The sequence below is a fragment of the Bactrocera dorsalis genome, chromosome 4 (assembly GCF_023373825.1).
Source record: "Bactrocera dorsalis isolate Fly_Bdor chromosome 4, ASM2337382v1, whole genome shotgun sequence".
Classification (NCBI taxonomy): Eukaryota; Metazoa; Arthropoda; class Insecta; order Diptera; family Tephritidae; genus Bactrocera; species Bactrocera dorsalis.
This window is the reverse complement of record NC_064306.1, coordinates 66641662-66764103: the sequence shown is the minus strand read 5'-3', so window position 1 is coordinate 66764103 and position 122442 is coordinate 66641662. Positions and strand designations below refer to the sequence as shown.

At 33.3% G+C, this 122442-nt stretch overlaps 15 protein-coding genes across 19 annotated transcripts in view; 11 read left to right on the top strand and 4 right to left on the bottom strand.

Moving 5' to 3' along the window:
• The first annotated feature begins 29739 nt into the window (after nucleotides 1-29739).
• On the top strand, nucleotides 29740-33332 carry LOC105223699 (synaptic vesicle glycoprotein 2B). Its single transcript, XM_011201486.4, has 11 exons — nucleotides 29740-29951; nucleotides 30034-30318; nucleotides 31067-31229; nucleotides 31298-31476; nucleotides 31635-31816; nucleotides 31928-32175; nucleotides 32232-32403; nucleotides 32468-32579; nucleotides 32640-32799; nucleotides 32904-33031; nucleotides 33106-33332. The coding sequence occupies exons 1-11, from the start codon at nucleotides 29888-29890 to the stop codon at nucleotides 33159-33161; spliced, it is 1749 nt and encodes a 582-aa protein (XP_011199788.3). The 5' UTR covers nucleotides 29740-29887; the 3' UTR covers nucleotides 33162-33332.
• A 1032-nt stretch (nucleotides 33333-34364) lies between these two features.
• LOC105223698 (ubiquitin-like modifier-activating enzyme 5) lies at nucleotides 34365-35900 on the top strand. Its single transcript, XM_011201485.4, has 2 exons — nucleotides 34365-34753; nucleotides 34835-35900. The coding sequence occupies exons 1-2, from the start codon at nucleotides 34497-34499 to the stop codon at nucleotides 35754-35756; spliced, it is 1179 nt and encodes a 392-aa protein (XP_011199787.2). The 5' UTR covers nucleotides 34365-34496; the 3' UTR covers nucleotides 35757-35900.
• A 352-nt stretch (nucleotides 35901-36252) lies between these two features.
• Nucleotides 36253-37407, top strand: LOC105223697 (signal peptidase complex subunit 2). The gene is made up of 2 exons (XM_011201484.2): nucleotides 36253-36437; nucleotides 36601-37407. Exons 1-2 carry the CDS (start codon nucleotides 36396-36398, stop codon nucleotides 37138-37140), a joined length of 582 nt encoding a protein of 193 aa, XP_011199786.1. The 5' UTR covers nucleotides 36253-36395; the 3' UTR covers nucleotides 37141-37407.
• Nucleotides 37408-37566: 159 nt separating this feature from the next.
• LOC105223696 (probable tubulin beta chain CG32396) lies at nucleotides 37567-39147 on the top strand. Of its 2 annotated transcripts, none has more exons than XM_011201481.4 (2): nucleotides 37567-37791; nucleotides 37855-39147. In XM_011201481.4, the coding sequence occupies exons 1-2, from the start codon at nucleotides 37735-37737 to the stop codon at nucleotides 39145-39147; spliced, it is 1350 nt and encodes a 449-aa protein (XP_011199783.1). In that variant the 5' UTR covers nucleotides 37567-37734. The 2 variants fall into 2 exon arrangements, with proteins under 2 accessions (XP_011199783.1, XP_011199784.2); XM_011201482.4 differs by having other exon boundaries at nucleotides 37842-39147.
• Nucleotides 39148-39174: 27 nt separating this feature from the next.
• Nucleotides 39175-40425, bottom strand: LOC105223695 (selenoprotein BthD-like). Its single transcript, XM_011201480.4, has 2 exons — nucleotides 40265-40425; nucleotides 39175-40176 (listed from the first exon to the last, which is right to left on the bottom strand). Exons 1-2 carry the CDS (start codon nucleotides 40304-40306, stop codon nucleotides 39712-39714), a joined length of 507 nt encoding a protein of 168 aa, XP_011199782.3. The 5' UTR covers nucleotides 40307-40425; the 3' UTR covers nucleotides 39175-39711.
• A 250-nt stretch (nucleotides 40426-40675) lies between these two features.
• LOC105223693 (uncharacterized) lies at nucleotides 40676-44128 on the top strand. The gene is made up of 3 exons (XM_029549228.2): nucleotides 40676-41061; nucleotides 41132-41247; nucleotides 41503-44128. The coding sequence occupies exons 1-3, from the start codon at nucleotides 40880-40882 to the stop codon at nucleotides 43869-43871; spliced, it is 2667 nt and encodes an 888-aa protein (XP_029405088.2). The 5' UTR covers nucleotides 40676-40879; the 3' UTR covers nucleotides 43872-44128.
• Nucleotides 44129-44207: 79 nt separating this feature from the next.
• On the top strand, nucleotides 44208-45008 carry LOC115065956 (hsc70-interacting protein 1-like). Its single transcript, XM_029549227.2, has one exon. It carries the CDS (start codon nucleotides 44208-44210, stop codon nucleotides 45006-45008), a length of 801 nt encoding a protein of 266 aa, XP_029405087.2.
• Nucleotides 45009-49917: 4909 nt separating this feature from the next.
• On the top strand, nucleotides 49918-62872 carry LOC125778059 (uncharacterized). Its single transcript, XM_049454197.1, has 4 exons — nucleotides 49918-50077; nucleotides 61491-61664; nucleotides 61948-62121; nucleotides 62195-62872. The coding sequence occupies exons 2-4, from the start codon at nucleotides 61548-61550 to the stop codon at nucleotides 62390-62392; spliced, it is 489 nt and encodes a 162-aa protein (XP_049310154.1). The 5' UTR covers nucleotides 49918-50077; nucleotides 61491-61547; the 3' UTR covers nucleotides 62393-62872.
• Nucleotides 62630-65483, bottom strand: LOC105223692 (uncharacterized). The gene is made up of 3 exons (XM_029549220.2): nucleotides 65343-65483; nucleotides 65087-65266; nucleotides 62630-64992 (listed from the first exon to the last, which is right to left on the bottom strand). The coding sequence occupies exons 1-3, from the start codon at nucleotides 65394-65396 to the stop codon at nucleotides 64753-64755; spliced, it is 474 nt and encodes a 157-aa protein (XP_029405080.2). The 5' UTR covers nucleotides 65397-65483; the 3' UTR covers nucleotides 62630-64752.
• Nucleotides 65484-66386: 903 nt separating this feature from the next.
• LOC105223690 (mitoguardin) lies at nucleotides 66387-69187 on the bottom strand. Its single transcript, XM_011201474.4, has 5 exons — nucleotides 68961-69187; nucleotides 68640-68894; nucleotides 67675-68565; nucleotides 67301-67609; nucleotides 66387-67009 (listed from the first exon to the last, which is right to left on the bottom strand). Exons 2-5 carry the CDS (start codon nucleotides 68706-68708, stop codon nucleotides 66701-66703), a joined length of 1578 nt encoding a protein of 525 aa, XP_011199776.1. The 5' UTR covers nucleotides 68709-68894; nucleotides 68961-69187; the 3' UTR covers nucleotides 66387-66700.
• A 52-nt stretch (nucleotides 69188-69239) lies between these two features.
• LOC105223691 (anoctamin-8) lies at nucleotides 69240-73906 on the top strand. 2 transcript variants are annotated; one of them, XM_049454187.1, is made up of 12 exons: nucleotides 69240-69378; nucleotides 69445-69682; nucleotides 69948-70042; nucleotides 70101-70207; nucleotides 70480-70750; nucleotides 70813-71025; nucleotides 71102-71375; nucleotides 71438-71703; nucleotides 71769-72065; nucleotides 72128-72261; nucleotides 73121-73297; nucleotides 73351-73906. In XM_049454187.1, the coding sequence occupies exons 5-12, from the start codon at nucleotides 70577-70579 to the stop codon at nucleotides 73379-73381; spliced, it is 1566 nt and encodes a 521-aa protein (XP_049310144.1). In that variant the 5' UTR covers nucleotides 69240-69378; nucleotides 69445-69682; nucleotides 69948-70042; nucleotides 70101-70207; nucleotides 70480-70576; the 3' UTR covers nucleotides 73382-73906. The 2 variants fall into 2 exon arrangements, with proteins under 2 accessions (XP_049310144.1, XP_011199777.1); XM_011201475.4 differs by having other exon boundaries at nucleotides 69445-69859.
• Nucleotides 73805-74668, bottom strand: LOC105223689 (protein singles bar). Its single transcript, XM_011201473.3, has 3 exons — nucleotides 74299-74668; nucleotides 74054-74194; nucleotides 73805-73992 (listed from the first exon to the last, which is right to left on the bottom strand). Exons 1-3 carry the CDS (start codon nucleotides 74608-74610, stop codon nucleotides 73915-73917), a joined length of 531 nt encoding a protein of 176 aa, XP_011199775.2. The 5' UTR covers nucleotides 74611-74668; the 3' UTR covers nucleotides 73805-73914.
• A 10710-nt stretch (nucleotides 74669-85378) lies between these two features.
• LOC105223688 (uncharacterized) lies at nucleotides 85379-86245 on the top strand. Of its 2 annotated transcripts, none has more exons than XM_011201469.3 (3): nucleotides 85379-85552; nucleotides 85616-85795; nucleotides 85859-86242. In XM_011201469.3, exons 1-3 carry the CDS (start codon nucleotides 85487-85489, stop codon nucleotides 86069-86071), a joined length of 459 nt encoding a protein of 152 aa, XP_011199771.2. In that variant the 5' UTR covers nucleotides 85379-85486; the 3' UTR covers nucleotides 86072-86242. The 2 variants fall into 2 exon arrangements, with proteins under 2 accessions (XP_011199771.2, XP_011199772.2); XM_011201470.4 differs by having other exon boundaries at nucleotides 85400-85556; nucleotides 85859-86245.
• A 992-nt stretch (nucleotides 86246-87237) lies between these two features.
• Nucleotides 87238-88931, top strand: LOC105223709 (uncharacterized). The gene is made up of 4 exons (XM_049454198.1): nucleotides 87238-87635; nucleotides 87706-87888; nucleotides 87968-88161; nucleotides 88412-88931. The coding sequence occupies exons 1-4, from the start codon at nucleotides 87555-87557 to the stop codon at nucleotides 88677-88679; spliced, it is 726 nt and encodes a 241-aa protein (XP_049310155.1). The 5' UTR covers nucleotides 87238-87554; the 3' UTR covers nucleotides 88680-88931.
• A 28691-nt stretch (nucleotides 88932-117622) lies between these two features.
• The window catches only part of LOC105223687 (uncharacterized), a 19561-nt gene continuing 14741 nt past the window's right edge, over nucleotides 117623-122442 (top strand). Inside the window, exon 1 of one of the 2 annotated variants that reach the window (XM_011201468.4) lies at nucleotides 117623-117993. The gene's annotated coding sequence lies outside the window, so the exon portion shown is untranslated. Of the gene's footprint in view, nucleotides 118195-122442 lie in introns of both variants that reach the window. The other variant, XM_019989368.3, reaches the window with a different exon arrangement.

Here is a 122442-nt window from a genome sequence, read left to right as displayed (position 1 = left end):
ATGAAAGAAAGAATTGTTTCTTTTTTTGTTCATTATTACTACGGTGAAAATTTATAGTCTTTATTTATAAAACATACATGTATGTATTTTTAACACTTTACTATATATTAGTTTTAGTTTTTATTAAATATTAAGTGAATCAACGTAATGCGCTTTTAATGATGTCCTTGTTGTGTTAGTGAGACTTTCGTACTTGACGCTATTTTAGTTTTTGTAGGAAGGTTTTTCTTCGTTCCCATGAAAGTTTTATTAAAACAAATATTTAAGTTATACAAAATCTTAACATACATATATATAAATAGTTTATCAAAAGCAAAATATTATTAAAAAGAAAGAAAAAAAAAAACAAAGAAAAAAACGAAAAAAAAATTAATTAAAAATTGTTAAAATGTTGAATTCGTGCTCGAAAAATTTATAATCGATAAAACGTCACTTTGCTGTGCTTTTACCTTTTTATTAAATTTAAAATAAAAAATATACATAAAATAAATACAAAAAAAATACATTTAGTGTAAGTTTAAATATTTTACTATGTTTGTGGTTTGAAGCAAACATGTTGCAATGCTGTTTATGAATGAAAGAGAAATCGACAATTGCACATTTATAGAACTTAGCGACCTCTTTATTATATTCCTTTTTCGCAATTAAGTGTTTAGAATTTATACATATTTACATATATACATACATTACTCATGCCTACACACACAAACATTTCCACCTTCAATTATTTTTATACGTACGGGTTTGCCAGTTGAAGAGCCGCTTCTAAAAATAAACATCTTCGTCTTGTGTGTTTTTATACTAGAAATTTGATTTTTATTGTTGTTATGAAGAGGTGTGTGTATTAAAATATGAATTTTTCGTCGTAAATATTAATTAGGAAAACCAAAAATAAATTTTGAAATTTGTGAAAGCAACCAAGAATTTGCAAATATATATTTTTTTATACTAAAATATTTAATTTATATGTTTCATAATGTTTTATGCGTTAAAAAAGCGTTAAACTTAAATTTCGCGAAAAAGTATAGCATTTATTAAAAAATTACTGTTGCAAAATGCCAACAGCGTTTATTATTTAGAGGCGGTCAGCATGTGCAAACATGATAATTCTTGTTTAACGCAAATAAAATGTCAATAGCGCAATGACAGGGTGTATGGCTAAATATTTTTATATCTAAGTTATTTTAATCTTGTTAAAAATGAAAATGTTTTTTTTTATTAATAAATAAAGTTAAATGTGATAACGACAGTTTTGAGTAGTTATTTTTATTTTTTTTATTGTAGTATTTTTTACTTTAAAAGTATTTTTGAACAGAAATATTTAAAAATACTGTTATTACATAAATTTTATTATAAATTTTTAGTTTTTATATTTTAAATTTTATAAAATCTCTTATTTAATTGTTTTATTTATTTTTAAAATTTATTTCTTTAAATTGTTTTTAAAGTTAATTTATTTTTAAATTTGTTTTTAATTTATTTTTTTAAGTGTTTTAGGTTTAATTTAAATTTTTTTAATTCTAATTTTTAATTTTAAATTTTTTGTTAATTTTATTATTTTTTTTATTTTAAATTTTTTGTTAATTTTAATTTTTTTTTATATTTTTTTTTTTATATTTAAAATTAATTTTTATATTTTTATTTTTTAAATTTTTTTTATTTGAATTTTAATTTTTTTAATTCTAACTTTTATTTTAATTTTATTTTTTGTTAATTTTATATTTTTTTATTTTATATTTAAAATTTATTTTTATTTTTTTCTCATTTGAATTTTATTTTTTTTTATACTATCTTCATTGCGTTCGTTACATTTCAATTTGCGTTAAATAGAGAATCTGTGTGTTAAATATGCTGCGAATATATTTTATATAATTTTACAAAAAAAAATATTAAATACAGTCAAGTAGAGCCTACACAAAAAATTGTTAACGCTTTCCACCAAGTTTTTCCGATAAATATATTTATAATTATTATATTTGAATTGTTTTTACTTTTATGCCTCAAATAAAAAAAATTCTTTATGAAATACAATATAAATAAAAACTTGAAAATTTTAAATATTCTTATTTTATACATAGTTATACACAAATAAACACACATATACCTAAATTTTTTACATAACATGTTTTTTAATTATTTATATACACAAATGAAGTATATATCACTATTTTTGGTAACCCCAATATACATACATACACACGAACATATATGTAACTCTTAATTGTATTAAATGCATTAGTTTACACGTTTTGCTTAGACTATAGTGCAAATATGGCAACCAAAAACAAAAGGTTAATGAAAAACTATAAAAAAGTAAAAAAATAAAAAAAGTTTAAAATTCAGCGTAGCAAAAACAAACTTTTTGATAAACACTAGGTAAAGGGCAAGTTAAAAATATTTGTTTTATTCTTGTGTATACACACACACTTATATTTATAAATATTTTTTTGCTTTCAACGTGCACTATTATTATTAACTATTCCGTATTATTAATTAGTCAATTAAAACAAATGTGAGTCAATCATAACTAATTTCGTCGTTCTCACATCCATACACACATACATACATGCCAAAATCACACGATTCACGATTGTGTGCTAAAGCGTAGGTGCAGCGCGAACTAACTGTTGTATGGTATAAATAAACGAAGCGAAACAAACAAATTGAAGCAAACAAAAAACGAGACTATTTACCTTGAAAGAATTTTACAACTTACACTTACAATTTTGTATATTTTTTGTTTTGTTTTGCAATTAATTACGGCTTAAGTTTAATTTACACAAAAGCATATATACATATGTACATACATACATGCAATTAGTTAATACAAATACAAAGTGAAATGACTTTCGGTTAATATGTAAGCAATCCTCCTCCTTTTGCGTGACTCTTTAGAGTATTTTTGAAATGTTGCAATACAGAAATGAAGAGTTATGACGAATGTGCTGGCAAAACAAACTGCAGAATTGAAATAAAAATGTGAAAATAACCAGAAAATAATCTAATGCACTCAGTCCAAGTTTTTGTCCACAAATTTCTTGTGTATCCGAATACTATAAATATTATCATGTTATTATAATGCTTTTAGTGTTTCGAAAATTAAAAAGAAAGTTTTCAATAATAAAGTGCCCACCTTGATTAATGTTAAAATTATTATTTTTTTTGTTATAAGTACACACAAAAAACTGCTGCAAATTTGGTGAACAATTTTTTTGTTTAATTTTATATTATTTTGTGACAATGAAATGAGTTAAGAATCACAGGGAAACGGAAATGCTACAATTTAAATAATATAATAATAATTTATTTTTTTTTATCAAAATTATTAAAATTAAAATTGTGGCTTGATTGTAAAAAAAAAATCGATTATAAATAAAAAAAAATTTTATTGTTTCATAATTTTATCTTTTTTTTTACTTTGTAAGCAAACTTTCTAAGATATTTAGCTAAAAATTAACGTGCATTTGTATGTAATGCTTATTTACATATATTAATTGTAACTACACACTCCAAATTCAATTATGTCTTCGGATTCTTACAAATATTTAATTATTTTTTGTAACTATTAATTTTTTATGTTACTTAAATTTTTTAAAATTTCTTTATTGAACATAATATTTTTTTTTGTTATTTTAATTTGTCAAAATTACTTTTTTTTAATTTATTTGTCTTAATAATATGTTTTTTTCGTATTATTAAAATTTATTTTTGAATAAATCTTAATATGGTCATTTCTTTAATTTTTTTTTTTTCAAATTTTTACTATATTTTCTAAAAAAAATTAATATTGTAATATGTACATACATATATGTTATTTTATTTTATTTTTTTAATTACTGCCAAAGATTACCTCTTATTACAGTTTAAATTTTATAAAAGTTCGTTCACAAAAAATATATATTAACGAATTAGATGAATTCGTTAAAAAAATTAAATTTTCCCATTTTTTTTTTTTTATTGATAAACCTAAATTTAAACATTTCTGATATAAGTAAATATTTTCCATAATTTCTTTGGAACTTGAACTATAGCATCTCACTATGTGAAACTTTTAGTGTTTTCAAAAATATCTATACGATTTTACCAAATTACAAGAAAATTTCCAAAGTGTTTTTTATAGGTTATATTATTTTTGTTAGGCAAAAAATTGGTTAGTATTTAAGTTTCCAACTTTTTTCTACTATAATAGTTTTTTTTATTATGACCATTTAAAATTTTCCTGTTGAGCAGGGCCAAAAATATTTTCTTTTATTGTATTGTCCAAACACAGTTTTTTGAAAATTTCGAAACTGCAACACTCATGTTTTTCCATGTAATGCTGCTCCGTTGTATTCACATTTCCGTTTCCCTTACTTATGACTTATTGATTCCTAGAATAAATACGGTTTGAAAAATAGTTTTTATAAATTAATTTAAAATTATTTATTTTATTTTCTTTAAAATTTTAATTTTTCCTTTTTCATATTTGTTTTTTGAATTTTGCTTACTGCACATCTCCATGCTCCCACCGCCCAATTGGCGCCCATAGAAAAAAAATATGATTTCCTTAAGAAATTGAAAACTTAATTTGATTTTTTTTAACAATTCCAAAAACACAAAAAATATTAAATCCAATAAAAAATTATATACAGATGAAAATAAGAAATTGATCCAAATGGATAGGTGTGAGTCAGTGCATTAAAAAATATACATATATACATACATAGATGTTTGTATGTATGTTTACCATATAAAATGTGTAGTGTTGTATTTGCAGCAGTTGTTGTGACGTGTGTAGGGAGTTAAACGTAACATTTTTGTAGAAAACTAGAATGAAACTATTGAGATCTAATTGCTATTCCTCTTTACTATCTACAAAAACAAAAAATAGTAAAAAAACGACTTACATTTTACGAAATTTTGAAGAAATTAGCGTTTAAAAACGATAATAATTATATATAGCATATACATACACACCTACATACACACATACATACATATATGAAAAATAAAGAAAAAAAACAGTATGTACATATGAAACCACAAACTTTATGGAAATTATAGTCAAATAGTGAAAAGATTCATATACAATTAGTTTACATAATACTTATAAAACTTATAATACATGCATATAAACAATAGCAAGGAGTTAAGCACCCAACAAACCACAAAACATACATATACACTTATACATACATACATACATACATTCAAGTTTAAACACAAGAGTACCAATAAGAGTAATTAAAAGGAGCTGGGAGAGAAAACTATAAACTTTTGAAACGCAGCAGCGTCTATGCATATAATCACACATATACATACATATATACTATAATAAGTAAATAGAAAACATTGAAATTTAGTGTCTGTCAATTTTTCGATGATATTTTTTATTTGCCTTTAACACGCAAAGTGTAACAGAAAATTTATTACAAATTCAGGCAATGAAAATGACAATGCACACATACTTACAAACATAACATTACTACGTACATACTAGATACATACATACATATACAACATTCATAAGTAATCATAACCAAAATTCAATTAGAACAACAAATTTAAAGAAACTATTATAAAATATGCATATAAAAGAAGCCAAAAATCTGAACGAGTTGTCATAGAAAAGATCGTTAAAAAAATATAAAAAATATAAGAAAATGCAATAACTACAAACATACAAATATACATAAATAAATGCAGAAAGCCAATGAATGCAATAAAAATGCAATGTAAAATCAATAAAAAATATGTAAAAACAAAAAAATGCAAGTATGTATGCGAACAATTTCCGCTCAAAGTATGAAAATATTTTAGTACAACAAAAATGTGCGCGTTTTATGCCGAATTATAATAGCTTTTGTTTTGAGTTGCATTTTGAATAATTTGCTGGAGCTGATTGTGCAGAAAAATTAATTTAAAAACAATAAAAAAGTGAACACGGTTACAATGTAGGAATTTTTTTTAGAAGAAAAAAAAATTGAAAAGTCATCAGTTAAAATATGTATTAATTGAAATTAAAAATTTAATGTAATGTAAATTATTTGGAATCAAAATTTAATGTAATATTTTTTTTTTTTAAATTGCATATTTTGTTCTTTTTTTTTTGTAAAATTGCATCATTTTGGGTTTTTTTTATCAGCTTAAAATTTATCGCATAAAATGTTGCACACAACTAAAGCAACTACTAGCAGCTGCAACAACGACAAACACATTGCTATAATGTTTTTAAATATATACATACATACACATGTATTACCAAGAAAAGTCAATTAATTACAATGATTTACTTACATTCGCTTAAACAATCAACTACCCTTATTTTATTTATAAGCCAATATTTTAATTAGCAATAAAGAACAAGAATTACTTAAAACAATAACAAAAGCAAAAAAAGTATACATTATACAACTATCTATATAAATATACAGGTGTGTATAGTAGACAAGTGACAAGATAGCAAACCAACAAATAAATATAGTGAAATATTGCAACATTTACAAAAACAAAAAAGAAACACATATTGAATAGTTTAAGACACTTTTGTTCTTAAACAAAATGGCAGAAGAAATATTATAAAACAAAACAAGCAATAGCAACAAACACAACAAAAACAAATTGCTTATGTATCTGTGGTGTACAAGTTCCTCAAACAAAAGCAAGCATAGAAAATAAGCAAACAAGCAAGCAATGAAACGCTGAAATGCAGTTTCGTTATAAGCAAAAATGTGTTAAGCAAATCATCACCTTTAAGACAAATAATAATTAAGCATCAAACATATATATTTTATGTAAAGACACATACACACACACTCAATTATATCACATATAAATGTGTGCGCGTTGACATGCCTGCCTATGGTCTCTAATTAAACAATTGCCAAATTATGCGAGGCAAGCCATAATAATTGAAATTAATATGAGATAAAATGAAGGCAGCGTACATGTGCATGCATGCAATTGCGTACACATGCAAAGAACACACTCCAACACACACATACCCGCCATGTTTTTTATCAAATAATTTGTTAATTTTAGTTTTTAAATAATAGCCGCAATTCACAGTAGTGTGTTGTATGCGCCCACACACACAAGCTCTTTTGTGCAAAAAGCATATAAAAGAAAAAGTGTGCGAAATGCAATTCAATAGTAACAAATAAGCGAATTACAAGAAAAATATTTCTATTATTATTTGTTTTAACTCTGTATGTTTGTAAGAAGCAAAAACAATAATAATGCAAAGGTTTATTTTCTTTTAGTTTAGTGTTTATGTTTATCTCGTTTACTGTTATTTAGCGTTTACTTGTGGCGGCGCGTTTTTCTGTTATCTCCAAAGTTCTCCAATCGTGTGCATATGAAAGCAAATAAATATTTTGCGCTGCATTTTACATATAATAATATATATATCGTATATGTAGACATATCTACATATAAAAATATTTTCTCTCATGTGTTGTGTTCCAGTTTTATTATTTTAATATATATACATTTATTTTAAAGAAATATTTTTGAATAATATTCAATTTATATGCCAACGATTTTATCATTTATCTTTAAACCGATTGTAATTTTTTGTTTCAATTTACTTTAACTTTTTTATTTTAATAAAATTGCAAATGGAATATTACACCAAAACTAAGTTGTTTTATTTTTTAACGTGCCTTTTTTTTAATTTATAAGTTTTCAGGTGCAGTTAATTTTATATAATTTAAATGTTGTGTTTTTATGATGATTTAAATGCGGTCACGGAAACGGAACGCAAATGCAATTGCTTAAAACGTGCACCGCAGTGAAATTTAGCAAACCCGTGAGGTAAAGATTTTTCAGTTTTATGTGTGACACTACACGTTAGATCGTAAGTGCAAATCAAATTTTAAATTAAAGTAAATATTCCAAAACCAATTCTACAGAGTCACGCATTTTCAATGACCCAGCCGTACTCTTGTAATGTAGAGAAGTGTCGAAAGTTTGTACAAACCGAGGCAACATGGGCACCACAAATAGACAGCGGAACATTTGAACCCATATTCAAAAGAATTGTTATCAATCTTTTTTAAAACACGTGTGTCCGTTGCAGTCTATGCACAGAGTTGCTGTTTTCTATTCTATAAATTAAATAATCTATAACTTACAAACGATTTTTCGCCAATAGAAAAACCGTCAATGGCTAATTGAATATTTTCTTTAAATTTCCATTAATATTCCGCAAAGCCTTACCAGATTATTTTAACGGATTTTTAAATGTTTTAAAGTCTCACCTAACTTTGCCAGCTTCATTAAAAGGCAACGATAACAATACCTAACATTATAACGATATACAACAACAACAAAAAATTGGATACAATTGGTTATAATTGGTTATTATGCTTTATCCATTAAATTAAAATTTGAATCATTTTATTGGTTCTCCTTTACTCAAATATTCAGATATTAATGCAAATATGGCAATGCGCAAATTTAAATTTGACAGCTCTACCCAACACTCTTTAATTTTGTTTTCTTCACGCCACAGCAATTTCTTTGAATCCGGCAAAATGTTTGTAAGCACAAATTTAAATAATATTTCAACAATAACGGTATAACAGCTGCAAATTCATACTTGAGCGAGTAATTGTTTGCAAAGCATTTAATATCAAAAAAGTATCAATAAAATAAATATTCGGGTACTAACAAACAATGTAAACCAAATTTTAGTGCCATAGTTTTGTCATATAGTAGTAACATTTTTGAGAATTTAAGCAAACGATATTTGAATATATAATATATAAGAAAATTTACCACTATTTAAATGAAACCAGCACAAATTCAGATTTAGAAAGACAAAAAACGAAATGAACACAAAATAATAACGAAATAATGGCATGTTGACACTGACAACAAACATAAAAAATGCAAAAAAACAGGAGTCACTTATTTTTCTAGTATTTTAATTAAAATAGCAATTATGAACAATTAAAAGTCATTGTTACGCAACAACAACAACTGCAAACGCAACATAGGCAAGGAGGATAAGAATTGTTTGTTCTTTTGAATATTAATAAGATGGCTTTGTGTAACGGAAACGCCGCATTGAAGATGTGTAATAACATATGAACACATACATATATGTATGTATATAGTATGTATGTACATCGACATATAAATACATCAAAACAAGTGACGTTTCGACAACTGCATGAAAACTAATAACTACAATAAATTTTCTTCCTATATTTTATCTATAAAATTAATTACACATTAGTGCAATACTAAAGTAACAAAGTACATTCATTATATACATACAAAGATACATATATGGTATGTGGGTGCAAATAAAAATCAATTTAGTAAATCAAGCAGAACGATGAAAATGACGAAAGACAAAAAATCTTCCTATTTTTAGCAGATCTCTCCCTGATTAATAACAAAATAAATCACAATTTGTATGCTGTAATTTACAATATTTATCATAAACTTTTTCTACATATACATATATAGAAACAAATATTAAGAAATAAGAAACAGAGTTTAAATAGAAAAAATAAAACCGATTAATATAGCAAACACACAACTGTTCTCTGGGTTATAAGTGTAGGAAGGAAAAAATATATAACTAAATAATGAGAAATCAATAAAAAATTAATGTAAGAAGAACTCAGAAATATACATCAAAGTATATATGTATGTAATAGTAGATGTCGTGCAACGAAGTAAAATCCGGCGACACATGATTCTGTAACTTGAAATTAATAAAAATATTTATATGTAATACACACAAATAGGAAATACACATTGAAAATAAACAAGTTTTTCACTGCTAACAGCTGTAAAAGAAAAAATAATCATTATAGAAATAGTTTTTACACTCGAAGCATTTGAATTGCCAGCGCATATTCACAGGTACAACAGCAGCGCATAAAATTAAGTTGCAACTCAGAATTATTTGCTAAATATTTTTTTATTTGCCAACAATAAGCACTGCTGACGCTTAATTTGAGTCAAATATTAGTTTATAGAAGTTATAAAAAGTGAAAATAATTATAAAATATATGATAAATTAAAATAAAAAAAAAATACCAAACTGAATAGCAAAACAAAGTGAATGTCAACAAAACGAGTAAACAAAAAGCAATAAATGTAATTTTTGAAAGCATTAGAGCAACTGCATAATTAAATTGATGGTAGTTGTAACAAAACAAATAATTAAAATATAAAACAAAACATTAACATTTCAAAAACATACGCGATATTTTATAAATAAACCTACTGAAGTAACTTGCCTGCACAAATTTGCAGGGAATCATTGAAATATTAAACATATAAATGTGTGTGTGCGTTAGTTTAAATTTAAATAGAAAAACTGCTATGTCTAAACCTAAAAGATTGTGCGTCTAAAGAAACATACTTATGCTTGTCTATTTTTTACATAAAATTTTCAAATGTCAACTAAAATAAATTAGGAGTAGTGTACAAAAAAATTTCAGAAGTCTTGCTGATGCTCACATACTTATTAGATACAAAATTTATTTATTGAATCTCGAAATCAATTATTTTAAAAGTATTTATATAATTCAAAATAATTTGATCCGCATTTATTAACGAAAAATCTTATTTTATTCGCAAAAACAGCACTATTACAAAAACATTTTATTTTGTTTCACACAGTTATTAAAAAAAAAACAATTTTCCACAATTCCTGAGTGTCTAAGTATACAGTAACTGAAAGATTGCCTGTGTCTATTTTCTTTTTAATTGTTTTTTATGTACATTGTGTGTTTTAAGTTTAGGTGATATACATGCACATATACATATATACAGTATATATACCCTGTATATATCAATGGAAACTAAAACCATATACAATAAATCATATATATAAACTATATATTAATATATATTTACACTAATAAGTATATATACATATATTAAAAACATATATATACATATTAGTATTGTGTTGTATCAAATAAATTAAACGTGTACGAACATTCTTAAGTACCGATTAAATTGTCCAAAATGCAACCCTAAAACAGAGAGTCCGTTGGCTCAGTAATTATATATGTATTGTATATATGTATTTAGGTACTTATATTAAACATAAATTACAACCAAAACCTTATATACCTAACATATGTTGTGAACCAAACAAAAAACAAAAACAAAAGAAAAGAGGCTAAAATTGCCAATTCCATACATAATGATATTTTGGTAGAGAAGTGAAGAAAAAACTCTAAAAAAAATAGTAAATATTTATTAAATATACAATTTTAAAGCTGTTGCGTTGCACATAACGGGCGTAAACAAAAAACAAAACTATGTATTAAATGTTAAGTAAAATCGAAATGCAGCTCGCAAGTTTTAGACAATGTTATACTCATATATATATGGAAAAAATAAAAAAAATAATATATACGTAGATATTTAAGTAACCAATTTAGTGTTTTTGCACATCAAAATGTAATGTTTAACGTTAAAACAAAAAAAAACTTAGAATAAAAACATTAAAGAAAAATATTATACATTACCATAAATGAAAACAAAACACAGAGTGAAAATAAGCAAAGCATAAGTAAATTAATAAATTTAGGGCAAAAACACAAATGCAGCAATTATAAAAATATAAACGATTTATTTAAAAAAAATAAAACCAAAACAATAACATAAAAAACTGCAAAGGGGCTCCTAAACAAACTACAACCAAATTACATATTAGCGCCAAAATAACAACAAATAAATGCAATCTTTGTAAGTTTCAAGGCTTTAAACTTTTTAAGCAAAAAGGAGATAACATTTAGCAATTAAAAAATAAATATAAGATGTTGAGAGAAAACTTATTCACGGCTTTAACAATCTAAAAAAAAACACACAAAATGTGACATTAAAAACGACAGCTGAGAAGAAATATGAAAAAAGAAAGCGTTACATATTTTCACAAACGTCACATTAGAGCATAATGCATGAATAATGGATTTACAAAGTTCAAACGAAAAATTCTTCTCATTTCTTCTAAAAGGATGGTCTGCAAACAAAAAGCATTCATTCACAAAACTGAATGTTGAATGAAAACTCAGAAAACTGCAAGTTTGAACATATTTAAATAAAACGTCATATTTAAAGATGTCACGGCAATTACAAACAAACAACAAAATAAATAGTAGTTATGCATAAACGAGTAAGAGCGAGAGGAACTATTAAGTGGAAAAGCTCAGTAACGAATGGGAAAATGCTCAAACTAATTAAAATTATTATAATAAAATAAAGTTAATGTAGCAGATAAAAGTGCTACGTATAAAGTATAATGATAACAATAATGTGGCAACTTCTCAAATAAGACCATTACAAATGCGAGCTATAAAAATAACGTAAAATAAATTTCAAAAGTGAATTTTGAAAGCGAAAATGCTATGGAAAAGTGCTCAAAAGATGGACAAAATTAGCACTGGAATATGCGTTATGGAAATATCACCAAAAAATTATAAAACTGATGTTATGCATGTATAGCGGAAATTGCAACAATATTGCAAACGCGTTAAATTATTATTTAGCAAGAAACAACAGCTATACCAAACAGAGTTAAATATAAATGAAGTTAGAGTTAAACCGCAAACAGTAAATTTATAAAAAAAAAAATTGCAAATTAAAATAATAAATTTTCAAAGCAAATAATACAAATAATAGTAGTTACACGAAAAGAAACGGTTTTCCAAATTGTCAACATTAAACATATACGAAAAGTAATATAATAACAAAATAAGTGAAAAAAATAATAATAATATACTTAGTAGGCAAAACAAGCAACAATTAACTTTTACTTTATTTTCAGCGAGTAATGTGGGAGTGATTAGTGCATCCGTTAAAAAGCATGAGTGTTGCCAAATTCGCCACGCACACACGCATAGTGCGTGTGTATATTTTTACAAAGTGCAGACATTCCAATAATACAATATATTCGTATATTTGTGCGTTACATTTTGGTGTTGTGTTGAGTGTCAATATCTAAAATGGAAAAACAAGAAAAATAATATATTAGCTGTTATTTGATGTTTAAAATAGAAAATTTAATGCAACAATAAAAAGTTCTTTAGCCAAAGTAATGCATGAAAGAGTATTTTGGCAATTTGACAGCACTGACGCTTTCTAACGGCGAAGCAATGCGATAAAAAAGATGAAGGTGATGTAACTTTAAAAGCTGCCTCAGTAAAACAAAAATATATACATACATACTATACATATTTAATCAAATCAATAATGAATTGAACATGAATTTTTGATTTAAAAAAAAAATAATAATAATAATAAGAGAAAATATAAATTAGATTAGTAAATATACATACATATAAACTAAAGCTAATGCAATTCAGATGCCATTTTATGGCGTATTAATACTTTTTGCCCATTTTGGCGGTTGGCGTTTTACTATTAACATTAAATGTATATTTTGTTTTCTATTTACGTGTTATCATTTAAAAAAGAAAAGAAATGAATAAGTTTTTTTTCTAAAGAAGCTTTGTAAGTTTTTTATTAGTGAAGAGTTGAGAACAAACACCAAAACAAGTTTACCCTTCCACCAAAATACAAAATATAAAAAATAAGTAAAATATATTACACTCAAACATATGCATATACATATACATACATATATTGAACACAAATATGTGTAAATCTAACCATTTATTCGAAACGTAAGTGAAACCTAAAACAAATATTAAGCTAAGCACACAACAATAAAAATCAATAATGAAGTTTTGCGACAATTAAATCTAAATAATATGTGAATATTTGTGAATTCGCAACGAGTAGAGAAAATCAATGTATATCTAAATTTTTGCTGATGTATGACTGTATTCCTTAGGCTTTTTACACCACAATTTACTCTTTGATATTGAAAGCATAATGGCGGGAAATAATTTATATTTTGTGAGTTATAAAGTAATTATGTATGTACATACACACATATATACATAAAAGATGACTTTGAAATGATAACAGTAAATATTTGCTTAGCTATTTTATTAATTTGTTAAATTGCTCCAACACTATGCTTCAAGGGGCGCTCCTTGCAACTATAGCAACTACATTTTACTATGTTTACAACTACAACAACACGATTGTGCTATATAAAAAATATTTAAATTAAAATCGTATTCACTACAATCTGAAATAAAGTATACGTTGCAATAAGAAGCAGTACATCTTCTGAATGTAGATTTTTATTTTATAAATTCAATGCATCCATACTTTCGTGCGCATATAAAATTAGACTAAATAGTTTTTTAGAACTACCGTTCTTCTTACCACACTTTAATAACTTATTACACAAATGCTTTATGCCAACATAATAATATTTGAATAAATTTTAACTTTTTGACATACATTCTTCACAAAAATATAAATTCTATTTAAACTGTCATACACCGAAAAAATTGCATCAATCAGCAACCCCTTGCTTATAAATTGAGAACACTTTCTATTACATTATTATACATATTATTAAGATCCTGCCTGTGATAGATAATAAAATATTGAATAACAAAAATTATACAGTTCTTATGATTTTATTTTTGGAAAATGAAAATACGGAATAAAAACAATAAAAAAAACTTATTTTAAAAACAGTAACGAATAAAATTAAAATTCACTGAAACGCCGTTAATTTGGTTTGGGAACATAAATTGAATTTTTAATGGCATTTCGTAAACTAATGACAATATATAAACAGCTTTTTCAACCAATTAACACTCTAAATAATTTGCTACTACCACTGTTTCAGAAAACACAATTTTTGAACTGCATATAGATGTGTATGTCCAATATTTGATTTTTAGCAATTAAGCCTACACATGTATGCATGTGCACAAGTAAATTTAACAGAGAAATGAAATATTTACTTTCTAGTTCGCAAAAAATATATAAACTCTTTTTTTTGTAATTCAAGTGCCCGGCTGAAACGCTTGCACTTTGCTTTGCTTAAAAAAACGTTTTCTTTTTAATATGACCAAAAATTTACCGCCTGATAAAATAACTTCATATTTAAATTATAGTTTTTCAGTCGCAGACAGCTATCGCTCCGCCTGCAACCACTTATACATAAAGTTGCAACTGACACGCTCCCATCGCTAAATTTTTGCAAAGAAACCTTTAAATGCACCGCGACCGCTTAAATTTGCAGTCATTTATTGTCTTAATTTGCATTCTTTCAAATTGTAAATATTTCCGTTTGACGGCCAGTACCGTATGTTTTGAGCAGAGCTGTTTGTCAAAACTAAAGTGAGATGCCACGTCATTTGCTTGTGTACTCCTTTTGTATTAATATTCTGCATACAGGCGAGCAATGTATAAATGCATTTCATCATATTCAAAGTTTAGTGGTTTCATACTAACAGTAGTTTAAAGGTACAGCTATCTTTCTACGCAACAACTTTGCTACTTTTAAAAGAAACACAAATGTGAAATTACTCAATATAATCTACACAAATTTTCAACGTTTGATTATTTTGATAAGTTATCAAAGAATAACTGCGAAGAATGCAGCAACAGTCAAACAAATTCCTAATCCATTGGAAAGTGAAAAAATAACAAAATATTGTTTCCTGCAGCAAAGGTTTAAAAGGGGATCGAAAAGAAAGATAAAATATAACAAAAAAAATAGAAATAATATAGATGAATATTTATAATGTTTAGACATCACTCCATCCATTTGATATTTTTACTGTAATATTAAAGTTTATATTTACTAGCAATGAAATTTTAAAAACATAAAATTAATATTAAACACACACAAACCAACAATTTTTTCGCAAGCAAGCGCATTAAACAGCAGTGAAAATAAACAATGCAAGAGAAAAAATATCTAAATATATTCGTAAACTGTTCCGAATAATGAAAAAAATATATATTTTGAGTGCTGATTCACGTTCACGAAACATACATACATATATACATAGATATAGTATTTGTACTTAAATAAGAAAAACATGAAATGAAATAAGATTTGTCAACAAATAAAATATTATAGTAATAATTGTATATCTATAAACAAAGACAACAAAATCATTAACGATAACTGTAATCAAAAGATTTATGAAACGAACTTTGAATTTGTCAACAAAAAATCAATCAATTATAGAAAGCAACGCAAGCAAAAACGTACACAAATGTGCAACAAATTTAATAAGGAAGCAACCAAATCTTATAATCACAACTACGTTCTTACAATTTAACAAAATGTACATATATCGACGCTTTGCACTTTGCAGACTTTTCACGTTGTCTTTGATTGGACGCATTACTAACTGCAGCTAAATCAAATAATAAACAAATAACAACAAAACATTGAACTTTAATAAAAAAAAACAACTTACTCATTAAAAATTAAATGCTTTAATCAATATTTAAGGATTTATGGATTTATGGGAAGTTTAAAAGCCGCAAGAAAAACTACTACTTTTTAAACACATTTGAAAACTTAGCTGTAGTGACACGTACATGAAACAGAATAAGTCCAATTTACAACAAAAAACACAAGATATTAAATGCTCTAAAATAACAACACAGTTTACAAGTTAATGTCTTCCCAAATGTCTATGAAATCTACAGAATAAATGTCATTGATGACTCACAAGCATGAAAGTAACTAAAAGTTTAAAATTTGTTGAATAATCTTTTTTCACATTTTAAACCGTGAATTTATTATATTTAATTTTATTAATATACAATATTTTATTTATTGTTTATAGTTTTTTTGTTTTTGAAACCCAAACTAACAAACTTGTAATAGAAAGCAATAAACCTGTTTACAAATACAAAATTATTGAAGGAATAATCGTTGCAAAGAAGAATCAAGAATGAATTGCTACACTCCTACATTTTTTGTATCAGCAAACATACTTATTAAGCACATGGATTCTTACCTGCATATGTACATATGTATGTACTTTTTGTACACACATACATGCAGCCATTTACTGTATTACTACTTATAACAATACATAGATATTTTTGCAAATTTTACTTGTAACTGTAATTATTGAAAACTTTCTAGGTGAATAGAAGCACAACTGTTTATGAGCATATACTTAAATAGCTGAAAAATTAATACAAAATGGTGCATATTTACAACAAATCTAATATATACTATACTTTCTAATTTCTGATATTTGTACATGCAAGAACAAAATATAAAAAGTAAAACTAAAAAAATTATATTCAAGAAAACTATGTAGTTATGTACATATATGCCGATATAATTAACTGTTTTCATAATACATATGATTATAAAATAAATTCACACAAAATCTACGGTATTTAAACTAATCATAAGTTCAATCGATTGTAGTCAACCACAGCAAATTATAGATTTGTGTTACTTTTTTTGCTTTTGTTCCATCCTGTACATTTGCCTTTAGTTTTATATTTTGTCTTGTGAAACATCCTGTAAATTTGCGTTTGTTTATTTTTTTGAACGTCAAAATTAAATAGAAATTCTGCGAAATTTTTGAATTTATGTACAATACTAAAATATGGGGCATTTTTGGCAAATTATTATAATATTTAAGTTATAACTAAGGTTGTGACAAGTGACACTTATTAACGAAAAAGCTGATTGCAAAATTTACGTGTAAATTGCCTACAATGCAAGCCACTGTTTTACTTGGGTTTAAGAACAATTTATATTTTTTCTTGAGGAATCCCAATTTCAAAGGCTCAATAAACATTTTCATCTGCTATTAACGCTGACTGTTGAAACAAAAGTAGAGAATTTTTTGCGGTCAAGGCACTACTAGTAGTTAATTTCAAATAACATAAGTCTATAATTGATCAATTAACCTATTAGCACGAAAATGAAACAAACTTTCCAAATTAAAATTTATAACTAGTTTTATTTTCTATTGAATCAAACTACATATATCCGGAGACTTACGCTCATATATAGTACGCCAACACAACTGAAATTTACAAAGTTTACGTAAAATAGCATTTCACCAAACCAACTGATACACATACATACGTACATAGTGGGGAAACAAAGATGCAAAAACAAATATGGAGGGCAGTATATCGTGTCCAATTGGACTAACAAAACTTACACAAACATAATTTTACTCATAGAAAAAATAAATGAATAAATAAAATTATATCGTGCATATAGGTACTGCAAAAAATGTATATATTACCTATATATACATAAATATATACAAACTAGATATATTTTTTGCTCACTTGCGAATCATATTATAGAAACAAAAACATATATTGTATATTGTATTTAGAATTTTATGGGTAGAAGTTGTATATTTACATATTAGAGTTTACAAAACCAAAAAAAAGCACAATGTTTTTGAAAGTGTTTATCAGCATAATTACAAATTAAATATAATGAAACGAAAAGAAAACCAAACTTAAAATTTTTCGCAAAAGCCTAAAACGAAATAAAAGTTTGAATGAGTTTAGCAAAAGATAAAATAAATACATATTATAATACATATTTAATTATGTATGTACCTACCTTTACAGGAGTTTGAAAGTGTTAACTGTAACTACAAAAAATTTTAAATTAAGTAAGTAAAGAAAAACAAATTTGTCAGAAAACACCATTAAACTAACTATTTGAAATAATTTACAAAATATTGTAAAAAGAAAAATAAATACAAAAAATTTCAATTAACGTCAAGTTTAAATAAAAATCTTGAAAATGAAAATAAAATGTAATTTGCAAACTACTACAATACAAATGCAAGCCAGTAACTATTTAACTATTAATTACTATATACATTACTACTATATACTACTTAATAATAATATATATAAATTTATACATATACACACCAACAATTAACAGTTAATGCAATCAGGTATTAAGAATCAAAATTATTATACATTATATATTTTTTATTTTTTCTTTTCATTTGAAGAGATGTGTTTTGCGGTAGTGCATATTACGTATGTTTATGTGTACATATGTACTTACAATACGAACAAATAATAATAGTTTTTTGCGAAGTATTTTTACACTAGATAACGATAAAAGTTGTATTCGTATTGTAGATATCGATTTCGGTAGCTGAAGAATATTGAACTTTTTAAATTTATCATAACGAGACTAATACAATACATACCTATTTACATACTCGTATACACCACGTCCCAGTGGCACTAGTGCTCCGTGCCCAATTGCCCACTTTTATGCCTCAACACCTTAGATAGTTTCAATACTTTAAAAGTATGTTAATCGTATATTTAATAAAGCTATATTAACTAATATAAAACTGCATTGAAAATACCTAATTTATTTACATACTTATAAATCTTAAAAACTTGTATTATTAGATCGAAATATGGTCCTACATTGTACTAAATATTTTTAAAATCGAAAACATTATAATATTTCCTTGTAGAATTTTACAAAACGCAAGATAAATAGAAGCAATCAATTGCACTTGTATGTGTATGTATTTTTCTAAAAAACTTTCGTTCGTTAAATTAATTTGTTTTAAATAATTATTAATTATTTCCTTGTAAAATAATAAAACTTTAAGTGGCAGGGCTAGGAAATAAAAGTAAACAGAAATAGTCATTCCTCCCACTTCTTGTTATTCCTCCGTGGACTTTCTATTCATTTTATGATAGTAACACATTTTCTTTTTCGCTTTTATATTTCAAGAAAAATACATGCCGAATATATTTCATCCGCAAATCTTCATAAAATTGAGCACACAAATTTCATATGCTTGCATGAAAGCGAAAATAACATTTTCGTTGACATTTATTGAACTTAACGAGCTTTCCGGCACTCGCTATTTGTAACGATTACTTCGCAACTAATCATTTTGCCCTGTGGTTAACATATGCAGTGTCATTCAATAGAATTTTAATTCTGATACATTTAAAAATAAAATTAAATTTTACAATTAGTTAAAAAAAATAAATTGTACCCGCGATAAGTGGAATGACGTTGCTCAAGAAAAACATTCACTTTTTCTGAATGTGAAACCACGGTGTGACTATTTGACATTTATTTTGTACACATTCAATGCAGGTGCTATGGCCTTCATTTGCCTTTCAAAATATAAGGAATAATTTTCAATAAAACGTTAAATTATCCAGTGAAAAGCTTAATTGCCGTTCTTCTTCAGCTTTGTGCACAAACAATGTGTATATAATATATACAATTTAATTGCAAATTAATATTTGAAATAATTTAATTCTTTTCAACTAAAAATTCTGGATTAAGTGCATTTTTCTGTTGTACCGAACATACACAAATGAAAAATAAATACATATTCAAATGAACTCTTATGAAAAGATTTTTTTCTTCGACAACAGAATTTTTAGATTTAAAATTATTTTGTAAATTTATATAAAATACAATACTTCTAATTTTTAAGGAATTTAGCAATAAAATAGTGAAAGTTTACCAAATAGTATGACGAAAAAAAGTGTTATTTAAAAAAATTCCAAAGCAACCAAGAACAACAAAGTGACAAAATAAAACAAAAAAGTACGTATGTAGAAAACAAAATATTTTTAGAGTTCACTCATGTTACGTAATTTTTTAATAGTTTTAATGGAAATTGATGATATTAAAATACACATATTTAATTGCAAAAAAAAAAAGAAAACAAAATGAAAATAAAAAATAGTAGTATACATTCGTATATTCGCTTCTGACAATAAGCTTTGGCCACTTTTTAAAGAAACAAAAATGCAACAAAAAACTGTAACTATACAAGCAAACAATGCAAGAATATTTATTATTTGCAATTAAATTTTCAGAACAGTAGAACGAGTTGAGCAGACGAAAACAGCAGAAAGATTGAACAAAATTGAACCCCCAGAAAGTAAACTCAAATAAGTAGGTAAAGCAAAATGATTTCAAAAACCGCCTGCAAATTGTAAATTAGAACTAAAAGCTCAAATCACTTAAAGCAGCGTACAATCTGTGTGTGGAAAGGGAAACGAAGCCTAATTTTTACTAAAGAAACTTTACCTTTTTAGCGAACACAAAAAGAAACGAATGAAAGAGGGGCAGGAAAAGAAAAACGTAATAGGCGAGCGTTAAACATAAGATATACTTTATGGAGGAAAAGGAATAATGTCTCCCATAAACAAAAACAATATAAATATATAAAAAATGTTTCAGAATATTTTCAAAACTTTCGAAATTGTAATGGAAGCGTTAAAGTGTTTTGTTTAAAGACGGTAAATTATAAATAAATTATTTGAAATATGTACATATACCGTAAATGCACTAACACGCTTAAAATGCGAAAGCTCAACATGTATATGTACATATGGTATATAGGTGTGTATGAAAGTTCTGTGCAATCGCTATGAAAGCGTTCAATATAGTATTTGTTTACAATCTCGAAAGTGATTTAGCATTAGACAACGTCCAAAATATTTATGTAGTTATATGTAATACAGCTCTGAAATTGTGCTATTCACATGCAATATTAAGCTATAGGTTTTCCTATACGACATTTGAAAGCGCAATTTCGGTGCATTAACTGAGGAATTAACATTTTACTAACTTAAACTTAAATGACCTGCGTTGAAATCACTGCATTTTTTTCTTTTGAAACGAATTGAATATTTTTGTCAACAAACTTTTTTCAAAAAACTCAAATGCCCTTTTTTAATGCCAACATATCAAACAAATTTAATAATAGTTTGTAAAAAAAATAAAATAGTTAATAAAAACAAATTTGTAAACTCGAAAGAGGTTCATCAACAATCCCAAGGAATGACATTGGTCAGGGATGATTTTGGTGATGAGGAATATTAAATTGTAAAGAAACTAGTGATGAATGTGCGTAGAATGCTTAACTTTATAAACTACATATAATTATTGGATATTATATACATGAACTCATATATACATGCATACATGTACACATTTAGATATCAAAAGCTTTTCTGACAAATTTATCGCCAATATGTAGTAAAATAAAAACAAAAAAACATAAACAAAAACAAAAAAAACAATATTGTAATTAATAAGTAAAAACAATTGTTATGAGCAAAAGCATTCAATCCAAATAAAAATAAACGAAATGACAAAACAAAATGTAATGTTGATAATATATATTGTATTTTCTGTACTTAAGAAGGGTATAGCACTGTTTCTAATTTACAAACAAAAAAAAACAAACAAAATATATATACATAAATATTTTTTTATTATAATATAACAGAAAAATAATGGCTTCAATGTTTCTTTGGATTAAAACAGCAATAAATACATGCACATAAATGCATGTAAAAAACAAAAAAATTGAGATTTATTGTGTAAGCGAAGCCTTTTAATACTTATAAATAAATTATAAACATATACATAAATACCATGCAAAAACACACACATACAAGACATAACATTCGGCATGAATATTTAAACAAGTTTATGTGTGAAAGCATAACACTAAGTAAAGTAGAGTCAAAGTTATGCGGAACAACAACTTAATTAACAACAATTAATAATCGGAAAACATATACATACCTACATATATATACAAGCATTACATACAAACATACATACATATAAACAAACATATATTTATTGAATATACAAGGCAAATGTATGTATACCCACAACTATTTAAACAATTTTATGCAATTATAGAAGCAACAACAAAGAGAAAAGAAATAATATACATTTATTTAAGTAGCTGGGGTTATTGTAATTAATTTTTAAATAAAACAAATAATTAAAAAAACCAAAAAAAAATTAAAAAACATAAAAATTAGACAAAAAAAAAAGAGTTTTATTGAACAAACATGTGTTAATGTTTACACCCACAATTAAAAGAGAAACCAAACTTATAAACAAATAGTTGTAAATGATTTATGAAAACGCGTTTGTTTCATTTTCAAGTGTCAAAACTATAAGAAACTTATCTGAAACAAATGTAATGCATATTTCAACGCCAAATTGAACAAAGTGAGTTTACTGCGTTTTTGCTGATTATTTCTATTTAAAAACATATGAAAAATGCATACAATGCCAAAAAATCGTATTAAAAAAAATAACAAAAAAAAAATATAAAAATTAAAAAAAAGCTAAAAAAAAAAATATCTTTACGAATTATTCATTGAAAATTATTGCTGTGTCTTAGTCCATTGCCCTAACGAATTTATTGAAAAAGCAAAATTTAACAATTTTACACCCACAAATATACACATACCAGTGTAATGGAAGGAATGTGTTAAATTCGGCACAAGAAATACTAACTGTATGTGAAACAATAGCAACCGAAATCAATAAGTGAAAACAACAAAATGAATTTGTAGAACAAGCAATTATTTATTAGCAAAAAATATAACATTTTTTTTACTTTCTACAACAACTTTTAGAAACTAAATTACGAATCTTAAAACTCTCACCAAAAATACATATATCGGCGAAGTAGTGAGGTTAAACTCGTATATACTCAAAAAGTGTTATTTTTACAAGAAAAACTGTGTTTATTTACAAAAAAAATCAAAGAAAAAGCAATTAATATTCTGAAAAAACTAGAATTTTTAGTTTTAATTAAAACAATAACTATTACAACTACAAGGCTCTTTATGAAAAGTTTACGCTGTTAAATTTGAGGTTAAGCACAAAAAAAATACACATAAAAACGTAAAGCCTTACAGCAACTATATTTTTCAGCAATTAAAATACATACCAAATACTTAAATACCCCATTGGACTTTTTGTAACTGAACATAAGGCAGTTTATTTCAGCTCAAACCTATATATGTATGTACATACTCACATACTTCCAACAGATTTTTAGTATGGTACTGAACTTCCTAAAACACAAGTATACAAATATATAATGTTAAACTCTTATTTTACTAATAAATAAATTAAGAAAATTATTATTATTATTATTTTTTAATATTAAAAAGGCATTGTGTTTCAATGCTGGTGATTCGTTGATCAGGTTATATAAGGCTACGTTCCCAAATTCGATAAAATTTACATGCTTAAGTCTTACTAGCCCTTACATAAACGCGTACTAACGCTTAGCTGCTACACATTCACTCACACATAAGAAAAAATCAAGTTAACCCCAATCTTTTACACCACTTTATAAAGCATAAAAACCAAAAAAAAAATATGAAAAAAATAATAAAATATCTAATGAAAGTCTCAAAATGCTAAGGTGTGAAAGTGAGCCGAAGAGCGAACAGAAACTACAATTAGTCCTTCGTAACTAAATATACTCATCTACACTGGGAATATACTAGTACTTACATACATACATATATTACTAATGCTTGCATTGTGTTGTATGTAAATTTATTTATGCTGAAATACATACAATACATATTTCTATACTCCAAAACCAAAAAACAAAAAAATCAATAAATAAGAAAACAAAAACTAAAAAAGTGTGTGTTTAAGAAAAAAGACATTCTTAACTACTAGCCAATAAAAAGTGAAATTGCAAACCATTCATTACGAAACACGAAGCTAAAGAGAAGGCGGCATTATCTAAACATATGCCAGCACACAGTTGGCATACTTTCTGCTAAACCCAGCAACTTAAAGATTAATAATAAAAACAAAAAAACAGTTTGACTTAAAATAAGCGTAAAACAACATTTTAAAGGGCAAAAATTAAAAAATAAAAAACAATAGAAAATTGAGAAGTGAGATTAACGGAAATCATACTTATATACATACTTATATTATATATATATACATTCATATAAAGTATATATACATTCAATATACATATATATATATATATACATATATATAAACATACATATATAGTATATACATATTATATATATACACACATAGTTTGGATGTTTATGTATTCGAGCATTATCTACAAACAATTTTATTAAATAATAAGTACACACATTTAAAAGCGAAAAGCGTAAAACCAAATATATATACATACATACATATAAAAAAAATCATGGTGCAATTTCCACACCAAAAAAAAAACAAAATGTACTCTTTAAATTGTGTATTGTATTGTTCCATATTATAAAAGAAAAACAATAAATTATTTAAAATTTAAAAATCACAAAATTGTGTGTTTTTATTTGCCATTGTGGAAAGTGCGGTGAGTTAACGGTATTTGGAAATTTATTCACTGAATATGTAGTTTTAAGTTTACCAAAGAACACGGTGGTTCATAACCGCGAAGCTCCAATGATGGGTTTAATTGATAAATACAAGCTTTTCTATTACATTTTAGTGGTCCACGAAAGTTGGGGCAGTCTGCTGGATTGGCCCTTTAGTGGGTTTTACAAACACAATTAAGTTCCAAATCATAGGCATTCCGCCATCTGGTAGGCCGTCTCGTCATCGTCTTAACTTGGTAGTTATTCCTTTACATTTTTCGAAGCTTTTTTGTTCTTTAGTCACTTTATTGCTAAATGAAGGTCCATAATGGTGGATAATCATGCATTAGAGACTTCGTTTCATCGATTTGACCATCATCGAACAGTTTTTGTCCTTTTTACAGGAATTCAACACGGCGATTATAAAAAAAAAATACCTTCAAATAATAATTCGTAAAATTATTCCTCTCCTCCGATGGTTCGAGGAATAAATCATGCTGTTGAAGATTCAGATTTCTACTAACCTCACATAAGTTGATTTACATAATCGATTTTATAAGCATCACATGTATCTTTCCTTATTTAATCCAAGATTCCGTTTATGTTTACCCTGTTCTCAGGGCCGACCCGTCCATATAGGCAAGTTAGGCAATTTCTTAGGCAGCAAGAGCTTTAGGACGGTATTTTGACTAATATACTTTAAAATTTATGCTCTGAACAGGTTGTTTAGGCAAAACGGCTAAGTAGAGGCGGAGAATTTGGCATTTGCCTAGGGCAGTAATTTATCTCAAACCGGCCCTGCCTATTCGACTTTTTCATTCGATTAATGGATATCTATCGAAGCTAATTAGTAATGATAAATAGTACATGAGTCGTTCCGAATTCACTCATTATTCGCGTCCTGCAAAATGAGCAGAGACTTGGACGATGAGAACATCTGATGAGTCGACGTTACGAGTTTTCGAGGAAATCTTGCTGCGAAAGACTTATGGTCCTTTGCGCGTTGTCCACGGCGAATATCGCATTCAATGGAAAAATGAATTAAGGGAGAGCGGCTACGCTGGCTAGGTTATGTTGTCCGAATGGATGAAAATATTCCAGCTCTGAGAGTATTTGATGCATTACTCGTCAGGGCAAGAAGAGAAAGAGGAAGACCTCCATTCCACTGAAAAGACCAGGTGGAGAAGGACCGGGCTTCGGTTTTAATTTCCAATTGGCGCCACGTTGCGGAAAGAAATAAACGACTGGCGCACTGTTGTTAACTCGGCTATAATCGCGTAAGCGGTGTCTACGTCAGTAAAGAAGAAGAAGAGTCGTTCCGAAATGTTTCTATTTATTTTGCTAGACGGGAAAGAGATGAATTCAGCACATTAAAAATCCCTTTAGTGGTCCTTGAGTTGTAAATGGTGGACCTAACCTCAATTTATTTTATTAGTCATCTGATCAAATTTGACTGGGACTGGTCCATTTAAACTGCAAACCAAATCGATACAAATTTGTTTCCTAGATTAGTTCAACCTTTTTATGTTCATGTGAAGTTTTATTTCTGTATGTTAGCTGGAGGCACCGTCTTAGCCAAAACTAACAAGTGTATGGAAGATTGGATTACGCGTTGGCTTGCTTGTATTGACTCACAAGCACAAGCCTCCTCTGAAGGCGTTGCTAAAGATTTTTATTAAAATACTTGAAAATGTTTTTTTTTTCCAGTCCGAGTCATATTTGATCAGATGGTAGATTTCTTTAACATTTCATAACTAAATATACAGCTATACTAAGAATTTCAGTTAGAGATATAGAACAGCTATCTTTTGCCAGCTGACTTACCGTTATCTCTTTAATAGCTGCAAAAAGTGTCATCCCTCCAACAAGTGATAATTTATAATTAACTTGCGCGTGGCCGTGAATAATATTTAAAAACCATGTTCAGAATGATGTCATCACTCCTTAAAAGGAAAGTGCCACTAAATAAACTTTGGCATTGGAATAATTTTGAAACAAAAATAAAAACAAGAAAAAACGTTAATTTCCACCGCACCGAAACAATAATACCCTTGACAAATACAAAAGATCACTATGAATAGCCGCTATATGCCACATCACTCGATCTGAACAATTTCTTCGGAGATTGCCCCATTGCCTTAGACAATAAGTTATACCAAATTTCTGAAATATAGCTCTTTAAATCAAATTGTATTCAGTTTGTATGGCAGTCATATGCTACAGTGTTCCGACACCGGCGGTTCCAACAAATGCGCAGCTTCTTGAGGAAATAAGGATATGTTCAAAATTTCAGACTGATATCTCAAAAACTCTAGTATCTCATTCCGATTCGCGTATATACAAACGAAAGTTGCCAAATAAACTCAACTCATCATACTGATCATTTATATAAGTATTTTATAGTGTCTCTGAAGTTTCCTTCTGGGTGTTACAAACCAAGTTCACGTACCCTGTTCACGGTGTAAATAACCTCACATCACTCGAGACGAGTTAAAAGCGATTATAACATACGCGTGTCTGCCTAGTAACCATTCATTATTGACTTAAAACAAAGATTTGTCAAATAAATGTAGAAAAAAAGTATTTAAAGAATTATATACAATATATAGGCAAAGGAGCTGCTGCTATGGAAAAGTTTATAAACATTCAGCGCTATATTTATTTATGGTACTAAGCCAGGGCACTGACGTGAAAAAAACGTCACAGCTGCGCAAAGATAAAGTGGATTAAGATAGCTAACGATGAAATGTTAAAGCTTTTATATAAAGGGTTTCTCAATTAGATAGTCTATAATAACATTTTCTTTCAATTTAGATTAAAAACTTATTATTTTCTTGTAATAATTAAGGTGTTAAACTCATTTGGGGTCCTAAAAACGGTAAGTGGGGACATTTTCAGAATGATATCTCAAAAATTAAGGGAATGGTTTGCTTATATACAGGCCGACAGGCGGACAGACGGACACGGCTAAATCGATTCAGCTCGTCACACTGATCATTTATACATATATACACTATATAGGGTCTTCAACGTTTTCTACTAGGTGTTACAATCTTCGTGGCCAACTTAATTTACCCTGTTCAGGATGTAATGAAATGAGGAGGCACGCCTCGACACATGTTTTAACAGGAAAATATTGCTTAAATCAAACAAATGTTTTGCAAGTACCAAGAAACTAAAAATAAAATTTAAAATATTCCAATTTGGTCACCCTTTTCATATACATACAAACACACTCATGTACATACGACTGCGGACATCTTGGACAAAAGGACGCGAATTCATACTTATTTGATAATGAAAACTGTGTAGAATTTTTTACGTCAAACTACGTATTTACCAAAACTGTATTTGTGTTGAAGTTAGATTACGAAGATGCTTTCATTATATTTACATTAGAAATCTGATGAAATGAATATGGTCTGTGGCGTATAAACATTAAAAGAGTTGGGAAAAAGAGCTGATGACAAATTTCTTAAATTTATAACTGTCACTCATTGTCTAATTGCCATATTTGTCATCTTCTACTTTACTGGCGTACGCTACGAATTAACAATAGTGCCCCAGTCGTTTCTTTTTTTTTTGCAATGTGGCGCCAATTGGAGATTCCAAGCGAAGCCAGGTTCTTCTCTACTTGGTCCTTCCAACGGAGTAGAGGTCTTCTTCTTCCTCTGCTTCCCCCGGCGGGTACTACGTCTCCATATTTGTCATCAGTGATTATTAAATTTCGGCGCATCACGAAACTTCTAAGGAAAACAACGTTTAATCGTTGAAAATGTTGCAGAAGTGTTTTGGGGGAGTCTAATTTATCACGAACACATGTATTTGAATGGCACGAAGCATTCATTCAGTGCCACAAAGCTTAGATTGTATTGGCTTATAAGCTTGTTTTGAAGGCAATAATACAATTTTTTATAAAATATGTGAAAATAATATTTGTTTTTGTCAGTCCGGGTCATATTTTGTAGGTGGTAAAATTGTCGAATATACTGTTAGTGCTATTACTCAACTAAGCTTTACTTTTGAAAAAAAAAAATCCAATATTACATAGGTAAAAGCTGAGGGCAATACTGGCACGATTTTTATCGGTAAAGCTAAAAAAGGGAAGGTGTTGTAGCGTTAAAGCATTTCCCTCTAGTGGGTTAAAGGTCATTTGAAACGAATGTTCTAAGCATGTCGTTTATTTATTTTCCGCCATTTCTTTTTCAATCTTTTGTAAATATTGACAGCAGTACGGTTTCTCTTGAAAACACCTGTTTTTACAAATATTTAAAAAGATAACAACTATGTATGTATATAATTCTAATAAATTATACAGTCCACACGTAGTATATAAGACTTAAAAATACAAAATAAAAATTACTATGAATAATTCTCAGCTCAGTGAAAGATTTTCATTTCCCCCCACCAGCGGTAAGGTTTAAATCTACAATTGAAAATAGTAGAATCTACATTGAGTTTATAACACGACTATTGTCTTGACTACGTAATAAAAGTTGGTGGCTTTCCCACATCACTTCAAATACATATTTACATGCCCACATACATATGTACATTCATACGGCCAACTGTCACTCAGATAAACGCTGTTGCTAATCTTGATAATATTACTCTACAAAACAAATATAATTTAACTAATTAAGTAGAACAAAAATAACAACAACAACGGCATTGTAAGGAGTACAAAAGATGCTACTGCCTGTAAGATCACCTCAGACAAGCCAATTCCCTTGGCAAATGACAAGCGCGGCAATTCGAAGCGTGGCTAAACAAAAGTGAACAACTGGAAAAATATACAGATCGTGTTTATTAACAGAAAAGAAAATATTAATGTTATCAAAAATATTTTAATACGCGTATGAATAAAAAACAAAAGATATTAAAAGAAATGGCCGCAGAAACGACAACAGACAAAGCGCCTGGTAAATAATATGCAATGATAGCGCCTGCCCTTCTTTGTGCGCACTTGTTAAATTTGATTTCGTAATGGAAATTTTTCTACAGCGGACAATGACACACTGGCAAATCGAACGCTCCCAAGCGTATTGCAAAGCTCTGAAAAGCAAGCAGAGCCAGAGCAAAAAAAGGATGCGCCAGCGGATTTCGAGACAGCTATGGAAGTATCGGGTTTTGGTACTTTCAATATTTTGCTATTGATCTGCGCGTGTCCCGCTGCCATAGCCACGGTGGCCGAGACGTCGACTATGTCCTTCATACTGCCGAGTGCTGAATGTGATCTCAAGCTAACGCTGCTCCATAAGGGGCTGCTAAATGCCATCACCTATGCAGGTAAGAATAAGTGGACGTCATTTTAAGCGGTCTGAAATAATAGAGCTTAATGAATTAGTATTCCTTCGTTTTTTATATATAATGCAATCATCTCAGATCCAACCACGTTAATTTTTGTATATCGCTTTTAAACAAACAGACCGATCAAAATCAAGTTCTCGTATGAAAAAGTTTTTAATTTGACAAATATCTTCACGAAATTCATTCATAGATTACACGGATAGTCCAAGGCAATTTTATTCGCTTGTGGGTGCCGAAGTTTTTTTTTTTAATTGTAACGTTTTCTTACTTCTTTAGTTGACTTTAAATAGAACAGCTGTTTTTGCAATATTATTTTTTTGTTTACTTCTTAATACAAAATTTTTGCGAGTGAATCATCTGGCCACTTTATTTCGTAAGGTGTCAAATTTCAAAGGTTGTATTCATATTTATAAACAAACAATTATTTTTACTACTGAATATTGAATTAAGCATATTTATTTATACCATCAACTTTACATTGCGACTAACAAATTTAAAATATGTGGAATTTTGATGTCACAACCGACACTAGCAGTTTAAATATGGAAAACTGTTACATTGGCTGAAGGGTTGAAAATATTTAATTCCATTAAACCAAAGCAATTATAGGAATACGTTAAACAAGATTTTTCATAACAATTTAGTCATAATTAGATAATTTTTGAAAATTTACAACCGTTATTATTTATAATCTGACAATGGCATAATTTATTAACATATTCAACAGGCATGATCAGTTCGGCGGTGATGTGGGGTTATTTGGCCGACACAAAGGGGCGCAAAAAACTACTCATTCTCGGTTATCTGAGTAATCTTATACCGGGATTAGGTGCAGTTAGCAGTCAAAATGTCATACAACTGATGATCTTCAAATACATAGCCGGTTTTATGTAATTAGATTTGATACGATTATTTCTTTTTATGTACTTTAAATTTCCAACTTTCGCATCTCCCGCAGCATGTGTGGTCCATTCGCCATACTTATGAGTTACTTGACTGAATTGCATGGCAAGAAATTTCGTTCGCGCATAGTTATGCTTATGGGTCTAATGTTTTCGGTGGGCAACATATTACTGCCAATAATTGCTTTAACGGTGTTACCCAAACATTGGGATTTTGAGCTGCTGGGCTTGCAGTGTAAGTGGAACTTTTTGATAACTATTTTTGTAAACACAATTTTAATGAATTTAATTCAGTTTTCAAAGATATATAGTATTATTTTCAAGTTTTACATAACCTCCTTTTCTGCATTTTTGCTTTTCTACATTACATAATTATTTCATAATTATTCGCAGTTCATTCCTGGCAAGTGTTTTTGGCGATCACCATGATACCCAGTCTACTTGGCGGTATTTTGCTCAATTTCTTCCCCGAAAGCCCGAAATTTTTAATGTCACAAGGTCGCAATACGGAAGCTATGCGTGCTTTTCAACGAATCTACGCGCTCAATCATTGGAAGCCGCGTGAAGATTTCCCGGTAAGGCAACATTTCTTCAATGCGTACTCATATTAGTTTATTATTGTTTTTATAACAACAACACAATTAATTGTTATGAAAATTTTAAATGAAATCTATTTTTTTTAATAGATCAAAGAACTCATGAATGAGCTGCCTAGTGCAGAAAAGGAGAGCGATGCTTCAACTGTGAGCATAGCTACGATTGAAAGTTCGATTCCAAAGGAAAAAGAGGCCATGCCCTCTAACGAGCACGTAAAAGAGAAAAAACCCAAAATCAACTTGCGTCAAGGTTGGGAACAGTTACGTCCGCTGCTTTCCAAACCTTATCTTGGCCTGTCCGCTCGTGTTTATCTCATGAACTTCGCTATTTTGTTTGGGTAGGCATAGCTTTTACAAACTTGGCTTATGTTATTATAATTTATTTATTATTTAGCCAAAATACTTTGCGTTTGTGGATACCACAAATGTTTGCTTCTATTGAGGAATACGAGCAGATGCATGGCAGTGCTGGTTCTAGCATGTGCACCATTTTGGAGTACAGTGTTAACAAAACACAATTGCTGAAAAGTGATTTTGCAGATTTAGAAACGGCAAAATGTGAAGTTGTAAGTTATAGAAAAAAATTAGTTGTAATGAATTTATTTAAATTAAATTCCAATAATTTTTTAGGTTATTACAGCAGCCTCCTTTACCAATAATATAACGGTAGCAGTAGCCAGTTTCGTAGGCTACTTTTTAGCTGGCTTCATCGTTAATCGAATTGGCAGTAGAATAATGCTTAGTAAGTGCCAAAATCACAACAACAAAAAAGTGTACAGTAATTTATATTTTTTTTCAATAGCGATTGGTGCCACGGCAGCAGGTCTTTGTGGAGTTGGTCTTTATTTCTCGGTATCCTCATTGAGTACATCAATTATTGCTGCAATATCGGTGACAATGGGCAGCATATCAGCCATGTCCATTCTTAGCTCATCGGTCGATCTATTTCCGACATCGTTGAGGTGAGCTTATTAACAAATTTATTTATTTGCACATATTTATTTGCTAAAAACATCCTATATATCTATAATAATAAATGCACGTTAATTTATTTTTCCTTTTATAGAACAATGGTTGTTTCTTTGACTATGATGATTGGACGCGTTGGATCTATAATGGGCAATATATTGTTTCCCATTTTCATGTCACTTGGCTGTGTGCCACCATTCATTATGCTCACGTTCGTGATGTGGTGTAAGTTGCAATGAAATTTTCGGAAATATTACACATATTTTGATTATAAAACTAAAACTTTTTTTTTAATTTAGCGGCCGCAATTATGTCAGCATTTTTACCAAATACCAGGAAGATGGTTATGAAATAGGAATACTTTTTTCTTGTTACGTGTGTAGAAATGTTTATATGTCCAAATGTGTAACTACCATATTATTGGATAATGTGGGATTATTTATTCTAGTATTAAGACTATTAAATATTTAAGTGTAAAAAAATTATTGTTATTTATAAATAAATAATAAACTAGACAATATTTGAATTTTTGCCTTTAAATTAAACTTTTACATAACAAAATTAACTTTTACATAATTGCTATGACAAAGCAGCTAAAGTTTCTACAGTCCGAGATTTAGTTATTTAATATTGAAAAATCAACAGATATTTAGAATCACTACAAATAGGAGAGAACGTAAATATTTGCTAAGCAAGCTTATTACTTGAGTGTACTTATCTGTGAAGAAAAAGTATAAGCTGCATCATATAATTATATTAATATGTATACATCTGTGAATATGTGTGAATATGTAAACAAATAATTCCAGACTGTAAATCTACAGAAGATACACTTTTGTATTTATTTGTCAGATTAGGTTCAAGAAATGTATATATCTAATGCACTCGTTACCGAATTGCACAAACAATATAAATGTTCCTACATTCTTCTTCTTCTTCTTTTAGACAAGCGTATTGTAACCATAAAAATCCGAAATCTATAGGAATAAAGTTTATACTGACCTCACATTTCCATACAAAAGCAATATATACACACAACGAAATTGAAACTTCATACTTTGTGCCAAAAAACGAATTAAAAATATTTTAGTTTGTAGAAAATTTTGGTGAAATTAAACAAGTTCGCTTAATAAAATTCAACCAACTTTGCTGTCTTCATGATTTCCATTTGACGTTTCCTTTTCCGTGTACTTTTCACACACACACGTTAACATTTTACTTTCTCCTTTTCATTCTTATATACACACTGAGTACCGCCTATCAGTAAAAATATGAAGAATATCTATTTAATAAGTCATCAGTCAAAAAATGCGTTATTATATATTATATTATATATTTTTTTATCTATATTTAAAACTATATTCCTACAGTTACAATATACCACAAAAACCAAACTTTAAAATCTTATTCGATTCTTCTTCCTATGCACTAAACCACATTTCCGATTGATTCCGTTTCCGTACTTTTCCTATTGCTTTCGCACCTGCTTTGCTTACAATTATTACTGGAAATTGGCAGCTCTTTTTTAACAACAAAAAGCAACAGCTGCTCCATTTGACAGTAGTAAATGCAGTTTGTCAAGTTTGGTAAAGTCCTCCCAATAGTGAAAGTGACACGCAAACAAATTCTTATCATAGAGCTCTGCCATTAAAATACCCCAAAATACAGTTAAGTTCAATAGTAATTTCTAATGTCGGCCCTCGATGAATTACAGGCGAAAATCGCCGAACTGAAAAATGAATTGGAGCTGCAGAAAAGCGCGACACGCGCTGCACGAGAACGAATTGATAAAATGTCTGCAGAAGTAGTGGACTCCAATCCTTATAGTCGTCTTATGGCGCTACAACGTATGGGAATTGTTAAGGAGTACGAGCGCATACGTGAAAAAACAGTGGCTGTGGTCGGGATTGGTGGTGTTGGTAGTGTAACAGCTGATATGTTAACAAGGTTAGCGATAACTGTGCGTAGAGCGCACACATCTGTCAATATTATAAACAAAATATTTACTGTATTTTAATAATATATTAGGTGTGGCATCGGCAAATTAATACTTTTTGACTATGACAAAGTGGAACTGGCAAATATGAATCGACTATTTTTCACACCTGACCAGGCCGGTTTGTCCAAAGTGGAAGCAGCTGCGCGCACCTTAAGCTTTATTAATCCTGATGTACGCATCGAAACTCACAATTATAACATAACTACTGTGGAATCATTCGATAAATTCTTGAATACTATATCTCACGGTGGTATACAACCTGATACACCAGTCGATTTGGTGTTAAGTTGTGTTGACAATTTTGAAGCTCGCATGGCCATCAACACTGCATGTAATGAGCTAGGTTTGAATTGGTTCGAATCAGGTGTATCTGAGAATGCTGTTTCCGGACATATACAATTTATACGTCCCGGTGAAACGGCATGTTTTGGTTGTGCCCCACCATTAGTTGTAGCAGAAAATATTGACGAGAAAACATTGAAACGTGAAGGAGTGTGTGCTGCTTCCCTACCCACTACTATGGGTATAACCGCCGGTATGTTGGTGCAAAACACCCTCAAATATTTGCTCAATTTCGGCGAAGTGTCCGATTACTTGGGTTATAATGCAATGAACGATTTCTTCCCACGTATGAGTCTGAAACCGAATACTCAATGTGATGACCGCCACTGTCAAGAACGTCAAAAAGAATACCAAGCACGTCCAAAAGTGATAGCAGAAGAGTGTGCTGTAGAGGATGATACGCCATTGCACGAAACAAATGAATGGGGCATTGAGCTAGTCGATGATTCTCCACCCGTAGCAGAATCAACTGAAGCAAGCAAAGAAGTGGCAACGGGTCTACGTTTAGCGTATGAGGCACCAGAAATTACCACGGAGAGCGTGCCTACTGTTGCCGCTGCTGCTAATGTGGATTTAGATGATTTATTTGCTCAAATGAAGGCATTATAAGAAAAGTGATAAACTGCTATTTATTCCAATAATTAAGGTTAAACCATATTGCATTATTTTTTATAGTTACTGCTTTGATAATGATCGTGCTCTAAGCGATAAATAAAAATAAAAAAGCTAAACACTTTATATCGGAAAACATAATATCTGCTTTTAAAATGTTATTTTGTATTAATTTTTTTTATAAAATTTTGTCTTTTTTTTATTTAATTTTTTTTATAAAATTTTGTCTTTTTTTTATTTAATTTTTTTTATAAAATTTTGTCTTTTTTTTATTTAATTTTTTTATAATTTTTTTTAATTTAATGTTTTTATTATATTTTATCTTTTGTTAATTTTTTTTTTTTTCTATTTTACTCTATTAAATTTTACTTTTTTATTACATTTTAGTTTTAGTATAGTAATTTTAACGAATTTTTTAAATAGTAACTCTCTTAGTTCCAAGGGAATGCAACCCTATATATAATTGCATGGTTTGTGGTAAGGAACACAGCCACAGTAAACTCACTGAACACCCCGTACGCAATCTGTCAAGCGGCAAATTATTTGTTGTCGTGTACCGAAAGTAATTTCTGATCGCGTTGTTAAATATTTTTTCACATTTCAACTTCACTGTTTTAACCAAGTAGTAATTTTGTAATGACTAATAAAAAAGAAGAAAAGCCACAACTCGAAATTGAGGTGAGTGTAAAGTTTTTTACCGAAGAAAATGATTTCTCGTTGTAGTGGCGTTTGTAACTCGAAAGCCGCTAGGTTTTATTTTTTGTACACGTCAACTCCCAGACAAACGACATACAACGGCACAAATAAATCATTAAAATTATATTTTCGGTTTTCATCACAGGTTGTAAAAATAAACAAATGGGATGGATCTGCTGTGAAACATGCACTAGATGATGCAGTGAAGAATTGTCTATTATGCGATCGTCCACAATTAAAGGAACAATTCGGTTTGATCAACACCCGGCTAGTGTTGTGTGCACTGGCTGTAGGTGTTGCAGTGCTAGCGCATGGTTGGGATTACACACACCCTTTCCCAGAATCTCGCCCAGTCTTGCTTTTTAGCGTAATTGCCTATTTCGCGCTAATGGGAATTCTCACACTTCATACAACATTCCGCGAAAAAGGTACTTTTGCGGTTGCAGTTCAAAAGAATGGTACCAATGGACCACGAACCTGGGAAGCTAGCTCCGATATGAAAAAATACGATGACAAGTACATACTCACTTTTACTGTAACAGATAGCAAAGGTGTCCGTGAAGTAAGCAGCACTAAATCATGTGCCAATTTCATTGACGCCAATGGTGTTGTGTTGGATAATTTGGTTGCAAACGAAGTCAATCGTTTGTTTAACTCCTTGTCAGCTGGGAAAAAGGATGAGTAGCTAGCTCTGTCGGATGAAGTACGAGTATAATAACATATTTAAATTATAGTACACACAATGAAAAAGGCAATAACGTCGGTGATGATGGCGATGAAAAAGTTGAACGAGTTCGTGAAGGCGTTATGGATGTGGCTGATTTAGACTTACAGCCATTGTGTGTATAATAACAAAATAAATGTATATCCTTTTACATTAGTAATTGAATATTTTCCATATAATTTGTAAGCCTTTGAATGCATTTCGCCAATAATCATTTTGTCCAAAAGAGCGGTAGCTGTTTTCAATTTTTATATTTTGAGATATTAATGATTGTTATGTAAGTATTCGGATTTTCATAAAACTTAAGTAACATGAAGCGTAACAAAAGTATCCAAAATATACTCGCTAACATTGAATATTTTAGACCTTCCAGTAAAGAAAAGAAATCGATTTCTTAGCAACACATTGAAAATGTAAGAAACACACATACGAAAAATAATTTTGGTAAAATATAAAGTACACAAAAAAAAATAATTTAGAGAAAATAATTGCAAAAAAATACACATTCACAAAATTGCCTGTAAATAAATTGGAAGTTTCATAAATAGTTTGAAAATGCGCGAAATTATTACTATCCAAATAGGAGCCAGCGGGAATTCTATAGGAGATGCTGTAAGCTAATGAAAATCTGTACTTTACGCAGGGATTATTAATTAAATTAGTTTTTATCACCAGTTCTGGCATGTGATCTCTCACGAGCATGGAGTAGACTATGCATCTGGACGCTTCCAGGGCACTAGCGCTTTACAATTGGAACGCATCAATGTGTTTTTTAATGCCACCGCGAGTAAACGATTCTATGCACGTGCTATTTGTGTGGATACTGAGGCGACTACTATTGAAAACCTACACAAGCGCTCCTCACTGTACAGACCGGAAAATTTCGTAGCTGGCACTGACAGCGCAGGAAACAACTTTGCTCGAGGTTATCACACGGACGGTGCGGAAATTCTGGACGCAGTCTTAAACTCAATACGGCGTGAAGCAGAATCTGTGGACTCATTACAAGGATTCCAAATCCTACACTCTATAGGGGGTGGCACTGGTTCCGGTTTAACAGCTCTTGTCATGAATGCACTTGTGGATGAATATCCCGATAATCTTATCTCGAATTATGTCTCTATACCTTCACCTCAAATGTCTCAAGTAGTGGTTGAACCTTATAATGCTTTGCTGAGTATGCCGTCGTTAATACATAATTCCCATTTAACATTCTGCCTCGACAATGAGGCGCTTTTCCAAATAGTTTCGCGGAATTTGAAAATGGCCGTCAGCGGTTATGAACACATCAATCATATTGTGGCACTTACCATGTCAGGCATAACCACCTGCTTGCGGTTCCCAGGTCAACTTAACGCTGGTCTTCGTAAGCTCTACGTCAACATGGTACCATTTCCACAATTACATTTCCTCATACCTGGTTTTGCACCACTCGTTAGTTGCAAGCAAAAAGAGTTTTCCCAGGGTACTGTCGCCGAGTTGGTACAACAAATCTTTTCATCCAACAACTTATTATGTGCTGTTGATTTGCGTCATGGAAAGCTTTTAACTGCAGCTGGTATTTTCCGTGGTCGCATGTCTCCACGTGAGGTGGATCAATTAATGACAAATGTACGTAACAAGAATTTGAGTAGCTTCGTAGAATGGATACCCAATAACATAAAGACCGCTATATGTGATATACCACCAAGAGGACTTAAGATGTCAGCAACTTTCATCGGCAACACTTCAGCAATATATAAGCTCTTGCAACGTATTTTGGATGGCAGCGGTATAATGTTAAGGCGCAAAGCCCATTTACATTGGTATACGGGGGAGGGTATGGAAGAGCAAGAGTTCATAGATGCGCAACACGATCTGCAAGATACGCTCGATTTATATAAACAGAGTGGCGAAGACATTCCGGAAGGTGAAACCGTAGAGGCCAATTCTTGTGCACAATGCAATGACACTAATGACCTTAAGTGAGAAACAAATAAGAAGTAGAGTACACTCCAAGCTTTTTGAACAAAGATATTTTATTTTCAAAAATTTATACGTTTTTTACAATAATAAAAAATGTGATTCATTTTAGTTGTTTAATTACTGATTATTAAAGCGTATAACAATCAGTGGCCGAGCGGCGGAGAGATCGGGGGCAATTACTCAGTGCTGCCCGGTTGTCTGCAACAATTTTTCTCCCCAACTCATGGATCATCTTAAATTCCCACCAGCCAGTTTCTCTCTACGGCCCTCATTATAATCGTGGATTAGGATGTATTTAACTTAACTTGTAGTACTGTGTTTAAGTAATAATGAACGTCAGCAACAAATAACTTAGTTTAACAAAATTATATGCATATATTTGAAGTATTTGCACGAAATGAACCGTTTCCCAACTTACAGTAATAACATTTAAATTATAGATTTTTAATATTTTAATTTCATCAAACGTTATGAGCAAAAAAAATCATAGCGTTTAGCTTCTCATTTAGAGATTTTACCAAACGATAGTCATAAATGCTACCCCATTTTCAAAAATTAAAATATTTTTTATATAGAACGTTTCCGTTTACTGCCAGATTTAGTAACCTCTTTTTGCTCAGTCTGATCTTTAGGAGCGTCATTCTCACCTTCCATGTCCTTAACCGCATTTAAGCCTAAAACTCGACTTGCCGCCTCAGTTAACTCATTAATAGGTGGAAATTTTTGTGCTCGCGGTTTCCTATTTAAGCCTGACCATATTTCTTGTCGTTCTTCGGTAGGACTAGTAGCAATAGAAATCTCAAATGAACCTCGCCGTGGTGGACGGTCGACATTCATAAGCAATTGGAGTTCTACATCTGGCTTTAATGCACGCAGTTGTTCAAGCAGATCAGCATGAACTTGAAGAGCCCGGCGGCGAAATACGTTTCATGATCGGCAATGTTCTATATACAATACTGGAAGATTAGCATCTACTACTGGATCTTCCGTTTTTAAAACCTTGGATTTTGTTATTGCACTGCCTGCGGTCAACTGTAAATAAAGTGTTATGGAATAATCAATTCATCATCATAAGTATATAATATAATATAATATACATATATATGTAATTAATACATACCACAGGCTGATTTTGGGCTTTACGTTTACGTTTCGGAGCCATTTTATAGCGTTGGTTTCAAAAACATGTAATTGATTTCTTTCATCTTTTTTATTGTTTCGCGCGGTAATTTTGATTCAAAGTGGATTGTTCAATTTCAGTCTCCAATTCGCAGATATGCAATGATTATCGATGGTAAACTTATCGATACCAAATTGTAGACTTTGCTTTAAGTGCACATGCATATTTATTATTTTAATTTGCAAATTGTTAAGAAAATTAATAATAACAGTTAAAAATAACTAAACGGGACAGAATTCATATTCAAGATTCAATGGTTTCAAAAATTTTATAACGATGTGAAAAGTTTGGTACGTGTGAACTTTGACGAACGGTACGCCAAGTTGAGCCTGGCAGTATTGGTTATTTTTCGCTTGTAATAGAATATCAACCCTGCGCCATTAATCAAAAAAGAAGTTTCGCGATAACATTTTACCGACGAATTAAAGTAAAGAAATTTTCCAATTATAAGAAATACAGAAAAGAAACGTGATATTATTGTTCTTAACACAAAACGCCATCAGCATAATTGTTTAGAAACACTTTGGCAATCTTATTAGACAAAAATACGCAAAAATGGCTATGCCCAATTTGTCCCATGCTGACTTGGAAAAGTTGAAGTTTTTCATAAATTTCGTGTCTGAAAATCCAACTGTTCTTAATTTGCCGCAACTACAGTTTGTAAAAGAATTTTTGGAGAAATTTGGAGGTAAAGTACCGTCTGGAGAATTTAAGATGCCTACTGGTGCTGCTGGAGGGTAAGCTCTATTAGAATAACCTGTATTTGAACGAATAAAAAAATTAGTAAAAAATTGATACGATTTATAGAAAATGCCCATTTGGTGGAGACGCAGCCGGTGGTAGTGGCATGAATGTTGATGAATCAGAGGAATCCGAACTGGAGGAATCGGAACCAGAGTCGGAAGTGGAATTAGACATGGAAGGTAAGTTTTTAGAATTATGTGTTGGTAATTACATTATGCAAGGTTATGTTTCATGTAGTAGTTGATTACTTTGCCAAAAGAGTTATTTAATTGTATTAAGATAGCTTTGCGAATTTCTGTACAGAGGCGTGTCAGGAAAATTATAGGGTCGATACTACATATATTAATTTCTTGTAGGTAGAAAACTTTTTAATTATAATATTACTTATCGAGTTATGCCTGACACGGCTCTTGTATACGCACTTTTGCTTTCAGCCAGAACAAAACATAAACGGAAAAAGCAGAAGAGCGGACCGGATTTGGCGGATAGATCTGTTATTGGCGATAATTTCATCAATACAAGTACAGTTTATCTCGAGGAAACTAAAGCAATTAGAAAACAAGAGCCTATAAAAACTGAACGAGAAAACTCGGATTGTGAAGAAAACAATATCGAGGAGTATGAGTGTCATGTAGAAGCTATTTATGACACTGATGAAAGGGATAATATTGGGGAGGACGATCCTATCGAAACCAATGCGGCCCCAGTTGCGTTGAAATTCGAGATAGATAGTGATTGCGAAAATGAAGATTTACAGGATGAAAATTATAAAGGCGAAGACGATAGCGTTAGTGATGAATCTTCCGAAATGGTTCGTCCTCGAATAAAAACACGTAGTTGTAGACGTAAATTACAGAGCAAGAAAGGAAAGCGTTACACAAAGAACCGACATTTTTACACAGAATTGAAACCCGAGAAAAAAGTTAAAAAACCTAAACCGGTTGATTGCAATGGGAAATGCAAAAAGCAGTGTAGTAAAATTGATGAGGATCAACGGATGAAATTGTGTAAAGAGTTCTGGTCACTGGGATTCGTCGAACGAAAAAACTATTTACTGTCATGTGTAGAGAAAAAACCGCTTGGAAAAATGCGCATAATAAAGAGAATAAAAGAAGCACGTCAGCACACGAATCACTATTTCATGCCTTCCAGTGACGGTGAACGTGTAAGAGTGTGCTTGGGTTTCTTTTTGAAAACACTTGTCATAAGTGGTTACTTGGTAAAGGATGCGCTGGAGCACAACGACGGTAAAGGACATTATACCGGTATAGATTTACGTGGCGGCAGCGGCGAGGGGCGTCGTCTAAAAACTGAAATAGCAAAACAGAGGCGTTATAATTCTGTGGAGGATCCTGTTTCTACTGAAGATAATTCGTTGACTGAAGAGACTAGTGAACATATAGAAGATTTGGCCACAAAGGAGATGGCTACAAATAATTCTGATTTACTGCATCAAAAAACAAATAAACAAAGTGAAGAAAATGAACCAGTACAAGAGAAGAAAAGTGATGAAAGTACAATAGCAAAGACTTCCACATTAGCTGCACAGGAAAACAACAGCGCTGAAACTGAAGTTGTGCCAATGGAGCATACTGAAGCCGAGACCTCATCTATACAGAAAACTAAGTCCAAATCCTATAATCGCTCGTCCAGAAAAGGCATTTCTATAAAGAAAGATCGTGTGCCACAACCAGTCAATTGCGCCGAATCATGTCGATTTAAATGTCACACAAAATTCACCGAAGAACAACGTGCGCTACTATGTGCAGCATTTTGGCGTTTGAGTTATAAAAGACGTAAAGACTTTGTGCTATCACGCGTTGAAGTGCATGAAAACACCAACACGACTGCAGCAGAGCACCGAAAGACAAATCGTGTACGTGTATACACAAATCGGTATTTTCTACGTGGTGAACGCGGTGAAAATGTACGCGTCTGTTCACGTTTCTTCAATACAACGCTCTGCATCGGCAGTCACTTCCTCGCCAATGCACAGAAGAATGTGGATAAGCAAACCGGTGCCTACGCTGGCGAAGACCGGCGGGGGCGTAATGGCAAAAAGACTAAATTTCCAGAGGAACTTATTGCCGGTGTGCGCGAACATATCAACAGCTATCCAACATGGGTGCCACACAAAAACTACAAAACACGCTTTCTGCACAGTTCTTTGAACATAATGAAAATGTATGCCGAGTATAAAGAGGACTGTGAACGCCAAAATAAAATTGCGCTCAGTTCCAGCTACTTTCGTAGGGTGTTCCATAAGGATTTCAAATTGGCTTTTTTGCAACCTACTTCCAAGCATGCGCACAAAGTAAGCTCACAGCGAAAATGCATTGAGACAGTTAAAACTGACACAACCAAGAACATCACTAATGCAAATGTTGATCCTTCATTGGCGGTTGACAGCACACTTGTCAAGATAAACGCTGCGCCTATAACGAAAAAGCTCAATCCGAACATTTCCACATTCACCGGTGAAGAGGGCGGCTTTTGGACGCAATTGACGCCAAATGCAACTGAAACCATGCGCTTCTTGCAGCAGCGCTATGCGCCACAAGCGTCTACGCCTGTTATTGTGCCCACAATATATCATCACCAACAGCAACTGGCTGCACAGCAACCTCCACCACCACCAACAACGCAAATGCAACCACAGCAACAACAGCAGTTGCCACCCACACTTATGCCTACATCTGCCTATCAGCTGCTACCACAAGCCGCCGGCTATGTACACCAGCCGCACATCATGAACGCCGGCTACGAAAGCGAAGAGCGAGCACAAAATTTTCATATGCTTTAAAGTATGATACACATTTAGTTATAAGTAAGAATATAAGTTGTTTAATATTAAGTAACTTAATATAAATTTAAGAGTCCATTCATATGAAGAGAACTTTACTTTAAGCAAGCTTGGAATTTTTATTTTACTTATTCGGTATATTTTGCCTATGTATCTAATGATAAGTGTAATAAGAATTAGCCACAATTATGAAATAAACAGCTTGAGTTTAGCAAGGCAAGCCGCCAAGTGTGTTTCTAGTATTGTCCATCCCACTATTAGTAGTCTGACGTATTCGCTTCCTTCCTTTATTTATTTATAGGTGTTATCGAAGCCGACACCGAAGCCAATCAGCCGATGGGTGACACAAATAAGACACCAACAGAGGAGGAAATCGATCAGGCAAGCGATTTGCGTTCACAAGCCGCCGCTGCTTATTCCGAACAGAAATTTGATGAGGCCATCGATCTATACACCAAAGCTATCGAGCTGAATCCCGGCAATGCCTTGTTCCATGCAAAACGCGGTCAGGCATTCCTTAAACTAAAAAAGCCCAATGCTTGCATTCGTGACTGTGACAAAGCGTTGGAGTTGAATTGTGATTCAGCGGCGGCCTACAAGTTCCGCGGCCGTGCTCACCGTCTGTTGGGTAATTGGGAGAAATCTGCCAATGATTTGCGGCAAGCTTGCAAGTTAGATTTCGATGAGGAGGCAGACGAATGGTTGCGTGAGGTCACACCCAACGCCAAGAAACTCGAACAACACCGCATTAAGCAGGAACGAAAGCGCGCCGAGCGCGAAAGCAAGAAGGCACAGCACAAGGCACGTGCACACGCTAAAGAACGTAAGCAACAGCAACAACAGCAGCCACAAGAGCAAAAGCCAGCAAATGATATACGCTTCGATCCGGAATTTTTGACTGCCCTTCAGGATAAGGAGTTTCAGCAGATGCTGATGGACATTGCAAAGAGTCCAGAAAATATTGAAAAGTACAAGAGCAATCCGAAATTCGCTAAAATCGCCGAGTTCGGCAACAAGATTGGTTTAGAAAATGTTGCCAAGATGTTCGAGGGCTTGAACAGAACACAAGCGCCACCACCTAAACCCGAACCCAAAGCCGAGCCGAAACTACACGATTTCGATGATAATTTAGATTAGAAACAAGAATGTCTTTGACTGTTTAACTGCTTAGCGCTGTATCGCGCACTCTTCTGGATTATTAATCAATCAATATGTTATAATATTAACTATAAGTTTTTCAATGGCGAAAGGTGTGCGGTTCAATGAAATCGGTGAAAGCAAAAATGTCTGGATTTGAGGTTATGCTCAAAGCATCACTTTATAACATTAAGAATTCAAATATAAAATATTCCTTAAGTCGCTTTAATTACATACATACATATATGTTGAACAATGAAATTGTCAAAAAAAAAATTGAAATTTGTTTTAGTTTGTAATTTTGTAGTCTCTGAGACTCTCAAAGCATTTCAAAAGTTATTTATATATTTAAATTGTTCTAAATTATAAACTTGCACTAATTTGCCGTGAATTGCTATGTCTAAGCAGCCAGCCTAGGTTTATTAAATGACAGTAATTAATGTCACACATTGCGAAAATGAATTCATAATTTTAAACAATAAAATCAACGAAAAAGTTAACCACTAGTGGCCATGTTTATATACATACATACATACACTCATACATATTTATTGTTTATGTGCAGCTAACGAAAGCTACAGATTTTTCATTTTGTAGGCAAAACAAAAACAAAAAACTAATAAGCACTGCAAGCAATAAAGTCATACTGAATTGTATTGCAAATATTAATAACAATATGTAATAATAGAAATAAAAATAAAGGAAAGCATGCATTAAAATTATAACGGAAAATTCTTACTTCACTTATTTCTTCGCTCTTATGGAAACTTTAAAGCCGGCGAAAACTAAAGAAGCGAAAACCTCTCATATCAAAAACTCGAATTTTTTTATTGTTTTATTAAATTCTACAACACCTCTAGGATATAGTCATAAACTGAGTTGATCCTAGTAGTAGTTTTGGAGATACAGCCTTGAGAGCTTGTGAGCTGAACGCTAGCTAGGCGAAGTGCATTGTCTTTAAACACGTTTTTTTCGAAAATGTATTTTTGAAGTAGGTTGACAAGATTTCTCGAGGACTACCCAACCGACCTTCATGAAAATTTTACACAGGTCGTTGAGATACAATTCTTAAGACTTTTTTTTTTTTTTGTAAAAATGCCAAAAATCCGATTTTCAGTTTTGAGATACAATGTCGCTCAAAGTTTTTTTTTTGTAAAAATGCCAAAAATCCAATTTTCAGTTTTTTTTCCTTTGTCCCAAACTAAAACACGTATTATTTCACTTTAGATGATCCTGTAAGAAGTTATCTGGCACAGTCGCATCGTTTTTCCGAGAGGTCATCGGAAATTGAGTCACAATAGCCGAGTTTAAAATTTTTTTTTTTTCAAAAATTTCAGAATTTATTTGTTAATACCACTAGTGTGTTTGTATATTTAATTTTTTAAAAAAAAAAAAAAATTTTGAAAATTTTTAATTTTTTATATGGGAAAAAATTTTAAAAAAAAGGCTGTTTTTTACCCGAGGAAACCCATGTTAACACTTAATGTTCAAAAGACTGGTCAAAATTTCGTTTTTTTTTTTTTCAAAATGTCGGATACCCATGAAAAGAGTATTTCTTTAAATATTGTATTAAATCCAGAGTAGCTTAAGTCGAAATTATTATCAAAAATCTTATCCTTTCGATTATTATCCGAAAAATATATCTAGGAAGGTCGTGTGAAAGTTTCAATTCGTTGATCCAGCAGTTTCGTAGAAAATTTACTCATCGGCTCGACAAATAAATTCGAACCAACAGAATTTTTTAACTCCGCCAGCCCAAGCTCTGCTCTATCAGTTCAAAGGTAAACAAACTCTTGGTCCACCCTTCACAAAGGATAACAAATTCTCGCTTTCTTTGAGGGAAAGTTCATTGCCTTCGACTGGGGGTGTTTTGTTACGAAAGTGAGCTAGACAAAATTCATACAAAAACAGAAACAAATTTCACATTTCCAGACAATCTAACACAATTGAGTCTGACAATGACTCAGAAAAATTCAGCCTCCACATACGAGTGCTATGTACATACTTACCGATGTACTATACATATGTACATATTCGTCTGTCCGTTTACTCATTTCATTTACATTTTGTGATTGAGTTACTCACTCAAAACGCTTGATTCAAAATCTATTAATAAGATTTGCATGAATTGCTTGCGATTCCATAAAAATATGTGTTATTTTAATAATTATTAATTTTGAAGGTTCTAAATCTTGCTTATTTGTAATCAGTGATGTCACGCTCCGCAATTGACACACTTGCATTCCAATTAACTGTGACCTAGGAGACGTTTGAATTAGGCATTAACTGAACAGATATTGATAAACCTAGCGAACGACTGCAAATCTCTTGGAAAAGGTGAAGTGCTGCTACCTTAACAAGCAAACAACCTTAAGAGGGCTTCGGTTCGTGACTTCCGCATTGAATGGATGATGACGTATGAGGATGAAGTATCCAAGCAAGGGTGGTTGAGCGTTAAATAACTCGCTGCAATATTTTTGTACTTTTCCATCCAATCATAACGCTTTACTCCACTATCCAATCTAGAGAAAACGGCGTAGTTATTTCTTATTGTGGTAAGATTATGGTGGACTCATGGAGGAAAACTTTATTCCTAAAGGTTTAGGTATTAGATGTTAGTGTTAGACAAAACTTAGTCATGAAATTCAATATGTTGGGTACTTTGGCCGTTATAGTTTTCATTTGTTCATATTGCTTTTAGGTGGTGCTGCTTAAGGCACTGTATATTTTTGCCTCCTTAACCGGGAACATTTATGACTTATATTGTAAGAGGGGTCCGAAAGACTACAAAAGTTTTTTAGTCACTATCTGTTGTGCGGGTTTCCGACAGGTGTGTACCTTTTTCACCAACAGACCCCGAGTATCATGCTGGTAATGTGTAGCTTATAAACGGCCGACCAATTCCTCTTTTGCTTAAAAGAGTTTCGAAACAATGCAATTAAGGGGTTCATCCCGTGTGACGGATTCAAAAATCGATTCTTTTTTGCATAAGTCCAATCTAGATCTTTCGTAGAATGTGCTAGTAAAGTAATTTTCTGAAATTGAAAGTTACAGGAGTGAGAACTTTTTCAAACGTGCTTTTCTCGAAACTGTATTTGGGAAACTGGCCGTTTTTTTCATAAAAAATTAGTCAGAAAAATCATGAATTTTTGGTTTTTAGTGTTTAGTGTTTAAAAACATTTAAAAAATTTAATTTTTACGGTTTGTTAAAGATCCTAGTTGGAACTAACAGACATAGTCATATGCCTACAGATTAACATGCAATTTGTTTTTTTTTGTTTTGCTTTTAGGTGAGCCAGTCTCCTAGAAACATCAATGTCGTTTGTTTACCATTTTTTTACATGGATATCATTGGAGCAATAAATCTCGCCATCTTGAGACCCAACCTTCATTATTGGGTAATATCTGAGGGTATAAACCACGTCCAGCACACAGTGAAGAAAATGTTGTTATCGTAGCTGAGAGTGTACACGAAGACTGTAGAGACTCGATCCGGCGCAGTACGCAGCAACTCGCAACTCGAACAGACGTATGATACATCGTGGCGCATTTTACGTCGAGATCTTATAGAGATCAAGCAACGTCGGTTCGCTCTATGGACTCTTGAAAAGTTCCAAGGAGATCCCACGTTTTTGAGCCAAATTTTCTTCAGCGATGAGGCCCATATCTGGGTCAATGGGTATGTAAATAAGCAAAGTTTACACATTTGGGACGAAGTGATTAAATAGATTCAAGAGCTGCCATTTCATGGTTTGTGGGCCGGTGGAATCATTCGTCCATATTTCTTCTAAAATGATGCCGGTGAAAACGTAACTGACTATTTGATGTCTCAAGTTGAAGCTCGTGATCTCGGCGATATTTGGTTTCAACAAGACGCGACCAACTTTTGAAAGAGATAATCTTCAAAAGATAAATGGCAAAGAATGTTTTTTGGAGTGATGAATTTTTTCTTCAAAAAAGTGGGGAACCTTGAAATGGATCACCCTTTATTTTTACTTAAAGACGTTAAAATTACAGCTAAAGGCTTAATAAATATGCAGTAAAAACGCAAAAACTTAAGCTTAAGCAAAAGTGTAAAAAAGCAGTGGTATCCATACCCTTTGGCAAGTTTTTCTGGTGGCTGGCCACTTTCTGATCTCGAAAGTTTTCAATTCTTACTGACACTCTTAAAAAAAAAACTTTTAGACGATAAAAGGTGGTAATTCAGGCGGCCGAGGCCTTTCTAGGGTTTTTGAGGTTGTCGCACACTTTAATGGCGCCTTGGCATACTCAATTGCTGCCGCGCTTACTCTCTACAAGTTTGTTTGGAATACCTTCAGTCTGATTTTTCACCTGTGACATCGCTTTTTTATAGCTTCGAGATTCTGTGATATTGTCTGAATATTTTTTAGAGCACATTTACCGATCTTAGTAAATGTATGTAACTATAGTTTCTTACCCAAAAACAAAAACAAAAAATTATTTCACCTGGTCACCCTAAATCGATATCATATCAAGTAATCATACGAACCGAATGTCCAAGTTCGGTGCCATTACCTAAGCAATAACAATAAATTTGTTTACCTGTTTGTTTGCATACATACATACATATGTATATACATATATGTTTGGATGTGTGTATATAAGCTCACACCCTACAAATACAATTGGCTATGTGCGTCGTTTATATGTGCTGCTTGCTTTCATGGAGCGCGTCGGCGTCGACGCCAAACTTTGTTACTTCCGTTGTTACAACAAAACGCGCTTATTTACACATACGTGGTATATGTGTAGGTGTGTATGTGTATTTTATAATTGCGTTGGAACATTTTAGTCATCACTTCAACTTGTTGGAATCTTATGACGTCACCGCCTGAGCAAAACAAACCAGCGAATGGATGAATTGGTCGGGAGACGACGCACCGCACTCGCACTTTCGAGCGCTGAAAGCGAAATTTCAGTATCAGTTTTGCCTATAGCGTACGCGCGTAAAGACATAGTAAAGAAGAAAAGCTCCTCGAGTGATCACAAGTGGAGAATTGACATTCGTGAATAAAAGCGCAAAAACGAAAAACAAACATTTTGAAAATGTAAGCCGAATTTGTTAATTATTAAATTAAATTTTTGTAATTTTTATGAGAAAAAATATTTTTGTGTTTAAAATAACGGTGCAGTTTAGTGGAAGTCTATTTTGTAAAAAATAATTAAATATAAAAAAAAAATATTTTGAAAATAATAATGAAAAAGTATTTAATAGAATATTAAAAGTTAATAAAAAAATATTTAAAAATAAAATAACAAAATAAAGTATTAAAAAAATAATAACAAATAAAATAAATAATTAAAAAAAAAAAATTAAAAAACAATTATTAAAAAAAATTATTTAAAAAAATAATTAAAAGGAAATAATAATGAAAAAGTTTTTTAACAAAAATATTAAAACGAAAAACAACTATAAACATTATCACGAACATATATTAACAGACTATATATTTCTGGAAATACATATGTATGTATGTATGTATGTATGTATGTATATGTACATATATAGCACATTAATATTAATGCATTTTAGGAATTTCACATACACGTTTTATTACATTAGGGTGGTTAAAAATTTTCAATATTTTTTCCTTAGACACCCAGAAAATATCGTCTGAAATGACGAACACTTTTTGGAAAAAAAATTTTTGCCCCCCTAATACATATACATAAATACATATGTATATATTTTCCCGAAAAAAATTGTTACTTTTCCTTAGATACCCTGAAAATATCGTCTGATATGATGAACAAATTTTTGGAATTTTTTTCTGCTCACCCTAATGCGTATACAGTCCTGAAAATTGAGTTTATACATGGACATACATATCTTAGCCATTTATTTATTTTAATTATTTTGGTCCGCCAAATGTTTCAAATCACTTGGCTGCTCTTCTGGCTCGCCATTGTCCTCGCCACTTCGCTATCTGCTCTGCCAGTAGTCACCTTGGTCTATCACCGCTTTTCGGGTGTGGGCGTTGGTTTTTGTTTTTTTTTTTTTTATTCGCTAATTTAGCCGAAAATAAAAGTGTTATGGATTGTGAGTGAGTGTGTGTGCGTAAAGTGATTGAGCATGCGGCTGACTAACTAAGTAAAGAGCTGCCAGGCTGCCCAGAAGTCCAAATTTTCTCTAGCACTCGGGTACATAGGTACTTGCCTACATATCTTTATATATCCCTCTTGACATATAAATGGCCAGCTGTGGCTGCGACTGCTTCACGGTGTCCAATGAACTTATTCTAACAAATAAATACATACAGATACACTTATACACATATAGACCAGTAATTAAATAATGATTGCAATTATTTAGAACTCTTCAACCATAAGCCTGGGTGCGCCTTTAATGACGCTGAGGTATTGAAAAAATGCTGTTATATAGGTATATTCTGTATTTTGATGTGTGTTTTCTTTTGGCTGTTTTTGTATGTATATATGCCATAATGAAATGTGTATATTTTGGAAATACTTGTGTACTCGTTTGTGATCTTCAAAGTTCTATTTTCATTTTATGTTTGTTTTGCTATTTTGCCACTTTTTCGCATTTGTAAACATACACACACATACAAATGTAGAAACCAACACACTCAAAACGCATATGAGGTGAGCACACGCACATACAGGCAAATATATTTACTGTTTAAGATGATCTCATGCCTCTGTTCAGCTGCTTGAATATTCAAATTAGATATTTTTGCTTACAAAATTTATTTCTAAAATCTAATAATGAAATGTATTTGTTAGAAAGTAATTTTAAACTTCAATCCTCAAGTATCGTCTATTAAAAGAGTGTAATATTGAATTATCAAAGCCTCACAAGGGAGTGGTAATTTAAATTTTTTTCCTCAGACTTCAGATAGTTTCTGAGTTTCATTGTTGAGCTGTCAAAAAACAAAGTTGGACCAGAGAAAAATATGCTCTGTATCTAATTTCTCTAGTTCCCCTAATACCGCTTCATCTCTGTATATCGAAAGCCAAGCAACTTTTCGAAATTGGTGTTTAATTCGAGGCGGGTCTAAGATATTGAGTAGTCGAAAAAGTCATTTCGTATTTAGTCAATAGGTAAAAAAAATAAGTTGAAATTTGATTAGAAATACGAAAAGACTTTTTCGACTACCCAATATTTATTTTTAATAGACGTTTTTTCATTTCATTCAAAAAAGCGTCACCAATTATTAGCTGTTAATAATTTAACAGCTGTTTCTCGCTCAGGTTACTGGAGTCCAAGAGCGAGAGAGATAATAATAATACTTAAAGAGATAAACGTACAGAAAGCCGGCAGTAAATCACAAACTTTATTTGTTTTTTATTTTTATTTGAATTTTTTTAGTTACTTTTCCAAGTATACTTCCGCTTTTGTTATCAGAATCTCAATTACTTACTGCTAACAGCCGTTTTTTGTTTTTGCAAACTGAAACTAACGGGTTCTCAATATAAACTAACTGGTTCTCAATAGAAATTAATACCAATTTTCACTCTGAATTTTCACTATTTTGTATAAAGAAGAGCAGTTGCACTTTTTTCCAGTAAGTGACTGAAATGCATTACTAGATCTCCTACATACAAGTATTGTGTGAGAATGTGATAAATAATCACTCATACGCCCTGTAACTCTATAGAAATATAATTAACCGTTGCTCTTGGCATTATTTTTTTAGGATTTTATTAAGCTTTGTTGCTTTCTGAAGCTGTTATTGACTCATTTTAAGTATGTGCATATGTATATTCGTACCTGCTATATACTTGAGATTGTTTAGCCGACTCCAACGCAAAAATGACTAATGGCAACAAACGGTGTTTACGGCATTTTTAATTGCATTTCACTCGAATAAATAAACATTATTATTGTAGAATTGCTACGAAAGTCTTGGGAATCACATACATATATACTTAAATGCATATAGGTACATATGAATACAGTTATATATAAAGGAACTTTTTTCTCACCCGTCTATAACCTCACTACATGGGTTTCCTCGGGTAAAAACAGCGTTTTTCAAGAATTTTTCTCATATAAAAATGAAATATTTAATTAGAATTTTTTATTGACAAAGAAATTCTGAAATTTTTGGGGAAAAAATATTTTAAGCTCGGCCATTGCGACGCCATTTCCGGTGAACCCTCGGAAAAAAAGATGAGCCCGCGTTGGCATGATAACTCCTTACGGGATCATCTGAAGTGGAAAAATATGTGTTTTAGTTAAAACCTTAACTTAGAAGTTGGACTAAGAAAAAAAAATGAAAATTGTTGGTAGACATTTTTACAAAAAAAATTAAAATTTCAGTGAAAATTTCGCGAAATTTTTTTTCAATTAAAAAATCCCTCGTCCAAGTTTAAGAACTGTATCTCAAAGACCTGTGTAAAATTTCATAAAGATCGGTTGAGTAGTTCCCGAGAAATCTTGTCAACCGACTTCAAAAGCACAGTTTCTAGAAAAACTCGTTTAAAGACGGCGAGGTTAGCCTAGCAACCCTCGAGCGTACAAGTTCTTAAGGCTGTATCTCCGAAACTATTATTCGGATCAAGTTGAAAATTTAGGAAAATATTCTAGAGGTATTGTAGTATTTAATAAGATAATAAAAAGAATTAATTTTTTGTAACCCGTTAACCCATGTAACCGCTTAAGCAGGTAATAAATAGTGCTTCTTCTGTTTAACTGTTATTTATCAAGTAATTAATATATACAATACAATTATTTATAGATAATAATTTTAATTTTAATTTAATTTTTTTTTTTTTAATTTTTTTGTTTTTAATTTATTTATTATATACAAAAATATAACTTACTGCGCGGCGAGCATTAAGCAATGTCAAAGAGTTTCAAAGCTTGATTGTTTTCGTTTTCCATTATGAATGCATCACTTGTTAACGGCGCTTCTGCCGCACCCAAGTCGCGTACGGCCTAGATGCAGACAGAGCAGGCATTCCCGGCGCATTTTGTTATAATGAACTAGTAAATATGGGCATTGGTACAGTTATATACATAATTATTAATTCCAGTGTGTATTTCATTGTGACTGCACTTTCGCTTTCATTGACTTGCTTTGAACAGGCACGTCATACAATTATGTCATGAACGTACATAATATAAAAGTGTCATATTATTTATGAGCTACAAAGATGATATTTTAAAAGGTTAAAATTTTCACCCTTTTTGAACTTGTTTCTTACGAAATAATCTAATTTACATACATACATATGTATGTACATACATGCATGAATCTTGTGTGCGACTCTCTCATTATTGAGAGCATGTTTTGAGTAAAGTGCATTTGTAACTAATACAAACCGGAAATGATCTGTATATGGTATGCAGAGTTGCAGCCTTACAATTTAAAAAAAAGCAAACGCAACGTTTCTATTATGGAAAATTTATAAATTTTTCGTCGTTTTTGAATAACTTAAATTTTTTTTTAGATATTTTCAGCATTTTGCGTTTTCAAAATTTCATTAATTTGAATTTTTTTCCGATTTTATTTACATTTTAACATTCATAACAAAAACTATAAATGATATACATATGCACATTATTTTTTTTTTTTGAAAATGATGTGTGTGCATGGAAATTGAAATTGCCCAACCTTGCACCTGAGCTGCTCAAGCATGTTTTTCATGTTTTTCAATTGCAATGAAATCAGGAAACTCAAAATACCGATCGTACGTATGCAACCACTTACATGTATACATATGTATTTGCATTTATGTATGTATATTTATGCATGCACATATGGAAGTGATCCAACGATTACACAGGGGCGTCACAAATGAATAAATTTCGTCGATGAAGCGTTACCAAAATGCCGAATATTGATTTTTATACGCTGGCAACATGTTGCATAGAGTATAAGCGCTTTGTAGGGATAGATAGAGATTCAATTGATGAAAATATTGAAAAAGTGTAGAGTATGATTCTTGAAGATCGTCAGGCAAGTGTTGGAGAGATGGCAAGAGAGTTCGACATCTCTCATGAGTCCATTCGAATGTACTATTTTCGGTATGAAACGCATTCTCCCTATTAAGCTGAATTTTTTTCAAAATGTGTTCCAAAAACAGGTCTCTTTGGACATGCTTGATCGTGCGAATTCGAATCCTACATTTATGGAGAGCATTATAACTGTCGATGAGACATAGGTTTATGAGTTTGACATTCAAATAAGTCAATAATCATTGAAAATGGAACTCGTTTTCAGTCGGTCGAAGAGATAAAACAAAATTTGGTAAAGAAGCTGCAGGCCTTCCCAGAAGTGTTTCGAAAACTGGAATATTTACAATTTACGGGTACCTTTTTGTCACAATGTATATTTTTCTATTTAATATATACGCAAAGAATATAATATTATTATGAAAAAAAACTTATAATAATATAACTAATTATATAAAAATATACAAAAAATATAATTTTCTTAAGAAAAAATATTATATTTTTTGAATCGTAAAATTTATCAACATTTAAATACATACATACACATATGTATAACATAGCAAAACATATTTTTGTGTCTCAAGCCTGTAAGGAATATAACTCAACCATTTGTCCTTGTCTCCTCACAATTAAACTCATATTTACACAAGTAACTACATACACATATACATATGTATGTATGTATACACATACATTCATGCTTTTATGCATTTTTGCAATAAAAAGTGTGATCGATTGTTTAAAGTCGCTGTCATTCGTACTCGTACATATTTACACTTCATGAAAAAAGCATAAAAAATTGAAGGCAGAAAAATTCATGGCATTCCATTGATGAGATCATTTTTTTGCGATTACCTCATAACCCGAATTAAAAGCGTCTTTAATGCTTCAACATATCTACATTCGTGTATATGCTAATACATACACACATACAATGAGTTTGTTTACTTGAATTTACAATGAAACATGAAACAGGAGTCAGAACTTGTTTGTATGCCGCATGGTGCCGTGAAATCAAAATAAATATTGAATTGCGAATAACAAGAAATACGTGAAAACACTCACGATTGCGGCGCAGAACGTTTTTTGGAGCTGAGCCACCATAATTTGCAAAGAATGTTTGGATATTTTATATGTATGAGTTTTTTGTATTTTTTTGAAAATTTTAATTTTTGTAGACAATTCGCACAACACTGTTTTTTATCATATGCTTATATTTATACATACATATGTATCTACATATTTTTATATGTACATATATATTTAGATACTCTTCATTGATCTTTTTAAAAACGTTGAAACATCACCATCTGTTCAGTGTTCCATATTTTTAGTGTTTACAGAACCCATTAATCAATACATCCATGGGTAGTGAGTGCCGATAATTTATATACTATACAAAAATTCGAATGAACCAGATTTTTTATATAATTTTTCCATTCGATTAAAACACATGTTTGTATATATTTATGTAGGTGCTCTTATATAGTATATTCGTATTGCTCTCAAGAGGTTCTTGTAATTCGAATGTCAAAGAATTGCAATTTTTAAATAACACTTTGATTGAGTTATAAAAACTATAGACGTAACATCATACTCAAAAACAAAATGAAATGTATTTAAAATCAAGTCTCTTAATTTCAAAATTTCGGAAATCGAACTTCCGTCAAAGTAAGCTACGCTTACATCTGATCAAATTTGACCCGGACCAAAAAAAAAATTACATTTTCACGTATTTTAATATAAATCTTTATTAACGCCTTCAAAATACTAGGTTTCTGAGCTAATTCAAGCGTGTCAACGTTTTACACAATTTTCACTTGTTATAAGCCTCGGCTGTGATGGTTCTCAGTGCTTTAAGAGAATTTTAAGTTTTCTTGATTTCGGCCTATCGTTAAATTCTTGCACAGTGTCGACGTCATATTTATAAACTCAAGCTTTTTAAACCCGTAATGATGCGTTTGATGAATGTGAGGTACTCAGCTACGTTGCCACTTCTTTTGGGACGTGTCTTTTCGCGCCCGACCTGAAAGCCCTTTGGTACGAATAAAGCATTGACACGCTCAAGTTCAATAAATTAACCAATATGTATTGAGTCGATAACTATGAGTTGTTGAGGCCCTTTGCTATCTCCCTGCTTATCGTCATTAACAGAGGTTGATGGACGACTCGCTTCGCATTTCGTTGACTTCACGACCTTTAGGGATTTAACTGACAGCTGACTGCTAACCAGACATTGAGAATACGACCCTCAAATGGTTTACATCGGTTTCCATAGAGCATCTTCGATAAATGCAGCGCAGTCTAAATAATTGATATTTCATTAACGTTTTTATACTTCTTTACTTCAAGAATTCCATTAAAAATGTTAGTGACACAATCAGAACCAGAAATAAACTTACATTCATCATTTTTCACTGCACTGGAAATACAAGTGTATGTATGTATGTTCGACACTTTTAATTAGTGCTCTTATCAGAGAACACATTTTCGCAAGTCCCGCTATCAACAAAGAAATTCTTTATGCATTCACAAATAGAAATAAGAATCGATATAATTGTAGGACTATATATACAATATATGTATATGCATATGAGTACACCCTTTTAGCTACTTCACATACACATGCACATACAGGTACATACCTAGCGACTGCTGTCCACAGTGCCGAGACAATAATGAATCAATCTTTTTAAGTGCAAATCAGATTTTCTCACTTATCAATATTTATGAACGACGTTGTTATTGTTGTACCGTTGCCGAGCTTTATATACATACATACGTATGTACATACATATATGCAGTTCCCGTATATGGCTGTGTCTATTCTCCCACTCATTTATATAAAGCAAATGTTGTTAGCTTTGAGCCAAGCGCCTACTGTCCCACTCACTGATCCACAAACCCGACGCGATCGCGACTAATACTTGTAAAATATATAGTATGTGTAGGTATGTATTTGCACAATATAAACCATTTGTTATGCAGTTATCAGCGAGAAACAGCCGGTGTGAATTACAAATGCCGGTTTCTCTGTAGACTCATAAAAAACCATTTTGCCAACACAAACGTATACCTACCTACTTGTATATGTATATGTACAAACTTGCGTACTTTAATTGATAGAAAAACAATTATATATGAATATACAATATATGTATGCATGTATGTACATATGTACTTAGTCTCATTGCAGCACATAAACGTGTGTATAACAAGTGAAAACGAGGTCAGTGGTGACGAATTCTTCTCGTACATAACAATTTTAGGTCAGGGCCTCCACAAATGTAAGAATTTCTTCTTGCTCCAGTTTTGTAAAATCAGTATTACTTATGTATATACATAGATATGCACACCGCAAATGATGTCATGCTGTAACTTGATTAAGTTGTGCTTCTTATCTTGCGAAGACGGTGGTCCACAATTTATTTTGGAAAAATTTTTAAGAATTTCAAAAAGGACAGACATTTCTTGTGGTCGGACTAAAGAATTTAATCGTCTAATTCAGAACCTATTCGTAAAAAGAGGCCGGGATTGTGGGCCGACAAATCTTGTTTTTCGCATACTGCATTGATTCTTTGTGAGTTTTTCGCCAAATTTTCAAACAATATCGAGCCGCAAACACCGCATTCGCCTGAATTAGCTTCGTATGACTTTTGGCTATTCAGCAAACTCAAACGACCGCTCCGGGGACAACGTATTGAGTCAATTGAAGGCATTAAACGCGAACACGCATTGCAGGCTATTCCGGAAATTGACTTTAACAACTGCATCGAGGATTGGAAAAAACGTTGGCACAAGTATATACGGCCCAAGGGGATTTAATTTGAAGGGTACAACATAGATTTCCAAGAATGAATTAAACATTTTAAAATTATGAACAAAGTCTTACTATTTTTTGCCCATAAGTAGTACATTACTATTATAAATTTTCTCCGAAAATTCGAAGACTTCTGCGCTAGTCTATGTAATTTTTGTAAACAAAATGCTTAAATGACGTCAAAATTGTCATTGCACTATGCACACACACAAACAAACAAAAGCTTCGTGGGTGAGACGGAAATTGTCAGAATCAATTAAACACATTAGTATTTTCGCAAAAACACTTAGTATTTGTTTTTATTATTTGTGTAGGCGTCTATATTGTACACATACATACAGTATATATACATATGACTACATTTCGCTTGTAAACTATTATTGCATTGCCGATGAGTCCTTCATGCGATCATTGCACGTTTTGATTGCAAAAGACAAGTCTAGGTCAAATTTTATTTTCAGAAATATTACTTTTTTTTTTAAATTTGCATTTAAAGTGGCCTTTCGCTTGGAGTGAAGGTTTGGGGTACTCATTTTCGCTCAGCAATGCTTGTCATTCTATTACTTATCGGTTATTTGATTATGCCAGTTTTTGTGAGTTATACCAGTTGTATGTTCGATTCGCTACTCAACAAAATTTAGCGATTTTTTCCAAATTTTAGATAATTCATTGCACGTTCTCAGCTAGAACGCTTAGATTTTGTATTTATGTATACCATATAGTAAATTTATCCCGAAATATTTAAAATGAAATATTTCATTTCGAAAATCGACTTAATTTCAGTATTTGTATAGAAAATCGTTAGTCAGCGCTGTGAACACATTTCGAGATACAAAGCACGAATACCTAGTTATATGGGTACGATATATACATATGTGTACATATGTAAATATGTATTTGTTCAGGTCTAAAAATATGCACAAATTGTTTAAAAAGTAAATAAATACCTAATAATATACATACAGATGTATCTAGGTCACCGCCTGTGCCTGTTTTTGCGAGCAATGAACCGTTTTTTCACACTCTCTTCCAAGCGAATTTGTGTACAAAATTAATTTTGTTTAAAAAGAAAATGTAAAAAATTAAAATTTAAAAAAATTTAATTTCTTACATTTTTTTTTTTAATTTTAGAGGTCGGCACACCGTTAAAAATTCGTGTGAAGTCTGAGACTAACACTCAGGAAGTTAATAAATTCAAGACCTCACAGAACCATATACAATTTCGAATTATAGGAAAGATTGTTATGATTAAGTTCTACTTTAGATGGATATGTTTATTCTAAAGGGGTTTTCAATAGAGACACTACAAAGTAGACCCATATGCTAGGGATAGCAAACGACGCCATATTTTTTCCAGCTTTTTTGACATTTCTCTTTAGTAAGGTTTGCCATTTCATCATGGAAATATATACGATCCAACAGCGAGTCGAAATTATTAAAATTTACTGCCGAAAACCGGAGTCAGTGGTCTCAACTTTAAGAGCGCTACGTCCAATTTACCTATGGTCGTCATAATCGTTCTGTGAGCTCAACAATTGAGCGTCTAGTGGAAAAATTTGAATCCACAGGAACAGTACAAATTGTTCCCCTGCCAGTGGGACAAAGAAGTGCACATAGTGTCGAGAATATTGGAAGACCCAAATCGTTCTCAAGCGTTGGGCATCTCTGTGACGTCGTTGTGGCGAATTTTGCGAAAAGATCTTGGCCTACATTCTTACAAGATCAAATTGACGCAAGAACTGAAGCCGCTTGACCACCAGAATCGTCGTATGTTCGTGAATTGGGCTGAGCAACAACTTGAAAGTGATTCAGATTTTCATCGAAAAAAGATCTTCAGCGATTAAGGCTCATTTCTAGCTAAACTACTCCATGAGTCACCATTGCATCCCGAAACAATTACGGTTGGTTTTATGGGTCGGCGGAAGCATTGAGCTGTACTTCTTCTGTGATGATCAAGACCGACACGTTACGGTGAATGGGAATCGCTATCGCTCAATGATAACCGAATATTTTTGGCCCGATTTGAATGATATGGACTCGGACAATATGTGATTCCAACAGGATAGCGCCACAAGCCACACAGCACATGTCATAATCAATTTATTGAAAACCAAGTTTGGTTCAGTCAATTGACCGACTCGGTCGTGCGATTTGACGCCGTTAGATTATTTTCTGAGGGTTACGTCAAGTCTATGGTGTATGCCAACAAGCCAGCGATAGTTGATGAACTTCGTACGAACATCGACTAGCACCGACCGATTTACGCTTGGAGTCCGTCGAAAATTGGGTTCAGGGTGTGGACTTCTGCAAGCGTGTCCGTGGTGACCTTGTAAAAGAAATCGAATTTCATATATAATGACTTCCTTTTCTTCTTGAAAAAGACGTTATAATCTCTGATTTTTTTTCATTTAATAATAGTTTGCTTACAAAGCTTACTGAACCTTTCGGCGATTCAGCGCTTCAAGATATTTCGGTTATTGTACTTTTATCTCCTTCTCTCTCGCTATTTACTCAAAAATACACACCCTTCTTTGTTCTTAAGAACTTGACTTCGAATTGTATGTCTAAAAAACTAAGAAAGATTGCTGATTGACGCGATTTATATAGGAATTCGACTTAATCGCTCAAAATTTTCGAAGAGCTTAAAAATATATTATTCTCTATTCGCTGTATTTAAAGACTGTTTAACAATTTTAATTTTTTGTATTTGTACTTTCAGCTATAAAACGATTCCTCTACCTTTTCACCACTAACGCATTTACAGAAAACCGCAAAGATGTCTCACTCAGTGACAATCACCAGAACGACCACCAGCACGACAAATACGTCCTATATTGTACTTAATACTGGATACTTGAAGTCATTCACGGGTTTATTAAAATTATTCGAAATGGTGAGTGACTTTGAATTAACCGATAGAGGATATAAATATGTAAAATATACATACATACAGTTGAACTTCCATAATTTGAACTTCTATAACTCGAAGTTCTCTATAACTCGAACTATTGAATTTTCAATAGAAGTGAAATTTCATATAAATTTCCTTCCATAACTCGAGGTCGCTCTAACTCGATTTTTTTTGTGGATTATGCTGATTCGAGTTAGGAAGGTTCCACTGTATTACTAGACTTTACTTTGTAAAAATTCACAATACGATTTTTCCTTCCACACAGCTGCTCGGCATCGCCACAGTTGGCATCTTCGGCTATTACTGGAACGGAAGTGCCACTTCGGCAGAAATTTTCTTCTTCCTCATGGCCACGACATTCCTGATAGGAACATTTTGCCTTCTACTATCCTGTTTAACGTCGCTCAGCACGGGCGGCATTATATCGAAGACCATTTATGTAAGTTGCACGCACTGGCATCAGTTTGAAATGTATAAACGGCATTTTTAACGGTATTTTTCTTCACCGATAGGAACTTATCTATCACAGCGTAGCAGCCATTTTGCTGTTGGCCGCTTCATTGAATCTCGTCATCGTGTTGAACGACAGATACTTCCGATACGGCAAGCAATACGAAGCTTACATGGCGGCCGGTATTATGGGACTTGTGAACACGGTGCTCTACTTCATTAGCGCATTCTTGGCTCACCGATCATATCGCGGCATCTAAAGTTACCCGGCGAACTGAAGTCACCGAATTTGCGACGTTTGATTTCACTTCGTGTGTGGCGCGTTTCCGCGGATGTTCATTGCTGGAATTCGTCTTTTTTTACTTTACTATGATTAATTAAGTTATAATAAATATAAGATTTATTTAAATATTTAAGAAGCACACAACGGAATCTACATACATACATACTTATTTAAAATTGTGTGAGCATTTTTTCAGTCATCGTTTGCAAAAGTCCGAAAATGCAGCAAGAGAAAGAATTTAATGCAAAAGCAAACCAAAAATACTTACTAAAAATGATATAAGTACTGTCATCATTTTTTATAAATACTCGACTATTATATACATGTTTTGCTATGTATGTATATATACATATATATATATATAAAATTTTAACAAATATAAATATTTTGTGTGGAATGTATTTTTATGTAAAACTTTAAATAAACACACGTGAAAATTTGTTTAAGTTTTTCCGTAGCCGAATGTGTCCAATAATTATTTTACATTCGACAGATCTCTGAAGTTGACGAAATGTTTCGCTAGAAATGGTAAGTTTACTCAGACTAAACCTCAATATATCCAGCATAAGTCCTGAAATGCGACCCTGTCCTTTATGATCCGATCCCGGCGAAACAGCTTATTTCCAGGCCCACTTCTTATATGGCTTCGCCGATGGGATCCTGTCCTTTATGATCCGATCCCGGCGAAACTGTTCATTTCCTGGGTCACTCGCAATATGATTTCGCCGACAAAAGGCTTCGTTTTCAACCAAACATGGTTTAGATAAGAGCTATAGCAACAAAAATAGCCCTCGAAAACGATGCCTTATATTTCATTCGTCTTCAAAATATATCCTGGGAAACGTTCAGACTTGAGTTTTTCATACTTGCATCTGGTGAAAATAACGGAGCCCGGCAAAGTCGATCAGCCTCATTTTGTCACAAGATACAGTGGATTCAAAATTTCTCTTCTTCTTAATAAACAAGTAAGTACTTTCAAAACTTCTATCTTCAACCGACAAGATATTTAAGAATATCATTTTTATGCGACCTAGTTATCCGATTGATCTCTCAAAAGAGATAATGATTCCGCTCATATAGCTGAAACACTGGTCTTTGGGATGTCTAAAAATCTTAGGTGAGAATTGACGGACCCAAATGTATCGACGGAAAGCTTCGAGCCGACCACAAATTTGCTGAGGCGGCATCGGTACGTTACTTGACGCTCTTTCCACGACAGTCGGTTCTAAGTAACCGGTACGGATCCGGATTTTTATCCGACCAAGGGCTGTCAAGTCGGCACCAAGCCTCGAAATTACTTCAAGACTTTTGTAGTTGTTGTTGTAACGTGCACCTAAGCCCCGTTATGACGGTAAGGATTAGAGAAGTTGTCGTCAACGTCATCCAACGGTAGGCCCAAGAAACGTGCTGTTTCGGCGGGGTCGGATTAAATGAAGAGGGGTGTCAGATGAGTAAGGTCATTGGGACCTGTAAAGAGGTGGCCAGTATCATGCAGTTACTCATTGCACGCAGGGCATATATAAGGTATTTTGGGGCCTGTTCTGGATAAGTAAAAGTTTAACCTGCTACAGTATCAAGACCGTAGCTGCGCAATTGTCTAGCGGCAACTCGAGCTCTTCGTCTGTAATGGCTGGTGGTTTGACTCCAAGTACGCGAGGGGCAGTCGGTGAAAGTATTGATGGCTCCGCCGTGAGGCGGTCAATGCTTAGAGGAAGTTAATTGCGTCCGAAGTCTGGTCGGCGTATTGTTTGCAGTCGTCGACGTAGTTGAGGAATGACTTCTAGCTGCTCCTAGAAGGCAGTTGCGCTCCAAGAAGGCGACTGCAGGGATGATTGATTGCGAAGATATGGTGTGACGACCGCTCAGATAGTTTATGCTCCACCTCTTCAGTCCTGGAGGGAACGTAGTTTTTTCGATGTCCTCAAGTGGCGTTGTGTGACTGACTGTGCCAAAAGCTTTTGACATAAACGCTACGAAGATCGTTCTCTCGCAGGGTGGTTTCTGGTTAAGGCCATTACTTCAGGAATGTTTTCTGCCGCTACAAGAAAAACAACAAAGTCATTTCCACTCAAACCTTTTCGCAATCTACAAAGAAGCTGTCACAAGTGTTTGAACGAGCTATTCCACTTATTCCTGTTCTGCACCTTTCTTTCTTATCCGATAAATGTAGAGAGCAACCAATTTCACGTAGATTCCGAAGAGTTGCTGGATTTTTGGAGAAAAACTTCATTTACTTCGAAAGAATGGAGTCGCTGGTCACTAAACTCCAGCTAGTGGTCAAACAACCCACTTGGACACATGAATTGAACACACTGCATATTATTGGTAGCACTCATTTTATTGACGATTTTTTCTAGCTCTTCGACAAACGCCCACAGTTAATATTATATTGACAACAAAGAGTAAAAACAGCGCCACGATGCCCAACAGCATACCAATATTCAATAACAAATACTCCGATTTATTGAAAATATCGCGTTCGAAATGCTCGTACACATACTCCCCGAAGAAATTCATATCAAATAGGATGGCGGTGATAAGTCCAAAAACAAACATCGTCCATAGCACAATAACAATCTGAAAATGAAAGCAACTGCCGCTACTCCAGCATCCGCACAAGATATATGTATATACATATATTACATATGTATGTATGTATGTAGGTACTTACAAATATGCGCACGTGAAAACGCGTTTTCGGGTAGTTGGAACTGTAGAACCAAGTGCTGAAGGCAAAGATCAAGCACAGCACCATTGTTGTGGCCAGTGAGCACTGGTACAAGAACATGTGCATATCGTCCGGGAAGGGGATCACACATGACAGCAGCAGAATGGCAAACAGGCACAGCAGCTACATTGTGCGTTTGTATGTATGTGGGTAAATTAATATAAAAGTTATTCTTACACGTATATGTAGTTAGTCTTACCGCAATTATAATTTCAATAACGGAGACCCACTCCTTCATCGCAGGACACTTCATACTGCACACAATGCTCTTTTACAAGTATTTGCTTTATATATTTGTAAACACAAATGTTTTTTTTTTTTTTTTTTTTTGTTTTTGTAACTCACTTTTTGTCAACAAACTTGCCACAATTTCGCCGCCTTGATTTCTAGCTTATATTGTCATTTACAGTGATTTTTAGCAATTAGTTTAAAAAAGATTTGTTTATTTTTTTTTTATAAAATAAATTTACTATATATTTTAATTGAAATATTATTGTTATAATATATATAATTTTATTGCATATAAAATAATGAAAATCACACAACGAATGTGTGTGTAGAGAATAATTATAAAGAGTTTAAATGCTTTTGCTACTTGTTAACAATTAATTCCAGAAGTTTTTTGTTCTTAATTTTTTTCTTTAAAGTATAGCAAATTGCAAATATTAACAAATTGTAGTGCTTTCTTCAACAAGTATACGGGTATGTATGTGGTTGTGAGTGTTTGCTTATTTGGCTACGAAATTTGTAAGAAAATATAACTGCCACGCAACCGTTGCAGCTGCGGCCGTTAATAATAATGATATATTCACGGCATTTGCAAGCTGCAGGCTTAATGTGGACCCATAACAATTTTTATACATTTTGTACTAGTTAAAAGTAATAACTAAATTATTAAAGTAATATTCATTTAAATTTTTAATAACAATTGCTTACGGCATACATATCATTAATTAATTCAAATTTCAGTTATATTTTGCTTTAAAATATTTTTTCTCTTATAACCTACAAAAAAGAAAAGTAAAAAATAACAAGAAAGTAAGCAGATCTAGCGCGTGTACATTGGTAACATAATTCTTTTCGCAGCAATGCAAATATACAAATTTATATGCGAGTTGCATGGTGAGGAACACACTAAAATGGCGGTAGAGACTCCACACATACTCACACCATAGCATTTCATATACACAAATTGAGCAAGCACACGCGCCGACAATTGGAATAGTAAAAGCTGTTCACAACATTATGGAATTGGTAGCACATTATTCATTGCAAAAACAAAATTTATGCATACATATCGACATATGTACAAAAGTATATAAAAAAAAATCTTTCAATTTCTTTCAACGCGTTTACGTTACAAAGTTTGCAGTAATAATTTTAAATTGTTCAATACTAAAATTAAAGTCTTAACTAAAATTAAGCGCTTAACTAAAATATACTTTAAAAAATAAGAAATAATAATTTGAAATCACTTCTAAGTCCTTTCAAAACTATTTGATTTAGTTTTCCTAAATTTATTTTGTGAAACGTCAAATATTAACTTTTGTTATGCAACTATTGACTAAACTTCACGCCAATATTATTGACACGCGTCTTCATGTGTTGCAGTATGTCTTCGGCAAACTCTTCGACAGTTGTATAACGGCTGGCTTGAAAACTAAATATGTCGGCTAGAAAGCCCAGCATTTGATCGCGGAAGTAATGGCAAATGTCGCGCAAATTTTCATCGGGTCCAAAGAAACCCCAGGCCATGAGTGGTGATAATTGCTCTGAGATTACATAAAAGTGAGCCATAAATCCGTTAGTATATTTGAGTCCATGTTTTTTGGCTTTTAGCACAGACCAAACTGCGGTGCTGAGTGCCTGCAAGAGAGAATGTTTAAAATGAGCGCCTAAAAATATGCAATATTTTCAAAGTAACAGTGGTTTCAAACTTATGACAGCAGCAAAGCAGATAGCGGCAAATATGCGTGCGGCTTTTATACAATATTTTTGTTGCTTTAACAATAAGTACGCGCTTTCTTATCATATATTTGAAGATATGTATATGCGTGTAATGTTTGTATTTTGCAGACTCCGTTGTTAAGCGTGTATTTGCGTTAGATATCACAAGCAAACCACATACATAATTTGCATAAACATTATATAACTTACCATTTCTTTGAATCCATTGGAGAGAAAACGATTTTGTACAACCGCCGTAACACTGGCGGGTGGCGCATCTAGATCTCTAAATGAGTCTAACACAATGAAGTCCAAGCAAATGTCATAAAAAGTCATCGCTTTGACATTACGCGCCTCCAGTTCCTTTTGTATCTCATCCCAATTACTCGGATTTTGCAAATAGTTCACCATATCCTCGTAACCAACGAGAAATTCCTTAGTGTCCTTATCGCCCAGACATAGTAGGTCGGTAAGTATTTGACGTCCTGTGTCGCAGACCCATTGACCAATTGCTGGATCCTGAAAAAGATACATGTAAATATCAAACTTTACAAATATGTACACGTCAGTTTCGAGGCACTAACCTTGAACAAATATTGAAATGCTAAACGCACGCAGTGCAATTTCACCAAATATTCCGTGTCACTGGAACAGTTCACCAGATCAGTGCGTATAGTGCGGTAAGGTATAGGCGTTTCGTCGTGATGTTTCAACGCTGCATTGTATAATGGATATTGATCATACGAGGTGTCTACGAATTCCTCAAAATCGCGCATATCGGCCACTTGGTCTAATGCCGAAGCAAAACTTTCAGCCGAATCGAAATTTGGATCGGAACCGGTGCGACTCATAATTGATCTGTGTGAACGTTTGTCGTCCTCTATGCCATCATCTAGCGCATGACCATCTTCTTCCAGCTCATCTATAGACGGTTCGTCCCGAAATAGCACGGAACGCTGATCTAAGAATAGCAATTCACTTTGTTCCTGCAACGTGTAGGCCATGTCAAGTAAATTTTGTATTTCACGACAAAATTCAGACTCTTCAGCAGTGGTAAGTAATGCCGGCACGCCACCCGGTGAATTGTGCGCAGCTAAAGCATCTTCCCAATAATTTATAACTGTATCCAAAGCTTCCATGCCCATTACACCTAATTGTTGTGCGGTTAGATGTACAACTATAGCACCTGTCTGGCTTTGCGTAGTAGATACTAGTGCTCCAGCACCAATGGATCCAGACGCAAGTGACATACGGTCCGAATAAGCGACCGTAGAACCTGGTGGACTGCCGGAACGTGCAGATGCCTTAGAACCGGCTATAGATATCATATCATTAGGGCTGCGCATACTGTTTCGTGTGCGTCGACCGGTATATTTGCGCGTACGACGAGGCGGACGCGGTGGTTTTCTGCGCCGTAGAAAGCGTGCGAGCACACCAAGTAAGGCTACGCCCGCCGTTAGCGAGAAGAAAACAACCTGTTTGTGAAAAAATTATACTTAGTATACAAGTATACGTTATAATTAAATATGTAAACACTAATTGCAATTACCTTTTGCGAGGTAGTCATACGGAAGGGAAGCACGCGAATGTTTGACCATTTTGGAATTAAGCCCTGCATTTTGTTTGAGCGTCTTATATTATTTTATACCAGAAATTTAATATTTGTTCATACGCTCTCAACCATTGCTTCGGTTACGCCCGATCGCTCTTTGTAGGTTAGGTGCTGCAGTTGTGTCAGTGGTTGCGGCGAGGTCGGTAAGCGTTGCTGTAAAGAAAGTCATGCAACCGGCAAATATATAATTGCCTACATGAAAGCGCCGATCAATACAAAGTGTAAATCTCAAAGTCCTCTAAAGTAAGCTCATATTACCTAAATGGAATAACCCTTTACTTCATGTATCTTTCACTATATTCAATTGCTCCATGTCAAACACACTTCGATTTTTCACACTTTGCACATTAGTTTTGAAAACAGTTTCACACTTTTCTCTGCTCTTTTGATAGAAAAATATTTGTTTTATTTTTTCACGGCTGCGATTTTCACTTTCACCTGCGGAATTTATTCAATAAAAGCCAACAACACTTTCTATTGCATCACAGCGATTAGCGAAAGACGATTCCCAAATAACAATAACAGCGGAGGAAAAAGAAAAAACACAAACAGTGTAAAGTTTGGAAATCACGTTCAACTGACATTTCTATAGAATAATAGCGGTGCTGCCAATCAGTCAAAAACCATCTGTCTCGATTACAAATGTTTTTCCCTCACAGCGCTCCTAATTCACCCAGTATTATAAACAGTATTTTAATATTTTTGCAAAAGAGTAGGAACGTTTTTTTTTCAATTATTACAGAAAGCAATAATTACGATCCTGATCCGGAAGCTGAAGTTCTATGGGAATGGGATCGCATGCCAGGCGGTGCTGCTAGCAAGCCAGCCAAGGGCGAAAAGGCGCCCCTTCGTAACAAAAACACAAATGCCGGCAAAGATGACAATGTTATATCGAATTGTTGTTGTTGGTGCCTTGTGATTTTGACAATTCTTACTGCATGTTTATTGTTTATTTGTTTATTTCTCTTACACCATATCAAGTAGGTTCATACTTATACTGTATTTATGTATTTTTGAAGTATTTTTGCTGCATATTCATACATTGCCAAAAAGTTGTTGTAGGTGATAATTGTTGGTTGTGAAGAGGTGGCCAAAATTATTAGATACATATATTTATTAATACAATAAAGAGTGAAGAATGTCAGATGGTGCCAAAAGTGTGTATTTTGAATTTACAAATTTTCTTCTATTTCTCCAAATGATTATGAAATACATAATTTCAACTTATTATTATTATTTCACAAGGTCCACGCATTACCTCGATTATCGAGAATCAGTTGTTCCGGCGTCAACGGAGCATACGACAAAAGCAATCAATTGATGTACCCGATTTCGAGAGGGTAAGTGACCTCACCACATTTAAATTGCACGTATTTCAATTACTATGAACTTTTTCAGACATATGCCGTAATAATTTTCTCGGACAAGGCCAAATTACGCCACTGCCAAGATGTGGAGAAGATAATACAAGAATTCAAAGTGCTTACAACGCTTGAGGTTGTAAGGTATGTGCAAATTATGGTTTGTGTGTGTATGTTTGCCTTTTCCTAACCTCTTAATAACTGCAATAATAAAAAAAAAATAATCTCCTTACATGAAATTTACGGTAATGTGATTAATTTTTAGTAATATAATAATAAAAATAATTTATCAAAATTGTAATAATAACATCGTTGTGATTTTAAAATGAGTTTTTAAATATTCTAGTCTGATCCGAAATTGATTGATGATCACACAAGTAAAAAAAATTAATTACATTTCCTGTCATCTCTTGTAGCAAAACTGAAAAGTACCTCTATCTATCTGCCACTACGGATACGCTGCTGCGATTCGCCGATGAGGCCGAACTGAGCAAGCTCACCATCACGGGCAGCATGCAGAAGTTCAATTGTGATTGCATATCCGATTATTTGCTGCCTGGCATGACCCCTGCAGATATCGTGCGTGAGTTCGAGGGTCCAGTGCTGATTAAAGATATCGTGAAGCCAGCAATTCTCTCATATATAAAGAATGGCATAGTCGAAGATTTCTTTCCACTGCACAATATTGTAAGAGCTATAAATTACTTAAAATATAATTTATTTATGTTGTTTATTTCTGTCATTTCTAGGAGTATCTAGATAGATTCGCATTTGATTGGAAACGTCGCCAATTGCCCATTGAAGATATATGCAATTATTTTGGCGCAAGCATAGCACTCTATTTCGGTTTCACTGAGTTCTACACGAAGGCACTAATATTTCCCGCCATTTTCGGTATGCTGCAATGTGTGTGGAATGTGAATTTGTCATTGGTTTGCAGTTTCTATGTGCTTTGGACAACGGTAGTTGCAGTTTTTATGAAATAAAAATTTGATTTTTTATTTTCGGTCAAAATTAATAATTTTTTTTCTGGTTTAGATTTTTCTGGAACTGTGGAAGCGCAAGTGCTCTGGTTATTCATACCGTTGGGGTAATATTGAGATGAGTAGTCTGGACAAACCGCGCACAGCGTATTATGGCGTCTTAAAACCGGATCCCATCACGGGCAAAATGATGCTGCAATATCCCATGCGTTATACTTATTTACAAATGTATTGCGTTTCATACCCTGTCGTGCTAATGTGCGTCGCAGCGGCATCTTATTTTGCTTTGTACCAGTTTCAGATAGAAGCCGAGGTACTAGCAGATTTTGGTAGGCGTGAAAATACTCTTATATATATATATATTTTTAAAAATAAATTTTAATGTTTCCAGGGCCTGATTCTTGGTTACTATACATACCGGTTATCGTACAATCAATACTCATCGCTATTTTCTCGTGGGCTTACGAGAAGTTAGCTACCTTCTTGACTGACCAGGAAAACCATCGCACACGCTCTCAGTATGATCGTCATCGTGTGAATAAATTAATGCTTTTTGAAATTGTCAACAATTTTTTTTCACTATTCTACATTGCATTTGTGCTGCGGGATTTGCAACAGCTGAAATATCAACTAATGATGCAGTTGCTCATCTTTCAGGTACATTTGCTAGTTTTTGCCTTTTAAAATACATTACATAATGCTTTTATTTTTCACATCAACAGATTGTTTGCATTGCACAAGAAATTGGCATTCCCCTCTTAGCTGTGGTGCGTCAGAAATTCGTAAAGTATATGCATAAGGAAATCGATGAGGATGTGAAGACAAATGTCAGCGATTTGGCACGCTACGAACAATGCTTTTATGAAGCTGGACTCGATCAGTATCAATCGACCTATGAGGATTACCTGCAGATGTGCATACAGTTCGGTTATGTGGTGCTGTTCGCCGCCGTAGCGCCGTTTGCTGCTTTGGGCGCGTTAATCAACAACATTTTCGCCATGCATATCGATTTATTTAAGGTAAATTGCAATTTTTTTGTTTACATGTTGTATGTATCGTGACTTGTATGCTTCCGTTATAGCTCTGTAACATATTCAAACGTCCATTCGGCAGACGCGCGAAGAATACTGGCGCTTGGCAGTCGGCCTTTGAATTGCTTTCGGTGATGGCGATTCTGAGCAACTGTGGTTTGCTCTATTTGCAGCCAAATGTTAAGTAAGTAAGAATTTGTTTATGCAGTTTTGCTTCATAGTGCTTAGTAGTATATGCCAATCTATATTAAATTGAAGGAAATAGTTGTTGCAGCAACCATAAATAACGGTTACCTATTTACGAAAATTTTGATATATAATTCATGATATGTCACATATTTGAGCCAGGGTTGCAAATGATGTCTTAAAGAATAATTGAATTATTTAAATGAATTTATTTATATTTTATACTTATTTAAATTATTTTTTTTTTATTTAGTAATCTCGCAAATGATATTTTTTTTCTATTTCTATGTTTCAATTACCGCATTTAAATATTAAAAATAAAATTTAAAGTCCTGTTGAATAATAATAAAAAAATAATAATTTAATTCCAAATATCGGGTTGAAAACTAAAAAAGATTAATATTAATTCAACATTCAAAAAAAAAAAAGTTTTTAGTTAAAAAAATTGTCAGTTAAAAAAAGTTTTTTAGTTCAAAACAAACGTTGGAAGCTAAAAAAATTGTAATTGTAATTGTAAAAAAAACTTTTTTTAATTTTGTTTTTTTTTCGCGCTTTCAAACTTTGCGTTTCAATACTGTAGAGCGAACTTACACATTTAAACGATCTACATATACTTTATCCATTTATAATTTTCATTTTGGGATTAAAAATTGTATATTTCAATATTTAATTCCGATTTCCAATTAATTTAACTCTAATTTTGAGATTAAAAATTATTTTTTTTTACTAAAAAACATTTTAGAATAGAAAGTAGATTTTCAAAATTTGAATTACAATTTTGTGTTCAAAAATTAAATTTTTTAATTAAAAAACAAAGCATTTAAAGCGTATCCTAATACTAACTCCTTCATTTGCAGAGGATTTTTCTCAAAACTATTTCCACAAATGCCCGACATCACGTTTATACTCTTCGAACATCTGCTGTTGGGTTTGAAATTCGTTATACACAAAGTGATACACGAGCGTCCGCGTTGGGTGCGCATAGCATTGCTGAAGGCTGACTACGAATCTGATGAGGCTTACAAAAAACTGAAGTAAGTTAGATTTCGTATTTGAAAAAACATAAATAATAAATATGTATTTGCAGAAAATTCAAGGCGCTTAACAAAATCGACTAAAGCTATGTGAAATATGGACTAAAAGTAATCTCTTGAAAGTGACAAATGTGCGCAGACGCGTTATCTGTATCCACTTGAGTACTAGTGGCGAATTAGTCATGTTTTAAATTACATTTTTTTTTTATTATAATTTCAGTTTTAAATTTTTTTTATTATTTTTTAATATTTTTTTTTGCCAAAACATTATTTTGTTGAAAGCAGTTGACAATATTATATTTTATTATTTAAAAAAAGTATATATTTATACTTATTTATTATCATGTTCTAAAAACTAACTTTATATATATTAATTATATTATTGTTTTACTATATAAATTATTATTTACATTATCTTGTATATAAAAATGCCACTAAATATTAATATTATTGATAAGAGAAATACTCACACTGTATGTGCCTCAAGTGTGCCACACACAATGTAACAACTTAATTTTTATGTGAATTTCTTACAAATTAATGCGTATACAATACATACATACAAACATGTTTTAAATAAAGTCATAAGAACTATTTTGCTATACTTAACCTTCAAGTCAATGACTGCCTCTGTAATATCTGAAAGCCAAATAGGCGTCGATGGCATGTAAAATGCCCGCCGCATAACCCATATACTGTAGAAGTAACGTTATAATTAATTATATTGTATGCCAACATAACGGTTGTCTCACTTACATAAGTCGCCGTCATTGCGGGATAGGCCCAAAAACCGGGACGCACCAGAAACTGCGGTTGCAGCCACACCACACAGGCGAAGCCCATATAACTGGAAGAGCTGAAGTACATGCTGCAAGCCACTGCATTGAAGAGTGTCTCCTGGGGAAGTAAGAAAATATTTCAAATAAGAAAAAAGTCTATGAAACAGTTAGAGTATATGTTTTTTAAACAAATATGCTTGGTTCCCATAACAAGCCACTTACGAAGAGTGATTGTCTAATGAGACTGGAGGACTTCTCGGAGAAGCAATAGCATATCATCAGTATGGTTGTGGTTGTGAAGCAATAGGCGGTCGTCGTCAGCATGCTGGTCAAAGCTTGTCCAATTGTATCCGCTGCCGGTACGCCATAACGCACCAGTAAGCCCTCACATAGGAAAGCCAAAGTTAGTTGGAGTATTTTGAGGAGCCCCACACGCGAGTTCACGAAACCGAAATTGACGCAAGTGCACACGCGACAACAACAAAGTTTGAAACCAAAATTTTGGCCAATGCCACGCATACCAAATGAAGACATGGCGCCAGGGTATTAAAAGTGTGTTATTAACTTTTTAATAAATTTTTTTTTTGTAATAAAAACTTTTTATACAATATTTCTTAATTAAATGTTTGGTGTAATTTTTTCAATTAATAATTATTTTTTAAATTAATTATTGTTTCTAAATTAAATTTAAATTTTAATTTTTATTTTTTTTTTTAATTTAATTTTTTTTTTTAATTTTTAAAAACTTTAATTTGAAGTAAATTTTCACTAAATTTATTTTTTTTTTTTTAATTTATTTGTTTTTTCTTAATTAATTTCTCTTTTAATTTTTATTTTAAATATTTTTTTTATTGTTATTCGCTTTTAATTTTTCATGTATTGCTTTAGTTCCTACTTTTTTTATTGCAACATATAAATGTTTGGTTATTTATGAACAAAGCTGAATTGTAAAAATACGCGCTCCGCTCTCACTCACGCACTGTTTGTCGAATGCGTTTTCATTCCATAGCTAAACAACTGCACAACAGGATATGCTAAAAATAGTTTCCTTTTCGATCCCCCAAGCAGACTGCCGCTATTGTGGTCCCTGACCTAAACAGATCGTTTACTGCGGCCGCGTCTTTCTTCTCGTTTTTGTTTACAAATTGCAAGGCACGAAAATAAATTCGACTAAATGCAATTGCCTGCACGTGAATGTACACATACATACATACATACAGATGAATATAAATATTACATGCTATATATGTTACATATAGGTATAAGTAGATTCATAAACGTATGCGAAATCAAATACTCAAGCACGTATGTATGTACATTAGAGCGGGTCGATTTTTTTCCACAAAATTGCCAGTAGGGGAAATATTCGTCGGATCATTCTGAACAACTTTGCTTAAGAGACTATTGGTCTAAAATCGTTTTCGAGCCAGCGACTTTTAAGGACGTCCATTAAACATAGCAAACCACAGCAGTAGATTTCCCTGGTGCAGGGTCCACATAATGCTGATCGATTTAAACCCTAGATTCAACAGTATTTTCTTCTCCTCAAAAGCAATGCTTTATTAACATACGATATTCATTTTAATCCATTTTTCGTAAACACAATGTGGCTTTACCCTAAATGCTATATTAAATAAACTAAACAGCTCGACAGCTTTCAAATTTATAAACGTGCCTATTGAAGATTAGGACTAACTAAAAAAAGGATTTAATTGAATGAAATTTCTGAAAGGGCTGACAGACGGTTCAAGGCGAAGGAAACACGCTTGCTTTTTACTCACATATGTTCTCGAATGGACTGCTGGACGGCTGTCGGCCTTTTAACAGGATATAACCTACATTCGAGCCGGATAGGCAAAGATAACGACGATACATACTAATATTTACAGGGTTTGTCCGGAAAGTAATAGGACTGAGTCGATTTAAGAATATTTATTGAAGTAATCGTTACAATTTTTTAAAAACTTTCGAAATAGGATCCTTCTGAGTGGATGCAGCGCTGCCAGCGCGATTTCCAAGCATTGAAGGCGTCACGGAAGGCATTCTACGGAATAGCTTTGAGAGCCGAGGTGCATGCTGCTTGGCTTTTTCAGGCAAGGAAATAAAAAAAGTCTGAGGGTGCTGTAGGGCCGGCCTTGGTTAGGTAGCTGTTCACAAGAAAGGCGGTGTGAGCCGGGTCGTTGTCGTGGTGCAACTTCCAATTGCGACCATCTTCGCGCACACCTTGCGCATGTTCAAGTGCTCCGTCACAATGTCATGAACCACAGAGTTTGATAAATTTAATATCTGGGCAATATTTAATCGACGGTCTGAGTTCAAAACTTTGCGCACACGAGTCACATTGTCGGTGTTTGTCGAAGTCGCAGGTCTCCCAGCACGGTCTTCATCAGCGACATCCTCCCGGCCCTCTAAAAAGGCTTGGTGCCACCGAAACACACCAACAGATGCTCGGCGACAACTGACCAGCCACTCGATTGTTAGCTAAGAACGCTTTCTACCGTAGTCAGTCGGTCCGCGCACTCTTCGAAGTACAGTTGCGGTGGAAGCAAATCAGTGCTATTACCCTCCGGACAAACCCTGTAGATATCTGGTAGCTTTGCAGTTCAAGGGACTAAATGAAGTTAGATATGTAAAGTCGCTCTAACGGTTCATAAAAAACCGTTGACATCTTGCATGGCGAATACTTCAGCTCAAATTAAATTGTATCTCCATCTAGTATTACGACACTCTCCAAAGTCTAAAATTTCGCGCACACTTTCGTTATCTGGTCCTCGGCGAATTGTGGTCGCAGCCTTCTTATTGATAACCTGGTCGGTCAAGAGCTCATCGTCATTGCATCATGCATTATGTACTTGATTTGATATACTAAAACAATCCTGTCTCCTCTTATTCTCTGCTTTCTCTTTGCATTAAAGAGAATATACACTCTTTGGATTAATTTGCGAGGCCGTTTTTTCGATAGTGTAAAATCATGCTAAATATATCAATTCATATATTAACTCTTTAACCATAACATCAACTTTGCATCAATGCTATTCCTTTATCACAATTAAGAAGATATAAATAAATAATTATTTATGGAAGGGCCTAATTTGGTGAAGCCTTGATAATATGTTAAATTAGTCTCGACGTAGACACGATTCGTAAGTAAGTGAAATTAATGAACATTCTTTTGCAATAACGTTATGCAAATTTGATTGCGATATTTAAAATTTTACTTTCACATCAAGTCCTAAAACTTAGTTAAGCAGAGTAATATGCGGTATGCACAGGAAACGTAATTCTCCGATGAGGGATATAGAAATAACACACTTTTGATCTATCGGTGAACACATATGTATGTATGTGTTGCCATTGTTATTGTCGATAAAAGAGCCATTGGCGTATTCTTCTCTACAGAAAAAAAAACGTTGTGTTTAACCAGCCATTGGTCCCCATTTCTTATCAAAATCATCTGCTGAGATGAGCCCCTGACTTAATAGACTTAACAAAGAATCGCTATCGGGGTGGATCAAATGCTCGTGTGGTATAGTAGGCGCATTTGCGTCCATTTTCTATGACCATTTAGTGCTATGACGAAGTTCGAATAGCAGTTGCCCGCCTGAAGAACAACAAAGCGGCTGAGGACGGTTGATTGCCGGCCGAGCTACTCAAACATGGCGGCGAAGAATTGTTAAAAAGCATGCATTAGCTTCTTTGCAAAATATGGTCGGATGAGAGCATGCCAACGATTGGAATTTAAGTGTGCTATGCCCAATCCATAAAAAAGGAGACCCCACAATCTGCGCCAACTACCGTGGGATTAGCCTCCTCAACATCGCGTACAAGGTTCTATCGAGCGTATTGTGTGAAAGATTAAAGCCCACCGTCAACAAACTGATTGGACCTTATCAGTGTGGCTTCAGACCTGGTAAATCAACAACCGACCAGATATTCACCATGCGCCAAATCTTGGAAAAGATCCGTGAAAGGAGAATCGACACTCACCACCTATTCGTCGATTTCAAAGCTGCTTTCGACAGCACGAAAAGGAGCTGCCTTTATGCCGCGATGTCTGAATTTGGTATCCCCGCAAAACTAATACGGCTGTGTAAGCTGACTTTGAGCAAATACCAAAAGCTTCGTCAAGATCGGGAAGACCTCTCCGAGCCGTTCGATACCAAACGAGGTTTCAGACAAGGCGGCTCTCTTTCGTGCAACTTCTTCAATCTTCTCTTGGAGAAAATACTTCGAGCTGCAGAACTTAATCGAGCAGGTACCATCTTCTATAAGGGCTGCTGCCGTATGCCGATTATATTGATATCATCGGCCTAAACATCCGCGCCGTTAGTTCTGTTTTCTCCAGACTGGACAAGGAAGCAAAGCAAATGAGTCTGGCAGTGAACGAGGGCAAGACGAAATATCTCTTGTCATCAAAAAACAGTCGTCGCACTCGCGACTTGGCTCTCACATCACTGTTGACAGTCATAACCTTGAAATAGATAATTTGTCTTATTAAATTCTATAACATCTCTAGAATATTGTCCTAAATTTTCAAGTTGATCCGTCTAATAGTTTCGGAGATACAGCCTTCAGAACTTGTTCGCTCGAGCCTAACTACTAGGCTGAGTGCGCCGTCTTTAAATGCGTTTTTCTCGAAACTGCTATCGCTATCGGGGTGGATGCTCGTGTGGTATAGGAGGCGCATTTGCGTCCATTTTCTATGACCATTTAGTGCTATGTCATTTAGCAGTTTGGAGTTAGTGTTCACTCCTTTTCATTGGTAGTGTTTTTTTATGTGGCGGGTCCCAAACCTAGCATACAATCCTGGGGACGGGAGAACTGTTAGATAATAAAAAATCAGAGTAAGGCATCTACCAAGTTTTATTAATGATTACAATGCCCAAAAAAATGGGAAATTGTACTCGCAAACTATATATTTGCTTTCAGTTTGATATCAAGGAAACCCTATAACTTTGCAAATTTTGGAAGAAATACTCATTTCAGGATCTTGACTTAAACTTTGGAATGGACATTTATTTTACATATACAAGATTATCCTCCGAAGAAAAAGCTCAGAAGCCCTACTTTCGGTCACAAATGAGCCAGAGAGAGAGACTTGCATTAATAAATCGATACGAAATAGTTAATATTCTCCCTCACAAATTCAATCGTAGAGGGAATAAGCACGCATAATCAGAGCCCTTGTAATCGATATCAGTGGAAGATATTCAGATCGAACCCATACCACTAACACGGCTTATATTATTTAACCATATTCATTCTTCCATGCTTTTAACTATAGGAGAGAAATCTTAAAGTATTGGGTTTTTACAAAAAGTGCTTATTATTATGGCTCAAATTTTATGCCGAAAAGAAGAATACTCACAAAATATTATAAAAACGTAATGTATTATTTATTCAATTTTTTATGATGCAATTTGGGCGAATTCTTAACTCAGGCAGTACCAAAGTTAATTGGTAAAAGAAAGAGCTAATGATTTTACGTTTCGCACAACAGTTTCTAAATAAAGAACGGCTGCTTCAGGCCCAGAAAGTGCGCAAAATTTTAAGTCTCACTGCGCTAAAGACAATTCGTGTGCATTTTACCATGCAATACTGCACCTACATACAGACACATTTAATTATATATTTATGTACATATGTACATAAGTACATGAAAAGTATAATCAAGCAAACTGCCGGCGAATTTCTTGCTTCGTCTTTTTAAAATCGGTTTTAAGTGCGCTTGGCGGCTGAAGGCGTGAATAATAATTGCATAATCTTTTGTTTGTTTACATTGGCATACGTAATGACTAACAGTAAATTACAAAGCAGCACATAGCGTAAATTAGCACATCCAACTATTATTTAATGGCAGCGTTAATAACGCTTTTTATTTTAATTTTATTGCGATTTAAACACCGGTACCCGTGTGCGCCCCCGTTTAATCCGAAGTGCTGCTGAAAAGTGGAAAGATTTATGCAGCAATTAATTCCTACCGATGTAAGATAAATGGCAGTAAAAACTTGTTAAACTCTAGACAAACAGATCCCTCGAAATTTATTCCGACAAATGATTGCTTGGCAGCACGGAAAGGTTTTTACAAAGGTTGTGAAATACTGAAATGCCACCCACACACACATCCAAATACAAAAGCACTGGGCGTAGGTGAGAAAAGCCAGGCTTCGCTGATAGCTTTGGTTGCGATTTATTAAGTTGTAATTCATTATACATATGTACATATGTACAAACAGACATATGTACATATTTGATGGGAAGGCGTAAATAAATAGATCTCATGGCCTCCTTGTAATCATTGTATATCCTATATACTGTATGTTCCTACATATTTTGCTGCGAAATGTATGTACACTTGAACTCCAAAGAAAATCATCCATTTATCTCATAGCAGTGCATTAGTAAACTAACGTTGAGGAATACCAAAAGCTCCGTCAGAATCGGGAAGGACCTCTAAGAGCCGTTGGACATCAACTAAGGTTTCAGACAAGGCGACTAAGTGCGACTTCTTCAATCTGTTGCTGGAGAAAATAATAAGAGCTGCAGAGCTAAATAGAGAAGGTACAATCTTCTATAAGAGCGTACAACTGCTGCCGTATGCGGGTGATATTGACATCATTGGCCTCCACAACCGCACCGTTAGTTCTGCTTTCTCCAGACTGGATAAGCAAGCGAAGCTTCCACGTCACTGTTGACAGTCATAACTTCGAAGTCGTAGATAATTTCTTCAATCTTGGAACCAGCATTAACACCAACAACAACCTGGCTACACTTGGAGTCACCAGTTGGCGTAATGGTGTCTACACTAATAAAGAAGAAGAAACAAATTATAAAATACTAGCTGAATATTCGCTCAAATTTGATCCAGACTGGCGAAAAAATAGCAAATTCGGTATTTTAATACAATTTTTTATAAACGCCCTTTAAAATATGGTTTATTTGAGGCAAGTAAGTCCACGCTTAATCCAATTTCCCATGCCCTTGTTATATCCTCGGGTGGGATGGTCATCAGTGTCTTCTGTGATTTTTGTCTTTTTCAGTTCAAGCTCATTTTTGAGCGCCATTCGCTAAATAGTTGGAGAATATTGACCTCTCTTTTACAAACTCACGTCTCGGCACCAGCAAAGATGCGTTTGATGTGTGTATGCTACTCAAGCCTCAAAATCAAACACCTACTTGTTTGGGGGGTGCCATTCAGCTAATACCAAAAATGGGCAAATGGGGCTGGTGTTGCGAATATACAGCCTATCCCTCCCAAACGTCAACCTCGCCTTCGCGCGGTATCCCCTGTTCACTACAAACGAGGCTCTGTCGACCGAGAAAAGACGGTACAACCGTAGCACCTGCGAGGAGGAAATTTCTACGTCATTGCCTGCCTAGAGGCGAAACCGGCAGCCCCGGAACTAAACTCGGATGCAGAAGGCTAATCACCTACTCATCTTAAACCCTCTGATTACCAAAACCGAAATAAACAAAGTGAAGATTAAGGACGATTGAGGCCCTATGTTCCACCTAGGAACTACGGGAAAATATATATATACTTATTTTTAGGAGTTTAGCATTCATACCGAAAGTGTGTTGAGTTCATCCATTGGTCCATTGGTCCTGAGTTTTTGAGGTCCTTTGCTCGCTCTCTGATGCCAAAACGACGATCTAGGGAAGGCATATTTATTGAGCGGGTTTGAGCGATCAGTTTATATATTTAGATCAGTCTGGGATTACTCCAACTTAACCCTTTGTTTTTAAGGCTGATTTTTTAGTAAGAAAATTAAAATATTTCCCTATTTCAGAGGCTCTTAATAGATTCTTAACATCTTAATTTTAATGTTAAATTGCTTAATACGTAAAGGTCTTCTAAGAATTAATAGTTATCTGTAATTTTCAATACTTTGTGCTAAAATTTTTATTACTTGCTTTCGTTATTTTACAAATGTATTTATAAAACAGATTGTTATCAACTTTGTTTTCCAGAAAAATCACATTTCTGAAATTTCTAATTAAGTGTTATTTTCTACTGCGCCGCAATTAATGGGCACTTAATTAAGTTTAATTATAATACTATCATTTAATTAAAGCAATTATTGGAAGCTTTCACATCACACAATTATTATTGTTGTTGTTTTCTAAAAAATTACATATGTACTTGCATATAAAATATGTCTGAGAAAGCTAAGAAATTGCGGTATTCTCACACAGAAACACCAACAATGCTTATTACATCATTATTATTTATAAGCAGATTATAAAGCTCTTCAAAACAAATCAATTAAGCGTGATTGTTTTCCGACTGATAAAGTTCGAAAATTGGGTGAAACGTTGTTGCATCACTTAATTGTGACGCTGTTTAATTTTAAATCGAGCATTTCAGGGGCCATAAAGGGCACAATGCACAGGAGACACTGTTTTGAATAAAGTTGCGCCTTAGTTTTCACAATTGACGTCAGTTCTAATAATTACTTATGGGGGTATAAATTTAGACATTCAAGTGCTTCAAAATAAGCATTGTATATTTAAAGGATCAGATAAGAATTTAACGACTTGTACCGTTGAGCACACATAAAAATAGCACTAACAACTTTCTTCAAGGGTGTGAGAACAACAAAGCAATGTTTTCTCATATTCCATTCAAGCGGCTTCGGACTTACGACTTCAAGGAAACATTTTAGAACAAATAAACTTTTCGCTACAGTCTGAGTTTAGAAGATGGCATTAAGTAGAGGCAAACAAAGTCAGCTGTTTTGTACAAAACTGGGCCTAGGATTATTACAACTGGAACTGAATTACATCTGACGCTGGTCATGAACAAAATTGTTATTGGAAGTTCACTAAATAATTTCGTTTTTAGTGCAATGCAAACAACGCTTTTTTTACTGCGTTAAATATTTTATGATATTTTATATTCTCATTTTTGATGTAACCTCGTTTGCCAACTTTCGGGCAAGAGATTGTTTCCACGCCCATAAAACTTTTGAATCTTCAGATAAAAAACTGGTCGAAGTAGTTTTTGACGTCCTGTTTTGAGATGAAGGTTCTCCATTCAAAAATTTTTGCAAAGACAGGAACAAGTAATAGTTTGAAGCTGCCAATTCTGGAGAATATGTTGGGTGTAGTAGCACATCGTATCTAACTGGGAAATCTTTCGGCCTTTTGGCTCACATTCCACTGGCGAACACTACACCTTTGCTATTGATCAATTTTGGCCTATTCTATTTGAGTGAATCACTAAATTTCCAGCTGATCACAATAAGCTTCATAATTTATCGTGGTATTGTTGAGCAAAAGCTTAAAGCAAACAACCCCTTTAAAATCCTTTGCCATCCACTTTATTTTATCCACATCAGCTTCAATAGACCTTCCAGGACGTGGTGAAATGTTGCAAATCAATCTTGACACTGGTATTCGGTTAACTTATATTCAAATCATATAATTTTTGTCTTACTTAAACTGCATTTTGACTCTTTTGATAAAAAAATATAGGTGTACTGAAATTGCTGTTTTAGATATTCCATCATCGATAGGGCACCAAACAAAAACTATTCCAAACAATTTGAGGAATTTTTTTAGATACTAGGTTTATCATAACAGCTGTTCGAATATATAACGGTGAATCGGTTAAGCTGTTTACTTTTCTTTGGTTTACTCGTCGCACAGAGGGATGGCTCACCTTCTAACGGATGTTCTTTGGCTACCCAGAGGATACTTGGTCTAAGACCGGAAGTCGTGAGCTACTTAAGCCAAATGTAAAAGAATCGTTTCTGACCACTCCCAAGTGAATGGCAATCAGAGAAGTTTCCTCATTTGCCTGAATTTCGACACATGACTCCATCATCTATTGATATCGGCCGTATTGTGTCAAGGATTAAAGCCCACCGTCAACAAACTGATTGGATCTTATCAGTGTACCTTCAGACCTAGAAAATCAACGATTCGATACCAAATGAGGTTTCAGACAAGGCGATTCCCTTTCGTGCGACTTCTTCAATCTACCTTGGATCGAGCTACACGATGAAATAGAGAAGGTACAATCTTCTATAAGAGTGTAAAGCTGCTGATGTACGTCGATGATATTGATATGATTGGCCTCAACAACCGCGCCGTTAGTACTGCTTGCTCCAGAATGGATAAGAAAGTAAAGCAAATGGGTTTGGTAGTGAACATGGGCAAGACGAAATATCTAATATCATCAAACAAACACTAGGCTTTTGAATTCGAAGTCGTATATAATTTCGACTATCTTGAAACCAGTATTAACAGCAATAATAATGTCAGCTTCGAGATTTAACACAGAATATTTCTTGCCAACAGGTGCTACTTCGAATTGAGTAGGCTAGTGAGAAGTAAATCTCGAAAAACAAAAACCAAACTCTGTAAGTCATTACTCCCGTCCTGCTATATGGTGCAGAGGAATGGACGATGACAACATCTAATGAGGTTTCGTTACGCGTTTTCCAGAAAAAGGTTCTGCGAAAGATTTAGGGTCCTTTGCGCGTTGACCATGGCGAATATCGCATTCGGTGGAACGATGAACTTTATGAGATATACAAAATTGACATAGTTCAGCGAATTGAAAAAAAGTCTATAAAAGCAGCCGTTGTCATCAAATGAAATTACTAAGTGAATTACCTATGGTTCGTTTTCGCCATTTTAACAATATAGGCATCCTCAAAAAACCATCTCCGATCATTGTTAGCTACGTTTAGATATGTAGATCTAAGTGCAAACTGTATCGCCATTAGCTCACATATCGTTCCCTAAACAGTCGAGACTACCTAATCGGAATGAATCCGAAAATAAATCCGACAAATGACTGTACAAAACTACTAGTGAGTGTGTTCTGTCCCTTAAATAACCACAATGTCTCAGGTACTTCAATATAGCCCATCAGATTCAGATTCCTGTGGCTGGCAAGTGAAATCTTACAGTGCTCTGCCGTCTTTCTTGTATTTTGACGCAGCTTTTAGTGAAGATTCGTGTTACTTGGCTGACTGAATAGAGGAAAGCTTCTATGTTATATAGCTATTCCTTCGTGCAAAACGCGAGATAGACGTAAAAAGGAACCTATCTGCGTGGATAGAAGTGATGTTCGATAATTGATCATTATTTCCGGCGGAAGCGACTTCTTCAGATATATCTCACGCAAACAGGTATTATTTCTCTTGAAACTATCTTCTTACCCAGAATATCACTTGTAAAAAACGGATTATTGATTTTTTCGATAACATATTACAATTACCATACAAAAATACATTGCTGAAATTTCACTCAAGTTTTCTAACTTGTTTCAATTCACATACACTATATCGCCGGATTTCTGAATCAAAACAAAAACACTGACAGTTGACGAAAAATTATTTGCGAGTAAGAAAACTTTTATTATTGATAATACTTACTTTTGTTTGTGTTTTTCAAAATGCCGTTAAAACTAACGCATTTGCAACGCTGCATCATCTCGACGGCATTTTATGTTGTGTGCTTCGTGGGTATTACTAGCATTTTAACGAGTTCCAAACAAAAATTAATTTGTCTCACTTCTCGGCAGATTCTTGAAATTGTGGCTTGTGCGCTCATCATCGACATGACCGACTCCGACTGCATAGGAGCGCGTGAGATCTCTACTTTCATGTGGTGGTCAGGTATTTTAGTCTTTATACCCATTATACCGGATATATTGTACTGCATCATGGGCATACTAATATCGGAGCCATTCTATGCAGCACTGGTGAGTGCCAGTTAATTAGATTATGCTTTTGTATTCTAATATTTCTTTGCCTCTTTGCCCTAGGGCGGTTGCTATAACATTGTGATGTTCTGTGTGTGTGTGTTGGCTTGCATTTTTGCCTTTCTCTCGGTTACGGGTTGTGGAAACCCGAAACAGACGACAGTTTTAGCTGTTGGTGTAATTGAACTTATTGCTGGCATAGTACATCTGGTGTTCATATGGTTTATCAAGGAAAATCTCGATGAAGGCGAAGTTTTATTTAGTAAAAATTTTTAAAGAAAATTTTGGAGACTAATATTTATATAATCAACGAGCCTTACATATTATAATAGTATGTGGAAAAACGGAAAGAATATTGCTTTTAATTGAACAGTGTTTCTAGTGTATGGGAAATAAGGCTATGTATGTATGTATGTACAAAGTGAAGTTACACTGAAATTTTATAAAGATCATGCTTTTAGGAGGTGGTCGTAAGTTGGAATCTGTATTCTACATATATGTACCTTCTTTAAGGTATTTTCAGTTACTAAATATTTTTGGAGGTTTTTGAACAGCCTATATAAGCCTTTGCTCCTGTAATTCTATTTTAACGTTTGCAGAATGTGCAGTGCTCGTTGAAACCCGACATCAGTGGCGTTCAGGCTGAACCAATGCGTTGAAGCTACTTTGTAGCACTCACCCGGATTAAATCTGTAGCCTCTTGTACAGGGTTTGTCGGGAAAGTAATTGGACTGAATCGAGTAGATTCTTCGGAATAACCTTGAGAGCCGAGGTGCATGCTGCTTGGATCCCCTCAGTTGCCTCAAAACGCTTTCCTTTTATAGGCCTTTTCAGGCAAGGAAAAAAAGTTCGGGGGTCCACATCTGGCCTGTAGGGCGGCTGCGGAAGCGTTGGGATGCCGGCCTTGGTTAGGTAGCTTTCATATTACTTTTCGGATAAGCCCAGTAAATAATGATTCATCCAAAAATTAGTTTCCAGGAGCGAAGTTAGAGTATAGGTGTGATAATTTCGGACAACAAATGCATATAGTACTGCTCCTTAATTTGGCATTACTTGCTCATGTAAGTCTATATATCAAATGGGTTTCTAGTCACAATCAATGGATCCATGAATGGTGGTAATAACGCTATCGATTCCTTCGATAAACTCCTGTAGTTGATATCGCCACCTAGAATGCTAAACAATGTATCATAAAAAAAAAATTGAAAATATTTGTCAGATATAATAACCAATATATCGGTTAGTCAAAAAAGTCGTTTCGTATTTTGTCAATAGATGACGTTGCGCTCGTATATCTCCAGTGCTACCAATCACATTCTGTCTGTTGGAAAGGTGCTCTAATTTTGTTTCAATATGAGTATATGATAACCAAAATATAACCCTTTTGTAACCAAAACTCAAATTTTGTTTTAATATGAGTGGTTGCTATTATATCGTTTTCCTTCGCCTGTAAAGTTATGAAAAGCGGTGTAACATTATTTTGCATTTTAGGTGAAATGATGTAAATCATATAGCTTCACCCATAACACATTTGAACGTAATTTCTGCCGGGTATTTCGTTTCTTTTCTTGTAAAATCGATTCAAGCATGAATCATGGTTTGACATATTGAAAAAAAAAAAACAGAATTACTAGAAATGTAAAAAATATCAAAACGCCCAACAAAGTCAAAAAGTAATTATTTTAAACTACTCATAATCGTTCTTTGAGAGTTTTTTTTACATTTCATCAGCATTTGCCAAACATAACTGTAACTTAGAATGAAAAAAACCCAAACCACCAGAATCGACCAAAATAGGAAGAAACGCAAGAAGAGTCGATTTTACTTCCTCCTAAATGTTGTAAGGCCATAATGAATTGCTAAAGCGCCAAAAACTCTGCTTTCACTTTTGCTTTCGGCTTTTGTTTTAGATCACGGAAGGATTAGCGACTGCCTTGGTTTTATACTGTACATTCACGGCCAGTTGTGTGCTTGGCAATGAAGTTAGTGGTCCCGTTTACATATTCTTGCTCTTCATTTTTCCCGCTTTCATACCGGATTTGTACTATTATCTACTTACACCCAAACTGCATACGTTGGGTATTGATCCGTTGGTAAGATACATTGTTAACTTCTGTGTTCCACAAGTTCAATGAAACGTTTGTCGTGTTCGCTATTTCTTTCTTAATACAGGGTGTTATGTTCAACTTTATTATAGGTGTCTTGTGCATTTTGATTGGTGTAAGTCTTATAATGGTGATCTTATCTTTTTGTGGGTTTTATGCACAATTTCTTTTGGTGATTGCTGGTGCCTTAAGCGTTTGTTCGGGCGTGTTTCATTTGATGAATGCCTGTATGTGTCACAAGGCGATACCGAAGTCGGAGAGGTGAGCTTGCCTGCCAATAACAGAATACAAAGTCTGTGCTGATCTTGGTGCTGTAAAGTGTTGATAACAGCTGTTTTGCTGACGTCACTTTAGCGAATTCTCATTCAACTACTCTGCCTGAAATTAGTCGGTCAAAAAATTAACTTGGTTTATTCGGCACAACTTTGCATTTTATATATTTTTAATGCATTCGGTTACATCTTTATTAATTAACATATGTATAATTTATTTTCTTGTAAATCCATAATAGATATTACAAACCTCGTCGTACTAAACCCAAGAAAGCGCCGAAGGATAAGAAAAAACAAGCGAAACCAGCTAAAAAAGGCAAAGCGGAAAAGAAGCCCGACAAGAAAGCCGAAAAGAAACCTGACAAGAAGGCTGAAAAGAAACCCGAGAAGAAAGGCGATAAAAAGACTGATAAGAAACCGGACAAAAAGAAGGAAAAGAAACCCGAAAAGAAGGCTGAAAAGAAGCCAGAAAAGAAAACAAAACCGAAGTCCGCAGAAAAATGCTAAAAGTAGGGGGGAAACGTAAATTAGGGCTAAAAAAGAATTCTAGTTTGTTTAGTTAATAAACATTTAATTCAATTTTAAAATAAATGTTTCTTACTTGGTCAGATGGAGTGAGAATGGGCTTTGCTTTGCTTCGCTTTTTTGTCAAAAATGTATTCAAAGCTGTCGGACTGCCACTGCGAAGGCAATCGGATAACAGGTCAAAAGAAAAATTTTCAGCGTACCATAGTAAAACACATATTTTTTGCAAAATTCGTTTTCTTTTTTCCACTTACTTCCATAGTGATACGCCGATCATAGCGACCTTCCAACTTTTGGATACCATTTTTGTATAATAGGGCTTTCCTAAAAAATAATCCTCTGTTACTACACCCCTCGGTGTACGTCAGCAGCTGTACACTCTCTTCTACTCTTTAGAACATGGTACCTCCCCTATTTAGTTCTGTCGCTCGAATTATTTTCTATAAGAGTTGAGGAGGCTTATCTCATGGTAATTAACATAGATTGTAGGGTCGTTGTGTATTGGGCAGAGCATACTTAAATTCCAATCGTTGAGCACGCTTTTGTCCGACCGTATTCTACAAAAAAGCGATCCATGCTCCTTATCAGTTCTTCCCCGCCGTGTTTGAGTAGCTCGGCCGGCAGTTAATCGGTCCCCGCTGTTTTGTTGTTCTTCAGGCGGGTAATTGCTCTTCGAACTTCGTCATGGTCGGGCAATGGAACTTCTCCATCGTCATCGACTGGGGAATCGGGTTCGACATAACCTGGTGCTATGCTTTCACTGCCATTCAGCAGGCCGGAGAAGTGTTCCCTCCATAATTTTAGTATGCTCTGGGCATCAGTTACTAGATCTCCTCTGGGGGTTCTACAAGAGTATGCTCCAGCCTTGAAACCTTCTGTTAGTCGCCGCATTTTTTCGTAGAATTTTCGATCATTACCAATGTCGGCCAGCTTGTCAAGCTCTTCATACTCCCACATTTCGGCCTCTCACTTTTTTGTCTGCAAATGCTTTTCGTTTCCATCTTTAACTCTCGGTATCTATCCCATCCCGCAGTTGTTGTGGTCGATCGCAACGTTGCGAGGTAGGCAGTCTATTTTCTCTCCGCTGCGACGCGGCACTCCTTATCGTACCAGCTGTAAGGAGCTTGAAATACCATCCAAATCGAGTAAAAAATCATTCGGCTGTCTGTTGTGATTGCAGCTTCTCGACGTCGAACTTTTTTAGTGTCTGTAGACATTTTTTGCTGCACAGAGGCGGGTGCGTATCGGGTCAATGTTAGGACCTCGGAGCGAACTCAAGTCTAAAACACTGGAGACTTATCTTTCCATCCGGAGACAGCCTGGTAACTTGATGAGTTTTCTTATGCTAGTATCTAGTACTACAGATGACCATATTTCTGGCCCCGACGAAGTCGATCAGCTTCAAGCCATTTGGAAATGTTTCATCATGGAGGCTGAATTTACCAACTGTTGTGCCAAGGACACATCCTTTAACTACCCTGACGTTTTATAAGGTTTGAGACGTTCCTTTCGGAATGTTACTCCGAGGAAAACTTCATATACCCTATTCAAGGTATAAAAAAATCTAGTTATTCTACAACGTAATGCAAAGAGCTGCTGATTTTGTCATCATTTAAGGGTTACACTACGTATAAGTAACTAATTGTTTAAAGTCCGTTTATATGGAGAAGGAAAATTTTTTTAAGTACAAATTGTTTTTAAGGGTTTATTGACTGCAATAAGGTACTAATTAGTAGGTACTTACTTAAACAGAAGTATAAATTAATATATTCACACAATTTTGCTCAAATCTAGCGAATGAAATTTAAATAGAGTATACTTAAATACGACAGCAAGCTTCAAGTCTACAAATCCAAGCCTACATACATACACTTGATACGTTTCGAATCTTTGTTTAAGCCATTAGTGTCAATTAAATCGGCATTAAATGTAAAATCAAGATGAGCGCGGTTTACAAACCCAACTTTATTGTCTGTAAATAGTTTTGAAATTATCGGAAATCCCAGCTCAATTCAGCCGCAAACCACACGACTCGCATTCCTAAGTAACCACCGGCAAATAACGCAATAAAACAGCGCCACAACACAGCGCATCTACGCATACACACATTCACCTGCGCATACATACATATACATATATGTACATATATACGAGGTTCTGTGCAGTAACATTCGCTCTCGCGTATTCACGTGCAAAAGTCGTGACGACAGAATAATATAATATTCTTTACCACATCTCAACAAAACGTTTCATATAAAAACGATTATGAATGTTTGCTTCTGCGCAATGGCCGGCGAATTTTATTGCTCGCCGCACTTAGCTGTAAACATTTTTACCTAATAAAGTACATATGTATGTATGTATGCGCTAACATCAAGTGCATTTAAATATTTTGCATAATTTAAAATGCGAGTTACGACAGTTATGCGGTAATTATTACCAACAATTTATGCAATACGCCGCCGCCGGCTTATTATGCAGGGAACCATTCATATACACACATACATGCATATATTTTTAGATACACATATACATACACACCTGTTTGTACACATTTGACCACCGACTAGTTGGATTATAAAGGATGATGCTAGCGGCTGACTTCATAGCAGCTTCTAGAACAATAGATAATTGTATATATAGACATTAGGGTGGTACTTAAACTATTTTAAAGCTAATTCTTTAAACAAAAACATAAGCTTTTTTATTACATACCATCTATGAAAATTCTATAAAGCCTTACTTAAAAAGCCAAATATCTCGACAGGTATTAATGATATCGATTTTGACTTTAGACCTTTTTTGTAGCAAATAAAATTTCCTACAAGTTTGTCATGGACATTCTTCCTATAACTCTTGTCATTTACGAGATATGTATATACCAAAAAATGCGAATTTCGTGGAAAAATCAGGTTTAGAGCCACGTACTACCGCGCCGGTGTGCGTTTCGACTTTGTCGCAATGAGCACTTTTGTAGAGTGTTCAATTCTGAGGAATATGTGTCTCAAAGCAATGCCATAAAATGCCTCTGAGCTGTAGAAATTTAAAGATAAAAAATCACAATTGTCGTGTATTTTCAATGGAAAATTTTTACGTACCTTGGTCTAGTCCTTATTATTAATATTAAAGGGCTCAAATTTTCAGCGATTTTTTTTAGGGTATTTCCAAGGAAATTTCATGATGAGACTGAAAAAAATTAGTAGTAAAAAAAAAAACACCCTAATGAACATGCATTATATTTGTTATAATTATAATTAATACAAAGTCTAAAATGTATAATAATCTAACTTTGCTTGTCTTCTAATGAAAATATGATCTTTATCCCTGTAAGGCGCCCACTTATATTTAACTTATTAAAAACCCTACAAAAGTAGACCGATAGGGACAGCAAACGACGCTATATTTTTTCACACTCTTTTGACATTTTCATGGAAAAATATACGATCCAACAATGAGTCGAAATTATTAAAATTAACTACCGAATATCGGAGTCAGTAGGCTCAACTTTAAGAGTATTATTCTAATCAATTGAAAGAAAAAAAATCGTTTGACTTTTTAAGTACCACCCTAAAACAATTTTCTCATAAAATACCGCTTTGGCTGTAATTAGAGGGGCCTGGCTGTGAACTCGATTGCTATTCGTATTTATAGGTATGCACTATGGTATATAGAAAGTTCTAGCCAGCGGTTCCGCTGCAATCTTCGCTGACGATTCTTAGTTAAATTGGGTATTTTATAATAAAGTATACAATAGAAATATATACATGTATATATATGTAAGTACGTTTGTAAGCTCATTTGCTCTATTATTTATTTGCAATTAAACTGTAAACAAATTAAATGACATCAATGCAATTTTTTTGAAAATACCGAAGCTAAAATAGTCTTCACAGTTAAAGAAGTTTTCCATGCAGGGATTCGATTTTGATAGGTCAGTTTATATGGCAGTTATGTATATGCTTTAGTGGTTCGTTATCGGCGGTTCGAACAAATGAGCAGGTTTTCGGCGAGCAGAGGATACAGGCTAAATTTCAAATTGATATTTCATAAACTGAGCGCATATAAAGACTAAATGAACTCAGCTTGTCACGCTAATAATTTACATATATGTATGGGGTATTCCATACCAAATCGACCACTTTTGAACCCGACCCCTTTAGATTTTGCTGAAACTTATCCATCCTTTTCTACCCTTTGAAAAATATTTTTGAGAATTTTTTCAAAATTTTTTGTCCAACTTCAAAAAAGTTATGAATTTTTCAAAAAACTGGCTTTTTTATTTTCAAATAGCCAAACTTTTGTAGAAAGTGACTTTTGGGGACCATTTTTTTTTCATAACTTTTTTGAAAAATTTCTCAAAAATGTTTTTCAAAGGGTAGAAAAGGATGGATAAGTTTCAGCAAAATCTGAAGGGATCGGGTTCAAAAGTGGTCGATTTGGTATGGAATACCACCTACTCGTATACAGTTTGTACCCCATGCTATTCAGTCAACAACATATTGTATTTTTCTTTTTCTGTTAGTTAGTGGTTGACAACCACCTTCCGATGAATGTGACAATTGACAGGAAGTTCTATAAAAAAGTTATTTATCCCATTTTTGAAAACGTTGATCAAGATTAGTTTAATTACACACTTTCCTCAAACAATAGATGAGAAAAGTAGAGAATGGGGTGAGGTAAAATAAGTTATACCGGCTTGCTTCTGTATTTGTGACAAGCCTTGATAACGTATAAACAATCCGGAAACAGGCTAGTGAGTCACATAGAATAAGCAAACAACTAATTGTTCTAAAAACAAAAACAATAAGCTAACAACAAACGAGAACATAATAAAGATGCGCAGTTGATACCATATAGTACATACATATATACATAAGTATATTTAGATCTGACGCCGTTCATGGCAAATATTATCTCACTTTTACCTTATTAACTATTAGTTAGCCGCGATTATCGCACAATGCGCAACGGTATTACGATTGCATCGTTATTTATTTGCACACACTTTCTATTTACAACTTTGTTCTTTACATCCATTGTTGTTGCTACTTTGTTTCATGTAATTTATATGCATATTATATGTACATATATCGATGTGTATACAATAACAAAAAGAATGAGAATCGCATTGTCAGTATGTCAGTTATTTATTTGTTGTTATTGTTGTTATTATCGCAACTTGAATTTTTGACGTTTTCTCCGCTTAATTGATGCGATTATTTTTAATTCCACACTCTGTTCAAAATGAAATGGGAAAAAGTTAATCAATGTAATTTCACTGTCATTGTCAAGTTGCTTACCGTGGGCTTATATAATTCTATATGTACTTGTGCGATTACAGGACACAACCGTTAAGTACTGGCATAAAATTATTAATGAAATGTTTACAGAATAAATATAACTTTAGACACTACTAAAAATATCCTCTTCTAATACTTTACTTGAAACACAAGTATGCCTCAATAACCTCTGATATGTTGACGAATGCGTTCATATATTGAGTCCAACTCACATCTTTGTCGTTGAAAATCTTGTAGAGAAACGAATCGATCAACCAACTGGTATAATCAAGTATCTCTTTCTGCCGGCGCTAAAGAATATTTTCATAACTGTTCCTGTGGTTCTGACCTTCTCCGTATATGAAACTTACAAAATGGTACGATTTTTTTAAGTAACCCTGAACAGGGTAAGTACTTTTTTCCAATAGCCTTTTTTGATCAGTATGTTCAAGCTGAGTCGATTTAGCCATGTGTCTGTCAAAAATATATTGGGAACTGTCCTCAGTTTTTAAGAAACTGTTAAACTTTGTAAACGTCATTTTCTCTTCAAATAATCGTCCCACGGACCATACATATAGCTTCCATACAATAACATTACCCATCTTGAGACCCAGCATTCATTATTGGATAATATTTCAAACGAAACCGAAGTTCAACGCAGTGAAGAAAATATAGCACCGTAGTGAGAGGTACACGAAGACCGTAGAGACAGATTCGGCGCTGTTCGCATCAACTTTGTGCAAGAATTGAAAATCGTTCGATCTTATTTCGAAAACACATTGCTCAATGAACTCGAGCGCCACTCAAATGCGACGTTTTCAAGTTAACTATTCCATTCGATGAAGCCCATTCTGGCTCAATTGGTATGACCAACGAGCAAAATTGTCGCATTTGGGACGAAGAGCAACCTGAGGAGGTTCAAGAGCTGCCAGGCAGTTAAAAAAAAAAAGATTGGTCTGGTTTTGGACCGGAATCGATTTCGGTCCATATTTCTTTAAAAATGATGCCGGTGAGAACGAAACCGTCAATGGCGACCATTATTCGCTCTAAATCTTTATTTCAAGAAGATCCGACTTTTCGAGTCAAATTTTCGTTCAGCGATGGATTTCTGGCTCAAGATGTATGTAAACAGGAAAACTTGCAATTTCCTGTGGATGTAAAATTTAAAGTCTATGCGGGCAATCACGCTTCGATTCAGGCCTTGGTGCGACACATCACGCGTGTCATTTGCCAGTTACCAATCGAAATGCTTGAACGAGTCACCGAAAATTGGACTCAACGGATGGACCATCTGACACGTAGCCGCGGCAACATTTGAAAGAGATGATCTTCAAAAGGCGAATAATGTTCTTTCGAAAGGTAATAAACATTCCTCATTAAATTTGAAGTTTCTGCGGGCTTTCTATAAAAAAGTAGGGAACCTCGAAATGGATCACTCAATTTTATTCAAAGTTTTGGCCGTTTTTGGCAGGCCAAATTTTGATTTTGTATCAGATCAAGAGACTGGTGGGTCATTGTACGGAGAACTATACACAAAACTGAAAACTTGATAATAATCGATCATTTATGTAGTATCTCTGAGTGATTACTCAAGTGAATTGGATTTGATGGAATAGACTGAACTAAGCGGCTACAAGTTAGAAGGCTGTAACTCAAAAACTGTTTAAGATATCCATTAAAAGTTTCAGTATGTTTTTCTTAAAGGTACAACCTATTGGAGTCAACGTTTTTTTACATTTTAAACTAGGTGTTCCTATTAACAAACTAGCCTCGTAATTACTTACAAATACATATCGAAATTTGTTTATATTTTCAATACTATCGTAACATGTTGCATGATTAAAATAGTTTTGTACCTTTGATTGGCTCAGAAATGCTAATATAATTTTCTATATTTTCTACTATCTATTTGACGCTTTAAAATAATTGTTAAATAATAACTTTGTGTAAATATATAATAACTAATCACCGTCACACCTCAATTTAAGCTGCTACGCATTTTACATCACAACAACCTGCTCTGCATACGAATGCCAGTAAATCCTTGCTCGTGCACTGTTACGATATACATCCGAGTATAAGCAGATATACATTTTATCGCATATGTATATATTTTAGGAACTTTAAATAACTTATTTATTGAAATGAGCTTGCCCACACACCTTTTTTGTCAGTTTTGACGACTTTAGCCGCTAAGCTCATTATTGCAAGATATTCGCTACGGTACGAGTATGCAGTATTTAATTGCCGATCGGATGAATGTATGTTTTTATAATATTGCGATGTGTCCATAGCAGGAGCCCTTTAATTATTGCCAGTGCATTTCCAGAATAATGTCGTAGGCATTTAATTGGTTTCACTCAATTGAGAATTTCACAATTTGTTGACAGTTTCGATTAAAGAAAAAATATTATATCTGATTATTTTGATTTAATTAAATTGTAATTGCCGTAGAAAAAACAGTACAATGTAAAACTAACGTAAATATCTCACACCATGAGAAAAGATCTATAGTTGTGGAGATATTCCTCAGAGATACGTTATTGATAGCGACAAATATTCAGCCAACTTCGTCATAAACGAATCGAACTGTCAGTTTTATGTAGTCACTCTAAACATTCGTTCATGACGTCACGAACTTATAGATTTTTCTGTCAATCGAGCTGAGACGCAAAATATTTAATTATTCATCAATACTTATTTAGTCGCCTTCAAAATAGTCCCCACCAGATGTAATACATTTATGTCAGTGATTTTTCCATTTCTCGAAACAGTTTTCATAAGCCCTTTTTGAGATATCCTTAAGATCCTTCTGCGTGTTTTGTTTTACGTCTTCGATCGACTGAAAACGAGTTCCTTTTCGATGATTGCTGACTTGGTTGGATGCCAAACTCATAAGCCCATGTCTCATCGGCAGTTACTTTCCATGAATGTGTGAGCGGAATTCGCTTGATCCGGCATGTCTAAAGAGACCAGTTTACGGTACTCTTTTTGAAATTCAGCTTTACCGGGACAAGTCGAGCAAGAACGCGTTTCAGATCCAAAGAAAGATTTCGAGCTCGCTTGCTATCTCTCTAACACTTGCCTGACGATTTTCAAGCACCATATCTTTCACTTTTATCATATTTTGCAATAGTTGAAGAGGTCCAAGGTTATCCCGAACGAGGCATGTCTTCAACGATCTCTCGACCGTCTTTCAAGGCTTCAAACTACTGGTAGGCTACAACAAATGAGAGTTTCTATAAGTTCTTAATAATATCTGAACTCTGTTTCACTGTAATGTTTTTAAAAGAGAGAAAAACATTAAAATCGGTTTCACCGAAATTGTAATACCCTTCTCTAGTACAAAAGTTTCTTCACAAGCACTTGATTTTGATCGGTCAGTTTTGATGGTAGCTATATGCAATAGATTGCCGATATCGACGGTTTCGAAAAATAAAGAGCTTCATAGAGAGAAAAGGACGTGTAGAAAATTGTGGATCGATATCTTAAAAACTGAGGGATTAGTTCGCATATATACTCGTATCTACATACAGATATGAATAATTCTACTCAGTTCGTCAGGCTGATCATTTAAATATACAAATATTTTACAGGGTTTCCGAAGTTCTTTCTGGGTGTTACAAACTTCGTGGGAAACTATATTATATCCTGTTCAAGGTATAATTATTAAGAAAGTCATGGTACAGAAAAAAACGCTGACATATAAAAAAAAAAGAATTATATAGAATCGCTAGATGGCGATTAGCGATTTTTTTAGTATCATACTGTCTTAGTTAGTAGGCACTCATGAACAACGAACTTTCAATAAGTCGCAAAATGTGTCGCTTTGGAAACATGCCAATATTTGTTTCGGATTAGTCGGAGGTTTATAACCTCAAATGCCTACCTACTAACGTGACAATAAAAAGTGAACTGCTATCAAAGTCAAGTTAATGTTGGCAGTTAGCACTGAATGGCATTGGTTTTGTGCTTTAATAGCCTATCACATTCTCCAAGTCAAGAAATCGAATAAATAGCCGGCCCTGTCCTGTTAACTTTGCTGGCTTCTCATGATTCGATAAAACATTGGTGAAGGTGAGGGAATTTCAATATCAAATAATTTTTTGATTCAAAAAGTGTTTAATTTTTTACATATAATATAATTCGAGGTATTCTTAGATATATATAAATGTATGTATATATTAAGTTTTTAAGAAAATTTCCCTTGTTCTATGGTATATGGATTATTTGTATTTTATAGCGGAAAATTTTGGTCATATAAAAAAAAAACCAAATCATCTGAAAAATTACGAAAATTTGTGCCAAGAATTTTGTTTATTTCATTTTTAGCTACATGAATTTTAAGATTTGTTTATGGTTCTTTCGAGAACGATTTTTGTAAAAATTTTGGTTGCAAATTCTTTACTGAATTATTGTGGTCTGAGGAAAACATTTTCAAAATGTTTCATAAGTATAGATATATGGTCTGGTATATAAAATATATGCAAGTGTTTAAATATTATATTACTTATATAAATATGTACATTAGGATGCAAATAAAATTTCCTACAAGTCTGTCATTTAGATTTTTTCTCTAGCTCTTGTCATTTACGAGATAAATACAAAAAAAATGTGATAAATGTGATTTTCGTGGAAAAATCAGGTTTAGAACCCCGTACTACCTCGCAGGTGTGTGTTTCGACTTTATCGTAATGGCCACTTTTGTATAGTGTTCAATTCTGAGGAATATAGTATGTGTCTAAAGTCAAGCGATGCCATAAAATTCCTCTGAGCTATAGAAATTTTAAGATAAAAACGATTTACGTGTATTTTCAATGGACATTTTTTACATAGCTTGGTCCAGTTCTTAATGTTAATATTAAGGGCTCAAATTTTCAGGGAATTTTTCTATGGTATTTGCAAGAAACTTTCATGACGGGATTGTAAAAAATGAATATTAAAAAAAAACACCTTAATGCCATTCAAAAGCATGCACCGGCATACTGCTAAAACACTCGTTCGACATGCTTTTGGAACGTTAAGCAGAAGGAGACTATTTTGACTAAAATATATTGATTTTGTCGAAAAAACCATTTGTTATGTTTTTTTTAACCTCTTTTGAGAGCCACACTAAAAATCTTGGAACAAAAAGAAAATATTTAGTGTGCCTCTCAAAAGAGGTTATAGAAATAGTTGACACTCTAAATATGTATATAGAAGGGACAAACTGTTTATAAGTTTGGATGTGCGAGATCCGTGTGCAAAGCTCAAAACAATGAAAAAAATGCTTCTACATTCATTGCATTCTCTGGATTTGACTCCAGCCATATTTCACCTGTTCTCAGAATACGAAAATACTCACTGTAAAGATATTCAGCGACGATAAATAAGGAATCGCGGGATTGAGGCATATTTGAAGAAAAAACAAGAAAAAACGTTAACTTCGGGTGCATCGAAGCTAAATACCCTTCACAGGTGCATTTATGTTAGTAACTATCTGTTCAGTTTGTATGGCAGCTATATGCTATAGTAATCCGATCTGAACAATTTCTTCGGAGATTACATAGTTGCCTTAGAAAATAATCCATACCAAATTTCGTGAAGATACATTGTCAAATGTCAAAGTTTTCCATACAAAAACTTGATTCCGATCGTTCAGTTTATATGACAGCTATATGTTATAGTGGTTCGATATCAGCCGTTCCGACAAATGAGCAGCTTCTTGAAGAGAAAATGACGTTTGCAAAATTTCAAAAGGATATCTTAAAAACTGAGGGACTAGTTCGTATATATATAGACAGACGGACGGACATGGCTCGACTCAGCTCAACATAATGATCATTTATATATATACTTTATAGGGTCTCCGACACTTCCTTCTGGGTGTTACAAACATCGTGACAAACTTAATATACCCTGTTCAGGGTATAAAAACCATCGTTTTTTCAAAAAAGTTATAGAAAAGATGATAGAGAGTCATAATCTCTCTGTCGTCTCGATAACAAAAATAATTATGCGTATAATAATATTTAAAAAATGTATTTTCAAATACCGTACGTTGAAATATGAAAAATAGAAAATGCGTACTGCGACACCCACGGGCATCTGTCAGATAGCCAAAATATATTTAAATTTATATTACTCGTATATATCAGCTGTCTTCGATTCGCCATTTCTCTGCTCGATGTCTTCGGACACTGCTATATTGGTAAACAAGTAGGCATGGAAAAGCAACAATAATTTAACGGACTGAAGTCGATACAAGAGAGTATCTAATTAAAGAGGTATAATGAGAGGTACTTATATATAGGGTTATTAAGGCATTTTATTACACGGAAAGTACTACTTCTCGACAGCAGAAAGAAGCGCAACACAATTGTGCTTGCCTCAGACGACATGTTAGCTCAAGGTTGCATTGCAAATTCTTTGTTTGAACAACTGGTATAATTTATTCTATAATATATAAAATTATGCTATAATTTATACATTTTTATCGTTTTTGCTGTTTTCAACGTAGTGTAAGTGACCCACTTTTCAGCACCGAAAACTTACCTTTTTAATGCCATACTTGTATTTGTAGTATAAGTCCCTATCGAACTTATACGTTGCGAGATAGAGATTACTAAAGACATCTATTAGAAAGAAAATATAATTTATGTTTACTAGACTCTTTTTCGTGTCTTCGAAACGACCTGAAAAAAACAAAATTTGTCTAGAAAAATGCAGATTAAGGTTTATGTTAACACATATATAATTGTTTACCTGCAATCTTACTACACATTGATAGATTATGCAGATACACCTACTTATGTATATAGTTGGTATATCCTATATTCTATCTTGAAAAACACAAACCCGGTGAATGAAACAAAGACAATTGCTTATTGACGCATTAAAAATTTAATTTTAGATTCTCTTGAAAGTCTACAAAGACGTAAATACGTTTATGTACCTAACAGAAAAAAATGGGGGCAGTGGTATGGCTGTGGCGAACTAGATAAAGCATTATTATCTGTCACGTATTCCAAAAGTAATAAGATCTATCGAATATAAAAATTGAGTATACTACTAAAATATTTTCTTTCATTTTGAAAAGATATTATGTATAAAATTAGATATAAAAATCATGTGATACAATATATGTATATAGTATGGCTGCCTGATTCATTAATATATCTTATTGAAAATCCAAAACACTACATCACAGTTTAAAGCCAAATTAATGAATAGAGATCGATGTAGACGTTACAGGGTTTGTCTAGAAAGTAATCGGACTGAGTCGATTTAAAATAATTTATTGAAAAAATCGTTACAATTCTTAAAAACTTTCAAAATATGCCTGTTCTGCGTCGATGCAGTACTACCAGCGCGATTTCCAAACATAGAAGGCGTCACGTAAGGCATTCTACGGAATAGCCGAGGTGTATGCTGCTTGGATCCCATTTCATCGGCCTTTTCAGGCAAGGAAACAAAAAAATTCAGGGGCCACATCTGGGCTGTAGGGCGGTTTCGGAAGCGTTTGGATGCCAGCCTTGGTTAGGTAGCTGTTCAAAAGAAAGGCGGTGTGAGCTGGGGCGTTGTCGCAGTACAACTTCGAATTGGCTACGATGTTTTGTCGCTCCCGAGTGACCCTTCGTTTGAGTCTCTTGACGTCCACGTAAAACTTGACGTTGACGGTTTGTCCAGGAGGAACAAATTCATGGTGGACGATGCCTTTGATGTCAAAAAAAAACAATGAGCATCGTTTTCACTTTGGATTTGCTCATTCATCAGCGACCTGCATTTTCGGCTTGCATCACTCACAGAACACGTCGCACGAAAATGTTTGTCTTGACTCTCCAGGTGCACGGAGACAATCGTTAGCTAGGAACGTCTTCTACCGGATCCAGTCAGTGCGCGCACGCTCCGAAGTACAGTCGCGGCGGAAGAAAATCAGTCCTATTACTTTCCGGACAAACCCTGTATATGGAGATAAAGTAAAAGTATGGATCGATTAGATCCGTTCGTGGTATATAAGTATATATTCATTAGCGATTATTCTCATCTATTTTTGACCTGACATAGAAATCCGTGTATTGAGAGCTTGAAAAAAGGAACTTCATCTACTATATTAATATATTAAAGAAAGGTTTGATTGTTTATTTGTTTGAATTGAACAGGCTACGAAAATATTTTACGGATTTGAAAAAGCAGTCGTGTGCGGAAAGTAATATAAAAGACTGTAAAATATCCTATTGTACTTGTATATATAAGGTCTTATTCCCCAAATGGGATAGCAACTAGAGTGAGCTGCTAGTATTAGATATAAAAGGATTTGAGGAAGGTCTGGATCGTTTGTTCTTTTTATTTAAAAAAAAAATTGCTTTGCTTTATTATGATTATTTGTACATTGTTCAGCTGGAGGGAAGGTGTAATACTGTTTGATATCACCAAAAGAGTTACCTTAACTCAGGAATATCGTACGTGTTAAGGCTTGAAACGATATCTTTGTCATTGCTTGATGTTAGGTAGACCTTAAAATTCTGCTAACAGTGATTTTTGACAATGGCATGTAATAAAATAGGTGAGCTATGCTTATGTAGATCCACTATATTACCATAAAATTTTACGTTCTGGCTAGATTCTTCAGAGAGTTACTGCTTTTTAGCTGCTTTCATTATAAGGTGACTGAGGTTATTTTCCCAACTTATAAAGTTTTAAAAATTTTTGGTGAAAGTTCTATATGTACATACAAATATACAAATGTACAAGTAGGTGTCTAACTGTCGCTTACTAAATGCATTCCCTGGATTTCGATTTTGATGAGTGTTTACGAAAATGCTGTGCGACAAATGGTGCGCTCTATAATTTTTTAGCCGCTAACGAACTATCAATGGATAACTTTTCCTGGTACTCATCAAAATTTACACAGTTAGGTATACATTTCCAGGGGCGATCGCTCTTAGAACTTTTTTATGTTCCTAGAAACTATGTCGTAGCGATTGAACTTGTATAGCCTAAAAAGTGTATAAGTTCGTCACGGAGTTTCTAATACTCAGAAGGACAAGTTGGAGACCCTATAAAATATATACATATACATATACAATGTGACAAAAATGTAACTGCAGAGAGTTATCTCCCCAAAAGTTATAAGTTAGACATTATTTTTATCATAAGTGCACACCGCGAAGAATGAGACACTCATGAAGCTGATCATTTTATGGAACCGCTAAAATAGGACCAATATAGAACATAGCTGCCATACAAACTGACCCAACAAAATCAAGTTCTTTAAAAACTATTTTTTATATGTGAAAGGTATTATAGCCCTTAATTTTTCCTTGTTTAATAGTGTAAATGACATATGGAGAGAGTATCAGCTGGATAATAATTCCTGCGTGCTTATATTATATATATGTATATTACGAGTATAACTGATTCCAACAAACGTTGAAACACATGTTTTAATTTCAAAGTAGTTCAAATTAGACTGGTCCGCTACTGCTACTCTTAACGACTGGGTGAACATTTTTATGCTAGTCTGTGTATCTGTGCACCAAAAAAAAAACTAAATTAAGTAATTTTGTTTTTAAAAAACGTTGCTGTAAGCAAACAAACTCACATTGGCGATCTATTTTGAACTCGTATAAACAATTGGGCGAAACGCGCCCACAGTTTGCTGCGAATAGTGAACAACGCAATTTCATACGAATATTAAAAAGAAAATAATAAATATAAATTGATTAAATAAAGTAATTAAAAATATTTATATAAACTGCAAATTCTACGTTTGTGCAAATAATTTTTATAAAATGTGCATTTCTATGTATGTATGTAAATTATTTCCTTATGGTTGTTGTCAAGTGGCGGCGTTGAGTTTATACTGCAAAGCTCTTCAAAATTAAAACAAAAATATACAATAACAAATAGAAGAGAAAAAAAAAATAAGTGTGCTTTCGTATGCCGTTAAAACTGAAACAAAAGTTATGTGACTGGCATAAATCACGGAACGGCCGATAGTCTGTGGTTTTGTGCGGCAGTGCGTGCAATTTTCTTAGAATTTCGAGTGAACGAAAAGCATTTAAGCTGAAATTGAATTGCAATGAAATTAAACGTGAGAAAGTTTCATAAAAAATTGTTGAAGAAGAGCGTAAATTGACTCACTTCGTATAGCATTTTATGCAAGTCACCCGCTTACATATACATATGTACATATGCAATTGTCTATTTATAAATGAAAGGTCAGTTTTCGTAAAATAAAAATTAAAAAAAAAACTTGTGAAAATTAATTAAATTAACAAAACGCTACTTAACTTTAACATGTAAGCGATTATCACACCAATTGAGTTCAATTATCTGAAGCAAAGATTTGCTGCCTTTGACTTTATCGTCCAATGTCGTTGATTTGCTTGATTTATGCGCGTTAATCAAAATATTAGTGCGAACAAATTATAAATGAAAGCGGAAATGCTTTCGTCATTATGAAAGTGCTAACTCAAAAAGTGTGTACAGACCGCAAAAAAATACTATTTTCTCACATGTGTACTGAATACTATAAGCATGTTCTTTAGGGTGAGCTAAACACTAAATTAAAAAATCAATAGGATGAAATAAACTTATTTGCAGAGGAAAAAGTGCCTGCAAAAATATTTTCGTTCAATTGGAAAATTTTTTAACTATACGAATTTTTCAATTGTAAAATTTCCATTGAGGGATATTTTAAACACTAATTTTAAATATTACGAAAACAGATGATTGGAACTATATAGTATACAAAAAAAAATTTCTTTGCAATTGAAAAAATCCCGTTGAGGGAAATTTTTTACAATTCAAAACAAAAGTAACATTTTTAATTATATTTAAATTCGTTTGTTTCGTAAAGCATCTAAGTATACGAATTTTTGAATTTTAAAATTTCCCATTGAGGGATATTTTTAAAATATTAAGAAAGAGGACCATATACGAAGGACCTATGTACATAGAAAAAATGTCTCTGCAACTGTAAAAATTGCGCTTAGGGAAATTTTTATAATTCAAAAGTAAAGTGACATAGCTAAGCATACATATATATGTATATAGTTAAACGATTTTGGGTATAATTAAATATGAAAAAAGATTTTTTACATGTAATTTTTTAAGACTTCTAAGTATATGAATTTTTTAACTGTATAAATTTCCCCTGGAGGATATTTTTTAAGATTTTATTTTTTTTAATGTTACGACAAAAGATTTTTACCTACATACAGAAAAAAATATCCCTAAAATTTTAAAAATTCCTGCTGAAGGAAATTTTTTTCAATTCAAAACTTCTGAAAAATGTTAAAAGGTTTGGGTATTTTTAATGAAAATGTATTTTTACATGCTATTTGTATGGGAAACTATGAAAATTAAGCTAAACATTTTCCATTACTGGGAAATGTTTTTCTTGTAGAAAGTTCACTATAACCTATGAATTCGCTAGGTTATTACACATAGATATGTATGTATACTGTTGTATGGCTGTATATATTCTTACACTATTTACACTGTCACTTTCATCTAAACGCATACATATACATATTTATATTACAAAAATATATTATTCTAAGAAATTTCGATCAAAACTATCACGAACATGTTTTCGTTCGTATAATTAAGAATAACTATGGCATGTGCTTATAGTACTACAAATATGACTCTTTGAATATAAATAATCATGTTTTCAAACAAACAAGTGGTCTGTTTTACAGATAAAATGGCAAATATGCATGTTAGCCCAACCTATTCGAATTGTTATCTGCCAGCTAGATTTTTAGAAAAATACTCTTGATTACGTAATTCTTGAAATGCGAAAAATGTGCGCAGAAGCTTATACTATAATATTTCTCTAAAAAGTGATAACTAAATTTCAAAATTCCTTTATATACTTGGAACTATACGCGAACATCATTGGTATAGGGTAAACAATAATTTCAATAAGGAGAGGGAAAATTTGGAATACTATATTATTAACTTAAGTGTTTACAAAATAGTTTGCATTTAAAAAAAAAACTGTGAAACATAAGAGATATTCAGCTCTACTTGTTGCTAACAATGTTCATTTCGCCGCAATCGTCGCTCTGTAGATCTTCTGGATACTGTTCAACTGGTGGTATTAATTGTACTGGTGAAAACATTTGGGCGCTTCTTACTCTACTGTCCAGACTGAGGTTGAAACGTCTTAGTAGACATATCTTCGACGAACTTATTGAATTTGCTGGTATTGATATTAGCTGCTTTACGAAATTTATGGTAGGCTCAAAACTCTTCGATGAACTGTGTTAGTCACATGTTTTGGGCAGCTATCCAAGTCGGATCCTATGTAATCTTTGATGCGAGTATCAGCCCTACAATCTCTTGGCGTTCTGCGTGAATCTATAAGTAGGAGTTTTGGTCATCACAAAGTACCAGCTTTCACAGCTATTCAAGTGGGATCCTTTGTAACCTATGGTACTCCGCGGCAGACACTACTTTATTTCTGTCAAAAAATTACAACGCGATGGATCCAGAGCCAAGAGTTTTGGTGCCTTTAATCGAAGTAATGAAAGACCTCTAAGCCCTAAAACTTCGGTATAAAATAACGAGTTTTAAACATATGGTAGGTGCTTTTAACTCCGTGTTTAAAAGCCGAAATGATTAACATTTAAGTAACCGGATGTTTCGTCGTGAATTTATAGAGAAATAACAGGTTTTTCAATGGGGACGCTACAAAAGTTCTCTTAAGTAAAGTTTGTCATTTTATCGTGGAAAGATATACGATCCAATAACGAGTAGAAATTATTAAAATTTACTACCGAAATTCGGAGTCTGTGGGCTCAAATTTAAGAGTGCTACGTTCAATTTATGGTCGTCATAATCGACCTGTCAGATTAACAATTGAGCGTCTAGTGGTACAAAATATTCCCGTGCCAGTGAGACAAAGAAGGGTCCGTGGTGTAGGGAATATTGCTGCCGCCAGCGCATCAATTGAGGAAGAAGCAAATCTGTCTCTCACATGTCGTTCTCAAGTGTTAGGCATCTCTCGTCGTTGTGGCGAATTTGAGAAAAGGTTGTGGCCTGCATCATTACAAGATTAAATTGACACAAGAACTGAAGCTGCTTGACCACCAGAATCGTTGTATGTTCCTGAATTGGGCTGAGCAACAACTTGAAAATTATCCGGATTTTCATCGAAAAGTCATCTTCAGCGATGAGGCGCATTTCTTTCTGAATCAATAAACAAAATATGCGTTATTGGTCAGGCAACAATCCACAGTCCTCCATGAGTCACCATTGCAGCCCGAAAAAATTACGATGTGGTGGGATTTATGGGCCGGATACCGCTCAATGATAACCGAATATTTTTGGCCCGAATTGGATGATATGAACTTGAACAATATGTGATTCCAACAGAACGGCGCCACAAGCCACACAGCGAATGTCCCAATCGATTTATTGAAAATCAAGTTTGGTTAAAGTGTTATCTCAAGAAAAGGGCCAGCCAATTGGCCGCCTCCTGCGTGGCCATGCAAATGAAATCGAGTTCCAGACATATTGCCAACAAATGTACTTTCACAGGAATAAATAATTTCATTGATATCCCAGACCGTTCTTCTTTTATTTAACTTTTGAAGCGCTGTTATTGAAAAACCCTGTTACTTTTATGCCAAATGCATGCTTTGTGGACTGAAGTAATCAGCCCGATTGTTAGCAAAAGTTATATGTAAATAATTATAATAAGCACAATCAATACAAATATGCACATACATATAAGCCATGTCCAAACCGACGCGCTCTAGGTTAATAAACCCTATCAAATCAAAGTAGTTTGTATTGGCTAATGACCCAAGCGGTTTTTTTAGCTGTCAAGGGTGCTGCAAAGATTAGACATACCTACATACATACATATGTACGCAGTGTACTAATACTTACCCACATTGTCCTCAGAAAGCGTAAAATTAGAAACTGCTAGTTTATTTAATGTTGGTGCAAGAGTGTGTTTGTGTTTACCTACGTATGTATGTAATTACTGATGCTGACCGATTTCATCAACCTTATTGCAAACATACAAACATACTTCTTATTAATTTTTTTTTCTAAGAATATTGCAGTTACAATACTTCGAAGTTAACTGGTCTGTGACATTGATTGTCGTTTTTCTTGAAAGTTGAAATTTTGGGGAATTCCAATGCGGTTTGCACCGAATTACATACAAACAGTTTATAAAGTCAGTAATTAATTGAAAATAATATGTATTGATATGTTTGTATATATGTATATTTATATGTAGGTATGTATGCAGTTAAATGCACAACAAAAATCTGAAACCGGTTCAACTGACGCTTTTGCGTTTAGCAACTGATAGCAGCAGTCAATACTCGTACGGATGATTACAGACATATGTACATACATATGATATACATATATGTTTACGATTAGGATTGGCTATTTGTTTATATTGCTATTGTTGTTGCACACGATGCCGGTGATACAAAACTCAACAGTAGCTTAATTATTATAATTTATAACACAGCAAGAAACTTACACGTTTATAAAACAATTAATATATAAAATTTGTACTAGGGTAATCGATTATTAATTTAGAAAAAAAAAAGTTTTTGAAAATTATTTAATATTTAAACATGAGTTAAATGCTATGATATCGTTTTAAATATAATATTATGACTGCAGTTAAGAATTTCTGAGTTTAAAATCTATATAGAGTTCGTTCAGACGGTCTTAACCGATCTTCTGAATTGTTTGAGTAGGATATTCATTATCGGAACAAAGAAACTTCATGGCAACAACCAGGTCAATTGAAAAGCCCCCGGCTTGCCATAGTAAAACAAATTTTTTTGGCAAGATTCGTTCTTTTTATTCAAAAGAGTGATACACTGATTATAGTGGAGTGGAGGTTTTCATGTTTCTCTGTTTCCCTCGATCGGTACTGTGTCGAATACTCTCAGAGCCGGAGAGGTTTTATCTGGAAAGGAAATAGTTGTTGGGGGTCAGATATGGAAAATACGATGGATGCGAACCCCAAATCAAATAGATTTTTGCTATGGTTTTCACTAACGTGTGACACGATGCATCGTTTTGCTGAAAAGCACTTTCTTTTTCTTTAAATGAGACCGTTTTTCAGTGATTTCGTCTTCAAATGGTTCAATATTGCTTTGTAAAAGTCGCTGTTGATTGTGTTTCCTTTTTTAAATCATCCCATGCGTATCACAAAATACAGACGGCATGACTTTGTCAGACGACTAATGCATTTTTCCATGGTTTGCAGCAGGTTCATCGTATGCATTCCACTCGGATGACAGTCGATTTGGCTTCGGAGTGATGTGTTGGAGCCACGATTCATCCATGTCACATATCGATGCAAAATCTCGGGTTTATTACATGTGAACATCTCAAAACATCTGAAATTCCGAATCTAAACTCGTCATTGTATTTGGTCAAAAGTGAGCTCGACCCACTTTGCACAGAGTTTTCTCATACCGAAATATTTGTAAATGATGTGATGTACACGTTCAGTTGATATCTTAAGAGTGCCTGCTGTCTCGAACAACTTCACCCTACGGTCATCCAAATTATTTTATGATTTTTTTTATGTTTTCGCCGGTAACAACTCCGTTTGAGCGTCCTCTGTGTTCACCATCTTCGGTGCTCATTTTATTACGTCTAAACTTAGCACACCAATCCTTCATGGTTGTTTTTCCTGGGGCATCAAACTCGCATCAAGTCAAGTTTTTGCTTCATATTTTTGCTATATTTTTTACTTTCAAAAAGCAATATTTTATCAAACGTTAAATACTTTTTTATCCAATTTTTCACAACTACAAAAGTTGTTTCACTCAGAATGAAATAATTCACAAACTTGTGATCCGACAGCTTTCAAATATATATTTTAAGGTTAGGGCTGATAAAAATCATATGGCTTAATTCCTAATAGCAACATCTATGTGTCAGGCCGGGTACTTTTTAATTTACATACTAACAATTAATATAAAAATACTTAATTTTGTCTAGAGAGTGTTCCAATGAGCTTTTTAGCAACTTCAAGATCCTTCCGTCATTTACAGAAAAAGTTATTTTTTATTATTTTGTTATTATTTATTTAAGTTTATATTGGTAATACTACTGGTAGATTATAAATATATGGAATTTAATTAGATTTGTCAAAGATCTTTGGCTGAAGTCTTACACGTCTTACGTTTTCATACGTGGTATCAAGACTTTCCTTTCTCATGCTAAAGCTCATCATTATTGAATTGAATTATAACTTTTAATAGAAATACAATACTACAGATTTCGAGAGCAGAGTCTTTTACATAGCGGTGATTCATTCAACAAAAGTCAAGAGCAGAAGCTTAATCCCTATTTTGATAAGCATTTGTGTATTTCTACAGTTTATGGAGATATATTAAATTTATCACTAAGTTTGCAACAATCAAACGACGGAGATCCTATAAAGTATAAATATTAATGATCCGTCTGTCTATCCATCTGTCTATATAAATGCGAACTAGTCCCTCAGTTTTTGCAATTTTCATATGAAATTTTTCGGACGTCTTTTTCTCTACAAATCGATCAAAATAAAGTTCTCATATGCAGTTGAAGTTTATGTTTTTTCTAATTTTCATCTCACAAATAAGACGGTTGTGCTTCTAGGTAGAGAGTATGAGTTAGAATAAATAGTATTTTTCTTACGCGGCAATAGTAGAGTTTACAATAGTACGAAAGTTGTTTTCTTTTAATGGGGGCTTTTTTCACACGGCAGGTTCCAAACCCAGCGCACAACCCTGGGGAGGGATAATTCACTTTTCACACCAATATTCTTTGGCTACGCAGAGGATACTTGGTCTAAGACCGGAATTCGTGAGCTGCTCAGAGAACTTTCATCACTTGCGTGAACTTCTACACATGACTCCACCCTCCAAGAAATAATACTGAGAATATAATATTTCTAACGTTGACCGATTAATGTAAATTCATTTTCAAATCCTTTAAGAGTTCACAAAATCTGATTTTGACAGAAACTCACAGAAAATAAATATTTTTTTACTATGATTTTGTTTTTATAATATAAATATTCGATCAGATTCCTTAGTTCCCTGCCAAAACCTCTAGCACGTATGTATATTTCTAGCTTACTTGGTACCCTTCTATTTCAAATGCTCAAAATTATACCGCTCACCCTACTAACAACCCAAACACGCGTGTTACTATGTAGTATAGCATAATAAATACTACACTTAATATTGCAGCACAAACTCGCGCTTGGGAAAGGTATTATTTCGTTATGCAAAAGAAAAACCTTAGAAGTGCTTTCGTGCAATTGCGTTTTAGTTACGCCTCAGTAAAGCCTCGATTGCAAGATTCGCGTTTTGAAATCACTTAAAAAACGCGCCCGTCTAAATGTTTTCAAAACAGATCAATTGCACTGAAGGGCGCCATTGTGTTGCTCGATTTGTAGAGCTGCAAATATTTTCAAGTTCAAAGGCCAGCTAAATGCTAGGAAAGCAATCTAATATAATTACAAAAAAAACGCAAGTATTTATAACGGCACAATATCAGTAAAAGCTACACTCGAGTGACGTGCTAAAGGGAGGCTCAATGCAATTACCGCAAAAACGTGATCCACGCACATCCGTCTACTTTAATTGACGCTATTATATGTGAGATCACATGCTGTCGCTCGGACAATATTTTCACACTTATTACTAATTGAAGATGAAAGATGAGCTCAGACCAGTAATGTGTATTATTGGATTATGTGCTTTGGTGGAGACCCTGTTATGGGAAAAATGAAATATGAAGCTTTGTTTGTGATTTGTTAAATTCTTTTACTGCGCTGAACAGGGTATACATTGTGACAAAAAACACCCAGAAATTGCAGTTCTGCCAAGTAGTTTTTTTACGATTCTGGACGACCTTCGACCTTTTCAACTGATGAAAATATTAAAAAAGTGAAGGTTATGCTGCTTGAAAATCGTCAGGAAAATGGTGAAGAGACGGCAAGAGAGTTCGACATCTCTCACGAGTCCGTTCGATTGATTTTGGTGGATATTTTGGGTATGAAGTGTGATGACTCGTTCCGATAAAGCCGCATTTTTTTCAAAAAGAGTATTGTAAACAGGTCTCTTTGGACATGTGTGATCGTTCAAATTCCTATCCATCATTCATGGAGAGCATTATAACTGCCGATGGGGCATGGGTTTATAAGTTTGACACGCAAACAAGTCAACAATCATCGGAATGGCGGGGGAAAAAGAGCAGAAACCAAAAAAAAAATCACTCTAATGCCATCAAGAAGATGCTTATTGGTTTTTTCGATATTCGTGGTTTGGTGCATCATGAATTTGTTCTGGAGAGACAAACGGTCAATAAGGGGTTCTATTTGACCGTGTTGAGGCGTTTGTTAAAAAGAACAGGTCATGGATTTTACACGATGATAATGCACCAATGAATACCATCGATTAACCGCTGTATTCACCAGAATGGGTTCCGTGTGATTTTTTCTTGTTTCCCAAACTGAAATTGCCCCTCCGGGTAATCTGTTTTCAGCCTACTGAGCATATTATTCGCAACGCCATCACCCATCTTGAGATCCTTCATTCAATATTGGTTAATATACGTTTAGCACGTAGTGAAGAAAATATAGCAGAAGCTGAGAATATACACTAACACCGTTGAAAGTCGAGATCATAAATTGAAGTCCTACAAAATACCGCTCTTAGAAAGTTCCAAGAAGATCCGACGTTTTTGAGTCAAATTTTATTCAGCAAGCAGGTCCATTTCTGTCTTAAAAATATATTTCAAAAAATGTTCTTTCGAATGATAATAAACATTCCTCACTCAATTCGAAGATTCCATGTTTTTTTAGTAGGACCTCGAAATGGATAACCCTTTATTTACCTCAATGCAAACACTCGACAACTGATCACAAACTCTTAAAATAGAGTTTGTCATGCTGTGAGGGGTACAATTTTTTCATATATTATTTTTTGGATACGAATTTGTAACCTCCTCCCATTGCAAAGTCAGCTTGAATGTGCTCTTACAACACACACAATTGAGCATACAACTCAATATTATCAGTGAAGTTGTTGTGTTGCCGGCGTCAGCATAAATATTATTGTTTGCTGGGCTTAATTCAATAACAACTTGGGTTTATTCCTTCATATCACTGGTAATCAGGGTGTATACTGTGTTTTTGTGACTAAATTGCCTTGATCTCATATTTTCCGCCACTTATCTGAATGGCAATGAGTCACAAGTCTTCTCTTAATCTTGCGACAGACAGCCAGAGACAAGCGGCACACGATTGCTACACAATGTTGTATGCTTTTCGTAAAAGGTCTTGTGATTACCACAATCAAATCAAATTGTATGGAAGCACTAGTGTGAATGCGCAATTGTTTTTAATGATCACAACAAATTATTAATTAATTTACCAAATCGAGACAATTGCTCTCTAAAATCTGCAATACTTTCGTTTGTGATAAGATTTATTCTACGTGCGTATTGAAATGTGGAGTGTTTTAGAGATAAATAAAGGGCTATTTTAGGAAGCTCATACACGGTAGTCTGGCGTGATTTCTTCGTATTCATATTTATGTTTTGGGACTTTCACATATACATATGTACATATGTGTACGTATAGCTTGTTGTCAGGCGTCATCTGACATTTCTATAATAATTGTATTACGTAAGACTCCACACAATTAATTTTAAGTGCCCAGAAATTCGTGTGTGTCGGTTGATAAAAGATTTTACGTACCTGTGTCCGCAACCATTCCAAAAGCGACTCTGTGGCTGTCAAGATCGGCTAACTTTAATGTGTTGGTTTTAATCTGAAATGGGTGGGGTTTAACTTGCATTCTTAAATTGCTTTGATTTATGAAACTGAGAACCTTTGGGTTATCGCTTGGTAGGTCGTCATAAAATTAGAGTTATGGTCAGTAAGACTTTTGATATAAGATCTGTAATAGGTATGCTAACAAGTCCCTAATAGGCAAACAAGTCTGTAGAGTTGGAACGGCTTATAAGGACGATTGTAGAAGTCGTAAGGAGATAGAAAAAAATAAGATCGAAGCGATTGTAAAGCTCTATATAGGAAAATAATGTTGTTGTTGTTGCAGCGGAGGAAATGCATTCCCACAACAGTCAGGTCTACGTAACTGGAACGGACACGGATTTTTATTGGGCCAAGGACTGTCAATTTGGAAGATTTCTGCAGCTACAAAAACCACAACATAGGAAAAGAATTGCAACAATCGGTCGAGGGTTTTTTGACGACGTCTCGTACATTGGTCAGATAAAACTTTTCACGCTGATGAACTTCGTCAGAAGCACGGAATGGTTCAGAGAGGAGCCAATAAACTGAGAAGATTTTAGACCCGGCGGTAACACAATGGGATTTCTAAAGATCTAGGAGTATCGTGCGACAGCCACGCTATCTAACTACCTAAGATTTTTGTAATTCGAATCTTTATAACCAAAAAAAAGCATTATTTATTATAATCAGTTTTTTTCTTTTTAAATTCACTAGTTAGTTTTTTATACCCTAAAATATTATTACGAGGTTTGACAATTAAGTAATGATACTGATTTTATTGCCACGCTTGTGGTAAACCTGTGACCTTGAAATTCCCTTTCTCTTTTTCCGGCATCTCTCCCCTCACCATTGATATATGTACCATCACTCTAGCTTGTTTAGTTCGCCTGCTACGTTAAGTTTAGTAGACGTGTGTTTGTAGTGCTCGTCACGAAAATGGAAAAACGAAATCAAGAGCAACGCGTCGCGATAAAATTTTGCGCCAGATAGGAAAAATTGGAAAACGAACCCACACCGCCATCGAGTTATTACAGGCGATGAGAGGTGGTTTTTCCAATACGACCCGAAGGTGAAAACGATGATTATTGCCTTTTTTGATAGCCGTGGAATCGTCCACAAAGAATTCGTTCCACCGGGGAAAACTGTGAATCAAGTCTACTATTGCCAAGTACTCGAAAGATTGCGAAAACGAGTCAACAGGGTGCGCCCAGACATCGCTCGTAACCGGATCCTTCATCACGACAACGCGCCTTGCCACACCGCCCTCAACGTGTCCCAGTCTTTGGCCTTTAAAGGGATCGCCGTGTTGCAACAGCCGCCTTATTCGCCCGACAAGTCACCCTGTGACTTTTTTTGTTTCGGTGGTCAACGGAACCCATTTTGAGCCGATTACGGACATCCAGGCGGCCGTGACAAGGGTACTTGCGGACATCCCAGTCGAGGCGTGCCAGAAATGTTAGGAAGCATGGAAAACGCGCTGGAATCGCTGTATAGCTGCCCAAGGGGACTAGTGTGAAGAGGATGGCAGAGTTTTAGAATAATTGCAAAATATACGGATTTTATGGAATTAGTCTCATTACTTAATTGTCATACCTCGTAGGTCTATTTTCTACTTTCTTCCGAACTTACCATTTACTATTCTGGAGTTAAAGTAAAAGTGAAGCAAAATAATTTATATTTTACTTCATATACCAAAACTTGGTCATTGAAAAATCATAAGTTCGCACTGGTATAAATGGTATAGACTGGTATAATCATATAGAGTAACAATAGCTAGCAGTTATACCACTTTAATGCGATATACAATTATTCACGGTATTGAACTCAGCTCGAATACTTTATTAGTGCTCTCATATTGGAATTTTTCCAAAAGAGAACAGAGCTCAAGTATGATGAGTAGAGAAGCGGTGAATCGAAGACGCCTTTTATTCAATTTATTAACCGCTAAGTAGCCAGAAGTTATAATCGGAAAGCAAAAATACTATTGTTTTTTTTGAATTCCAGGAATTTGTGGAAAAAATTAACACATTTATTTGGCATTTGAAAAAAAAATTATATTTGTTTAAACAAAATATTTCCGAAAACAGATATATTATTAATGACGCAATATGTTCCTTGTTTGCATAATGCTTATTTAATTGGAAGTGACTAACGATATGTTTGTATATAAACGAAAGTATTTGAAAAAACCCCCTTTCGTATTTAAATGGGATCAAGAGCTTATCTTGTTTATAATCTCTATAACTAACTCAAATTGTTAATGACTTTAGTTGCTAGTGTTTTGATGAATAATTGAACTACGTTGAACTAGTTTTTCCTCAACAATCTACTTTATAAAAACTCGTCACTTTCTATCATGCTGCAATTCTTTTCAGTTAAAGTGAGCCTGCCTATATGTATGTATGTATATGATAGAATAATGCAATTTTTCAGAACCTTTTCCATTCCAACTAACGTATCCTAAGACTTTTTTCTTGTGTGATCCATTTTGACGTTCCCTACGTTTTTAAAGAAAAAATACAGAAACGTAAAATTAAATGGGGAATTTTTATTATAACTCGAAAGAACATTTTTTGGCATTTATTTTTTTGAGATTATCTCTTTCAAATGTTTAGGCTTTAAACTTTACATATCTACACAGGAAAAGGTCTAACGTTGTCATATCATACGGCCTTGGTGGCCAATTAACCTCCCCAAATGTGAAATTATGTGTGTTTCTTTCGATAAATCCATTGATTGATGCGATGAGTGGGAAGTGCCATCCGTCTTGTTGAAACAAAATGTCGCCGAGATCATGAGCTTCAATTTCAGGCATCAAGTAGTCGGTTATCAAAGGTGAGTTTTCGTACGAATACAATTTTTAAACGTGTTTTAGGCGTAAGTCTTTCCATGATGAAATGCCGTACAATACTGAACAAAAATAACATGACAGCTTGACACGACTCACACGTGATCTGTCAGAAAGGGCTATTGAAGAAAGTACCTCTACTTGGACCACCCTTTATACTAATTTTATTATTCTCTGGATTATGGCAAAGCACGTCAATGGATTCAAAAACATTTTCTTCTTCTTCGCTCGTCGATATTTTTCTAGCTGTCTGTTCGAAAACAGAGGTTTAGGTATTTTTTGAAAGATCAAAAAGCCGTTTGACATCAGAGTTGAGGTTTTGATGATTGAGGTTACCAGGTTTGATTTCACATACACTAAGTAACCCATTTTTCCCACTTATATGTACTCCAAATACCGGTAGGCAAGTCGGAGGTCTACAATGTATGCCTTACAAAACTCATACCGGTGACCCCCAATTAAAGTGATCAACTTGAATGTCTTCAATTACGCAACTTACAACCCCAAATCATTTAAAAGAAGACAATTTATGGCTTGATTGATGCGGCTGTTGATTGAGCAGGTTATCTCAATTTCAATCATTAAAGAAATTGAATGAATTACAGCAAAAAAGGCTAAATTAAGTATAAACGCTGCGCATGCGCTGCAAGCGAAAGCTCATGAAGAAACGCCACACAACAGAGGGGTGCATACTTCTGACGCGCGCCTTATCGCCTTAAACGTGTCGTTGACTGACGCGCTTCGCATGGAAATTCTTTCATAAACGCAGCTTTAAATGACATAACAACAGCGCGACACACACGAACACTTTCAAACGCCCACATACACGCTTTTCGCTTGCGAGCAAACACTTGTCCATTGCGCAAACCATGCGTCGCTGCTCGCTGATCGCTGCTTGGAACTCGAAGCCCGAGCGCCAGCTTGCTGCACATGTGGGGGTAGCGTCGCTTAGTCGGTCGTCTGGCCAAGGTTGTGTGCGAAATATAAGCGGCGATTCTAATGAAGGCGTCAGCAGTGCGATATCATCTCTCAGCAATTGCATTGAACGGCTGAGAACGCCGCTGTGCAGATCTGATAAGGCATTCCGAAGCGCACGCGAGTGAAAGCATTTTGGAAATTTGGAAAAACAAGTGACTTACTTAAACCAAACGAACACACACACGCGCAGTCGCATATATTAAATTTTGTAGATCGCTGCACGCTCGTGGGTATTGCCGTGCGAATGTCTCCGAACCGAAAACTGGTTAATGAGTAATTTGAAATGAAACGCAAGACTCGTCTCGCGGTGCACCAATTTTCAATTTGATTGTGCTTGAATTCGAAGTTAGCTTACCTACTTTTTAAAGTGGCGCGCAAATTTAGTTGAACGCAGTAAGTCAACGGTAACGGTTGTGTTGTGTGCTAACAGTTTCAAGAATATTCTAACGAATTGCATTAATTCGAAATTCAGTGTATATAAAATAGTGAAATATTCGCTTAGTGAAGGCGCTAAAAATTTTATGGAAGCACAGCAATATATTTTTTATAAAAAAAGCGGTGAATTTGAAACTCAAGAAAATTTGTATTAAAAGTGTGAGTAAAAAAATTGAGCACATTAAATATAGAATAATGATAATTATTTATATAAAAACACTGATTTCATATTTCACTGGTGCACCCGATGAAATTAAAATTTTATGTGTCTGAAAAAATAAAAAAAATAAAATAATTTTTTAACCATAACATAAAAATTATTGAAAAAAATTTTTTATCAAAAAAAAATTTCAAAAAATGTATATTTTTTTTTATTGTAAAAAATTGTGAAAAAAGTAAAAAGTAATAAAAAGAATTATTTATTAAGGAAGAATTATTTAAAAAAAAAAATATTTATTAAAAAAAATTAAAAAAATTAATAAATAAAAAAGTTTAAGTAAAATAAATAGTTTAAGTATCTGAAAAATTAAAACCAAAAAATTTAAATTATTTATAAAAAAAAACATAAAAATTTATTTAAAAAATTAATTATTAAAAAAAAAAAATTATTTATAAAAAAATTATTTATTTCAAAAAATTCAAAAAACTAATAATGATAATATTTTTTATTGTTAAAAAGTTGTGAAAAAGTAAATTATGTTTTGTATTTAATATTCTCATTCGGAAATACTATACATTTCAAGTTATTTAATATAATTTTTGTTAACAAAAAGGACTACAGACAAAAGAGACTTGTAGACAGCAATAAAAATATCTTTGAAAAATTTCATTTAAAAATAGTAAATTAGAGTGTGTTCTGTTTTACTTAAAATTTTTTGCTTGAAATTTTGAATTGAAAATTTTTATTTGAGTTTGAAAAATTGAATTTGATAATTAATTTATTTTTAACTTTAATTATACTTCATTGGTAACATTAATACATTAATTTAGTTTTTTTTTATTAGTTGTTCGGATTCATATTTGCTTGAAACCTCATTTTTTTTCAAAAAACAGAGTATTAATCTTAGTATATTAATCTTATGCGAAAGTTAAGCGTAATTTATATTAAAAAAGAGAAAAATTAAATATAAAAATTTCAAGGATACACCGTTACAAAGAAGTTTGCAATAAAAATATTAAGAAAATTCTTTTTACGCCGCAGCTGCAAGGCGCTTCGCAAATAAAAACGATTTTTTGCAAGAACTTGAAACTTGATTCTGATCGATCAGTTTGTATGGCAGCTATATGCTACAGTGATCTGATCTAAACAATTTCTTCGGAGACTGCATTATTGCTTTAGACAAAAGCCCATACAAAATTTCGTAAAGGTATCTTGTCAAATGAAGAAGTCATCATACAAGCACTTGATTACGATCGTTCACTTTGCACTGCAAACGTGTCACTTTTTCGCGGTCATTAGTGCCTAAACATTTGACTTCATACTACTTATCTAATTCAAGTAGTCAGTGAGCAACAAGTTAATTGTAGACATAAATCGTCTAGATAGTCCTACTAGGAGCGTGGCAACCAGAAAGCAACTCTGTGCAAAAGTGGTCCAATAATGGATGTTCTCACAGAAGAAAGAAGGGAAAAGGGTGTGTGCAAAATTTCAGCTCAATACCTCAAAAACTGGAGGACTAGTTCTCGTATACATAGACAGACAGACCATGAATAAATCGATTCTGCTTGACCAGTTAATCATGTAGTTATACTATATTTTTTACAGGGTCTTTGACGTTTCCTTTTACCATGTTACAAGCATCGTGTCAAACTTAATATAACCTGTTCAGGGTATATAAAAATAATTAATTATTTTGAAGATTTTTAAGATAACAAATAATTATTTTTCAGATATTTCTCATATATTTATTTACTTTTGAAGTAAAAAAAATATTCATTATTTATTTACAATGACGCGTTAGACCTAAATTTTCAGACAAAATAAATTCGTTTAGAATTCGCAAATAAATACAGCTTTTCTCCGTAATCGACTTATTTATATTTCATGATATTTGTTTGTTTTATGCCTTGACGTTTTTTCTGTCTGGCTGCAAAATATAAATTTCGATAACAACAAATATTTAATTGTAATTTTTTGCACAATTTATAATGCTCCTTCCAAATTTGTGATAAAGGCAGAAATGCAGTTTAATAATTTTATAAAATTTCTGCAAAGAAACTGCGATTTCCGCCCTAACTGTGATAAGAGTAAAAAAGATAAAAAAGTTTCAAACAAAAAGCGATCATAAAAATGCAGCTTAAGCAAATTATATTTATTTTTAATAACACGAAATATTGCGAAATACATATACGACTGCAACGTCATCTATTGACAAAATACGAAAAGACTTTTTCGACTACTCAATATTGCAGCCGATACTTATGGGATATTTACTATAGAATCCAGTGCTAATTTCGGGTTTGTTTTCAAGTAATTCGGACCAACTAAAAATATTAAAAAGTTGTATTTCTCTGACCTTATTACTAACATTAATCGCATCTCTTGTTTCTATTGACAAGTGTGCCCTCATCACACAGCGTCACTCAAGTGCTTGGGAATTCCATTTAATTTCTTATCTAGCTAGTTATAGTTTTAATCAAGAAAATTTAGTAAGGATTATTGTTGTTAAAGTTATGACGCAGAATTAAAAATAACACGGTGTTGACAGCAAATCTGTATTTCTTTATCTAAAAAAGCTGTGATTATTTCTGCATGTGTGATAACTTGGGTAGCTGCGCAAACACTCTATAGGAGTATATGGCAGGAAGAGCTACCAAAAATAGCACAGTTTAGATGCTTAAAATATAATAAGTAATAAATTTCATATTTCTTAGTCAAGCTAAATTATTTAGCAGATAACCGAGATTTATGAAAATGTATTTCCTGCGGTCTCTACGTGCATGACACACGCTGAGAAATTTATTGCTTTGGCTTTAATTGCCCTTTTAGTTGTCATATAATATTCCTTAATGAATTACTGCAGTTAATTAAAACATTCCGCCTTTTTATTTAAAAGCCGACGAGAGATTTGTTATATATACCATACATATGTTTGTAAGTTTGTGGTTCAGAAAGTATGCCATTCGCAGCTCAGCTCATTGCTTGGGCGAAGAGAATTAAAATTTAATCAGTCAAAGCTTTAATATGAACAAATGGAATATAAATATGATTTTTGATAACAGTACTACTTTGGCGACATCTAGCGGGTATACTGGTATACAGGAACATTATTCTGATTAAATTTTCTGTGGGTTTCCTCTTTGCAATATTATTATATTGCAATATTTTTCGAGTCAGCCTAATGGCATATCAAATTGATATGTTTACAAGCTAGGTCCATCACTGCATGGCTTAAAGATCCAACTCCCGAATACCTACATAATAATTTGATATATTAGATTTCTATATATTAATGTATATAACATTGGAGGCAATCTTCGGTAATCATCCAATAAGTAATCTGTATATCGTCACCTAAAATGCAAAATAATGTAACATCACTTTTCATAAGTTCATAGGCGAAGGAAAAATAATATAATAGAAACCACTCATATTGAAAACAAAAAACTGAGTTTTGGTTATATTTTGGTTATCAAACACTCATATTGAGGTTATGAAATGGTTATTTATTGGTTATATCTGACAGCTGGAGGTTAAAATCGAAATAGAAACCAGTCATATTGAAACAAAATCTGAGTTTTGGTTATAAAATGGTTATATCTTTGATGATATGTGGTTTTACATTTCAGGCCGATAATATACAGAAAATTTTTAAACTCGATTTTCGAAATATTTAGAACGAAATAAGTTTTCTGATTAGGAATTTAATATCCTGAAAGTGCTTCAAAATTTCTGGGATTTTTTTTCTGAAGCAATATTTCTAAAAGAATTTGTATTATATTCATATATATAAACAAAAACAAGTAGAAATAACAACAAAAACAACAAAATAAGATGTCCTCTTATATATACATACATAGTACATAAACTACGTGTAGATCAAACGAGCGCTCCAGTTAGACAAGGATAGTGGAAAAATTGAAGGAGGTGAAAGAAAAAATCAAACTGAAAAGTTACCTCAGACTCAAAGCACTCAAAGCACATGCTCTAAAATGTTTATTTTAATTTTATTTAATCTCCGCTGTCTAATAGTTCTTTATGATTACCGTTATTTGAGTTAGTCAAGTTTATTTAATTTACAGTTCTGCAATGATTTATAAATAGACTTCGCTATATCATCGCACAAAAAGTGTCGTCAATCATTTACGCGCGAAAAACTTGCTCAGAGAAGCGGAACACTTTCATTCGAATAAAAACTGAGCAGTTGATTACTTTCCATTTTTTGTCAATCCAACGCCATGCGAGCT

Coding starts and splice junctions, on each gene's coding strand:
- LOC105223699 (XM_011201486.4), top strand. CDS start 29,888: ATGAATAAAAAACAAAAGATATTAAAAGAAATGGCCGCAGAAACGACA. Junction 32,404..32,467: donor AAACGGCAAAATGTGAAGTT/GTAAGTTATAGA, acceptor ATAATTTTTTAG/GTTATTACAGCAGCCTCCTT. Junction 32,580..32,639: donor TGGCAGTAGAATAATGCTTA/GTAAGTGCCAAA, acceptor TTTTTTCAATAG/CGATTGGTGCCACGGCAGCA.
- LOC105223698 (XM_011201485.4), top strand. CDS start 34,497: ATGTCGGCCCTCGATGAATTACAGGCGAAAATCGCCGAACTGAAAAAT. Junction 34,754..34,834: donor ACAGCTGATATGTTAACAAG/GTTAGCGATAAC, acceptor ATAATATATTAG/GTGTGGCATCGGCAAATTAA.
- LOC105223697 (XM_011201484.2), top strand. CDS start 36,396: ATGACTAATAAAAAAGAAGAAAAGCCACAACTCGAAATTGAG. Junction 36,438..36,600: donor AGCCACAACTCGAAATTGAG/GTGAGTGTAAAG, acceptor TTTTCATCACAG/GTTGTAAAAATAAACAAATG.
- LOC105223696 (XM_011201481.4), top strand. CDS start 37,735: ATGCGCGAAATTATTACTATCCAAATAGGAGCCAGCGGGAATTCTATA. Junction 37,792..37,854: donor GGAATTCTATAGGAGATGCT/GTAAGCTAATGA, acceptor TTTTATCACCAG/TTCTGGCATGTGATCTCTCA.
- LOC105223693 (XM_029549228.2), top strand. CDS start 40,880: ATGGCTATGCCCAATTTGTCCCATGCTGACTTGGAAAAGTTGAAGTTT. Junction 41,062..41,131: donor CCTACTGGTGCTGCTGGAGG/GTAAGCTCTATT, acceptor TACGATTTATAG/AAAATGCCCATTTGGTGGAG. Junction 41,248..41,502: donor AGTGGAATTAGACATGGAAG/GTAAGTTTTTAG, acceptor TTTTGCTTTCAG/CCAGAACAAAACATAAACGG.
- LOC115065956 (XM_029549227.2), top strand. CDS start 44,208: ATGGGTGACACAAATAAGACACCAACAGAGGAGGAAATCGATCAGGCA.
- LOC125778059 (XM_049454197.1), top strand. CDS start 61,548: ATGTCTCACTCAGTGACAATCACCAGAACGACCACCAGCACGACAAAT. Junction 61,665..61,947: donor TATTAAAATTATTCGAAATG/GTGAGTGACTTT, acceptor CCTTCCACACAG/CTGCTCGGCATCGCCACAGT. Junction 62,122..62,194: donor TTATATCGAAGACCATTTAT/GTAAGTTGCACG, acceptor CTTCACCGATAG/GAACTTATCTATCACAGCGT.
- LOC105223692 (XM_029549220.2), bottom strand. CDS start 65,396: ATGAAGTGTCCTGCGATGAAGGAGTGGGTCTCCGTTATTGAAATTATA. Junction 65,267..65,342: donor TTATTGAAATTATAATTGCG/GTAAGACTAACT, acceptor CGCACAATGTAG/CTGCTGTGCCTGTTTGCCAT. Junction 64,993..65,086: donor GTTTTCACGTGCGCATATTT/GTAAGTACCTAC, acceptor TTTCATTTTCAG/ATTGTTATTGTGCTATGGAC.
- LOC105223690 (XM_011201474.4), bottom strand. CDS start 68,708: ATGCAGGGCTTAATTCCAAAATGGTCAAACATTCGCGTGCTTCCCTTC. Junction 68,566..68,639: donor GTATGACTACCTCGCAAAAG/GTAATTGCAATT, acceptor TTTCACAAACAG/GTTGTTTTCTTCTCGCTAAC. Junction 67,010..67,300: donor CCAATGGATTCAAAGAAATG/GTAAGTTATATA, acceptor TCTCTCTTGCAG/GCACTCAGCACCGCAGTTTG.
- LOC105223691 (XM_011201475.4), top strand. Junction 71,376..71,437: donor CGAGGTACTAGCAGATTTTG/GTAGGCGTGAAA, acceptor TAATGTTTCCAG/GGCCTGATTCTTGGTTACTA. Junction 72,262..73,120: donor TATTTGCAGCCAAATGTTAA/GTAAGTAAGAAT, acceptor CTTCATTTGCAG/AGGATTTTTCTCAAAACTAT.
- LOC105223689 (XM_011201473.3), bottom strand. CDS start 74,610: ATGTCTTCATTTGGTATGCGTGGCATTGGCCAAAATTTTGGTTTCAAA. Junction 74,195..74,298: donor TCATTAGACAATCACTCTTC/GTAAGTGGCTTG, acceptor TTACTTCCCCAG/GAGACACTCTTCAATGCAGT. Junction 73,993..74,053: donor CCGCAATGACGGCGACTTAT/GTAAGTGAGACA, acceptor TTACTTCTACAG/TATATGGGTTATGCGGCGGG.
- LOC105223688 (XM_011201469.3), top strand. CDS start 85,487: ATGCCGTTAAAACTAACGCATTTGCAACGCTGCATCATCTCGACGGCA. Junction 85,553..85,615: donor CATTTTATGTTGTGTGCTTC/GTGGGTATTACT, acceptor ACTTCTCGGCAG/ATTCTTGAAATTGTGGCTTG. Junction 85,796..85,858: donor AGCCATTCTATGCAGCACTG/GTGAGTGCCAGT, acceptor TCTTTGCCCTAG/GGCGGTTGCTATAACATTGT.
- LOC105223709 (XM_049454198.1), top strand. CDS start 87,555: ATGAAAAAAACCCAAACCACCAGAATCGACCAAAATAGGAAGAAACGC. Junction 87,636..87,705: donor TTTACTTCCTCCTAAATGTT/GTAAGGCCATAA, acceptor CTTTTGTTTTAG/ATCACGGAAGGATTAGCGAC. Junction 87,889..87,967: donor CGTTGGGTATTGATCCGTTG/GTAAGATACATT, acceptor TTCTTAATACAG/GGTGTTATGTTCAACTTTAT.